Below are 144,179 nucleotides of genomic sequence, written 5' to 3' on the forward strand. Positions count from 1 at the left end.
AATTGTCGTGGAAAAATCAAAATGCACTCGCAAGTATGGAGCACCTCCGGGAGTATTCACGATATGACTGGAAATGAGCAGTGCATTGTCTCAACTACCGCAACGTGAGCATTCGGTATTGCTCGGCTTCACTCGTTTACCCGTTTTCAAGGTATGTTCGGCTTCGCTTGCTTTGCTTGGGTGTTAGAATTCCAAAAATGAGAAATGAGAGGCATTTTTTACTCAGATTTTTTGGTTGGTCCGAGACGTTCAAACTCCGAGGTTCCACTGTATATTGCTAATTTTGTGTCGTAGAAGATAAATAAAAAGAAAGACGGGCATACTTACCAATGACAGTTGACAGTATCTGAAGGGCATTTTTAGTTAATTAGTTTTTAAGTCATAGTTACATTTTATATAGTCAGGAGGTGGAGCATGCCAATCACACAGTCCTGGTGATTACTGTTGGTTCCTTTTTGGTTGGACAGTTGATGCCTGGTCAGCTGGAACAAATCTCAGTGTACTTTGTTCAGTTGACTAGGGGTAATAGGGAAGGTCACACACCTGTCCCTCAGAGATCATTTGCTTTGCAGAGTCATTGTGCACATGCACACATGCCCTCATAAACTAGTAGGCTGGTTCCCATCCTGCTCTTTGGGTCAGTTCACATTGTGATTGTAACCTCTGATATTCACTCTCCATCATGAACGTTTCAAAAACAACAATTCAAAATGTGTGCGATCTAGCTCATACTGTTTAATGGCAAATATTATATTTTTCAAATGTCTTTTGGGTCTTGATCATTTGAAAGCTTGTAAAGGACACAACGTGATAATGATGCATGTTGAAGTAGGTGGTGAAATGTATCTTCTGCCCAGATTTAGTCATAACTGTTTTAATTTCCTCATTTCCTCAGTAGAGCTTTGTTCTGCGGATGTATCCTTGTGAGTGTTATCGCAATTTCTGCCAGGTGCAGTCATGACTGAATAACCCCCTCTATTCCTCAAATGGGGTTTGGGTTTGAATGATGTCCTTGAGTTTTATCTCATGTCCGGTCAACTCTGGTTGAACTGCTTACTGGAAACTGTGTGGTACCGCCACTTCAAGAGAGTATAAGAATATTGTCCTCTGTAATCTTCGCACTTGTGAGAGGCTACAGCCATTGTCTGTAACTCACTTGTGCCCGGAATATTCTGTAGAAATAAAAGCTTTGAAGGAACTGTTCATCGATCTCCAGCCTGTATCCAGATAACCGACATTCTCACTACCCGAAAGAAAACGAACACGCGGAGGAAAAGATCTACTCCACAACAATGGACACAAAATTTCAGTGAGTGGAACGAGGACCTGGGATCAAAATTGCTTTCCCTCATTTCTTTGCAGAAACAAAAATCTGATGGTAGGTCCTCACCTTTAAAAAATAGGATGAAATGGCTGCTTTGTCTAGACAAAATGGTAACAATATGGTAAATGGTAATACAGATTTGGACGAGGAAGATGGGAAACAGGAAACTGAGTATTTGTGTTCATCAAACAGACAAGGCACAGCTGGATAGAACAGGACGGCAGCTGGGCGGCTAATGAAGAGAATAGAGCGATGCTGAAAATGAGATTAGACAAGTAAAAACTGAAGGAAAGCACTTAAAAATGCAACAATGTAACTACATGTAAATCACTAATTATCAGTGTAAACAGGACAGACATACTGCGCATAAAAAGGAAATATTTCTTTAAATATGCAAATCTCCCTTTGAGTCCTGTCTCTCATATATAATATATGCAAAGACTTTCTGTACAGATCAAATGAACAATCACTCCAAGATGATCTCTTCACATTTTCATGGATAATATTGATGAATACTCAAGTTTGCCTTCCTAAATTTCCATCTACCGTGATTGGTTTTATAAAATCTATTTTATATTACAAAACAGCCCAGCTTTAGCATTCCACACCTCACATCATCATTTACTTTGCTCTGTTGTTTCAAATGAACTTTATTTTTTATTTTTTTACTTCAAGATTTGGATTGTATGTTCTCTAATGTTTTTGATGTCTTGAATAACTTAATCAGATCTTGAACTGAACAGTTGGGAAGTACCTGAGAAACATCTAAAGTTAAACACCCTGACCCTGGGTTTGTAATGTATTCAATTGACTAGAGGTTGAAAATGATTTACAAATGACTGTATTCTGTTTTATGTATGTTTTATACAATGTCCTAATTTCATTGTAATTGGGGTTTGTACTTTGGAAGTAACTTGTCCAACATTGCACATCTGTACATCAATGTACTGTATTGTGGAAATTACAAAATCCTATTTTACTAAGCATCCAAAAATTAGCCATTTATTAGTTTTTTAAAGGTGGGGTCTTAAGTTTTGACCGTTTGTGTTCAAAACGGACTCCACCCATGACTCAACCCACACTCTTCTCGTCAACATTGCGCAACATTCAGCATACGCTGGAGGGGTAAACATTAAATTTCTGCCAGGAAACCTCCCTCTTATGGCAAAACACAACAAAATTACAAACTACAGACTACACAAAAGCCAAGAGGTGTTGTTTGAGAGGGATTTCATGCGTATAAATCCAGTGTTTATGAAGTGTTTAATTCTGAGTGAAAACTAAAGACCCCACCTTTAAATAGCTTTTTGCAATATGTATTTCAAGGGAGGAGCAGAGTAAATAAGGGCTATGTAGAGATATTGTTTTTGAATGTAGTTTGAAGCTTTGAAGCATGGCTTTATCCAAGTTTAATCAGAAGTCAAGTTTGAAAAAATCCACCGTTTTTATCCAACTCTGTTATTTGATCGTCTACAGCCCTCTACTGTCCATTGAAATTTACATCACAGTCCCCACAGGTTCAGCTTGTGAATGTCACGGCACAATTGTTTTCTGGGGTTGAGGGGCATATCTATCAACCGATCCCGTCGGATCCATTTGGAAGGGGAGGGGGGGGGGGTCCAACCTGGCGGACCCTTCACAGCATGAGTCCCCGATGATTGTTTCAACTCCCGCCTCGGGCCAAACTTCAACCACATCCCGGGTGACGCTGGGAACATTGAATCTTACTGGACCATGTTCCGCGCCTCCAATGTTGAGGTGGTCAACCGGACCTGTGGCAGGTTGCCTGATATGGCAGCAATTCCCCAACCCGTTGGTAGACACCACCAGTGAGGGATGCCGTCAAAATAATAGAGGAAGCCTATCAGGCGATTTTGGCTTGTGGTACTCCAGAGGCAGTAGATCACCCAACCAGTCTGCAATTTTTTTGTGGACTTGAAGAAAGCGTTGACCATGTCCCACAGGAGATCTTGTGTGGGGTGCTCAAGGAGTACGGGGTGTCCGAATACATGATGTTCGGTCCTGGTACAACTGGTGTCAGAGTGTGGTCTATATTGCTGGCAGAGGGTTGGATTCATTTCCAGTGAAGGTTGGACTCTGCCAAGGCTGCCCTTAGTCACCAATTTTGGTAATTTTTATGGACAGAATTTCTAGAATGGCTAAATGTTGTCCATATGGTTTGGACGCAGAGTGGAAAATACAAATGTTCTTACACATTTCATAAATAATAACTTTTAATATATCATATAGGCCTACAATATTTTTGACTTATCTTTTATTAATACTATAAGAGTAATTATTTTCTTGTATTACTTATTATACAGGTAGTTATCTTATAGGTGAATAGTTTGTCAAAAATAACACACGTGTAGTGGCGACCGCCCAGGGCACAATATATCCGAGGGCGCGGTGGCGAGCAGGCGCCCCAAAAATCGAAACAAGACTCGCTAGTTTACTCGCTAGACAACCGCACATTTCCACGTCCAGTTAGTGGAGGTTTTATTTTGGTGCACTTACACACATATATGGTCTCCTCATATTTTGCTTGTATCAGTCTTGCAGTAGAGGCAAGTTAAATGAAATAACACAAACAAATATTTCGCCCAGGACGCAAATCAAGCCGGAACCGCCTCTGCGCACATGTGACTGACTAATAGTATAGATTTTTTTTTTTTATATCAAATTGACCAAATTATGATATGTGAGGTATCGGACCAAGCCGGGGACATACAGGGACAGTGCTGGATCTGGCAGGGCCACCACAATTTGGTTTCTCGGGCCACCACTCGAAAAGGCTTAACGTAGAACCCTGCATTATTTTCAGTTAGGTGACAATACGACTTGAAAAAATTACCAAATTTCTTATCAAAGGGTTGGGCTACCTGGAAAATTGTTGGGCTCAGTTTTCCATGCTAGGAGCTCTGCTCGCTCCTTAGCCTGGTTAGCCGACCACAGTATATGTGAATGGGTGAATGTGAGGCTTCCTTGTGTAAGATGCTGCCACTGCAAAGCAACCCTGGATACACGCAATAGAATAAGTAAGTGTGTGTGCCTATGTGTGTGTGAGTGTGTAAATGACAGATTGTGTTTGTCAGTTCCTAGCTGCCTTCACAATCAGTTGGATGCACATACCCAATGTGTTTACACAGCATGCCCAAAGTGACACAAATGGGAAGCTGCTACATGTATGGGGTTTGGGGCGGAAACATTTCACGATTTGACGATCAGCACTCCGTACAGTGCCGCTGCTTGTTGACCATGACCGCGTGCATCAGCTCAGCAAGGTCGCTTAACCCATCCATGCCCTCTGAACTCAAATTTCAATTTTTTTCTTTGCCTGGGGCGAGATGTTACAATAAAACAGCTTTTGACGATCAGGATGTACTGCTCGCAAGCTTGATAACAATGTGTGTAGCCCTTTTCGGATCGATCATGGCTCACTTGCCACCAAAGTATGTGGAAAGACAGAGACAATCACCATCCATGACTGAACATTGTGGCTTATCTTCCATTTATTTTAAACGCTAAAAAAATATGTGGCTAAATTCAAAAGGACTTAGTCATTCAACTGGCACAGCAGAGCGGACGCTTTGGATATCCAGTAGTCGCTTGGTCGGTTCGTTGGAAGCATTACAGTCACAACAAAATTAGTTGAGTGTCCTGGAGGGAGAGAAAAATAAAGAATTGAAAATAAACTTGACATGTACCTTAGGTATTACATGTGAGGGTCTTGGATGATGTAAGCACCTGTGGTGGAAAGAGTTCCTGCTCTAGCTGAGGTCTTGTAAAGCGGCGCCTGGTAGAGCTCAGACTCGGGCTCGTAGTTCTGTTGTGGCTCAAAGTGCACCACCGGAAGAACGGCATTCATCACTCGAGGTAATGAGTCCTCGATCACCATGTTGTCATCATCCCAGCGACTCGCATCCATGAACATGCCGTGCACCAGCACACCATTCTCAGGCATTGGCAACTGCATCCACAAAAAAGAAACATTCATAGTAATTATTATGTATTTTGTACTCATCCAACAATCCTTTCACAATATTAAGGTGACAAATGGGATCTGCACCTCTGAACAACCGTTAACATTTTTAAGTCACTTTTTCATCTTTTACTTTCAATGCTCAAATAATTTCATATCGGAAAATTATTTGTGTTACATAAGTACAACAAATGTTATATAATTGAAGGCTTTTAATCAATAACATCGTCTTAATCATTTGTGATGTGATATTCTACAAGAAGAAGTGTTATAAAGTGGTAGCCCTTCCAATTAAGCAGCTCTCAGTTTCAAAAAGTTGGTGACCTCTGTTCCACAAAGCGCTTAACACACAATTTAGCAATAATGAATGTGATCAAAATGTATTTTGTGGAACTGGTGACTTGTAATTTACAATGAACAAAATGGCTAAGAGTCCACGAGTTGCTTCATGTTCCAAATACCAATTGCGCTGAATTTGAAAAGGAAAATGTACTGTTTCTGTCACCAATGTCCAACATTAAATACCAATGCCATCTAGTGGCAGAAAATTGCCTCAACAAAAATCTATGAGTAAATGTTTGACACTCCTCTTAACTGTTTAGTATACAGATATATTTTTTTATACTTAAAATAACTTTATAAAATTGCTATGTCAATGAATTAAAATCGGTTTACATTTGTATTTGCTAACCATATTTGTCCACTTTGCTTTAATTAACAAAAGTATGAAAAACTTGTGAAAATAGTTAGATACTTGTACTTTTTAATCAAGTATTGAATTCAGGGACTTTATACAAGACTGATTTTTCATTCATTACAAAAGGAATATTGTCTAAAAAGGCATGAACAACATGCGTGGACTGTAGTACCTCCGCGTCCATCGGGAGTTGAGCGTTGCTGTTCAGATTGCGCAGAGCCTCGGCCACAGCCATCTGGTCCCGGTACACAGGCACCATGTTGAAGCGGAAGTTCAGCTCATCGATGGGCAAATTGTACCGTCGGGCGTGATTCTGCAGGACCGCTACATGTCAACAGTTAGGAGAAAATATCGACGTTAACTTCAAAAGTGTTTTTCTTTTTCTATTACTCTTCTGCTGGCCTTCGAATACGCCAAGCTGTGAACAAGGATTTTTTTTTTTCAAACTCAACACATATATTAACAATTATCACACCATGCAATGACCATAACTTTAGAATATATTCTGTCAGTTGAGAGATTTGTTGTACCATCATGGTCTATTAAAAGATGAAAAGAAAACATTTTTAGTGCATCAATGGCATACCAGTTAGAAAGCCCTGAGGAAAGAAGAATCCAGATATCCAAAAAGATTTGGGGTGGCCACGTGTGATCCAAGTCTAAAAGGAGATAAAAATATATAAATGTAATTCAACTTCAAGTAACTCGTGCAGTGTGCTCAAGTCATGTGGGCATCAGCCATCTCATTTCATTGCATATGAAAGAAAACGAAGAGTGGTGCAACTGGCACAGTGTATGTGTACAATGTACTGTAGATCTCACTTTACAACATTGTGACATTATCTTCTTTCTTGGGGCTTCTTTTTGAGTGAGTGTGTGTGTGTGTGTGTGGGGGGGGGGGTGTTATATCACATCATGGGGACCATTTTCGGGGTTTTTACTATCATTGTGGGGACCATGTGTTCTTGTGGGGACATTTTGGTGGTCCCCATGCGTCCAAACCTCTTTTAGAGTGTCAAAACTTGGTTTTAGAGTTTAGGTTTGAATTGGGTTATGGTTGAGGTTAGGGTAAGGAATGGGAGTAGGCAGTCATTTTTGATGGTCGGGGTTAGGGTAAGGGTCTAGGAAATGCATTATTTCAATGAGATGTCCCCACTAGACATGTAAACCCAACTGTGTGTGTGTGTGTGTGTGCCCGCATGTGTGTGTGCATAAAGCGAGGGCACACATTTTCAAATGTGTCTCATTAAAGAAATGTTTGTGTTGGGGGTGATGTACAAGGCAAAAGTAGTAAAATAACCAGGTTGTGTATGTGTTTTTAGTTTGTGACTTCCAACCCTCCCTTAGGAACTGCTCAAACGTGTGATAATTGTGCATAGCTACTTTGGTCATTGCCACAGAAACCAGTGTGCATGTTAAGAATCTATGTGTTTGATGCTTATAATGAAAAGATGAGTTTATAAGTGTTAGAGTTCATCCTCTGAGGATCAAGAAAATAAAGTAGAACAAAACCTCAACAAAGTAGATCCTGAGGTATAAGTCTTTGACCCAGGAAGCCAAGCCTTTTAGAGATGGGTAGGAGGCGTTCGACCATTGGCCGGGAACATTGTTGTTAACGAAGCTTGTGTAGATCCGGTCCATCTCTTCTGACATCACCACCAGACCTCCAATGGCCTTTTGTAGAGTGATGAGAGACACCTGGAAACACAAAAATGGTTTCATCACTACAAATACTATTTACGATTGGTTTGCTTGCCTATACAAATGTAACCCTAATGTTATGTTTGAGGGTCAAAATGACCCACTTTCAAGTTAAAGCACAACAAACACTAGTTTTTCGCTATGAAATTTGATACCAACATACAGTAAGAAATGGTTCATTTAGGCATATTTGCAATGAAAACAGATAGTGAGCTGTTTACTAATGTTTATCGAAATGCTTTTGAAATATTAAACATAGCCAGGTCAAACTGACCCATTTCGAAGTTACATAACTACAATGGTACTATTTTGTGATGCAACTTTTTGAAACTGGTTCATTTTAAATATTTGCAACAAAAGAGGTTAATTAATGTGTTTTTATCATTAACGGAACGATGAATGACCTCCCCCCCTTACTTGGAAAGCCTGTACTGGGGGAATTCCAGTCGCAACGCAGCAGACACATCCTTGTAAAAATTTTGCATAAATAAATTTAATAATAATGCATATATTTGTGTAGAGTGGGGTCAAGTTGTATTATACAATTTAAAAAAGGTGCGGAATTTCACAAGTTACTTTATGTTAAAAATTCGATAGATCTTAATATGAAAAGGATAATGCACTTAGCTGTCACCAACGTCTTGCAAATGCAATTATGCCATCTAGTGGCACAAAAATGACCTCAACACAAATCAATATCACACTAGTTTTTTACAGTACAGTAAATATTTCTAATTTTAACTCAATTTTATGAATTATTATGAAATTACTGTATCATAACTAAAAGATGCAGCCATATTTCTATTAGTTTAACATTTTCCCCACTTTTATGTTAACAAGAGTATGAAAACTTAGGGAAAAAATATTTTATTGTACATTTAGAACATATTTATGATTAATCGTGAGTTAACTATTGAAGTCGTGATACCCTGGGTCAAACTGACCCAGGAACTTTATTGTTGTTCCTTTTGCTCATTAGAGGTGTGCCAAAAAATCGATTCACATAAGAATCAAGATTGTACGTGCAATCAAGATTCTCATGTACTAACGATTCAGACTCGATATAAAATGTCCCAAAATCGATTTTTATTCTAAATTTATTCTATACCATAAAAGCTATCAAGTGTATAGCAATAGTTGTGGTCCACACACTGTTTTTGTGGAAAAAAAAGTCACTTTACTTACAATTCAAAACTTAATAAAAAAATAATAATAATAATAATAAAATAAACTTTTATGTGTCCATTTGTCATTCTGTCTTACAAAACAGACTGGAGTAGATCATGACGATTCTTTGCACAGCTATAGATTGATGCAGAAATCATTGTCAATCAAATCAGTTTGAATCAAAAATCGTTTTGAAACGAAAATCGATTCTGATTTGAATCGTAGACCCAAAAATCAAAATCGAATCAAATTGTGACACAGTCAAAGGATCCCACCCTTATTGCTCATGTATGGTTCAGTTGGATTTCATTAGTACATATTGTTTCAATTTAACTTTCTTTGATTACCTTGACCAAAATAACTAAGAATTTACAAAGACAATACAAAAGAAATACATGGACATTATCCTTCAAGCATCCCTCAATTGTTTGTGTTTGAACTGCATATGTACCACAAAACAGCAAGACAAGTGTAATAAAAAGTTGACCAGAATGAAACAGTTAACTGAGGTTAAAAACATTCTTATGATTACCCTTAATAAGCGAACCAGTTTGGTGAATCTGTCGGCCTCCTGGCCCAACACAGTTGTGAGGGAGTTGAGTCGACCATTATCGTCTCTCTCGAATATAGACTCCATCGCCTCGTCCATATCAAGGCGCTCTACACACAAATGAAGACGAGCACAAAAACACAATGTCAGACATGCATTGTACAAGTGGGAAAAGTTCTGTTTTAAATAAATCCTTTCATAACCATTCTAGAAAAACAAATAGTGTCTGTGTGTCTGTGTACCAGGCAGATTAGAAAGTATAGCTTCGGCAAGCTCGCACACTATCTCGTCATTGCTTTTGGCTCCTAGTTGTGCTGAGGAGCGAGGATTTACATCCAGAATGGTGTTGATCAGTTTCGTGGTTTCTTGCCGCTGTGGAGACAAACACGTGTAAAGTACAGAGAGAATGTAATTTGCCAAACTTTTTTTTTTTTTTTTTTAAATCTAAACATGCATTGAGACTGAACATTCTGTTGTGTTTCCCATGTCCCATTATGAATGTTTTTTTCAAATGACATATTGTATACAATCATGTATATGTTAATGGTTTGCTAAGTGCCCATTAAAGAATGACTCCATCTGACAATTCCTACTTGTGTCTTTTACAACTGCAAGCTCCATACCTGGAAGGCCAGGTTGGCATTTTCATGCATGCCAAAAACCTCAGGGTCATCAATGATTGGAAGGTTCTCAATGTACTCTATAAATAAATCCAATGTGTCTAACGCAGGGGCATAGTAGACACCTAATGAACAGGAGAAAACAGTAAATCAACAGTTGTGTTTCAAATAATTGCAGTCCAACAGAATAAGCCAAATGGAATTTTAAGAGGTACCAGACTCTGAGAAGGTATAGCGAGGTGCCAGGGTTTTCGGGGAAAGGAAGCCTTTTAGGACTGTTCTGAGGCAGCGTTGGTCCCACACATCTGTCACTCTGCCTCCATATGTGATCTCACCTGGGGATACACACTCACATTTGACCCGTTTGCTCTTTCCACAAGAGAAGGATCAGTAACATGCTGGATTAATCAACACAATTAAAAACCACTATTATCTTTCCATTGGTGCACTCAGTATATTATCATATATTATTTTACAAATTAATCAGTCCATGCTCTATACCGATTATCCTCTTAAAGGTCATATTAAAAGCTGCACATCGGGTCAAAAAAGAGAGGTTGTACAAATTCCTTTTATGCAGTTCCAGCACCCTCTGGTGGTTAGTATATTAGTGCAGTTTAATTTTAATTGGGCATGTTTTGGCTACCTATGTTTTAGAACCACTCTAATGGCCAGATGAAAGAGTTCATCCACAAATTGACAATGTGTGAGTGCATTAAACTTATTAGTGATTGTAGGTTGTTTATGCACATTGATTCGGGTTCACCTACTGGTGATATATGTAAGCGCATCCCAGGGAATAACGTCATTGTTGCAGTAGAGTTCGAGGTTGAGCAGAGCACATTCCCTGTCACTGTCACTGAACTCGTAGGGAATGTTCCAGCCAAGAGGACCAAACTTTTTGCGCTCCTGAAGTGCGCATGAACAAGATAAACATTTAAAGGTTTACTAATACAGCAGAAAGCAAATTGACAAAATATTGCACCATTGCATAGGTATAAACCTGAATGACTGCATGAAAAAAGCAGAGTCCAAAGACCATCTTCTTCCACTCCAGCCCCAGAGCGTGCGCTTCAAAGAAATCGGTAGAGATTTCTGTGAAGGCGCGACGAATGTTGGCACGCAGACCTTTTGGAGGTTCATTTGTCACCTTGAAGAAACAAATACAAGCTAACAGAGTCAATAATTACACATTTGTTTCCTAAGAGTTCATTGTATTGCAAACAGAAAAATCGCTAATGCATTTAATGTTCAAGCTGAAGTTTACCTTGACAGAGTTTTGTAGCACCGTAACAGGAAACACTTTGGTCGGCATGGAACTGAGGAACAAGCGGAAGTTCTCATGGATTGAGATGTCTGCAGAGGAAAAGAATGTGTCACTCAATATACACTACAATAAAACAAATAATTGTGGCAACAGTTCCATGTGTAATAGTGTGTATGTAAAATGACACATTTATTAATATTTCTTTACCAGGCTCTGCAAAGGTCTTAATGAGCTCCTCCATGGCGAGCATCCAAGAGACTGCTAAATGACAGTTTTGCAAGAAAACCCAACCTCCGTCCTCTAATGCTGATTTAATCATTTTCTCTGCTATGGGCCCCTGTCCTTGACCCAATGAAATGGACTCAACCCTAATAGTTAAAGAGAAAAGATTATTTCAATATATAGTTGCATAAAATATGATATCATTTTAAAACCATCTTTATTGCATCACATTTCTTAAAGAACCTATAAAGTCATTTACGTAATTTATTTTGATACGTGGACGAAAATATCTTACATTGCTTATGTACGACAGCGTATTAGGGCCATGTATAAATATATATTTTTAGAGGACGGGTGCAATATTCCGAGAAAAAAACTCACAAAAATGCCACTTTATAATCTTGCAAATTTACAAGTATTTTTCTCACAAATTTGCCACTTTATAAAGTCCCAAATTTGCGGCTTTATATAGTGACAGATTTGCAAGAAAAAAACTAAATACGTGTAGCGTAGCTATAGTCTAATCATGTGAGGATTTGTTGGTGGTTAATGGGACACTGTTTATAAAATGAAAAGGTAGGATGGAGACGGATTCATTCTTAAATTAAAACTTTACTCGTCATTCACCGCAGCCAGAGCGACAATACTTCCTGATCCCCTATCAGCTGACTAACACTATCCAATCAGATGCTAGCATACCATAGGTACCGGTAAATGCAAGTGAATGACAGAGAGCAGCAGATTCGACACATAAAGTGGCAAATTTGCGAGAAAAAAAACTCGTAAATTTGGGAGTTTATAAAGTGGCAAATTTGTGAGTTTTTTTTCTCTGAATATTGCCCCCGCCCTCAAAAAAATATATATATTTATATGTGGAACTAATACAATGTCGTACTTTTGAATAGTGGTTCAACAGAATTATTTAGAAAGAAAAGAAACAGGCCTGGACAAAAGCGATGGGTACCCCTAGAAAAGATTGAAAACAATATGATCAAAAAGACAAGGTGTGGCCTCTAATTAGCATCACAGGTGTCTTCAAATTTGTAATCAGTCAGTCGGCCTATTAAAAGGGTGACGAGAAGTCACTGAACTGTTTGGTGATATGATGTGTTCAATACTAAGCATAGACCAGAGGAAGCGAAGGAGAGAGTTGTCTCAGTAGCTTAGAAAGAAAATAATAGACAACACATTAAAGGTAAAGGCTGTAAGACCATCTCCAAGCAGCTACTGTAGACGTTCCTGTGACTAAATGTACAGTTGCACAGATCATTCAGAAATGTAAGAGCTATGGGACTGTAGCCAACCTCACTGGACATTGCCACAGGAGGAGAATTGATGACAAGCTGAAGAGATGAGAAAGACGAAAGGCAACAAAAGAGCCCAGAACAACCTCAAGAGTGATCAAAGTTGAACTCCAAGGTCAAGGTACAGCACATCAGTGCCAGATCGCACCAGCAGTTATTGTTTGAGCCAAGGTGGACTTTATGGAAGACAACCAAGGAAAAGTTTCCCTGTTGAAAATAAATTGTATAAAAAATTTAAGAAAAGTGAGAATGGAATTTGCCAAAAAGCATATTGAAAAGCCACAACGCTTCTGGGAGAATGTCCTATGGACAAACGAGACCAAACTAGAATTTTTGTTTGGGCAAGGCACATCAGCTCGATGTTCACAGATACAAAAATTAAGCAGTAGGAAGATGCCTCTCACCCAGCAGATATGCAGGCGGGGGCGTGGTTGAAGACCGTGCTTTGGTTCAATAATGCGCTTGTTCAGATCTACTTGTTGTTGGCAGTCTGAGAGTAAAGACGTATTTACGGTCAGCAGTGTGGGCTGTTTTATTCTGCCACCCCATTTCTGTCCAAGCATAGTTCATTCATAGTATTTAAAATAATTCTGTTCAACAACGATATCTGTATCGGACTTTCACAGGTTAATTTTCATTCAATTTTTATTTATTATTAGAGTGAAACCCCCCGCATACTCGCGGTTTGGCATATTTTTTCTCTCAGGTTTCTCAACCAATTTTTCGTGTATTTCAATCAGTTATACGCACATTTTGTCTATTCGCGGGCCGGCCAAGGCTCTATTTTTCATTACTTTGAAGCCTAATTGTATATACTTGATTATTTTTTTGTTTATTTAAATTGGTAGGCTTGTTTACTCTTTTCTACACAAAATAAATGTATAAGACTTCATTTTCACTTTACAGGGGCTTTAGAGTTTATGTTTGTGCTAGGGTGTAATGTAGCAGACAAATGTTTCGACTTTGAATATGACATTCTTCCTGATGAGTCATCTACATATCTTTTCCATGGTTTTACCTATCAAGACAACCCCTCTCTTTTGCAAAACGCTGGAAGGCACCCATTGGGTCAGATCCGGTGCTGAGAATGAAGACCAGAGGCGTGAATGGGGACATGTCATTGTAGAGATTAGTCAAATCAATGGGAGGGTTTTCCACAAACTGCTTCCCTAAACTGACAATCACAAACTCTGTTGCTGCAAAAACAACCTGGACAAGAAAGAAAGACACAATTTACAAAAATATTACTTTGGTACTATGGCTTCACATTATCACAAAAAGACGATACAAAGGGTGGGTGGAACTCAACATAATGCAAGTCTATTTACTGGTTGACAAATAAAACTTAATTGTATTAATTAACAATTAAAAGAGAAAAACAGAAAACGGCCTTCTCGCAAACAAGGCTAGTCTTGTTCTTGTAATCAACAGTTTTTATTGTTGCCCAGGATGTCACATTTTGAGCATCATTAAGATCACACTTTCCCAAGCCTCCTATTATAGTTGCGTAAAATGTAGGTACCTTGAAAAAGCTAATTATGTCTCATTGTCTCATGTTTCTCAAAGGCCACACTTCTGAATGTAATTACTTTAGAAAATTCGTTGAGATTTTACACAATGATACAGCACCCTACAAAACGTCTCTCAGTGACACAAGACATAAAATATACTTTTATACAGAGGTGGGCAATTTACAAAATGTTGCTGGTTACATCATTCGTGAGCACCTTGGGCAACCCTTTCGTCATCGTCAGTCCGTCATTTTATCAAGCCGAACTAAACTGTAATCAACAGTCCGTCATTTTATTTTAACCATGCTTCCGTCATCACTTCATCGCCACTATTTTAGGAACAACAGACAAAGGTGGTCATTCTGTCAGTACTGAGGTACTGTCCACCAGTCCGTCATTCATCAATGACGGACTGACAGAAAGTCTGTCAGAATTGATGGAATGCCCGCCTCTGCTTTTATGATACTATCATATATTGATGATTGAAACCTACCTTCTCCTCCATGAAGGACTTGATAAGGACCAGCTTTTGAAAATAAGTCAACCTTTCATTCCAGTAGCCTATGATTCCACTCTTTTGCTTCCCCTCTTCTGACAAATCAAGAGGTGGCAACACTGACACATAGCCCTCCCAACTTTCTGGATTAAAAGATGACTCAAAACTTCCTAAATAAAGATAATTGGGATTAGTTAATACTCTATAAATACACAAGCTTCCAAAGATAAACGAATCACTGAACCAGGCTAGCCAGGTCAGAAGATGGGGTGTAAGTTTACCGAGCTGAATATGGATGTGTGTTGCAATGATTTCTTTGGAGAGGCCCTTGAAGCAGAGAAGTGACTCCTCCAGTTCACAACATGTCTCCCAGTAATAATCACTTAGCCATGGGACATCTGGCCGCTCCTCAAATTCCTATAGGAGATATGAAAGCAGTGATGATTACAAGAGAGGGTGGTTGGGCTGCTGGCTGACTAATAACGTCAACATAAATTCCACAAATATCGCAGGAGAAGTGGAGATGATGTACATAGAAGACAATGACACACGAGAGTGAGAAACAGAAAAGGAAGGACACTGTTACAATTACAATCAGCCAGCTAGACCTGTTATCATTGTATAAAATGAGCACACAAATGATATACTCCCAAGCCAGTTTGTATTGTGGTCTTCAAACCCGTCCATCAAATCAGACTGTTGTTGCAAGTAAATAAGTCTGGGGTTAATTGGAGTCCAAATGACCTTCCATTCTTATAATATTCTACAAGGGTTTTCACATTTATTGTTGCAAATCAATCAGTATGCTGCATGCAAGTTCTAAGATTTCTGAAAAATAAACATGCTACTGGGATAGAACAATATATTTGTAAAATAAGTGTACATCCATTAAAGGAACCCCAGACACTCAAGAAGAGATGATAATGTTTTCAAACATAAGAAATATTTTCTCAAGTGAAGTTTTAATCAGATTCATGAAAGATTCTCCAAACAGCAGACTTGTTGGCACTTGTGGCAGCAAATCAATTCATTTTTAAATTCAAGTTCCCTCTCGCTCTCCTCATTAGCATAACAAATTTATTTGTTGTGTTATCCACCATGGAAGCCTGAGCAGGACTGACAAGAGGCATTAAATCTACAAAAGGTTAAGTCAGCATGTGGAACATCATTTCAATAAAAAAAAAAAGTATGGAGGGAATAAGGGACTGTAATGATTTTAGACTTCGGGAAGTCTACCTCACGAGGAGGAACACGTCAGCTCAGAGAAGTGGTTCTCTGACACAAATCCAGCCACTGTCACAAAAACCCAGGTCAGTAACATTTATTCAACCTCAGAAAACAGAAGAGACAAAACCGATTTCAGAAGCTGCCAGTTATTTTCTACAGTTGCACATAAGTCTGTATACTGTGTGGTTCCCTAGTTGCAGGCATTCATCCAGATTTTCATCAAAACAGCTAGCTAGGGAGGTCATTGGTGCAGAGATCCACAATATCCAGAACATCTCCTCATCCTGTCCCTGCAGTGTTCTAATCTAGCAAACTAATCTATCTAAACAAATATCTAAAACAGTGGTCCCTAACCTTTTCAGAGGTAGTGAATCTCAACAGTTTCCTACACGCATTCACCAAACCAGGGGTGCTCTTGAGGACCGAACTTGAGCACCCCTGCACCAAACCATTCTTTATTGAAAAATAAAATGACCCAATGAAAATAGCAGAAGCCCCAGAATTGAGCCCTGTGGAACACCATATGTTCCGTTGTGTGAATTCATATTGCACATAGCAAATGGTACTTCATCTATACAGCGCTTTTACGCCTTACAAGACCATCAAAGCGCTTTGCATTCGACTACTCATTTACCTACTGATATCACAGCATCAGGTGCAACTGAGGGTTCAGTATCTTGCTCAAGGTACTTCCACGTGGTCACAACGGCATGGGATCGAACCCACAACCTCCGGGTTGCGAGACGACCACTCTTCCACTGATCTACACCACCATACACATATTAGTCCGACCACTTTCTAATTTTGCTTGAGAATACCTGCTAACCAAATTGGCTGAAATTTAAAAATCTTTTCTCATTAACCACCCATGACAGAGTGAGAAATGATTTGTTATCACTGCAATCCAAGCAGGCGGTTGCACAGAATGCCTTGTGAATTTCTTTCCTTACTTGCAAACCCTGGCATTTTTTTTCCTTGTCACCAACTGCCACTCTGCAATGTTCAGCATATGTATTTTACCCTAAGACGCTAAAATCAAAGGAGATTTTTCAACAAGCTATTTTTAGCATAATGTCATTCATTCCCCATCCCACCTTTTCCATAACTGCAGAAGACCGAATGAAATTCTGCCACTCCGCTTCAGAGATGTCACCACGGTGCTTCAGGATCTCAACGCACAACATGAAGCTGTAGATGAGTTTATGCTGCTCGAAAAGGCCCCGGGAAACATTTATGTAGGAGTTGAGTAGGATCTGGTCGAGCAGGATCTGGAGACGCTCTTCCAATATATCGCTCTTTTCAGACATCTCAATGGTAGAGTTGAAGAGCTGCGGTTGTTTGTATAAAGAAACATTCATAAAATTTGAAAATCATCGTTATGTGTTCATCACAAAATACCAGTCTAAATGTTTCCAGGGGATCAATAAACAGCAAATGCAGTCTTTCTCACCTGTTTAAAGTACTTGAGTGAGAATTGGTACATTGGATCAATTTCAGAGAGACTGGCGACGACAAAGAACAGGACAGAGCCTCGGGTGGCTACAGATCGGTAACCCTCTCTTGCATTATTGATCATTAGCTCGGTGGCCTCTGCCTCCTCCAGTCGTTGTTTGATAGCTGCTGATGTCACCTGTGGAAGGTAGAAAAGCACAAAATAATAATGGAGTGGAATAATAAAACAGTCACACACATAAGTGACCCTCAAAATTGAAAGTGTAGCTGATTTCTTTTTTATCAGTGACATAAAAACATTTGTGCTTGACATCAAGAGATGAATCTACCAAGTGGCCAACTCAATTTCAGATGTTATTTGTAGTTCTTTAGTTTATTCAATGTAAACATATAAGATTTATAACATGGTTTATAATGAAAGACCACATTAAACCATTCAGTGCCATTGACGGCTAAACGTCAAAAAATCATTTTAACAATTTCTATTAGTTTAACTTTTTTTTCCACTTTTGTTAACAAGAGTATGAAAACCTAGACATTAAAAAAAAACTTTTTATTTTATTTTTAAAGAAAAGATTATTAAAAATTAAGGGCGGCAGGCGATTAAATTATTAAAAATTAGCGGCGTCAGGCAATTAAAATTTGTAATTGTAATTAATCGCATGACTTCAATAGTTAACTCACGATTAATCACAAATTGTATATCTGTTCTAAATGTACAATAATTTTCTTCTAGGTTTTCATACTGTTGTTAACAAAAGTAAAAAAAAAAAAAAAAAAAGTTAAACTAATAGAAATAGTTCAAATGAATTTTTGACGTCTGTAGCCGTCAATGGCAGTGAATGAGTTAATAGGTAAGCAAAAGTAGCTTTAGAAGCCCATTTTGGAAGTTGTAGGGTAAGATTAAAATGTTTAATTTGACACCAAGGTACTTATTTACCAAAGTCAGATTTACCTTTGATTCCTGTAAAGTGGTAACAAGCTCCTCATTGTCAAGTATGTTTCCCTCAGAGGTGAAGAGAAGCTTCAGAATACGATCTTCAATGTTCTTCAACTGGATGCGGTCATTATTGATGCGCACAACCAGATCGTTTCTCTGCTCTTCCAGGTGTGGACTTTCCAGGCACACCACATCCCTGAGAAGAGAATGGTTGGAGGAGATCAAATCGTTTGGAAGAATGGGATGGCATCGCTTGTTACTGCTCATCAAAAAAAGAAAAGAAAAAAAGTGTAGAGTAATACCCAAGCAGCTGGTCCTCTAAGCCAGACTTTGTCACAGTGAAGTTGATGATTGTTACTTTGATACACACCTGAGAGGTAAAAACACACACATGAAAACATGAATTCAACAACAAAAGCATTGTCAAACACATTGTTGCTCACATAGGCCTTTTTTTTTTATTCACCAATGACCAGGAAAAATACATAAATCTCAACAGTGACCCTTTCCTTGAAAACTGGTGGGAATCAGTCCTGTGCGGCTTCCATGACAGGCAGCATGTATCAATACACTACAACTGTCATTACAACAAATGAAAAAGTGTGAAATTGTGAGACTAGGTGCTGTCATTACCTCTGGTAGATAGTGTGGATTGGCCATTTTAGTTGTCATATAGAACCGGAAATTTTTGTCATAGTCAATATCTGAGTCTCCAAGTCGGATCAAAGTCCGTCCACCTGCCACAAATGTCTGCTTCAGCAACACAGGCTCCAGAGCAGGATCCAAGTACTCCTTTAACTACACACACAGAAGAAAGCACAGATGTAGACATGTCAATCAAATTTGACTGTTCGTGTAGCTCATAATTCCACTTTGGATTAGCATTTTTGTTTTGTTTTTTAATGGGAATTTAGTGTAAAACATATTTTCTAGATGGCAGATGGTAGATGTGATCCTGAATTATTTGGACAATGGTGTTTTTGTGATTTTGAGAGCGGAGAGAACACAGCCTTGACACCGCAATTGTTTTTTCTACTTTTCTGTCAACCGACACAGCTTCAGTCAACTAGTGAGTCTGTTCGACACCATTTTTGACATACATTTATTTTTCCATCATTTTGATACAAGTGGCCCTTGGTTATCGTCTAGGTTTTTAGACATAGATCATTTACGTTCTACCTCTACCTGATCTCTAAAATGACAAAAACTGAACATAAGATTTTTAGTCGCATTATGATTATTTTATTTCAATTTTAAAACTCATCGCTTTCATTGTTCAAGATACTTCTGGACCGAACGTCATGCTTTGTATTTAGTCTGCATGAATTGTAGTAAATTTGTTAACCAATTTTGTCTTGTTATAATTTATTTTAGAGTCAACAAAATACAGCAACTTTTAAAGCAACAGGCATTTTTTAATGATCAATTATGACATGAATGTGTAAAGTTCAGCAGTGTTTTTCTACCTCCTCCAGCAGAACAGGCATGCCCATACGGATGCCATTTTCTAGCTTGTGAAGAAAGTTTGGATCAGTGAGCTTGATCACTTTTAAACCATTCTTGGCCTCCTTTGAGCGTATCCATCGGTTAGCCTAAAAAAGAAAGAATGGGTAATTTATGTCTGAGTGTGGAATGATATGAAACCAGAAATTAAACCTCAAATAATATTTCAGTCAAAAAGATGATCACATACTTTTGCTGTTTAAGTCAGTGGAAAATTAAAAATACATTGTAGTATTATCTTGTGTAAACATTTCATTTATTCTGACAGCAAGTCTACTGGATATTATTTCCAGTTATTTAATTGAAAAGAACCACAGAAACAGGAGCAGCTCTAAAGTAAACACAAGTAGTTGAGAGGAAGATAAGTGATTTTTCAAGTTCTTTTTTTTGTTTTGTCTTTTAATAAAGTGACAATATTCCGTCAATAATCGTGTATATTGTACTGTGTATTAAGGACAGTTAATTAGCTCATTCACCTGATCTTGGGGGTCAATCATGAGAGGCCAGCGGCGACCCTCATTCACCAGTATTCCATTCTCTGTGGACACCGTGTCCCGGGGCAGACCTTCATTATTCCATTTTTGAATGACGTATGGGTCACCCAGAATGTTGATAAGGCTGAAGCTGGCACTTATGGGAATTTTCAGTTGTTGGCACTGTATTATCCACTCGTCAACCAGCTGAAGAAGGAGGGAAGATGTGAAAACTCGAATGAATTAATTGGGCATGACAACAGTCTTTTATTTTTAATTTATAACGTACCACCATTAGGGTGAAGTTGTCCACACAGCAAGGAAACTGACACATTAGCTTTTTGTTTTCTCAGTTTGTTTCATTATGTATTAGAAATATTAAAGTGGACATATTTTACATAAAAACACAAAATTCAGAGGAATAGGAGCAGAGGGAAGAATACATTGTGTGTTTTCTTCCCCTTTTTTTTATTGGGGCAAAAACATTTACGTTTCACAATCAAATTTCCCTTTAGCGTCTCTATTTAAATAAATCACCAATTCTTCTAAATGATTTGTAACCTACTCTGCAGATCACTGTCTTAATTAACTATTTCACAATTATTCAATACCCTTGATTTGATAAGCTTTTAAAATACTGTATTTTAATTGAGTTGGACAGAGGCTCCCCTCTACTTCTGGTGGAAGGATAGTTCCGGACTTTTGTCTCCCTATGCACCAAACAGCAGCTCAGAGTACCCACCGTTTTGGAGTTCCTGGAGGGGGTGCTAGAGAGCGCTACTCACGTGGGCAATGACAGTAAAACCTGGAGGGTCGTGATCGGGAAGAATGATGGTTACTTGGCTGCGGCGTAGTCTAGTTTGGACTGGGCTAGCATCGCACAGTGGCTGCAAGTACGTCAGCGAATCTCTCTTGACACAGGCTTAAGCAAGCCCACCGTCATCATTAGGGACAGATTGATTATCAGATGCGCAGATTATCGGCGCGGATATTCAGCATTTTCACGATTATCGACATCCGCCATTTTGAAGAATCATACGGTCGATAATAGATTCTGTTTTAAAAGGAACCCCGACTGTCATGACAAGTTTGCTCTATATTATTTATTTGGTTGTTACTAACATAAATATAAGATTTATTTGTCAAAAATCATTTCCAGTCTAATATATTTTGTAGAAACTTTATTTGGACGTACACCAGCATTGTTATTTACGTCGCAACACATTAAGTGTGTAGTGACGTAGAATGGCGAGTGGCTCTCTGACGAGCAATTTGAAACAACTATAAAGAAAGCAAGGTAAGCGTTGTAGCGTTCCTAAAGACACTACATGGATCAGGAGTCACCCCTCCCCCACGCCGTGCTCTCGTCATTCACCAGATGCCTTCAAGAGTTTTGATCGTCCCTTTAGGAACGCTACAGGGCTTACCTTGCTGTCTTTATAGTTGTTTCACTTTTCTCGGCAGAGAGCCTGCCCCCATTCTACGTCTTTACGCACTGAATGTGTTGCGACGTAAATGACAACGGCGACGTTCATCCAAATAAAGTTTCTACAAAAAGTATTGAACTGGAAATGATTTTTGTAAAATGAATCTCATAGTTATGTTAGTAACAGCTAAATAAATATAGAGCAAACTTGTCATGACAGTCGGAGTTCCTTTTAAAAAAATGTTAACTTCAGGGAACTAATTATTTACATTTTCAGTGATGCTGCTTACCCTGGGAACTCTCTGCACAGTCTATTTTTGTTTGAAATTAAAACTAAATTAGTAAAAATGTTATATTTCAGATAGTTTGAAATTTTGGGAAACTATCAACTATAGAAAACAATTTACTAAAATTGTTATTTATCTTGATACTGACCCTGCGAGATCCCTAAACTTTTTGTTATATTTTTAAAACAAAGATGTCTATTGACTAAGATTATTATTTTTTTTTTATTCCAATATTTTACAAACCCTAAACGTTGTTCAATAAACATATGCTTAAAAAAATAAAAGGGGGAGGGTTTTTTTTCCCCTCATTTTGATGCTAATAGTTTCCCTTTTAGTGAAAATGAATATCGGCTCCAAATATTGGTTATCGACGTCCTTGGATACTAACAATCGGTACTGGCATCGGCCCTGAAAAAAACTACCTTTAGTCATCATATTCTTCATCCATTGTGTTACATGTGAGGCTAACAGCTACATACATACATGGAGTACATATGTGCAATGTGCAGAGTAGAGTATGTATTGCGTAAAACTGCAGCTGTGGTGTTGTTTTCATAGCTGCTTATATTGTAAGTTAGAATGAATGAATTAGGAGACTCTTCCTACCAATTTTCTATAGTGAGAGGTAAATGCTCCATAGTAGGCCACACAAGCAGCGGCGATAAAGACGTTGCCTACAACATCGATAATCTGTTGATCAAATGTGGCAACACTTTGCTCCCAGCGCACTTGCTCATCTCCTAAAGCCGATGTGAGCTTCCCTGCTCTGGTCAACCGAGCCTGTGTCACTGCCATTGTGTTAACTGCGCAAAGAGAAAATAGTCAGAGATAAGGTGAGGAATTTGCTTTTAGCAAATAATTGCTTAATGGTGTACATTCAGGAACAAATCCATAGTTAATACTTCAGCACAGGTACAAAGGACATGGCAATCACCCAATTCCTGCTTTTCATTAAGGCTGCTGTCATATGATTCCTGTAGAACCCTGATCTTGTCTTCCACACTCTGGAGCATTTGTTGCTTTTCTCTCAGTGTTGCCATTGTGAGTTCCAGCTCCGCCTATATTGGATGTGCAGGTATAACTGAGCATGCCAAAACAGTGAACCGTTTCAAGTGAGTGCATACAGCGTTGTGCTGTAGACTAAATTGCTGACCTGCGCCTTTGCAAATGCTTCTCTCTTTGGACCAACTTCCTTGAGGATTCTGGAGTATATGTCCATAGCCCTAACCCACATACACATGGATTTGCATGCTTTGGAAACCTTCTCCACCTTTAAACCAAACAAGGGTCCAGCAAAAAGATAAATGATGAAATCCGTCAACTTGAAAATTAAAATTACACATTTTACCATGAACTAACTTCAAATGCAAATGTTATCAAAGCTACCAAGTAGCTATCAATCAAAACTACCACAAAAACATTTTTTGACTAAAAATAGAAACAAACCTTCTCGGGTATGAAGTCCGGGTTGTTGATGTATTTCTGCAGCTTTGCCAGGACTTGAGGCTTAATATTGTCCTTGTCGTAGTCAGTCAAATATCGGGTGAAATTGGAATCACCAAGTAACTTTTTGGCATTTGGCCAGTCCGGCCTGTGCAAGGAAAAATAAGAGATTCAAAATGCAATGCTGGTCAAATTAACGTTACAATTTTACAGATAAAGTGGTCAATGGTTAGTGCTACTATATAACATATAATAATATGTATATTTTATATAATATAAAAAACAAACATTAGGTTACAGGAAATATTACCGCTAATTTAGGGCACATTATAAAATGTGCATTGATTTATATACATGTACGGTAAATGTATTGACAGGTTTACTATACTGACATTTATTATTCTGATACACAATATGAGACATGACACAAAAGAATCCAAACACTACTTCATCACTTAGAGTAGGTGTATTCTTAATTGTTCATTTGTATGCTTCCAATATTTTGGAGACCTTTTCTGTTTCAGCCTAATTGTGCTCCAATGCATAAAATAAGATTCATAAGGGCACAATTGAATTTCGAAGTTTGATATGGAATAATTTACAAAGAACCACGACCTCAAGATCACAACTTTGGGATGAACTAGAACAGAGAAAAGTGTACAATGCAAATGTCTTAGCATTTTTCATTTCTTTTAACACTCTCTGTAAAAGTTTTTGGTTCTCTTGCCATTATATATATTTTTTTACAGGAATTTAGCTCTAGTTCTTCTGAGAGAGAGAAGCACACATACTTGTAGTTGAGCAGGATGCAGACAGCTTCCATGACAGTCATGACCATGTCAGGTGGTTTGGTGAACACTTTGAGCTCCGAAATGTCAGCCTTGTCCAGAGAATTCAGAGCCTGGTTAGCACCCTCCAAGGCAGGCAGAGCCTCGTTCAGGTCTCTTTGGGTATCATCAGCTATCGCCTGAGTATCTTCAGCTTTGACCTTTGCTATTGCCTCTTCTTCTTTCACAGTACGACGTGTCTGTGAAATTCAAAAGCTGCACATGTCAAATATACTAAGACTTGGGATTTATCAAGAAAATTTGGGTATAAAAGAGTGAAATACCTCATCAGCACTCTCTTGGTCAACAGACAGTTTTTCCATTAAAGCGTCAACATCAATGCTTTTCTGTTTGAGAAGTGGCTCCAGAGCAGAAAGGTCCACTTTCATTGTGGCCACAAGCTCATTGGTCTCCAGGAGCTTTGTCAGACCACTCTTAACACGGTCCCTTGCCTATAGAAATGCACATGATAGCGTGATGTTTAACTGAGATGATATTACAATGACTGAAAAATTGTCGCTATTTTCTACACACATTTTCCATTTATTTTTTGGCTTCGCCTTACAAGCACTAGCTGCTGCCTCTTGTTGTCAAGCATGGACAGGTACAGGTTGATTAGTTCTAAGTAGGAAGTGGGCGTGGTGTAATAGCGACGTCTCAGTTCTAAGTAGAATCTATCAGCCATGACGGTGACGCTGACATGCGTCTCCACACACAAATCTGAGAAGCTCTGCTTGAGTTCATCCGTACCAAAGTCCACACCCTGGAAGAAGGCCTGAGAGACAGAAAGGAGGGCCTCACGAGGCCACTGAATAAAAGGAGAATAGAAGAACAACAGGTAAGGGAATGGAGCAATTCAGCTGCTGTTTATAGACCCCGCCCTCCCTCCAAAAGTATCCTAACAGCAATTAATTCAGTAAGAAAAAAAAAGTTAAAATAAAAAAGTTAAAATATATTAAAAGTTACATACAAGACACACCATCAGTATTTCAGGTTTTATTTCCATGGACTGACTTATGGGTATGACAAACAACTTAGAAGATTCGGGTTTTGCATGTGCAGGCTACAATTGCAAATTGAGGTGAAACCAACTTGAAAAAATTGAGAGTGTCTACGGGTGAAAAACCTGCAAATAAGAAGGACGATAACTTTTTCAGTCTTTGCAAATATTGGCCTTCCCGAGCACAATCATTTGGAATGTCCGGAAGAAGAAACAAAACACTCGTGTACCACATAAATGACGTCAAATGGGTAAAGATACATGAAAGGACAGATGAGATTAATTTTAAGATTTAACTAAACGGAAAGGCAAAATTTGGGGGGAAAGAAATGTCTGCTTTTGACCCCAAAACCCGACAGGATAATCTGTGAAACCAAATGCAGGCAATGTCATGGCTTCTTCTCAGGCAGGCTCATAAATCTTGTTGACTACAGTGATCAAAATGAATTCTGAACTTCTTCAGAAACATTTTGTCGCCAATTTAAAGAAAAATACAGCCAAATTGATGGGGAGATCCGTCATCATGCAGCTACTCTGGGCTAGATTCATCTCTAGATTTAAACACTATAGAGCATGCATTTTAGCTTCTAAATTGGCGATCCAAGGGAGTAACCCCCAAAATGAAAAGTGGAAAGGGCAGTAGAAAAAGCACCATAAAGAAGAATGCAAGACTTTGTTGATGTCAATTGGTCACAGTCTTGATGCAGTTAAACATGTAATCTTAGTCACTTAGGTATATCTATTTGATCCAATCTGCTGCTCATCCAACAATTAAACTAAATGTTTAATTAAAAGAAGAAAAAAAGCTGAAATGAGTTTTGAAATCCATTTTTATCTACAGCAGAAATAATGGGAATTGGCCTTGGAAGGGAAAGTTGGCATTACATAGGTTGATACCAGTAGCCTGCAGCATTGATAATGTTACAGGGGTGGATAACGCCTATACAAAAATGCACCTTAAACTCATTTAAAACACAATATAACCCATACCCAACTGTATTGACAAATGAATTGCCATGGTCAGAAAATGGCAGCGTCATTTCAGCATACTGTACCTCCACAAACCAGTCAATGGTGCAGCAGTTGACCAGCGAGGGGAACATGCGACAGCGGGACCTGAAGGCATCACCGACTGGACTCATACACAGCACAATATGCAGCTTCTCCCGGACACGAGAGATAAAATATTGGAACACCTGAAGGTCACAAACACACAACAAGTTTGACACAGCCACATAGTCACAGTGCCAAATATGACATCAAATCACTTGTTCAATAATCTTTTGAACCTGATGTCATTCAATTGTAGTGTGTTCTAAAGCTGTAGCCTACACGTCATTTGTGTTAGCGGGTCCTGTTCTAAATGTGATTGAACCCAACTTGAAATAATCAATGAACAATGATTATTGCACATTATAGTTTGTCACCTCATAAACAGCTCATGTTTTTATATCCATTTAAAAAAAAGTTTGTAATGCTATTTATATGGCCACATAGACCTTTCATATTACAATATTCAATTTGTTTCATTAAAACAATTCATTGTATTTTGTGAGAATTGTCTTATATGAGTAAGGCACCCATTTTACATTAGACAAATCCCACAGCACACCACTAAATTAAAAAAAAGCATCAAATTATTATCTCGTCTCAATGTACTCACAAGTTAACTTAGTGTGACGTGGGCTTCTTTAATTGAACACAGTGCTGATGGTATACACAGAGGAAGCCATGATCTATTCTGTTTCTACGGCATATTTCACTCTTTTGCCAGCCTGTATGAAATTGTCAGGACTGGAAACTGGCGTTTTCAAAAAAATATATAATCATGAAGAGAGGAGACTCCAATATAGTCAAGTGCCTTCAACAAGTAAGGGAGCAGGGCGGTCTCAGACTGATAGAATATTTTAAATGAATGGCTGCTGTCGCACAGTTGCTAACAGCCTGCAGATGAGAGACAAGGGAACAAAACAAACAAAGCAAAGCATACTTACGTGTAAGTCATAAGCAAGATTGGCATTTAGAGAATGATATATAAAACTGAAAGGAACTCAAAGCGCCACACTACATACGCACATTGCCGCCGGTATAAAACAGGAAAACCCAAATATGGAAATCGACACCATTACAGTACAGACAGGACATAAAAGAGACACATTTAAAAGGTGGCTCACTGCAGGAAAATTAGCTTGAGTCCCTGACCAATCAGATGGTTAGGGATTTTCCAGGATTGCTGTATAAAAAATCTGGACAGAACTCTCAGGGTTTTTCCTCTGCTTGGAATCAATTATTTTTTGACCGGATCAGCCTTTTGCCTCCAGTCTCAATTTTTGCCTGTTTGGTTTTTGCACCAGATTGGTGAGCTTGGCCAGGGATCCCCCTCGTCCACGGACCCTGCTGGGGGACTCTTCAGCCTGTTTATGCGGTTTTAGCCACTTTAATATTAATGGCAACATACTTGGCTACGCTTATTATACCTCCTGCCATCTAATGGAAGTGTATTAATTTGTTCTGCCTGTCATTATACATTGATGGCATAGATAGATGGCCACATACATGTGTGTAATTAATAAATATGTTTTTGAAAAATCAAAGGAATTTGGATAATTTCCTGCGGCACTTCTAAAGCCTTACCCTGCCCTTGGTTTCTTTGGTGTTTGCCATGGGGCAGCGAACAAGGAAGACAGTGCCATGATGCTAGCGGCAAGTCCTTCACCTATTGGATGCATCTTATGACGTCATGACACTGCTCTCAAGGTGAACATTAATTCAACTTGAAGGCACGTTGCAGTACGATTATCAGCCGGTTGTAAGTTTTGCAACTTCATTAAAGACAACAGGACTCCTCCCGTTGTTCTGCAACACGCCAAAGTGGGGGTTGGTTGACCAAGAGACGGTCTGCCTCTTAGTCCACAGACAGCCAACCCCCACCCAGCTCTGGAATTTAAGAGTGAATGAGAAAAAAAAAACTTTCCAAAAATAGGGTTAGGGTTAGTCTTAAATGAATTAGGAAATGTTAGGTATTTGCCATTCTGAAATATTGACCCAATGAAGTATTGTGAAGGTGTTTCATTTTTGTGACATATTCCCCACTTAACCTTTCATTTGTGCATGTGTTTAACAGTTGTAAGCTCTAGGTTACATGCCGTTCATGTGTTCGACTGTCCGTGTTTGCATTGATTGAATCTTGACCTTAGAATCAAATATGGGATCAAAAATTCAAGCTGTTGATTCTTTGCAAAATTCCCTCCAACCTGGTAAATTTCTACCGGCCCCTCAGTTGAAACCTGAGACATGAAGACAGAACCCATATGGGGCCTTATGTACAAAGACTTGCGTGGCTTTCATACTAAAGCACAGCGTACGTCCATATCCAGGAAACGTCGCACACACACAAAAAATCAAAATGAAGGAATCTGTGCGTACGTACGAATCCAAGCACATTCCGTTCTAAATCAATGCGGAAATGTTAGAGGACCAGACTCCTCTCTTTCCATGCCCACACATAAATATGCAAAATAAGTATAAACAGGGCTTGAGGGTGGGAATGATTACATTGCATGATAAGATAATTACATTATAAAGAATAGGCACAAATGAAAACAAACAATGTGCGCTTGAGACGCTTGTAAACAAGGTAGAGGCACAAAAAACTGTTATTTTTGGCAGGCTGTCCTCGGAAGTCTGTAAGAACCTCATTGACGAAAGTGCCTTCGTAATGTGTCAGCCGTCGCGGAGGCTTTAAGTTACATTTAATAAAATAATACAAGACAACCCTCCACCGCCGCCAATACTGGATGAATGGCGTGTTTAAGGAGCATCAATCTGTTTGTGATTGTGGAGGTTTAAATTTGGAAGATGCGCATCCCCCACGTACACCACAGTGACAATATTTCGTGGCATGCCCGCCGCCGTTAGCTAGAGAGTATGTTGAATGCGCTTGTTTAAAGGGCATCAGTTAGTCATTGATTAATTTGTGATCGGAAAACCTGCGCAGTCACAAACTATCCATCCCCTCGTCCTGTGTCGTCCGCCGTACCTACAACACCCCCGCACCCCCATGACAACGTTTACGTCTTCGACGCATGGATGCCGCCATCCTCCGCTCCCCTCCCGTGGGTATAAAATGATAACTGAATAATATATGACATACAGTAAATATAATTTCACAGCTACCACCTGGCGAACAGTCCACCTCTCGCAACTGCCCAGCATCATCTCTACGACTTGCCAACGGCTCCAAAGCAAGAAAATCTTGCCGTGAAGCACTGCACATTCCCACGCTCATTTCACATCTGAACGTAAGAGTGAAAAGGTGCGTACGCCGCGATTTTGTGCGTACGCACCCTTTGTAGATGAGGCCCCTGGTGAGGATGCTAGCAATTGCTACTTATAAAAAGACAGGCCTCATTGCTGCCAGTTCCTCGTTTGCCTTTGCCTCTTTGGGTCCTGCTCCTGGCTTCTCTTCCCTCTTTTGTCTTCCCTCTTTTTCTCGCCCGGCTGCGTGCCGCAGAAGCCAAACCCAACTGACTCCCCGCCATTGTTGTCCCCTTTTAATGGTGGAAAAGCAGAGACCATCACTTAACAAATTTGTCTTCCTTTTTATGTTTTTCTTAACTGCGTGGTCACTACACGCGACCCTCACGGCGGCCATCACTCTGCAACAGGCCCAAGGAAACACGCTGTTATTGTTTCTGCCAGGCTCAAAGGATGACAGGGTGGCACAGACAAAAAGGCGCTCTGAAGCCGAAACAAAAAGGGCCCTCTCCAGTCAGCAGATGGACTCCTAAAGGATTGCCCCCACGATCCAAGCCGTGAGGGCTTCTTCCATCTTGATGAAATCTCTCCTGAACTGAACCTTCTACTCATCTTTTCTTCAACGAACTGGCTTGCCAAATCGTCAACCCAGGAACACCTCTCTGCGTCTAGGGGCCAAACTTAGACCTTCTGTAAGTGCAACTTTGCAAACATTGCAAACCAGATTGTACAAATTGGTGCATCCAATTAGGCTAAGTAATTAGGTTAACTTCTGGTCCCATGTTTTGCCTAATGTTTAAGACATTTTCTCTCTTCTTGATTGTTTTTTTAAATCTTTGATTATTTTATCGTTTTTCTAGTTCCCAAGTAGGGCGGCACGGTGGGTGACTGGTTAGCACGTCCGCCTCCCAGTGCTGAGGACGTGAGATCGAGTCCGGGCTTCGGCCTTCCTGGGTGGAGTTTGCATGTTCTCCCCGTGCTTGCGTGGGTTTTCTCCGGGTGCTCCGGTTTCCTCCCACATTCCAAAGACATGCATGGCAGGTTGATTGGAAACTCCAAATTGTCCATAGGTGTGATTGTGAGTGTGGATGGTTGTTTGTCTCTGTGTGCCCTGCGATTGGCTGGCAACCAGTTCAGGGTGTACCCTGCCTACTGCCCGAAGCCAGCTGGGATAGGCTCCCGCCACCGTTGCTAGGAAAAGCAGTTAAGAAGATGGATGGATGGATAGTTTTTAAGTAGATTTTCATAAATAGATTAGGAAAAAAAACATGCACAAAATCGAAATCTGATTGTATGGGCCTACTGTGTGTGTGTTTTATCAATTTATATTAACCTCTAAGCTGAACAAAGAACTCACAAAATTGTTAAAGGGTACAACCTTCATTTTATTGACTGATTTAAAGAGGTTATCTGTTATTTTGATACAATTATCAAAAATCGACTATCGGCTAAATTTATTTAAATATTAAATTTGAGTTTCCTTCAATTAATGAATCAATTGATTATTAGTTTAATAATTAACCATTTAATAATGAATTGAACCGATTTACCCTTCATTGCGGTAAACGCCCACCTTGCATATCGCAGTGCAATGTGACATATGTTCCATCCTTAGACCCTCGCAGCACAATGAATAATGAACAATGAATGGGTTCGTCAACGACATGCTACACCTTGCTAAGTTCATTGTGAAAAGGCCTTAATTAGGGATCTTTCACGACACACTAGTGTACTGTGGCACACTGGTTGGGAATCACTGGACTCGGTGGCGGAGCTTCGTAGTGCCACCAAACATCTAAGGGAAAATGTTGAAATTTAGATATCTGTGATTTTCCTGCCATTTTCACGTGGTTGCAGTAGCTCCCAGCTAATGAGAAATTAACCATTTGCATTAAAATGCAGTGCACCATTGGTGTACAAATTGCTGAATGATTGAGATATTTGTTTTGGGACGAATGTGCATATGATTACCTCATCTCTGTTCTCCTCACTGATTCCAGCTTCTTTGGCTTTTGGGCGGGTTGCAGCTAGCACTTGTTCCAGCTCATCTTTTTCAAAGAGGTTGGGTACTTCACCAGAGTTCAACATGTTGTTGACATCTTCCAAAAACCCTTCCACAACAATCTAAAAAAAAATGCGGGTTAAGAGACAAACTGCTTGACATGCATAATTTCTTCCTTTATCAATGGAGTCATACCTGAGTATCTGTAAAAAGGAACACTGTATCTTTCCTTTCCACCCCAGCCATCCTGTAGAGCCTCCTCAAGTCTTCATGGAAGCTGTCGTAGTTATAGCCTCGACTCAGCTCAATCTCAAAGCACTGGTAGTCACAAATGTGGGACGCTAGTCGAGTGAGCGACTGCTTGCCCGTTCCCCCCACTCCTACCAGCAGGCCGTTGCCTCGCTCCAGGCGAACCATGCGAGCGATTCTAGAAAGTGCGATTGGCAAAATCAATTCTATAACAACACTGCAGCAGCCTTTGTGGTTTAGAATGATGTTTAGAGGTGCCTGGATTTCAAGTAAGTTGGCAATCACTTTCTAGTTAGGTGCACCATAGGTGAGAAAACTATTGCACTGAAAGGCAGATTTCTTTGTCTGAATAGCAAGATAATTTCCTCGATATTTTGCACAAAAACTTAGAAATAAAGCATTTTATATGTATGATACAAAGAGAGAAACTAACAGTGGTTTTGCTTTTTAAAAAACCCAAAAGAATTGTTATATCGTCCCAAATATAATATTTTAGCGTGTTGTGATATGAAACTAAACATGACACTGCACTGTAGTATTACAAATCCTGTTGTTGAGTAGAATCATTTTTGAGTTGCATAGTAGGCTATTTATATAATGAGACAGTCCTCCAACAGAATACGACCACAAAGGTCGTTTTCAAATGTGCCAAATTACGACTAAGTGTTGCGTATTGTAGTTTAGCGGCCCCCTATCGGCCATGTAAATAGCGGAAAAATAGTAAAGTGAATCATAAGTGTTACCAGGATTTGAACTTGGGTCATCTTCTCTGAAAACAAGAGTTTATCTGACTGAGCTAACCAGGCAGTGAGTGTTTCAGTGTTGACTACATATTTTGTAACGTCAAACATACTACAACCTCAGCCTCTTCCTTTCCTCAACCATTAGTGTCTCATGTAAAGATGTAACGTGTACAACTTCACTGAAAGCTTAAACTAACCCCACACATTAGTCCCGCTGACGACAACTTGACATACATGTTAACAGTAAAAAAACAGCAAAGTAGTAACAGCTCCGTTAACCCAGTAAGATAGACGCTCGTCTTCTGACCAAACGACCCGAGTTCGAGTCTCATTAACTCCACTTATGGTTCACTTGACTATTTTTTTACTATTCAACATGGCCAATAGAGGTCGCTAAACTACAATACGAAACACTTGGTCGTATTTGGGTGCATGGTAAAACGACCAATATGGTCGTTTATTGTTGGAGGACTTGCATATAATACATAAATACTATGTAATGCTATAAAGATTTAACGGCCGTACGTGCATCTTCTGTCCAATTTCGTGCTGGAGGGTCACAACATGATGTATTTTCTACTTTTATTGGTTGCTGTACGCATTTATAGAAGTCATTTGTGAAATGACGTTCGAGTGGAGGACCTACGGGTTATTTTGGGGCAGGTTTCCCAGGACACGCTAGCTACAATTTGGATAAAAACATGTTGCACATTGTCTACTAATCATTTAGTTTCATACACTTTGATTACAATTATGTTAACCTTTGGGCTAATAAGAAATGAAAATGAAGACCATAATGAGGGTATTTTTGGAGAAATCTCAAAATCTAAATTTTTAACCACCCAATCTATTGAAGGTTCTTGCAACATGCAGACCCTTTAGCCATATTATTTTTTTTGCAGTCCTATGAATACCATATCTACAAATATTGCATCCTCAAATACAAACAAGATCAATATTAGGGAACTGTTTGTTCATGAATACCTGGAAACATGCTCAATGGCATCCTGGAAGAAGACCAGCTTGCTCTCCTTGGAGTAAGTTACGTTGTAGTCACATAAATAGTCCAGCAGAACATTTTGGATCTTATCCAGGTCTGTAAGATCTTCATACTGACGTTCTTCCTTTTCTGCACCCACCTAAAGGCATACCATGTTTAGCTGTTTTTTTTGTTTTGTTTTGTTTTTTATTTGAATACTGGGGACTTTTGGTACTGTATATGTTCATCACATCTAAAATGTTAACAAATATGTTAAGCAAAACGTAATGTCCCTCAAAAATGGAGCAAGGCAAGAGGAGGTGACTCGGGCATAGCTGATCTCCTAGTCTGTAATCCTTTGTTTTTTTTTTCCTTTTCATTTTTCAAATCAATTACCAAGTTTGTTCTATCTTAAACTTTTTTTAATTTTTTTAAATACACATTATGTAAATGTTTTGTCATGGAAATTAATTTCAAAATTATAATTATATAATTTTTTGAAAACCAGAGTGTACCTGCATGTTTGGCGTCAGTGTGAAGAATCATACCTTAATGAAGTCCCCAAATATGATTGGCTCAGTCACAAAGTATGAGGGATCCAAGTTAATCCCAAAAAATTTGCCTGAAAAAAAAAAAGACATGAATCAGAGGTGGAGTATTTTGTATCAAGTATGAAAATAACGATGATCCAAATTTTGATATGTGCATGTTTCAAATGAGCATTTGGGTAGATTGGGTATATTTTGACCATTCTTACTGGCTGTCTCACAGACGATCATGTTAAAATACTCTTTATCTTGGCCATTGATGAGTCGATCGTGGAAAACACGTTGACATTCGTGGCAGAAAAGACGAAAGATCTGAGTCTTATCTCTCACTTGACTTGGTTCACATTGCAGCATACCTTGAAATAAAGACAGTGAGAGAAGACTTCATATTATACAACCATGTAAGATTGCTTGGCTTCACCAAAGACTTTTAATATGAAGCTGAAACTCTTATTGCTCTTGTATTTTATATCATCAATGTGTTTTTGTTTTGTTTTTTTAACTCTTTGACTGCCAAAAACGTTAAATAACGTTTCGTAAAATGCTATGGAGGAGTGCCAAAGACGTTAAAAGACGTTTTTTTTCAAAACAGGTGAAACTAACCATTTTCTATTGTTGATTACTCAAAAACGGAATAAGGTAGAAACAAACTTTTTTTTTTCTGATGGAAGATGAGAGTCCAATCTTGTTTTGGCAGTATGTGTGTTTCCATAGTCCAAACACATAATTTTCTATGGACCTTGAAAGATCAGTCAAAATGCTTAAAATCGGCTGGCACCCACGGCATCCCTTTTCTGAAAACGTCTGGCAGTCAAAGAGTTAACCTGAAATGTCTCAGTCATTAGCCAGTGGAAGTCATTTACTCAAACATCTTAAATACTGTAATTTGCATAAATCGACTTGGATTAAATAATTCTCATAAATTGATCTGCTGTCCGCCTTGTTTATTATTTATCTTTATAAGTAAGCATCACTGCACTAGAGGAAGGGGAGCCAATATGCCACAGTTATGGGACTGTAATTGTTTGCTGCACCACAATGAATCTTAAGCGATGAATCAGAAATCCATTCTAATCCAACATTTAATTCTTAGGCATTCTTTTTTTTTTTTTTTTACCTCAAACATAAAACAAAAAATGTTGTTTTGAAAATATATAAGTACATATATAAATTTAAAAAACGAATCAGAATAAAGAAAAAACCTACAACGGCGTATTGAGGCCATGTATAAATATATATTTTTTAGAGGGCGGGGGCAATATTCCAAGAAAAAACTTGCAAATTAGCCACTTTCTAAACTCGCAATTTTACAAAAAAAATTCTCGCAAAGTTTAAAAAGTGGCAAATTTTTGGAAAAATTGCGACTATATAGTGGCAGATTGGCGAGAAAAAAAAAAAGAAATTTACGAGAAATACACTTAGTGTAGCTGTAGTCTAATCATGTGAGGATTTGATGGTGGTTGATGGGACACTGTTTATAAAATGAAAAGGCAGGATGGAGACGGATTTATTCTTAAATGAAAACGTTAATCGTCATTCACCGCAGCCAGAGCGACAACACTTCCTGATCCCCTATCAGATGATTAACACTATCCAATCAGATGCTAGCATACCATAGGTAAATGCAAGTGAATGACGGAGAGCAGCAGATTCAACACATCAACTTAGATACTTGTACAAAAAAAAAATACCAAAATGTATGAATATGTAAATAATAATTATGGAAACATAAATGTACAAGTAAATTTACATTTTAACAAATTAACTTAAGTGCTTGATAGTTCGGGTGTGGACCTTCGCAAGGCGAGGCGTCTCTGTCGTTGGCCAGTGGCCGTACACAACGGTTCAAAGAGCGAATGCTTAACATGATATGGTTAATTTATGCTAAAGCCATTACTATCTCCTTATTTGGAAACCCAACCGAAAGGTATTGTCACAAACAGTCAAGTAGTACGCTATGTGTATTTCTCGTAAGTTTTGGAGGTTTTTTTCTCACAAATCTGCCACTATATAAAGTTGCAAATTTGCGAGAAAAAAAATTCTTAAATTTGCGAGTTTATAAAGCGGCAAATTTGCAAGTTTTTTTCTCTAAATAATTGCCCCTGCCCTCTAAAAAAATATATATTTATACGTGGCTCTAATACGCCGTTGTACAAACCTGCCTTAACTCATAACAGTTACCACAAAAAAACGGGAGCTACTGTGAATCCCCATTAAAGGGGAAGTCAACGCAAGAAGTTTCTTTACAATAATATGATGAATGTGCCTCAACTCGTCTAAACATAGAATTCTGATTAATATTGCGTTTGTGAAATATGAGTTAAAAATCCATTTCCTTTTATAAATCTCAGGGGGAGGCCATTTTGCCTTTTACAGTCAAATGAAAATGACATCACAGTTGCTCATGGCACAGGTAAAAAACAATCACGTTTCAGATGATTGGTTGGTACCTGAGCAACTGTGGTGTCATTTTAAGTCAACAGCAAGTGACAAAATGGCTGCCCCCTGAGATGGATAAAACCAGGTGGATTTTGCTGCTTAACTCATATTCCACAAACGCAGTAATCACAATACCATGCATGTTTAGTAGTGCTGTCAAGGTTAAAGTGTTAACTAATTAATTAATCACTAAAATGATCATATTAAACATGTATTAACGCAGATTAAGCACACTATTAATTTTGACCGCAGATGATGCTTTAGCATCTGACAGCGGATGGTTACATTAAAGGTAGCACAGGTTGTGTTTGAGCAATAAACATACATTAAAGTAAAGCATTCAATAAATGTTTGCGTATGACATTCAGAATATTTGTTCATGTCAAACTATCGGTTTCATTTGTTTTTCCATTTTAAATTATGCAAGTAATTAACAGATTAGAAAAAGATGACGAGCGTGTGCAGTGGATAAAAAAATGCTGAAGACTTCCTCATAACATTAAATGTTGAAAGAATTGAAACATAACAGCGGCGCTTTAAATTTGGCAGGCAAAAATTTTTGGTTTTAAAGGCTTTTTAATCAAGCGATTGATCAAAATTCTATGATGTGATCAATCTGATTAAAAAAAAAAAACATTGTTTGACAGCTCTAATGTTTAGACTAGCGGGGATGCATAGAACATATTGTAAAGGGGAGGTTGACTTCCTCTTTAAACAGTTATTTAAATGTCAAATATCATGAACATAGCACTTAAGAATAATATATTACATCTCTAAAATCACATTTTTAAATTTTGGGTAGATAAAAAAAAAATAATCATTGAACACAATCTATTTCATTCATTCATTAATTTTCTAAAACCAGACTTTAAACAAAATACAGTATAGAATATTTGGTACACAACAAATTTGTAGCATGTTAAATTTTAATAAATAAATAAATAAATGTTGAGGGTGCATTGTGCCGTTTAAAAAGGTAATATTAAAGCTTTTTCTACATCATGCATGCTCCACCAATGTCCAGATAAGTACGAAGAGCCCTGACTTCATAGCTGACACACAGCTGTTGTGATTTTGGTGCGGCTGTTCCACATTCTTGATCTTGGATATCGATTATTTATTAAATGTTTTCACGTACCACCTGAAACGTGTTGACGTACCATTAGGGGTACACGTACCTCTTGTTGGGAAACACTGGCCTAAAGCTATGGTAACATAAGCATGGTAAATAGGCTATAGTTGGCAGAATGGTTTCCAGAAACTAATTTGTTATTTCTTTCCTTGCCCACTAGGATTAAATACTCAGAATGAGAAACAATATTGAGACATTGTGACAATGTATGGCATTGGACAAAGGGGTATTAGGGCTGGGAATTTACCAATGTTTTTGAGAATCACTACTGCCAAGTCAAAGCACACAACAATAGTTATGTGTTTACAGGGAACATTTATACACGCAACTGTAAGATAGGGTGTATTTTTTATACTCAATTCTCACCTTGGACACACTTGGAGAGGTCCCTGAGATTGAAGACATAATGAGACTTGGCTGGAGTGGGAAGCAGATCCACACTTAATCTGTTATAAATCTCCACGGCTGAATCCACAATCTGTTTTGCGCAGTCCTTCACGGGTTGAGCAAACTCTTTGAGGAAACCAGACAAAATGGCCTGCAGGAAAGTTGAGGACAAAAAACATAAGCAGGTTGAAGCACAGTATGCACTATGAGTGTGTTTGTGTACAATGATTATCTGTTTGAGGCTTTGCTCTGAGGGTGTGGGAAGACAAAGCATGCTGAAGTGGCGAATGAACCGAGGAGTCACAGGGTTGCGTCCTCCTCCTGGTGGAGCGCATGCAGCTGCAATAGTCATGTCCTGGAGAAGAAAACGAGGAAATGCCAAGGTAAGGAAGAAGGCTCTGGATTTTTTTTATTTACTAGTACTGTAATTGATTATTAACTCATTCACTCCCAGCCATTTTCAGAAACAATCCCCTTCACTCACTGTTTTAATGGATTTTGACTGATTTTGCAAGGCCCATAAAATATTGTGTTCTATTGCTATAAAAACATAGAACCTAACAAAAGAAAAATTGAAGTCTCTTCTTTCATCAATAATTTTTTTGTATCTGTTTCCGTTTTTACGCCTATTTAGAATTGTGAGTAATTGAGTTTTCTTTCAACATGGCCCTGGTTGATATATTTTACTCTGTTGCCACCTGCTGGCCGTTTGTGTAATAAATACCATTTCTTGAACCGTTCTTTGCAGTTGAGAGGCTGCATCAAAGCTTTCTGTATGCTCTAGCATAAAAAAAAAACATAAAAACGTATAAATATGTCTTTGAGACACTTAAAACACTTAAAACAAAACATATTTATACGTTTTGGGGAGCAATTCCGTAGAGTATAAACATGGCGTCTTACAAGGGCAGAGTTTGAAGTTTGAAAGAGTGAAGCCTCTGTAATGATATATTTACCACTTTTTAAATGATAAAATGCATTTATTGTCATATATAGAATGTGATTTAAACTGTCTTTTAATGAGCTGATTATTTACAAGCCATATTATGGCTACCGCTACAATATTTTTTATAAAGTTATTTCACAATAGTGTACCTGTATCTCCTTCCAGAAGAAAAATTCCCTGTCATAAAATCCAGAGAAGTCTTGGAACTGACGTAGGAGTTCAATGGGGGGCTGAGAGCCGTAACTGTCCAATTTGGGCATATTCAGATCGTCTACAAACACCACTATTCTCTTATCCTTAGGCGCACCTACGCAGAATGAGAGGAAACCGGATTAGGATGCGAGGTTAATGAAACGAGTGAAAAGAAATGGAACATTAATGTGTTGATTGAGTGATGATACAGCAGTGAAAATGACCCCCAAAAACATATTTTGCAAATAAATGATTGTGTGAGCAGACAAAATGATATTATAAACAGTTTTTTTGGTGTGTTTTTTTTATTTTTTATTTTAATGAGAGTGTACAGTCCTATTTACCAAGCATGTTCTTCCTCTTTTTTTCCAGCTTAGACTCAATGATTTCTTGTGTGCGGGCAGAAGAAGTCTGAGCAGAGAAGTTGATATAGACAGGAATATAGCCACAATTTTCCTGGATACTGTTGAGAAGGCCCCGAGCAATCACTGACTGTAAAAGACACAAAGTGCACATATTTCTTTGATCGTTGCATCCTGCATCTACTATAAAGTTGAAAGAATTCTGAGAAATGGCAAAACTACAGTAGATGAGTACAATGCAAAGTTGCTGCGAATCAAGCCAAATGCCCACTGTTCTAAGTACATACAGTTGAGCCATTAATAAAAATATAATTTAAATAATCATCATAAACATCCAGCCTTTTGAACCTGGTCTACCACTGAAACAGTATGCAGTACTTTTTTTGTTGTCACTACTTGCCTTCCCCACTCCTGTGGAACCAGTGAAGAGTACAGAATGGCGTACTGAGAGCAGTTTCTCCATCAGATAGCCATAGCGGACGGTGTCTGCGGTGGGAACCAACATTTCAAAGAAGGCTTGCTCGTTGTCGTATGAAAATAATGGTATTATTTTCTCCCACTGGACAAATGAATTTTTGGAAAAGTTGATGAACACATCCCACAGTCCTCCATTGGTAGGAAGCTACAAAAGACAATGGAAACGCAATCAATAAAACGCATGCAAATACTTCAGAAATATTATGCATTAGATTAAATTGTTGCTGACTTGTACATGCACTTAAAGAATGCATTATAACACATCATGTTCTGTTTTTGCTCAATTATTACAGTATACGTTCTCACATCATCTACAGCCACAGAAATTGAGTAATATTTCAACCCATGCAGGCTTTTTGTCTGCACCGCATTCTTTTACCACAAGCAGAATTTTGTACATTAAAGGGGAATTTAGCCCACAAATCTTCTTCATAATAATATGTTCTATGCAGCTCCACTAGTCTAAACACGGTTTTCTGATTAATGTTGTGTATGTAGAATGCGAGTTAAGCAGCAAAATCCACCCATTTTTTTCCATCTCAGGGGGCGGCCATTTTGTCATGTACTGCCACTTGCTGTTGACTAAAAATTACATCACAGTTACTAGGGGCTCAGGTAACGATCAATCACAGCTCACCTGTTTATTGAAGCTGAGTCGTGATTGGTCGTTACCTGAGACCTGAGCAACTGTGATGACATTTTCAGTTGACAGTTAGTGGCAAAATGGCCACCCCCGGAGATGGATAACAATGGTTGGATTTTCCTGCTGAACTCATATTCCACAAACGCAATATTAATCAGAATGGGGTGTTTAGACTAGTGGAGCTGCATAGAACATACTATTGTAGATTTGAGGTCCCGCTTAAAGAGACAGTGTGTAGAATTTTGCCATCTTGTGGTGAATTAATAGAATGCAACAATTTAAGTTCAAAGCATTTTTGAAGCGCCTGCACTACGGTGCCTCAGAGAGACCACATTTTGCAAGCCTAGTGAGCAAGCGAGCAGCCCGGTAAGCAGGAGCTAGCTGGAGCAAGAGTGGTTAACAAGAACTCACTGCAGCAGCTAACAAGAGCGACTAGCAAGAACTAGCTGGAGCCCGGAGCGGCTAGTTGAAGAAACTAACAATAGCCAGCGAGAGCAAAGCAGAGTGAGACAAGTGGCGGGATCCCGAATCACGGGACGCAGCAGTGACCACCTGTAAGCCCCAGATGTGGAAAGTAAGCGGCGGTCGATTATTGGGTCGCGGACCCGGCGGCATGAGTGAGCATTAGGGGGCTGGACTCGCCTTGGGAGTCAGCTGTGCCCGCCCTGGGTTGGCAGCTGTTTTGAGAGGCCTCGCCAATCAGTTTTTCCCATCAGTCACGTAAACTTACGTTGCTTCTGCTATACTTCCTTTCAAGTTTGGCTTTGATTGACAGGTAAAGATAGCCAATGACAATCAGGATGGGGAGGCGATCAGATTTGACACACAAATCTACGTCTGGGTAAGCCAGTGCGCCCGAATGACCGCCCACGTCATTTATGTCGCAAGCTGCGTCTGCCTGTTGCTGCCTTTTTGTGTATTAAAAAAAAAAAAGTGATGCAAAGCGACGTATTGTAATGGAAGCCACCAAACGTCAAACCTCGATCCAGGCTTACAAAGTTGACATCCCTGGAATTGCTGTGAGTCCTCACGTTACAACGTTCACAAGTAAGTGGGAAACATTTATTTTAATCAGTCGAACCACACACACACGGACAAAATTGTCAAACAACACACACTGTAATGCGGTTAAACAGACCCACACACGCACGCAGGCACACAAACACAAGCACAACAACAAGTTATGCTGCAGGATAAAATTATGCATCACATTGCAGTACAATGTGAGTTGAAGTCTGTTTTTTATTGCCAAGCTTGTTAATGTTGATGACTGCCATCAAGTTCTAATAAACAATGCACTTTACACATGATCCTTTTAGTTTTCACTGAACCTATATAATATCGTTCTTGTATCATTATCAGTCTTGCAGTAGAGGCAAGTGAAATGAAATAACACAAAATAAAATGTATTAATTTAATAAGTAGGTAAATATACAAGTAAATAAAAAATAATATTGATACATTAATAGCAAGAAATAGGGAAGTGAATACTTAAACTTACTTTAAGTAAATAAATATCAATAAAATAACAAAGAGCAGCATGCAGACGCCATAAAACACTGAAACGATGCAGTCTCATGTTGAGTCAAAGACCAAAGAATAGAGACGTCTGACAAAAACCACAAGATATGAAATTTTGTCCATATCGTACAGATTAAATCCAAACAGTGAAGGAGGGCAACTGCTCGCCACTCCCAGATAAAAGAGCCATATTCCTTCGGACATAGTCAACAAAAATGTTGTTTGGCTTTGTTGCTAATGAACTTTTGAGTTCAACTACATTATTGTTTTACATTTGCCTTTTAGATTTCATGATGAACTGCCGCTTTTAAGTGAAAGACAATATTTCTGAGCACTTTTGCCATTGTCACGACACCACTTTTCAGCCTGAAGAATATTAGATTTAGGTTGAAGAAGTGTGCCCCCTCAAAATAATGTAATGCCACCCCCTGTAATTTCTTTCTGCAGCACGGCGTGACCTACGTCATATATTTAACAATTACTAAACCTACAATTGTATAAAAAATATGTTATGCATATTATTGAAATAATAGTGGTGGTGGTGTGTGTGTGTGTGTGTGTGTGGGGGGGGGGGGGGGGGGGGTCCAAATGAATGATTAGTTCACCACTAGATTTTTTGTTCCATTAAACAAGAAACACACTTTCTTATTCCATCAACTGACCAAATAAAACTACAATCCTGTTTACAATGATCATGTCTACCTGTGAATGAGTTGTGCAGTACCTTCGCACTGTTGTTGTCTTTAAATTGCTCTCTGATAAAGTTGTCAAAATCATCCCAGTGATTACTGGGCAGGTTGCCTCCTACTGCCCATAAGTAGCAAAATATGAAGGTCTGACACAGCACATCATTGAGGCGCTTGGAATCCTGCCATGCGCCAACACACACATAATATGCTGTCAGAACGTAATGGAATGTTACAGTACAAACAGTGAAGCAATTTGACTGATCCATCATTTTCAGTTTACAGATATCGTCTGAGTATGATGTACCATATTAAAATCTGGTCCGTCTTTGCCGAGCAGCAGTGACTCCATCAGAACACAAAGAGTGCAGACTTTACTTATGTCCACCTGGCGAATCGCTTGGATGCAAAATTTCCATATAAACTGGAGCCCATCCTCCACATACTGCTGAAATAACTCAAGCAATATTGTCTTCACTGTGTCGGGAAGCTTGAAAGGACAGAAAGATATGAAAAAAACACATGTTTTCAGTGACGTTAGAGATTTGTGCAAATTTGTAATCTGCTTTTATATTGGCTGGACAGAAACAAACTGTCCCATTGGAAAAGCGGTTAAATAACACTTCATCTTTGATTTAATCTCAAATGACCAGAAACGGAGAGTCACTGAAAAGAGTGTCTCAATATGTCTTTGTAAAGGCTAAACATGGTAATTATGGCATCTATTAACTTCTATATCTTGGGTTTGACATCAAAAGATGAATATACGACAAGAGTATTTCAGGTATTTACATCTAAATGTGATAAACAATTTAGGAGACCATCAGACTACCATTTGTTTGAACCCAGCCAGTATTGAAAACATTCAACATGTAATGTTTTTTTTTTGCCCATGTATGCCTATTACATGGATAATTCAAACAATAAATAGTGCTGAATGGATACGCTCAGTTTCAGATTCTGCTTTTGCCTGTGCTGACATTTATAAATTAAAGATGTAACCAACATGAAAACCAGCAATCTGTCTATGGGTAAAAACAAAACAAAAAAACAAGAGAATTATGAGGCTGAGAGAAGATGGAGAAGCAATCAGTACAACATTTTGACATGTCATTTAGAAGGAAACCACTATTGTAATACATAGCATATGTCAATTGGCCTTTAGTTGATGGTAGAAACCTTTGAGTCTACTTGGGCTGTGGACGAATCGGTGGTGATTGAGATACTAATAAACCATTAAAAACAAATATGAAACAGAATTTTTGGATTTGAGTGAGAATGATTATAGCATACTGTTGCATGTATGAATGTCAAAGGAATGTTAGAATGGCAACGCCTGTGACGTACACACGTATGTTGGGGGTGCACGGTGAGGTGTGAAGTGCGCTTTTCAAGAGCGACAACTGGAAATTTTTGCACGCGTGTAGGAATGTTTAGCCGACTAATGAGCATTAAATTAAACTTTTAAGCAATCAGTCAATAAAGCCCATCTAGGCAATGTATCAACACCTTTGTCATTACTTTGCTGTTGGCCTCTGTCACCGTCCAAGCAGAAGGGAGTTTGCAAAATTGGACCAGAGAGACAAACCCTTGGCAGGTTAACTTAGCGCTAGCTGCTAGCTGGATTTAAAACTTTACCAAAAGTTGGCCAGTGTACGGTGATGGATCCTGCATGGTAAATTAAAAAAACTAAACTTTCCGTAGGTTGACTTGGCATGTTTTCAAAAAAGTGAATATGAGGCTTGCTACGGCACTTAGGACAACATGGTAGATAAGGCACTACACATTTATCATTATGATCAAATTGGATTTTTTTTTTTTTTTGTACTATGACATTTTTGGGCAAAATTACAATTAGTAACCCATTTGAGTCGAGTTGGAATTTGCTGCTTAATCTGTAAACAAACAGCGAACACAATTTTTTTTTGAGGATTTAAGGACTCAGCACAAGTCGAGTATGAGACGTGCTCAGAGGCAGGTTAGACCTTGTGTTGGTATTGTCGCAGATGCATACAGATGCATGTGCATTAGTACAGTAGCATTGATAGTAAACTAATTTGCCAATCTTCAAAAAAATATATATATATTTGCTAGAAAATGTTTTAGACAAAATCCTACTTTAGATCCTAGACCACTGAGCCATGTCTGGACATAGGGCATCCATTTGAGTTCATCTGGGTCAATAAAGACCATTCCACAGCGACTGACTGTGGCTGGAGATGCTACAGCCAAATCCTGGACCTGAAAAACAGAATAAGTGACATTTTGTCTCAAGTCATGCTGATGGAAGGACGAAAATATTCTAGCAGTATATAGCATGTATGGTTCGGAAATAGCTGTCACCTCAAACACCATGTGTATGGATGGTGAAAGTTTGATACGTTCGCTATTAGCCAGGCAAAGCATTTTGTTGTCATCCAGCACGGTATTCATGTTCTCAATCCAGAGAGCATCAACTGGTCCATCACAAATAACCCACTTGTGGTCATCGGTGGTGTCGTCGACTGCATCACGGACACTCAGCGCCATTAACCCATCACGCCATTCAAGGGTCAGTGAGTTAACCTAAAGCAGATTTTTTTAGAAGAGCAAATCGAAAGTTAGTGAATGTGCCAAAAAAGTCATAATATCCCCGCTGATTATTGTACCTCTCCATAGAGTTCTCCCATTGTGACAGATTTTGGGTTGAGAATATAAGTCTTCACAAGCTGAAAGAAGGGATTTTCCTCTCTGTACTCAGAGTCATAAAGGGTATCCAGTGCATCTGCCAAGATGGTATAAACGGTGGTCTTTCCACCACCAGTGGGCCCAACCAACATAACACCGTGACGCACAATCATAGTCTCATAGAGCTGAATAATCTAGTATTCAACACACATGGGTACAAGTTGTTACTCCAAGCCAGCCAAATACTATCCATCCAGCATTATTTAAAAAAAGAAAAGGTCTTAGGCCAGATTATGCAAAACATGTGTTACTGTTTAATCGCTATTCATTGCCATCTGATTTTTACCGTATTTATTTTCCTACAGTTTGAATAATTTTTTTTACTTTGCAATTCCCTTAGTCATTTGTACCTTATTTATCATGGTGGCCAGAGGCTGCAGGTTGCGCTTCACTATACAATCCACAATGGTTGAGTGCAGTATACCATAGTCATGCTCGGGGATGCTCACACCAGGGAACAGGTCAGACAGGATGCCACTAGATGATTTGTATACAGTTACTAAATATATACAATGCATATTAAAAGTCTTGCATTTTTGATTTATTTACAAATAATTACAAAAAAAATGGTTTCTTTGTTGTGATTATGGGGTGTTGGGTGTAGAATTTTGAAGACTAGAAATTACACTAATCCATTTTTAAAATAAGGCTGTAACATACTAAAATGTGGGAAAACTGAAACACAGGTATACTCTACATAGAAGCACCCTTTATGCATTACAGAATGTGAAATATTACTGGAACAAGAAAGAGAATGATCAAATTGACACCTCTTCATAAAACTAGCACTCTTACCCGAACAGGTCTGCATCATCTGTTAGGAATTTTGGGAGGTTGGAATCCCTCAGAGCTCGAATCAGAACCACATCCTCAATTAGGTCAGGGTTCTGTCTCTTCAAAGACCTGAAGACAGATCATCACATGATATGCACATGTAGTTTCTGTAGCTTGCATAGCACTGTACTAAACTGTAGTATACTGCACTACACTACATTCTTTGTAGGAGTTTTGACATGAATCCAGATTGAAGTACTACAAATGAATGAAGAAAACTACACTTCAACATTTTCCTTTGGAATCATGCATTCATTGGGATATATTTAACAGTAGAGAATGTTAGGTCTCTTGTCAATAAAATGGACAAGATGGATCTGCACCTGGCCAAAAACTACATTCAGGAATTCTGTGTGTTAATGATCACCTAGCTTTGAGGTATTCCTCCAATGTTGTTGTATTGTAAAGCATTCTGATTGTTATATGTTGCAAAGGTTCATTATGGGAGAAGATCAATCATTTAGTCCATCACAATTGGAACGAAAGAGTCAGCGCAGACTTATAATAAAGATGCATGCATTCTGCTAAAGTGAGGTAATACTTTAATATTGCGCATTGCATCTGAATTTAACAACAAGTTGGATATATAAAGGACTGCAGGCAATATAGTCATTAAAGTGGTGGATAATGAACATTTGGGATTGCCCAACTAAAAAGGGAACCGAATGTGGGGACAAGGAAAAGGCATGCTATGAATCATGTGACATTTGCTAGCGTTTTCTTAATAAAAGCCAATAACCAACAGTGTAGGAGTATCCATTGAGCTTCTGCCTTTTAATGCAGACCAAGAACAACTGTGGTTACTGCTTTAACGGTTAAAAATCTAACAACTGTTATGTCAGTAGGTTGTGTTGCAGTACTTCTTCTTAGGACTCTTAAGTAGTAAAATAGCTTTGTTCATGTAATGTAAGAAACGACGGCATATTAGGATTACATATAATAACATAATTTTATAAAGTTTTACGAGAAAAAAACTCGAGAAATACACATACAAATGTTTGTGCCAATACTTTTCGGTCGGGTTTTCAAATAAGGAGATAGTAATTGCTTTAGCAGATCGAGCATTTAAGTTAATTTGTTAAAATGTATATTTACTTGTACATTTATGTTTTCAGAATTCTTATTTACTTATTCATACATTTTCTTTTCTTTTTTTTTTGTACAAGTAGCTAAGATGATGTGATCGAATCTGCTGCTCTCAGCCATTCACTTGCATTTAAAGTATGATAGCTTCTGATTGGTTAGTGTTAGTCAGCTGATAAGGGATGAGGAAGTGTTGTCGTTCTAGCTGCCGTGTATGATGAGTAAAGTTTAAAATATCAGACTATAAACTATGCTACGTGTATTTCTCGTAAGTTTCTGATTTCTTTCTCTCGCAAATCTTCCACTTAATAAAGTCGGGGGGGGTTTCTCGCAATATTGCCCCACCCGCTAAAGAATATATATTTATATGTGGCCCTAATACGCCGTCGTAGAAAAATGCATATAATACGACCTAACACTATCTTCTGTGACTTTCAAGAAAAACGAGATGGTAAATCCTGCATGTGTGATTCTCTGACCCTGCCATGACAAGTACAGATTTGACGGCTCTCATTCCAAAGTCGTAGTGGTCCTGCTGAGACAGCTGCTCAGAGCACAGCTTGTACATTTGGGTCATCTTCCTTGCTAAAGTCTTACTGCACTCAAATCCCTCAGAGTATAAAATGACCTGCATGGAGAAAGAGTAGGGTTATGGTACAAACAAAGGTATAGAGGCCTTTATGCAATAAATGGTAGAAAATGTGATGATCCACATGGTATGTTTCTGTATTTTATTGTAAATTTGTGATTAAGACAGTAAAACTGTTACCTCAGCAATAAGTGCATAGTTGGGCACCATCATAGCTACGGGCCTGAAGAGAGATTTAAGATTATCAGGTAGCTCTGATCTTCCGGCATAGCCTGGGTTCATGGTAATAAATGCTGCACATGTCATCACCAGCTTGATCTCTCGGCCCTCAAATCGAAATTTTGTCATCTAAAAAGTAATACAGTAGGACTTCAGAACAATGAAATGCTACGTGATGCAAACATGTCTGTTGTTGTAGCATTTCAAAATGTTTGTACATACCTTAGCAGCTTTGGCATTCCGTATGGTTATGAGCTGCTGCGCGATGACTGACAACACCTCAATATCGATTCGATTGAACTCATCGAAACAGCACCAAGCACCAGACTGAGCAAGGCCACTGAAGAAACGTCCCATCATCTGATTGAGAGATAAGGTTTGTTATATTAAGAAACATCACAATTATTTTATAGGATTATCATAAATGATATTTTAATAAATGGGTATGAATCTCATGTTGGGCCTTTATCACCTGCTTGTATTTTCTACTGGTGCTCCATTTTCCTCCCACACTATCAAAACATGTATGTTAGCTCTAAATGTTCCAAAATGTTCACTCTAAATTGGTAATAGGTGTGAAATGGTTGTTCATATGTGCTCTGATTGGCCGCTGTCTTAAACAGTGTCAGCAATAATGAATGGATAGACTGGACACTGTTTTTAACAACTATGCATGTCCAATATAATTGTAGTCAAATAGACGTTTAAGATGTAGTTTTTACTTTCCCAGGTGAACCAAACCAGTAAAATACTTAATCAGCATCAGCTGTAAGCATAGTGCATAATTATTTGCATAATCAACTGTGTTGAGGAAAAAGTCCAATGCTTTGCGAAATGAATGAAAACACTGAATATTTCAAGAAATCTTAAGCGAGATCATCATACTGTTAATAGCATCTGATAAAAAGCCAGTTATTCAAACAGTTTTATGCTCTGATGAATGTTGTGCTATTTGGGTGGATGGTCACAATGTCCTAACAAGGCTGTAATGTCAGGTGTCATGCAAGACAATGTACCATCGAAGGCTGAACCATTTTTGAAAAATAATCTATCGGTAATTGAATGAAATGAAAATTGTATTCATTCATTCATTCATTCATTCATTATCTATCCATATCGATTATCTTCACTATTATACATCTTGGTAATATGAGAGACACCTAATCTATCTACTTCCATTAGATTTATTAACTTAAGCTTTGACTTGCAGTCTTCTAAGAGTCACTACGAGGACAACTTCCCAAATTCCACCAAACAAGTGTGGCGTAAATGTAATCATAAATTAAATTACAACAATAATGTAAACAAATGAGGCTTTATCACGTCACCTTTTCATGTCGTGAAACAGTAATATGTAAGCATGTGGAGTAAACGTTTTAAGGACTGATGGGTTGTTTTTTTGGATAACATTTGGCAGCAAAAAAGTTAAGGACTGTCTACTACATGTGCTGGTCGTGACATTTTTGTGCCTGCTTGTTGAAAGCTTAAATTTGGGGCAACAACCGTCTGAGTGGCGCCATCTTCAGGTTAAAAACTGGGACAAACACTTACACATTTAGCTGTTCTCTCATTGGACAAGCGTGTCACTTTGTGAATCTGACGTAGTTGTTTAGCCTTTCAGTGTTGTTTTCAAATATTAGTGGGGTTGGGCAAGAGTCAGGGGTCGAGTTGCACTTTAACAGGAATGAATATGTGAAGGTACTCCTGAAAATAGCAACTCTTGCATCTTCAGATAAGATACAGGCAGAATAAAATTCACTGACATCTAATTAAAAATAGATTTTTTAAATTTATTTACAATTTTAATAGATGAGAGAGAGTGTCTTCCATCTATAGATTTTTCTGTACTGCTTGGACTTATTTGCGGCATGGGTTAGCTAGAGCCTATCCCAGCTAACTGAGATGCGAAGTACACCCTGGACTTGTCTCCGCCCAATGTGAGTGAGTTGTTATGGTGATGTCGAAAAGGAGCCAACAAAATGTGTTTTTAAATAAATACATATTCGTTTTTGTTTTTTATGATGAAATGTAATGTGACACAAATATTTGGCAATGAAAATACTGTTGTCATAATGGTGATTTTGTTCAAAAAAATCCAGATGATCAAGTAATTGATGATCCCAAAATTATTAAATGCCAATCCTCCTTACAGTTTAGAAATACTAAAGCAGTATATGCCAGACAATTTGGAAAACACTGTATATAGATGACATCAATATTTTCTGAATGGGTATTTGTCATCTGTTGCTGGATATTTGTATAGACGTATAAATGAACAAATTGAAGCATAAACCAATATTGTCCTGGATAATTAGAAGTGTAATATTGAAAGTAAGATTAAAATACACAACAAAGTACATGATCTCATAGTTCACCATTATGAAATGGAGCAAGACATGAGACTTTATTGCTTTGGCAACAGTGCCATCTAACAGCATCAAGTAATGCATGCAATAAGCGTGAGCTTGCAAGAGTGAATAGAGCTAACAAGTTTAGTTGTCCACTTGCAAAGGTGCTCCAAAACCATGTGATTGATTGCAAGTCTCCTGTATACAGCCCTCTTTAGGTTACCATTGGAGCATCATTGGGCTGTCATGTATCCACTACTTTAGACATTGTTTAACCTTCCTGTGACTAGTACCTTTCACACATATCCCAGTTAGCATTTATTGTTTACAACTGCAATTTAGTTGGGCCTAATCTAAATCACTTGAATTGTTGTCAGGTGTACTGACCACTATTTATCCTTTGTTTGAATGTGGTAATTCTCCTAATTGACCTCCATTGCCCCCCCCCCCAAAAACATTTTCCTAAATGGTTTTCTTTTGTTAACAGAAGTAAATGTTTGATTTATTATTAACTATACAGTACTTATTTTCACATTAAATATAAAAGTCATTTTTCTTCTCCTAAGACTTTAGAAAGACAGCAAAATGCAATTACTGTGATCACATCGCACCTTGTAGTCGAGTCCATCAGAACAGTTGAAGACCACACACTGAATTGCCAAGGCTTTGGCCAAGTCCTTTGTAGTCTCAGTTTTCCCTGTTCCTGCAGGTCCAGCTGGAGCACCTCCCAAGTCCAACTGGAGGGCTCCCATTAGACACAAGTAGCAACGATCCTGCATGTTAGTCAATTAAAAGATATAAGTAAATTAACTCATTTGCTGCCAAAAACATATAAATACGTTCTTTAAAAATATATATATTACCATGCACCCAAAGATGTATTAGGTTTTGTTGTATATGTTTTTTTTTATGCTATAGCATACAGAAGGCTTTGATGCAGCCTCTGAACTGAAGAGAATGCATGAAACAATAGTAGTTATTACAAAAACGGCCAGCAGGTGGCAGCAGAGTATAAGAAATCAAACAGGGCAAACTGGGAAACAAGCTGTTTGAAACAGATTTGTGAATAATGATGAAACTTAGCTATATTCAAATGCTAATTACTCCCAACGGAAACAGATAGAAATATACTTTTTTTTCCTGATGAAAGAAGAGACTTTAATCTTTCTTTTGGTAGGTTTCATGTTTGTATAGCAATATAACACAATATTCTGTGAGCCTTGCAAAATCAGTCAAAATTCAGTAAAACAGCTGGGAGTGAAGGGGGCTGCTTCAGTGAAAATGGTTGGGAGTGAATGAGTTAAATAGTAAATGAAATTTAGCTAAGAAATTTTAACTCGAAGGCCATATTGTGTTTTATCATTTTATAGCCCATAGCCTTGTGTGCCCATTCCTGTGTGCATTATTTATCCCATGTTACCGTTAGTGGAGTGATGACCAGCCTAGGACAGGCTCCGAGGTATTCATAGCCATAAATGTAAGTGGATAGGGCCATGCAGGCTATACAGTTGTCAATGTCAAGATCCCAGTAGTAGCGTAATTGTCTCTGCCATTCAAAATTTGTCCCCTGGTCCACCTAAGAAAGATCGCCTTCAAGTTAATGTTCAACCTCATACATTAAATGCTACAAAAAGTCAATGGCCATAAATGAAATGTGAACTAAGCCAAATATAAAAAGTAAGATGCTTGGTCGTGTGTGTGCCACACAGTACTCTACCTTCTGTGCGACTAAATCAGTCACAATATCACGAGCATGCACATCAATGGTGATGAGGGCAGTGATGATATTGCGGTGTAAAGTAGGTAGCTTGCCTCTGACCAAAGCTGCGAGAGAATTTAACCTCTGAAAAATAAAAGAGCACTCAATACTGGACAATTTTGTTGTCAGTTTTTGATGTAACAGGAAAAAGTAACTACTGTCATTTACATCAAAGTTGGTGAATTCAAATTTCTGCAAGGCAGCAAAGTGGTCGTGATTTCCCTCCAAACAAGCTTCCATATCTCTGCACCACATCATCTGGGAAATGATCAGCACCACCTGATGAAAAAACAAAAAAAGTTGCGAAGAAATAACAGGCAGTAAAAGATAGAGAGGGGGGTACGATTGAGAAAGAGGTGTGCATTGTCATTGCCAAGGACACACACTGATACGATCAAGATCATTTCAGGCATGCAGTAAATACGGTTATGAGAAGGTGGGCTCTGCAAATCATGGTGCCCCCAAGGAAATACTGTGAAGGATATACCACAGAGGACTACGGAAATAGAAGTGAACAACAACAGAAACAACTTTTCATAATTCAGATAAAAGACTAAAATGTTACATTTGGTGGATTACCAATAGGACAGTATTTCGTGAGTAATGACTTGCACAACTGAAGCAAACAATGTTTGTTTGAATGTATGCTTGATCAGTGTCTGACTTTTCTAAGAAGCCCAGTAAGCCTTCTCAAGTTTGGGTAAAAAAAAGTGTAGTAGTGGAAAACACTATAAATACACGAAGAGTATAAGTGTGTGAGAATGTGTGCGTGTGTATACCTGAGAAGGATACCCAGACACCACCCATTCCTCCCTGGACGTGATTTGGTAGTCAGCTATGGAGGCTTTGCTGAGCTGTTTCAGTGAGTTGAACATGGCCTCCTCCACCTTGCAAAGCCAATCTTCCACATTGCCTCTTGCTTTCAGACCTTTTGTTAAACCCACCTACACTTGCGCACAAAAGTTAAAACAGTGATATAAGGCAAAAAAAGACTGACAGGCTTCAACGTAACCACAGCTGACCTTCTCTCCTTCAGGGGAAACCATATTCAAGATGTCTTTAGTGTAGACCTTCTCCTGTTCTCCAGGCTCCAGTTGAGGTGGACCAGTAGTTGACTGCTCAGACACCAAGGCAAACTCAAGGTGTGTAATTGCGTCAAAGCATTTTCTCAGGTGAGGTTGCACTGCCTGGGGGTTTCGTGTCTGTGCCAAAATCTTAAGCAACTCATCATTGGATAAGAAGTAGAATCTGTAAAATAGAGAAGAAACATTGCAAAGTATGGTACATGAAATATTTCTAGCATAAATCATTAGGGCTGGGTATCGATTCTAATTTCCTCATTCGATTTGATTTCGATTCACAAGAGCTCAGTTCGATTCGATTCACTTCAACTGAATCCGATATTGATTAATTATGGAACACCAATTCTTCTTAAATATCAAGGACATGATTAAAAACTCCACAAACATTATATTCCCAATTCTAAATTTTGCGGAGTCAGTAACTGGTTAAATGATTTAGTTTAAAGCAAACATTGATATCAGCAAGGATGAGAAGAAAATTATTTCATAATTTATATTTAATAATTATAAATAAAATATACATTTAAAAGATTCTGAATTGTCTTAAAGAGCAATAAGTCAGATATTTTATAAAAAGAAAATACTTTTAAATTGATTTAAACAGTAAATTTCAAGAAAACAGTAAGATACAAAAAAATGGCCTTTAAAATTCTATTTTCTTATAAGTTTATGGGGGAAAGGTATTAAAATAACCGATTCATGATTTTATGGATCGATATCAGGCTCAAAAAGGAAAATCGATTTGATAACGATTATTTGAATTTTTAAACCCAGCCCTAAAAATCATACTTTATTAAGCACAAATACATAGTAATATGAATTATATATTTATTTTTTTTCTAATTTATATCAAACCAAACTAATGCATACCTAGGAAATATAACTCTCTTGGACTCCAGGTAATCTTCAAGACACTTCTGTATCTTGTCCAATAGAACATTATTTTCTTGAAATGTTTCCAAAAGATCTGTGTAGGATAGCGTAAACTTTGAACGTGGACTGTACTTAAATGTGGATTTCATATTCTTATTCCCATGTGTTGACTAATGGCTACTTACCAGGCTGTGTGGCAGCTTTGAGTGCATTGGGCATCTTTTTTACCTTAGCCATGATGGCCTTCCATGACTTGTCCACTTTGAGAAACATTTTAGACTCAGCAGGAAGCTGCCTCTTAATGTCAGGGGCCAAGAAAATACTTTCTAAATACAGCCAGTTGCGTTGGCAATTAAGCCACTCATCCTGTACAGAAAGAGGAGGTAGAAATAAAGTTGTGCAATTATTTTTACAAAAGTCTTTAAAAATATGTAGCCCCCACCCCTTTTTTTCTGTTGTATATTCCCTTTCATGTAATCCTTGTATCTCTAAAAATCAGAGCATGTTCGTTCAAGATTTTCAACATTTCATTGTGGTCAAAAATTTGTAAAAAAACACAATGATAGAATAACTTGAACTTGCTCCTAAACTTCTAGCTTTACTCCCTTTCCACTTGGTCTCCTAAACACACAGTATGTCCAACTTCCTTCTCTGCATCATGTCAACCTGTCACTGTTGACTGTGGTTTTGGACCCAAGTGTGTGTGTGGCGAGAAGGCCGAGGTAAAGTCCAAAACAAAAGGGTTTTATTAATTAAACAAAAACAAGGTGGTGCACAACGTGCCGACAAAACACAACAAAGTCCGAAATCAAAGCAAATTCAAGTGGCATAACACGGAACTAGCAAGACATGGGCGAAACGACAAAACTTGGAAACGACAATGGACCGACCCAGACTGGACAAACACAACAGACTAAATACAACAACACTAATGAGACACACCTGGGGAACACAATAGGTTGAGGGCACCGATTGGTCAGACACACTGGGAAGGGAAGAAACACAGGTGGACGTGATGAGACAAGGGGAGAAATCAGGAACACATGACAACCACAAACCACAGACAAAAATAACAAACATACCCATAATAAACAAAATCCAACCCCTACAAAACTGAAACATAACACAACCAGCTCTCTACTTTTTCCTATGTAATAATACTATCCGCACGGGAAGCCACATATTTTCTAAACTTCATAAAGGCAGATTTAAAAAAAAAAAAAAATACTGCATTTGCTTCAGTTCTTTTCAAAGCCTTTACCAGAGTTTGGTTGAAACGGGTCAGCCTAATCAGGAGTTTGTCCACCCTGGCTTTGATAGGAGCAACATAGCGAGAAGATGCTGCTGTGCCCACATTGATAATGCTGTCATCCAAGAGTACCTCAACAAGGGGAGAAAGAGATTTTTTTTTTTAAACTTACAACGTATTTGACATAATTTATAGGAGAATGTGCACTTCCTGTTTACTTGTATATCATCTGTGCCACCCAAGATGAAGACCTCTTTGGAGTCACCGTGCTGCATAAGAGTGAAAGTAGTGGTCCACCACACATCCTCAACCTGCAGTGATTGAAATGGGCCTCTTTCAATGACTCAAAATTATAACCCCTAAACCGTTCACTAATAATTACAATCATCTCTTTTAAAGATAGATTAATGGAAAACTAAGAACGGCGATGAAAATCTAAGAAGAAGAAGAAGAAAAACTCTTCACCAACCTTATTAATAATGGTCTCCACTGATGCTTCCCCTGAAGCCTGTGCTGATACCTAAAATTCAAAATGTTTTGTTTCTTCAGTGTATATCAGTTACATCAAACGATGAAATATGCTAAATAAAGCCTAGTGTGGATGTTTCAGAAATAAATATATCATACAGACATAAAACGTTGAGGCTGAACAACAAAGAGAAGTTAGGGGAGACCTCCTGTATGTCGATGCCGTAGGAGAATACGTTGAGTTCCTCCATAACCGCCACAGTGAGCTCCACACTCAATGCGCTACCCACAACAGATTCCAGGGTCCTCCAGTGTTCTGGTTTCATACATGGGTTACGCAAATCTGTGACTACAGGCACCTGGACAGAAAACATGACACAATCGTCAGCTTACCCTTCATCAATAGGAAGTAATGTACTTCATTCGTCCACATTGTAATGGAAGGCGATTTACTGCACACCCACCCTCTGTTTCATAACTTCAACCTTATCCTTAAGACATGGCACGACATTATTACGTGGCAAGCCTTTCTCCATTTGGTTGATGTACTTGGTGTATTTGTTTACTTGGGAGTTTAACTGTTCCATGTCCAGTTTCTCAAGCGTGCACTGAAGAAGCAACACACAGACAAATAAGTGAAGATGAGTTGAAATACGGTAGGTAGCATTTGAAGTATCTTGATCACGCAGTACACATTTTGAGAACGAGTGCCTCACCTGTTGCCATCCTTCTTGTAATAAGTCCCATTCCGCCATGGAATCCCAAAGAAGCTTCTTCAGCCTAAACTCTGCTTTGAGTTCATCTAGGTCATCAAATTTGGTCACCTCCAACTAAATTTAAGAGTATTCACAGAAAGACGTTAGGCAGGCAGTTGGAGAGGAAGCAGTAAACAATATTTGAAAAAAAAAGGCAAAGATGAAGGAATTTTTTAATCCCAAGAGAAAAAACTTCAGGAAAGGCATTAAAGCCAAATATTTATTTTGTAAGTAATAAAAACATCATCATTAGATAAGGGAGGGGGGAATGTAATATATATATATATATATATATATATATGTTTTCCCTAATGAGTGCATTACCTTGAATTGTTTCTGGTAAGAAGTATACGCTGAGGCCTGGCCTTGCAGCTCATCGATGGAAATCTGAAGCTCCCCAAGCAGAAGACGTACTTGGGAAAAGTCAGCAGTGACTTCAAGGATTTGTGGATCCTACGCATATATCCGTGATATAAATGTATCAGGGAATCTCATCCAAACTTGGCAACCAACTTAGATACTCAACATTACATTTTTTTTTAAGAATAACTAATTTCTCAACATACCTGTGACGTTTCCTTGATTTTCTTGACTTTTTGGTTCAGATCCTTTATGTCTACCTGCAGAGACTTGGAAAACTTCTCCATCACTTTGTACCTGTCAAACATTGCATCATTGATCATGTTGTGTAATGAGTTCATGTAAGGCTCCATGGAGGCAAAGGCCACATCATCTGCTGTGATGGGAAGTGAGGATATGTTGATCAGATTGTACATCTGACACACCGTCTCCTGTTCTTGCTCCAACACTTTCATCTGGGGGGAGAAAAAAAATATACCATCTTCACAATTTCAAATTAACTCATTCCCTGCCATTGACGAATTTAGACGTCAACAAACTATTTATGTTAGTTTAACATTTTTTCCACTTTTAACAAGAGTATGAAAACCTAGGGAAAAAAGATGTTATTGTACATTTAGAACACATATACCATTTGTGATTAATCGTGAGTTAACTATTGGAGTAATTTATTTAATTAAAATTAAAAATTTTAATCACCTTACGACCTATTTTATAATAATCTTTTCTTTTTTTAAATAATCTTTTTTCAAAAACCTAATTTTTAATAATCTTTTCTTTTCTTTTTTAAAATAATATTTTTTCAAAAAAAGAAAAGACTATTAAAATTAGGGCGTCAGGCGATTACATTTTTTAATTGTAATTATTCGCATGACTTCAATAGTTAACTCATGATTAATCACAAAATTTATATCTGGTCTAAATGTACAATATTTTTTTTCATACTCTTGTTAACAAAAGTGGGAAAAAAAGTTTAACTAATAGAAATAGTTCAAATGAATTTTTGACGTCTATAGCCGTCAATGGCAGTGAATGAGTTAAGATTAATTAGCATGTACAAATGAAAAAATCTTACCCTTTCTGGTATCTCATCAAGGAAAGTGAGGTAGCTGGCTAACTCGGTTGTATTAGTGGGACTGAGTTCTAGTTTAAATTGTGCTTCACCAGCTTCGGCCATGACACCTTTCAGCTTCCGTTTGGCCTGCTGCGTCAGTATCTCATTAATGACCTATAAAAGATAGCAGAAAGTTACTACTATATTACTGCTCCTTTCACCAACAATGAAAGAGTATGATCGTCTTTGTGTTTGGGTGCACAGTATGATTGTGCACTATTGAGACCTTCAGACAGCGCAGGGGAGAAGAGATGAGCTTCTCTTTCATCTCTGTTTTGTCCACAAGGAGGAGGCCAAGATGTCTCTGTGGTTGGAGAGCCACGGCTTCTTCATGCTCATGGTGGTACAAGTCAAGCGATGTTCTAAAAAACTCCAATCCTGTTCAACAAAGTATAGTTAACAGTAAAAGCAAGGTATGAGCCAAGGATTACAACCTGTCACGTGTGCCAGGCGCCAGCATCAATCGCTTCACATGAATAATGATAATCATGTACTATAAACAGTAAGCCTGTACCGTGATCTTTTTGTCGTAGAGCATTCAAATCGAGACCCTCGTTCTCTTTGTAAAACAGCTGAAAACGCTCAAACATGCGTGCACACACTTGTGCAGCTTCAAATGTGAACTGCAGCGATTCCTAAGGGGAAAAAACACACACACACACACACACAAAGTCATTGGGAGTGTTACTTCATAATGCTTCACTGCAAAAACTGAAATCTTAAGTAAGATATAATTTAAATGTAATTTAACCTAAATTTTTTTAAGTTATTTTTTTTACTTAAAATTTAATTGCCAGACAAGATTATTATTCTTATTTTAAGATACTTATTACTTAACCCATTCACTGCCAGTGACGGCTATAAACATAAAAAAATCATTTTTAACTATTTCTATTAGTTAAACTTTTTTTCCCACTTTTGTTAACAAGAGTATGAAAACCTAGAATTTTTGTATTGTACATTTAGAACCGATAGGAAATTTGTGAATAATCGCGAGTTAACTAGTAAAGTCATGCGATTAATTACAATTAAAAACTTTAATCGCCTGACGCCCCGAATTTTTAATCTTTTCTTCTTCTTTTTTTTACTTATTCACTACCATTGACGGCTATAAACGTAAAAAAATAATTTTATCTTTTTCTATTAGTTTAACTTTTTTTGTAACACTTTTGTTAACAAGAGTATAAAAACCTATAATTTTTTTATTGTACATTTAGAACCGATACAAAATGTGTGATTTATTGTGAGTTAACTAGTGAAGTCATGCGATTAATTACAAATTAAAAAAATTATCGCCTCTTGTCCCTAATTTTTAATAATCTTTTTTTTTAATGAATTTATAGCAGTGAATGAGTTAATTATCTTATTTGATCAAGCAGTCTTGGCATTGAACGTTAACCGCCAGTTTTAAGTACTGTGAGGCTTAAAACGAACATTTTCCACATTTTAAGATGACTAAGAACCAACATCAAAGGCCCTGAACTTGGGGTTTGCATAATCTAGTAATAAGATAAATGGGAAAAAAAATATGTAAGTATAAAACCAATCAGACAAAAGTGCAATATAGCCCTTTAAGTGGTTTGTTTCGTTATATTTTTTAAGCAAATTTTTCCTATTTCCAATACCAGCTCAGTGGTCTAGTGGTACTACCCTCAGACTGGGAGGTTGTGGGTTCAATCCCTGGCTGGGTCATACCAAAGAAAGACAGTAAAAATGCAACCTGTTACTTGCCTGCTTGACACTCAGGCTATATTGGCCAAATGTTAACAAATACTTATGTATTTTAAGATTTTTTTATTTGTTTATTACAGCTTGAAAAAGTAAATATTGCTGTTTTTAGTCTAAAAATACTATTTTTAAGACTGCTTTGGTTGATATGAACATAGTATTATTTTCTTATTTCTAAAAATCTTACAGGTAAATTTAAGTAAAATGTGCTTGTTCTGTTGCCAGATAATTTTGCCTTTTTGAAGCAATAATTTTCTTATTTTACTATATTTTTTTCTTAAATTTTCTACTGTCCTTTTTGCAGTGTCATTGGGAGTGTCACTTCCTAATACTTCCTAATGTGAAGTGTAACTGACCTTAATATTTTGACAGATGCTTTTTATGTCTCCATCATTTTCAATGACCGATTCCAAACTGGGAGCATCTCTATATTGATTCTAAAAGTTAATAGAAACATATGAAATTACAGAGTGGTATCTAAAACATACGTACAAAATATAGAAAGAGTGAACTAAACACAGCTGAGGGTTATTTGTTTACCCGAAAAGACTCGTGACTTAACAGCAAAATAAAATCCTCATCTGCTGTGAGTGTCCCAACGGACAATACAGTCTTCTGAAACTTCCCAATGATCTCTGCAACAGTCTCCTGTTGGAAAGAAAATAATAATAATTATTATTTTATTTTTTTTTCCTCGAGTTTAAGTGTCAATTGTTATAAAATAAACAATTTTTTCTTAACCTGGAAGTTCTGCTCAGATGGTCTGTAGGACAGAGCATCTGTGTCTAGCACAAGTTCACTCATCAACATTGGTTTACTTTGGGAAGATTCCGACTCCCCACCCTATTGAGACACACACGTAACAAATCTTTGACATAGATATACATAATTAAAAAAAGAGTGGATGTAGTGGTTAAGAGGCAACACCCTACCTTTTTATCCACCTTTTCCTCAGGAGGGTTGCTTTCAGCCTCCAGCTGCTGACCCCAGGTTTGAATGATATCAAGGCTGGGGGTTTGACTAACCTGCTCTTTGAATACAGCCAGCATCTTGTCCACTGCACTCACAAACAACGTGTGCAATGTGTTGACCACCAAATAGTCAACGAGTCGGATGAAGCTGTGAGATGCAAGAGGGATGGACTGAGTTGAAGCGAAACAAACGTAACAGAAAACTAAACAAGAAAAGTTACCAGTTGAGGCGCCGGCAGAAGAAGCCCCTGTTAATCCCCAATAGAACTTGGATTTCACTCAGCTTGTCGCTATCTGTAACAAACAGAAAATTGGCAAAAACAAAAAACTTCTCGATATATTTGGGCACTAAAATCTCAATACAATGAAAATGCACACACGATCTGACAGGAAGCTGCTACAGGAACACAGTGTCACTTCCTTGACCAGGTATTGGAACTTCTGCAGGTCACTCAGTGCCTAATTAAAGCAAACAATTCAGAGAGAAAAAAATCATGCAAACAACAAAAACACTAACACTCACATAAACATTCCACACTCGTGTTTTCAGGAATAAATAATTGTACCTCTTCAACTTGTGTGAACTGAGCTTCATGAAATTCGTAGAGCGTATGCGTGCACTTCTTATCAATATGACACAAGTTTGTTGTTCTGATGTGATAACACATTTCCCAGACGTCTGACAGTGCCGGGCTTAAATCCTGTGAAGACACACAAATAAGTTTCATTTTATTATATAAAACCAGTCTAGAGTGACCACTTTCAGCACATCTTTACACATTGTGACATACAGTGACAAGAAATAGTATGTCAACCTTTTGGAATTGGATGAATTTCTGAATAGATTTGTCATAAAATGTGATCTGATCTTCAGGTAAATCAAAGAAACTGACAAATTGTGTCTAAATCAGTGATTTTAAACCTTGTTGGAGGTACTGAACCCCACCAGTTTCGTATACGCACATTCACCAAACACTTCTTTATTGATTTGTTTTCCTTTTTCAAATTTAAGACATAGGTTGAGGGTTTACTGGTGAACAAAATGAACATGGTGAGCAGCCATTTCATCAAATCTGTCTGTCTTCACCTTGAATCCCGAAAGCATTCTGTTATTGTAGTCCCCATCTCCATGCCGTTTAAGAAAGTGTTCCTTTAGAGAACTAGAATTGCTTAACCTGGCATCGCAAATCATGCAACTGACTACAATAATTCAACTCAACATTAGATTTATGCAACATTTTAAAACAATGACTGCTGTTCTGTTAAAATGGGGCAGCAGATACAATGAAAACAGCAGAGACCCCAGAATTGAACCCTGTGGAACACCATACGTTCCTTTACTAATGTCAATTCATATTGCTCATATTCGTCAGACCACTTTCTTTTTTTGCTCGACATATTTAATATACAAGTCGATTACTGAACACACCAAAGTCCCTGCAGCACAGATAGGCCAAGCAATGTAGCCTGATCACCTGCAGCCAATGATGGCCAAGCAGGGCGTATCATCATTAATCATTTGAGTTGGTGTGTGTGTCTTGACCTCCGCAAACCCCTGAGACTGACTGACTGAACACCTTGAGTTCGATTACACCCAAGTTAAGAACCACTGGTCTAGATAATGTTTTAATCGTTCATATCTTTACTAACCCCCCCCCCCCCCCCCCACCAAAAAAAAGTATAAGTCAATAGCCTTGACTTTGACGAAGATCAGAACACAATTTATGACAAATGTATTCGATCAACCATGAAATTCCAAAAGGATCAAATCCTTTTCCTTGCCACTATTTTTTACAGACAAGCTTACAAAGAAAATTTCTCTACTTACCGGATTGATCATGAACAACTTATCTTTGAGAGCCTCTTGAGCCACGTGCATCTTCTTGCCACAGACTTTTTTATGCCAGATATAGAAAGGTTTGAATAATTTGAAGCGAGCAAAGAAGGGGATGAGAACCAGCTTGCGGTGGAGTTGATATTCCTCCTCAAACCGCTCGAGGCTTACAAAGTCAAAGTTTTCCCGACAAGTTGACAGTACGCCATCTTTGCTAACCATCGTGTAGTCGTCCTTGCTGTGTTCAAAAATTCGGACTTCAGAGGGTGTTTCTAGGTTTGCATCTTTCTTAAGGGAAAATGGTCTTTTGGCAGGACAACAAGTTGATGCTTTATTTAGAGAGAGTTGATTCTGAAAGAGTGAAAAGAACACATGAGCAAAAACAAAAAAATACAGGGAGCATAAAATACTTACAAAATATTAACAGTTTATTACATCTGTATTAGCTCATTCAATCCCAGTCATTTTCACTGAAGCAACCCCCTTCGCTCCAAGCTGTTTTACTGGATTTTGACTGGTTTTGAAAGGCCCACAGAATATTGTGTTCTATTGCTATAAAAACAAACAAACATGGAATCTACCAAAAGTAAGATTATAGTCTCTTTTTTCATAGTTTCATCATTATTCACAAGCCTGTTAAAAACACTGGGTGAAATAACTTGATGCAACATGGCCCTGGTTGATCTCTTATACTCTGCTGCCACCTGCTGGCCGTTTTTTGTAATAAATACCATTGCTTTAAGCGACCTCTTCAGGTCAGACGCTGCATCAAAGCCTTCTGTATGTTCTATCATAATTTTTTGTTAAAAAATGTATAAATAAGTTTTTGGAACCATGGCAATATTTAAAATTTAAAAAAACATTTTATACGTTTTTGGGAGCAAATGAGGTAAGTTGACTAAATGATTTGTCATAGGAACTAATTTCAATTTCAACACATGCATGGAGCTGTAAAAAAGAAGAAGAGGAAGAATCATGGATTAGCTTATTATTTGGATGACCATTTTCACGTAAGCACTCAATGTTGTTTTACTTATAGATCTCTTTAGTAGTATCCATGTTTATTTACACTGCATGTAAAACCAGGCATTTCTGAAGGGCTCTGATTTGGCCTTTATAACTATCAGAGATGCAACAGACAGGGCGCATGTGTTTAAGGGTGTACGTTAATTACTCAACCCTCCTTTCTGCCACTCTGTTGTGTTAAAATCAAACCTACAAGCATTTTCTCAGACAATTCATCATGTGAAAGTTCAAATGCTTCAGTGACAGGAAAATCACTATAGTCATTGTAAAAGCCTACGGTAGATAAATACGAAAGCTAAAACTCTGATGCAGCAATTTTGAGCGATTTCTGCCACACGGGGGGGGGGGGGGGGGGGTGTCCTATGTGATTGTTTATCATCTTCTACCTTACACTCATGTGTGTCACTGACCTTGGAGCGAGATTGCAATGGAGGCAATTTTACAGGCGATGGCATGCTGCGCCTCTGCGGTGGCTCTGTTTCTTGGGATGAAGAAGGTGCCTGAGAATGCCAGCCTGGGAAATACCTCCTTTCCTGGGATTTTAGGTGCTCATCCATTGGCAGTTTCCGTTTAACACGTCTCTTCAGCAAAGCCTAGATTATGGGACAAAAAAAGGACATCAGCAAAAAATAATGGTGGAAAGCAACAGGAAGGCTAAGGCAGGTCCACCATAAAAATTACATCAATAAATTAATTATCTGTACCGCTTATCCTCTCTGGGGTCATGGGTGTGCTGGAGCCTATCCCAGCTGACTTTGGGTCAGTTGTCAGCCAATCACAAGGCACAAAAATCAGACAACCAACAATTCGTACTCATATTTATACCTATGACAATTTAGAGTCTTCAATTAATCTTTGTGCATGGAGAGTACATGAAAACTCCACACAGGGAGGCCAGAGCCCAGATTTGAACCTACAACCTCTAAGGCAGAAGTGCTTACTACTGGGCCACCATGCCGCCATAAAAATTACAACCACTGAAAATAATTAAATAGACTACATGCTCATTGGAAATATTTATCTAGTTTCAGTCAACTCATAATATCGGTTTCCTCATACCTGTGTGCCTTTTTCGTGGAGTGGAGGTAACATGGTGGGACTTTGCTGCTGTGGGAGCTCGAGCTCTGAAATAGTGGAAATGAGTGTCAGTAATCAGAAAATACTGAAATCCTCCTTGTGGGTCATGCTTGTTGCTGCTCACAATCAAGACAAGAAACACATATTTTAAAACAAAACAAAACAAAACAATTGACTATACTGGCCACCTCAGAACACATGCCTTGTATGCAATATGAGAAGGCTGCTGAATTAAAAATAATAAAATACAAATAATAATAAGTTCCTCTTATAAGCTATTATTATGTGCATTAAGCAATACATGTATGATTATTGTGGAGATTTTATATCAGGGTTATGCAAACCACAGACCAAATTATAACCAAACTGGCAATACCTTTCTGTAGGGGTCGAAATGGAACATTATTGCATTTGTAAAAGCCTAATTATACATATAGTTCTTAAATTTGATCTTCAGTAAATGCACATGTGTATGCATCCAAATAATAAAGAAGTATATATGTTGTTACCCATGCAATCCTCCTCCTCGCTGTGTCCAGACGAGGAACTTTTAGATGTCGATGCCATTTTAGTTCAAAAGTCCTCACACAATGTGCAATGGATTGGAGGATAGTATTCATATAATTTACATAACTCTAAATTTATAATGATTGCACCCCGTAGCAAATTTTGTGCATTATCAATAACGGCCATTCCTGGACACTAATGTGTGCGATTGATTGTGCGCACGTCAGAAATGCAAATACCAATGACATCAGTCATGGAATGTTACGCGATAACGAGCCAATGAAGTAATCAAGAGTGTTACGTGGATGTTGGCGAGTGGAAACCTCTGACGACTGGTGCCGAATTCAGCTTTCACTGCGTTGTAGTTAAAGCAAAGCAACGGGTGTAAATTTAGACTTCTAATTGTATTATTTATCACTCACGACGTGTGCGAAAATGCTGATATAATGTTGAAACCATGGCCCTTACTTCCTGTATGCAGTATAATTGTTTTATGATTTGTTGTCATGGTAACATGCTTATTAAATTCTCAAGTCTACCGCTTCCACGGGATAAAAATATACATCACGAAGCATAAAACAAACATTTTTACGGGGAGGCAAAGCTATTGCATGGCTTGGAATCACACTTGCTTTTTCAATTATCAAGAACTTAAAACGATGAGTGTTCAACAATTATTTATTTTCAATATAAATAAATATACGTTTAAGTCCTAATTGATCGTGAACACTGCTTTATCGGGCCATTACGTAAGAAATCAGCGTTACTTCAGCCTACCTTTTCCAAAATACGTACAAAACGTCAAGTATCGCGTCAGCGTTGTGCCAGCAGCTCACGTTTACAGTCTCCTAGCAACATAAGGTTTTCCCAATATGCCTTGCAGACAACCAAGGCCGCAGTAAATATATGAACAAGGCCCCCTTTTCCAGTCTCCACCCACTTGCAGAAACGATAAAAGTATACTCACTCTGTACTCATGTAAGACTTGTGTTAAATCTGGTAATGATTCATAAATTAAACAGACACACAGATTTAGTAAAAAATATAAGTTTATTGTCAATTGTATACAATTCCAGTGCAAAACAATACAGCATAACAAAGATATGCTAAATTAGTCACCTGAGAATAAGTGGGGCGACATTTAATTTTGATCACCAAGGTCAGTGTTTCCCAACAAGAGTATGGGAGCACATTGCAGGGGGCACTTATTATTATTATTTTTTTTAAAATAATTGTTTAATAATTTATTTTCAAGATCAATAACCTGTAGCACAGCCGCAGCTAAATAATCATAACACCTGCATGTAAGCTAGTAAAATTGCTGCAGGTCTGAATATTATTCCTGGGTTTAGTTCCTCATATTTAAAGTTTAAATGCCTGTTCATTCATTATATTACTTATTTTCAAGGCAACATATTTATTTTCGTTTCATTTTGAGGACAAAAAAAGCGAAGACGTCTAAGAATTAAATGTTCAAATTAAGGAAGCTAATTAAAAAGATTATCATTTAATAATCAGCTGTGATCTTCTACTTTTGGAGAAACATCAACACATATGAGTCAGGGGAGAACTCATGGACATGGTATGACAAAAAGGTTTGGGGTTTCACAAGCAAAAAAGGTTGGCAACCACTGAACAAAGTCAAGTAATCTGCCTGGATCGCAGTAACAAATTAGACTAATTGCCCCCATTCTAAAAGGGACACTGATAATGAGAGGGTTCAGTGAGGTCATCGATGTGTTCATTGTGTCCATTGTTTAATGGGGACGTTTCCGGAAAAACTAACACAAAACTTCCAATTTAATAAATGAAAATACCGCAGATCAAAAAAATCTATACAAATAAAACAAGTGCACCTCTTTTTTCCATTTAAATATTAGTTTATAAAACATTAGATTTGCATTAAAAACAACTAACTAACTTGCTATTAAACATATATACAAATGTATAGAACAAGTTACATAATGTAAATGCCATCTAGACACTTTGGGCAGTCGTGGGTAAGAGGTTAGGATCATCACATACTGTGAGTAACCCAGTTCAACACCATCCCTTAGTAGACACATGGCTGCAGTGTCCTTGCGCAAGACACCCATATCCTGAACTGCTCTGCGGGCACTTAAACTGCCCCTTACTCCAGTGGGTGCCACACTGCCACTAATAGTGTGTGTTCACCGTGATGGATCAAATTTTGTGTACATGACAAGATTATTATTTATTTTTATTTTGTGAACTGCTTCATTTTGCAAGCTTGAAGCTCACTTTATTTTATTTATATATATATATATAATGATAATACTGTCATTCATTCTTGAACAAAAGTTGTCGATTTAAGAAAAAATCTGATTTCATGGGTGCAAAAGTATGTCAACCTCTCACTTAATCGGACATTGCACCTCCTTTTGCAATGAGAACTTCCTCCAAACACTTTCTTTAGTGACTTATCAGTCTTTCACATCTACTTTGGGGGATTTTTGCCACTCTTCCTTGCAAAATGCAGCCAATTGAGAGAGGTTGGATGGGCGTCTAGTATAAACTGCCTGCTTCAGGCCCACAGTATCTTGAAAGAATTAAGTCAGGATTTTAACTGGGCACATCCACAACATGAATATTGTTGTTCTTTAGCCATTCCTTGGTTGCATTGCTGGAATGCTTTGGATTATTGTCATGTTGCATGATCCATCTTCTACCAGGCTGTAACTTCACAAAGAACGGCTTCAGGTTATGATCTAGGATTTCACAATATTCCTCTGAATTCATGATTCCCTGGATTATATGGAGTTGTCCAGGTCCTGAGGATGAAAAGCCAGGCCATAACTTAACATTCTCACCACCCTGCTTCACTCTAGGGAGAAGGTTCTTTTGCTGATTTGCAGTGTTGACTTTTCACCAAACACAACAGTTTTAGTTGTGACCAAAAATTTCAATTTTGGACTCATCTGTCCACAGAAGGGTCTTCCAAAAAGCTTTAGTGTAGTCCAGGAACTCGGTGGCAAAGTTGAGATGGGCAGCTTTGATCTTTTTTTTGTGAGCAGAGGCTTCTACCTAGCAAGCCTTCCATGAAAGCCTTGTCGATTGACTTTTCTTCTGATTGTTGAAGCATGCACACGTGTCCCAGGTGCAGCAAAAGAGGTCTGCAAATCCCTCGATGTGATGCACAGGTTGGCTTTCACCTGAATTATCATTTGTCTTGCTGATATTTTAGAAGGACATCCACTTTGGATTGTAGTAATTTTCAGTGTTCTCTAGTTGCAGATGATCTGCTTCACAGTGGAATTATGGTAAAAAAATAAAATAAAATAGATGACTTTATAGCTTTCCCCAGACAGATGTGCTGTCGCTACCCACTTCCTGAAGTTCGCTCAGATTTCTCTTCCTCTCAGCATGACTGACATGTATGGGTTCACCTGGGTAAGACTGACTAAAGTGACTTGGTTTTGTCTCCGTTTCAGTCAGTGATGCACAATTTCTTTGCGAAACCTCTCTCATTTCATTGGTCCATTTCAGTGGTTAGTTTAGCTACCAATTCAGTCCTACCTGATCTTACTTCATGTTTTAAGGAATGCAGCTCAGGGTTCACTTACTTTTGCACCTACACAAATTGATAAAAAAAGAAAGAAAAAAAGAACAATGCATTGAATTAAATTGCTAAACCTACACCTGTTATTTCATTTAAAATGTAATGGTTCAGGTTGAACAAAATCAGGTAGAAACAATTGGAAAGTCCAAATTGCTTAAGAGGTTCACAAACTTTTGAGCAGTACTGTATATAAAAAATACAAAAAACATGGATTGTAAATTGATCAGTTGTGCACTCTATCATCCATTAATTAGGGTGTATGTGTCGATGTCAATGCATTACATACTGTACACATGTGTGTGTAAGTTTAGGATATGGAAAGGAACCACATTGCTACTTGGTGTCTCGAGCTGAAAAGGTTTAGGTAACCGAGGAATTGACCATACCTTAAGCGACTTGCTAAACTCAACATCAGATCAACTGTATTTACACACGATAGTCATCACAGTTCCAACGGATGTGTAAAAAGTGTCATTATTCATGCTTTGGCTCACAAAAGTACGTTTTTCTTTGCTTGGATGCCATAACTGTAATCTGTGGGTGGGGAAAAAAGATACAATTATATTATTCACACAAAAATATTATCTGACATGCTGCTGGAAACAAAAACAAGGATACACATGTAGGCCCCAACTCCTTCATACCTGCGCAACCACAGTATTGAAGAAGTGGTCGTGAGGGTAAGATCGGAGTATCACACTACAGTACGTCACCGTGACTACCATGTGCATAACATCAGTTGTACCTGTTGTGAAGCAGTAGTTGCGCGTTGCTCAACATCAGCCAGTCGTCTTTGAAGGCGACTGGCCTTCTCTTGATACTCTGCTAGCTGTCTCTCATACTGCACAAACACAATATCACACACTTGTATGACACGACATCAAGAAGTGGAAGAGGTTTTGGATGTTACAACTCATGTAAGCAGAAAAGGTTTGCCAGCTTTTGTATCTCTCAGTACTGTCTGCTATTAATCCAAAGACATACAAGTAGGCATGCACATTATAAAATAAATACCTTTGAGCTTATTAACCTTAAAATAAGCAGATTTGCTGTCGGATATCATTTGATTATACATGTGTGCCTATCAGGTCAAAGAGCATATATGACTAGTCGAGTCTTGAAGATTCAATTCAGCAATTTAAGATGCCCCTTGAAGCTGGTGAAGTCATGGGTTAAACTGTGTTTATATAGGAGAGCCTGCACATGATACTTTTGACTCCAAATGAACACGATTTGTGTTTCACACACCTCTTCATTCATTTTGAGGTTATTTCCGAGCTGGAGCTCTAACTCATGTGACCGCTGCTTGTGCTGATTGAGCTCCGCCCTGAAAGACAAAAGAAACTGTCAAGACACTTCACAGAATTGAAACGATAACCAATGGATTCCAGCGATAGATCTTACTGAAGTTCTTTCATGATTAAGAATAACTTCAAGAAGAGCCCTTCTTTAGTTTTAACTACCGTAACGCTGGCATCAGGCCGAAACCTCCTATAGCAATGGTTCTCAACCATGGTCCTCAAGTACCCTTATCCAGCCTGTTTTCCATGTCTCCAACATCCAACACAGGTGCCTCAAATGATCAGTTAATTGGCCAGCTATGCATGCATGACACCTGATAATGATCCTCAGATGTGTTGGCTGAGGGAGACATGGAAAACAGGTTGGATAGAAAGATAGAAATCTAGACTATTGGTCAGTCCACAAGTGTATGTGCGCTGTTTTTTCAATATTATTATTATTTTTTTTTTTTACAAATGATTGACAAGTGTTGACAATGGCTTCTTCTCTTTGATGATGTAATGTTAACATTTTAACAAACGTGCCCTTTTTGGGAGTGTCCTGAAAAGCGATTATTTTGGAGGTACAAGGATTCGGTCCGATGGCATCAATATGCATATTAGTAGTCAGGCATCAATTCTAAGCTGAGCTCAATCTTCATTTCTTACTTCATATTTTTAATTTTAATTTCAAAGGCTTGGGCCATGTTCTTCCCCTCGTCTTTCCAGCGCTGAATACTTTTGGTCTGTGCAGTGAGAAGTCGCATCAGATCAGCACTTGAGTTGCGACTACTCTCCTCCAGGTCACTCATCTGTGCACTGAGAGACTTCTCTTTTAGGCTGCACTCTTGCTCCATTTGTGACACCTGGAAAAAGACAGGTTAGGTACAAATACATACATCATTATTAACCGCAATTCAAAGGCATACTGGGGCGACCTTTCTTTTCTTTTCCCTTACCTGTTGTTTAGCCTTCTTTTGGACAAGCAAAGAGGCCTTGCGCAGTTCCTCCATCTCCCTGCGTATCTGAAAGTTCTCCTGTTGCATTTGGAGTCGCTCGTCACTGATTTTGACACAGTCTTCTCTTGCTGCAGCCAAGTAACCTTTCAGCCGCTGCACTTCTTCCTGACTGCGGGACAATTCTTCATTGTAGCTATATAGATCATACAAATATGGAAAGATGGCAGAGAATAATTGGACAAAGTAATGTACAACTAGATAATCAGAAGGAATCTGGTTGAATAACTGTCCTGTGGATTACAGCAAGTTATTAACCACAGAAAGTAACTAGCACAAGTGACTTACCCCATTTCCATTTTTTTTAGTTTGCTTTGCGTACTTTGTAAAGTGATGCTTATTTCATCTTTCATTCTCTCTGCATTGAGGCACCTCTGATGAAGGACATCAAATTGTCCAAGCTCTGGTTCTGTCCGACCCTCCTTAACCACCTAAATCCCCCCAAACAACAACAACAAAAACCTCACCCTCATTGTTGATCATGATGGCGGCTCATGAAGGCCTCAAGCATAATTAAACTCTGTAAGAAATGTGGATCAGCATAATCTTCAGTGCAAAAGATACCTTTTCCAGTTCTTCCTCTAAAGCGTTCCGCTCTCGCTTAGACCTCTCATACTGAGATTCTTTTTCTGCATACTCCTGCAAACAGGTGGGGAGGGTAAACAAGTTAAGTGAAACAATCAGGTTGTAGGAGTACCAGACTGGAAAAGCAGAGTAGTAAAGAGTGACTGTGAGTTAAGGTCATTTGGAAACATATTTCTGTTTGTGAGCTGGACTCTTACCAGTTGCAATAAAGACAGCTCCTCAGCCAGACGACGGAGTTCAACATTGCACTGCTTGCGTATACTATCCACCTGTTTAACATAAATGTGGCATTCAGCTCCAATACAGCATGTATTGTATGATTGGAACTCATGAGCAAACAGTAAATTGTATTGTACAAAATAGATCACATTCTGTGACTTAATTCTATTCCAAATGTTTCAAATAGTCCCTTCTCGCTGACGTCACTGCTTAGCTATCGGTCCGCCTCCTGGAGGACAAGCCCCCCCCATAAGGGATATATGGAGAAAACTTGATTTTCAGCAAGCATTTTCGTTAAAAGGTGGGAAGTATGTCAAGTGTCACAAAAAGCATCCACACTACATTGCTGCGACTCATTGAAACCAGCGGTTTGGAGCCGCTAGCAACAAAAAATGGAGTTGGTTGGAGGGCAAAATGGAAGTGGAAGCTTAAGGTATGTTGTTTTTGTTGAAACAGTACGTCGATCACTACTTTTATGGTGTAAATAATAGGTGTCAACCTCCGGTCCTCGAGGGCCTCAGTCCTGCAGGTTTCGGAGGTTTCCCTCTTCCAACACAAGCTGATTCCAATCAGCAGGATCATTATCGGGCTTATGCAGAGCTTGCTGATGAGCTGATCATATATCAACTGTGTTGGAGAACGGAAACATCCAAAAATTGCATGACTGCAGCCCTCCTGGACGGTTTGACACCTATGGTGTAAATTGTCATTCATGAAATCGTTTGTATCTGGATATACTCGTCTTGCTATATATCGAAGTCTTCACGCTATCTTAACTTGCTAGATGCTAACAAACAGACCGCATGTTTACAACACATTCCCCAGCAGAGATCAAGCCTGAGTTAAAGTGTTGTGATAACTATGTTTAAATCTTTAACTTTTTGTTAAAAATTACTTGAATACCTAAAAATTGTGTACTAAATATAATATGGCACATTCATCACGTCTGCCTGGAATTTACAGTCAGAGGCTTGTGCTCCAGCATGGACAGCGCACAAACGTGACGTCAGACTAGGGGGCTCTATCTGAGTGAGCTTTACTTTTTACAGTCAAAGTGAAGCTGTCCTATCAAATTCAGGGCAGTGGTGCTACAGTGGTTCGAATTTTGCATAAAGTAGTAACAAAATATGTCAAATATCATATTACCTTTCTGCTACTACTATTTCTAGTATTTATGTTCCCAATCTTACCATTTTTAGAGTTAGTTCCACAATTGTTTATTTCATGTATGAGTGTATGTGTATATTTACTATAACCATAGCACAGACATAATGTGCATTTAGGAGATTTCAGGAGAAAAACAGTCTAAACAACTGATTGGTGGATAATCTTTGAAACCTGCCTCGATTTTTAGCATTAGCCCCTCTATTTGATTTTTAATGACCCTGGGGATAAAAATCCAATTGCATCCGGGTTTCAGTCCTCAACGTTGTTTTTCTCATAAACCCGATTGATGGTTCGAGTGACTTAGTCACATAAAACTTTTGCAGGATTAAACAGTTTGATGCAGCAAAGGCTTTTATTATTTTTTTTAGCGGGTTAGGCTTTGTTTTAATCCATAACGCAGATATAGAGAATCAATCACCATTTATCTGACGAGACAGAGGAGAGAAAAAGAGGTTGGCTAAATGAGGGGTTTAAATGTGAGTACATTACATAAATGTCTGCAGAAATAATCCCACTGTAGTTTTGCTTTAGTAACCATTTAGAGATACCCCCTACCTCTTTTCTGGTGCGCACAGCAGCATCGTCAATCAGCTGTGGAATGACCTTCTTAGTTTTTTCAAGCTCCTCCATCATCTGTTTCTCTCTTAATACAGCCTAAGGAAAATAAGCACATTGCATTGATTTGAAGACCGAAATGTTCCTCAAATATATTTTCACCAAATACATGCATGAATACTTGGTGGTATGGTCCACAAACATAGCTACGGTTTGTACTTTGCAGTTACAATCACAAAATGACAGTATAATTATTATACACACAGAATGCCATAAAAACAGTAATTGTATATTAAATAGTTAGCGCACAGAAAATATGGAAATGGCGAGAAGGGGACCAACTCCTGTGTTCATGAAAATTCTCTGAGATGATAGAGATGAATGAATCCAGTGGATAGCCAGGGTTGTGAAACAGACTAAAAAAAACAATGCCACCATCATTCTTGGTGGCGATGGAAGAGTACGAGTTACCTCATTCTTCTGCAGGATTGCCTCCTCGGCCATTTGCACACTCTCTCGAACTTTGTCCAGAGCATCATATTTCTCTTTTTCTAAGGTAGTGCATCGGGCCTTCAGGTTCCCTGACATTTGCTCCCACATAGTTTGCTCTCCTCGAACATCTTCTGCCTCCTGGGATGTCGTTTTGAGCCTCAACAAATGTAAAAAAAAATAAGACATTGATTGTGAACTGCACAAATGGCCTCTACAATGAATACAGTGTACTGTAGTAGAAATTCTCAAATAATAAAGCGAGTCTCGGGAATGAGTTATGTCAAGTGAAGCTACAGTTCTTCTGTGCTCACCTGGTCTCTTTCTGACTGATTGTTGACTGAAGCTGTTGAATTTGTTTTTCTGCTGTTTCCTCTTGCCTGCGAGCCTCAACGAGCTCTTCCTCCTGAATATATGCAGTATTTGCATGATATTTACAGCAGGCTCGCCATCTACCCGTCTTGGTCTCAAAGCAACAGCCTAAGCTCTAAGCAGAGAGTTTTCTTTCTTCCGGTCAAAAATGAGTTATTTTTATTTTTCTGTTAACTGCTAAACATTAAAGGGTTCAGACTGATTGAGACACACACTAGAATATCTTGTAGAAACTATTGTAACTATATGAGCAGATAGATAATGTCCTTTCCTTCAGCTGTGACAACTCAGGGACATACTGTATATTAGAGTACGTAATGTCAAAACATATGCCAAAAAGTCTAAATTATCGAATATGGGCAAAATGTCTAAACACTACACATGCTGCAATGAAAACAAACAAACAAACAAAAAATCAGTTGCTTCAGAAATTCTACTCAAGAGTAAGTTATCATTTTCTGAAATATTAATTTTCTCACCTGTCTCTTTAACTGGTGCTGAACTAACTGGAGCTGTTTGTTCATTTCTTCCACTTTGGTTGTGGCTGTCCCCAAATCACCTTTGGTCGTTCTACAACATACGATCCAGAGAACATTTCAGTCAATAGTTACTATTAATCATTATCCCCACTTAGGAAACTACAACATAGACATTAGTGTTGCTGGATCCTGCAACCAGCAACCTTTGACAAAATGTAATTGTAGAGGATTGCCTTTGGTGACAGCTTTTGTAAATCCAAAAGTTATTTAGTTACCTGAGCTGGCTGCGTAACCCCTCCATCTCTGTACTCTGCTCTGTCACCGTTTTTAGTAGCTGCTGATTGGTCTGTGTGTGACAAGAGACACAAGTTTGCCATTTGTGTAGCATTATTCTTTGGCACCCTATGACTCAAAACAAACTGAGACTTGCTACTTTACAACTGTTCTCACGTGAGATCCCGAGCTTTGTCCTCATTAAAAATACATCCGACAAGTATAGTATTACTCTTGTATCTTCATTCGACTCTAGTCAATTCGCCATATGTTATTAATGTTTGTTTGTGTACAGGTGCACAGATGCGAGAACTATTAAACATCAAGTTAAAGTTATTATGTATTATCATTTTGCACACATTACATACCAATTGTAGTTCTTGATTGGCCACTTGGAGTTGGTGTGTGTGCTGATGGGTAACCACAATTTGATCCTGTGCCAAGAGAAACAGTCTGTTATTGCCATATGATTTTAATCAGACAATTTTATATCATAAACGCTCAATTAGTACTACAATATTTACTCCAAGTAGGAAAGTACCAGACACATTGCCAGTGAAAGTCACTGTATGCGGAGTACCTTGAGCTGCTGTTCGTTAGCATCGGCACTCTGCCTATCAGTGAGGCTGTTGTGGTAGAACTCCTGGAGGCGATCAAGCTCAAGTGCTGCTGTCTGCCACAACTCCATGGCCTGCATCCGCTCCTATTCAAATACACATAACACATTCAGAGCCATCAGTGCATGTGATGGGAAAGGGTCATGCGCAAACCAAACAACACTATAAATAATAGAATGACAGTGATTTTCATTAAAAATGTACTTCATCCATCCATTCATCCATCTTCTTCTGACTATCTGGGGTCGGGTCACGGGGGCTGCAGCTTATGGAAGGTAGCCCAGCAGAATGAGGAGTGCTCTCCTGTACTAACACGCATACCATAGAGCTGCATATACTCAACATCAACTGCAACCTCAAACGCTTACTTCAAATCCAAACATATCAGAAACTCATTTGTCCGACGACAGTGTCTTTGTTCAAAAACAAGATCCAAGAAAATATAGTTGACACCTGTTCTTGTTAATATAAGCACAAGTGTCCTTCTCTTCTTTTGTTTTATACTTATGTTGTGCTTTGTTCATTGTTTTATTCATATGTTTGTATATTGTGTTGTATGGGTTCTTGTTGGGGCTTCTTGTCCAGGTCATGTTTGTAAATGAGAATTAGTTCTCAAACATTGTTAACTGGTTAAATAAAGGTTACAAAAAAAAAACAAGCAAAACATATCTGCTGCTCGTCAAAACAGGAAGTGATCACATATGAAAGTATTAAGACCTGTTCCGACAGCTTGATTTGTTCTTGGAGGTTTTTAACCACTGTTTCTTCCTCCACTGTGCTAATCTCCTCCCCAGAGGTCTTTGAGGTTGACTGAAGCTGCTTCTCAACCGATTCCCTCAGTTCTGCATGCAGCCTGCCAGGAAGGTGGAAATAATATTGAAAAATGTACTAGCCACACACAATCAATAATCGGTGTCAAACAACATTCATCACTAAAATACAGCCTTTATATGACTGCAGTTTTGCAGGAATGTTAGAATATGAAGTACACACACATAGACCACTGTTTAACTGCCAGGATTTTGGAAGGCAAAAAAAAACTACAATTTTTTTTTAGGTGTATACAGTATGACTATGCACGCTGATGAATAGTAGTCCCATGTAACTGGCATACCATGGTTTTATATTAAGTTCAAGATTGGCAGTGACCCAAATTATGATATCTGTAATAAAATTTACTGTGGAAATGAAAATAGTGGCTGGCAAAACAGGTCATTTCTTACATATTATTTTAAACGATTACATACTGAAAACATTTTCAGATAAAAGCAAAGCATGACAAGTTAACATGTGTATAGATTATTAGAAAGCCCACATTGTTTACATATGAACTTTTTAACGTTTAATGGCTTGATGGAGTTTTCTTCCGAGTTTGAAATATCCTGCGGTGTAAGTGGTCTTTGAATGCACCCGTGTCTCATGCAGACTCAGATATTTATTTATTTGAATGGGAAGGATTTAACTTGACCCCGTCTTCTATGTGGCAGCTGACGCTCTTTGTCAGAAATTAGAGCCCATTAACGGTGGTAGCCAGTATTAGCTGTTATAAAAACCTTGACTTTTTAAAACCACGGTAAACTGGTCAAACCGGCAATCGGCCCATGTCTAATTGCTTAAAACCAATATAAGGCACCAAAAGATCCCAGATACCTTTCATTTTCCTGGACAACAGTCTCCAACTTTTCTTTGACATCTGTCATGGACGCCTGTGGATATGAATAGACATGCATGAAGCCAAAGTATGCTAATGGGAACAAGAAAATGTTTTTAGATGAGCAGTGACATTTTTTAAAATAAAAAATAAAATAAAATAATTAATACTAAAACTCACCTGATATTTCTGCAGTTGTTGAGACATTTCATCAATGTGCTGATCATACTCTGCTATCAGCGGAGCCATTATACTGTAATACAGGCAAATAATCTTAAATACTTATTTTTTGATGAGCACTTTCATACCATCATATGATACAACTCAACACACAAAGTTCCATGGAGCTTTGTTTTTAAATTGAATATAAAATTTACAATAAGACAATATGAATGTTGTGTTAGACCTCTTATTGGAGAGCCAGGGAGCATCAAACTCAGTCTTCTTTTCCTCTTCAGCCTGAAAAGGAAATATTTGCTGTCACATGCCATTCAAAATGAATTCAAGCACTTCAGCACATCATGACATATCTCCTCAACACACCAGTTTTCGCCTAACTTGAGCCACCAACATTATTAACTATATAGAGAATCTATAAAAGGAACTATTAATGATATGAACTCTATACCTGAGATGGGTTGGTGCGTACATGCTCCTCACGCTGATACTGGCTGAGAGAATAATTTAGCCTGCGAACTGAGAACACAAACTTTATGCACAGATTCATTTCTCATCCAGTGAATTTTGCCAATGAGTATGTCGTCTTGGTGCATGGTATCGTGTAGGTCAACGGTATGGAGCCGAATTTAGCTAGTATAAACACAGCATTTTACTTATTTGCAGTTTCCCTTACCTTGATCACGAAGAAATTCGACCTCTGCTTCCATGTTGCTAGTGCAGCCTAGACGGAGGCAAATTCAAAATATCATGCTAGCGCGTCTAACGGACGCAGGAACAACATCAGCGTTGCTTATGTTTCTATCATACGAGAAGCATTGCTGCCATTACAACAAAGTATCAACTGTGAAAAAAGGGCTGTACCAAACGTACCGAGAGAGAAGACTGACCTTAGTTACTGCTTATTTTCCAGTAGATGCACACAGGAAGCAAGCTAATGCCCGCTAGTACTGGGCCAGCTCAGCTGTTTCAAACAAGCTATACATTCACTGGTTAAAAAGGTGTCAAATAATTCACTTGTATAGTTTACGCCTGACAATTGTTATTAATAATAAACCTGAGCGCATTACTTGAATAATCGCGTTGCGCCGTCCGTTTTGAAGACAACAAACAGCAGCCAATGGCAGGTAAGCTGTACACCGTTAAATTGTTCCGATGTTTACAACTTGCCAAATATAAGGTTCCGCTTCCTGGAAGGAAGTACAGGTACAGCTGACTGCAGTTTACTTTGAACCGCATCCTTGCGCCCACATAAATAAATCGCAGCAAGTATTAGTCTGAATGTTAATTTTCTACCGGTCAAATGAGTGGTGAAGTCATTTCGTAAACTTGACAACTGTTACTACGGCAGGTCTGAAACCATACGTCTTACGTCACACTTAAGCAAGTTCCTTGTCCAAGCTTGATAAGATGTGAATGAAAATTGCGTTGGGCATTGACCTAATAAGATAACGCATTGCGTAAATGAATGAACCCAATAGATAACGCGTTTCGTAAAGGAATTAACAGCGTGGACGTGAACAAGTGATTTCGAGAGCAATGATCGAGGCTTATTCATAGAAGGACAACATGGGGTTCGCTCGTGGACTGCAGCTTGTGACAGTCCTCTGCATGACTCTGAGTTGTTACTCTATGTAAGTCTACTTATTTCTTGAACTGGGGCCAGACTGAACCTAATCGTCATGCCATTCTACTTACAGCCCGAATATGCAAGCAGAATTTGAGATCCTGCACACTTGGGACAGCAATCCTGTGAATCATGAACCCATCAAGATCATCTTCTCTCCTGGCGTTGAAGGGTTAAAAATGAAGATTTCTGCCCCCTTCTTCAATGACCCAGAGGCCCCAGCAGGAAAACCCGGCCAGCCCTTCCCTGGGCTGTGGGATTATGAAGGTGGGTTTTAAGAGCTGAAAGTAGGGTGTTTGTATTTAGGAATATTTTTTAATTAAATTATGTTAATGCGGTATGAGGTTTTGATCAGTATGCATGAATTGAAATTGTGTTTATTAGTCTCATGCTGAAAAATGATTTATCCTTTATTTTCTCAGTTGTTGAGTCCTTCTTTCTCGATAGTACCACAAACAATTACCTAGAAGTGGAGGTTTGTCCGTGAGTAAAAATTAAGTTGCTTTAATATTTGACACACCAATAGACAAATGCAAGCATGATACTGAGACTTCCGCTTTATCTTGTATCACTTTCTGTGATTCCATTTTAGACATGGTCAGCACTTGGTATTACTGCTGTCAGGGGTCGGCCAAGCGTTCCAGGTAGGCGGGTGTAATGGAAGGAATCAAAGGGTTCATAAAGGGTTATTACTTATTAATCTTCTACACCATGTTTTAAAATATTTCCCTTGTACCTGCTTCCAGCAACAACTGCCGATGGTTTTTAATGCTATAGTCATCGGAGATCGATGGATGGGTGAAGCTCTCCTTCCCTGGATTTACTTTCCTCCCAATGTGAACAAGATGAACTCTTATGCTATTCATGGCTCTGGAGAGAAGCGCACATACGAAGCACTCTACCCCATCCCCAGTGGTGAGATAGTCGAAGGACAAAAGCCAAACTTGTAAGTATACCATTAGGCGGTAAAATAGAAAGAGATACAGTAATGTATTATTTTTTCATGTACCTTACTAGGACATAAACCAATTAGATATGCCCTGAAATTACAAGATCGTTTCAAACCAGCGTAATTACTGTAAAATACAAAATACTTCAGTGAATTGGTCTATAACGGGGGAAAAAAGTGTAAATCGCAGATATATTTTCTGGTTTTGTACATACAATAAAAATCAGATAAACAAAAACAAACACAGTTAAAACAATACATTATTAACATAAAAACAGTAATAACAATGGCGAGTCTCATGGTGAGTAAAAAGCCAAAGAATAAAAAAGTGTTTTAAAAAAAGATTTCTACAAAGAGAGTGAGTGGTCTTGCCTAACATTTAATGGAAGTTAATTCCAAAGAGAAGGACCTGCAACGGGAAAAGCTCAATCGATCCCCTCGCTTAGTCCAGGTGCGTAGGGGTGAAGGATCTTAGGGATGCAAGGTGGGGCGAGGCCATTTAAAGATTTAAAAACAAACAAAATCTTAAAATGATGTAAAATGTACAGGGAGCCAGTGAAGGGAGTGAAACAAAGCCTATTTTGTTATGTATTCTTTTAAAATTATATTAAATTATATATAAAATGATATTAAAACAATCAACCTGTTTAATCAGCCTTAGCTTGTTGTTGACAAACTTCTTGTTACAGTAAAATATTTTGCAACTATATCTTAAGTCACTGTCAATCATTACATCATATTAAACATGCTTATTAAGACAACATAACATCAGCAAATATGGTCATGTTTTACCCAAAAAGTTGTGACCAACACCTGCGCTGGTGCGACCAACCAGTGCAATCAGTGCAAAAGTTGGTGTAGAGCCCTGCAACACCGTCGTAAACATTTACATCATCATTTTTTTTTTTTATACTGTATAGTGCTTTTCTAGACACTCAAAGATGCTTTACAATGGAATGTATACATTATTCATGCACTCACAGATTCACACTGTGGTGGCGGTAAGCTACTTAAGTAGCCACAGCTGCCCTGGGGCAGGCTGACGGAAGCGTGGCTGCCAGTGTGCGCCTACGGCCCCCCCGACCATCACCAAACATTCGCACCTGTGAGTAGCACTGGAGGCAATGTGTGAACGACACATGACTTGGGGAGAGCGTGGATCGAACAGCCGACCTTCTGATTACTGAACGACCGTCTCTACACCTTTAGCCACAGCCGCCACGACACACCGAAATTGGTTACTCTGTGTGTATGTGTGCATTGTTCATTACATTTAATGTTCTCTCTTTCTTTCTTAGCCACGCCCTGGGGTATTTTGGAAATTTCCGCCTGCAAAGCATTATGGGGCAAGGCTGGGAGCAACCAGAGTCTGAACTGTGGATTGGGAAACCCTGAGCATCACAGAAACTCGCCATGTCCTCTCCCTTATTTTTTTCCTGTACTTACATTCAACCATGCATACCCTCACATGTCACTAATATGGAAACGTGTCTTTCAGTAAGTGGTGCCAGAGGTTTTGTCTTAAGTCCTATGATGTAATTTAACAAAATTCTTTGCCTTTCTGGATTTTTCTATACAGTAACGCACATTAAAATATTGCACATCTGTTAAAAAAAAAAAAGTCAGGTTGATTTCCATTTGTGCAGTTCTAGCACCCTCTGGTGGCTAGTTTTTTAGTGCAGTTTAATTTTCACAAGGCATGTTTTGGCCCCACTCTGTTTAAAAGGATACTTGACTCATTGAGCCATTTTCAGCAGCAAAAAGTTAATATTTTGTCCAGAATGAATTTGATGACTTCATTATTTTTCTTGTACAATGCCTGTGTCCAAATTCACAAGGCTGTGTCCTCCGAATGCCGTGTTTGTCGGCTGCATGAAGCCACTCCCGGTGCGACTCGACAGCACGCATGGACTTACATATAAATGGACTGCCGGTCAATGTGCTGCTGACAAGCAACATTGGTAATCCATTCATATGTAAGTCCGTGCGTGCTGTCGAGTCGCGCCGGGAGTGACGTCATACAGCTGACAAATTCGGCCTTCGGAGAACCCAGCTTTGTGAATTTGGACACAAGTAATGAGTGCTTTAGCAAGTAAGTGCCTCAATATTAAGTGTTATTAGAGATTGTAAGTTGTTTGCTGGTATATGCTAGTGATGGGAAAATGAAGCTTCATGAAGCTTCATTTTCCCATCACTAGTATATGCATTGCTGTTATGTACATAAGCAAATTATTGTGTTTTGTTTTTATATGAGCTAAAAAAAATTACAATATTGTGACCTTTTCTTATACTGCCAACCTCTTTATAATATCATGATTAATTAATGTATCGTGACCTTCACATCGTGATAATATAGTATCGTGATGTTTGGATTTCATTACATCCCTAATTGTGGGTTGCCTGTCCATTAAGGGATGAATAAAAACATGAATTTTACATGGTACACATTTTGTGTTTGCATTTTGTAGTGTTTATTGTGAAAGTTCTAAATACAAATAAGTGGCTGTTAAGGCTTCAGAAGAATCGACTGGTTTTCTCCCGCTGAGATGCCAAAACAGAGCTGTCGGGAAAAGAACAGAAACGACATCAATTCGATTTTCACATACATGCAGTAACAAGAAAAAAAGTTTGTGGCCCTTTTGGAATTAACCACATTTTTTGTGTAACTTAGTCTTCAAATGTGATCTGATCTTCATATAAGTTGCAAAAATCAACAGTCTGCTTAAACTAATTACGTTTTATTTAGCACATCATATAAACATTCAAAAAAGTATTTGAACCCCTGAGCAAATATAACTCCAATCAATGAGACATGAGTTTTCTTTTCCAAGATGCACTGCCCGATGTGAGCCAAAAGGTTGCGCTTACTTTTTCTTGTAACGCTTGAGTACTTCAAATCCTGTACATGCCAGAATTACACTCCTGTTTGGCCAGAAACATGAACATTATGATTGTGTTCCCCACTGTTCTTTGAAAAGGTATTTTACAACACAGCTTTCTGTTCACCGCCACAAAACATTAGATTCTCAGTGATGAAGTTAAACATCTTTCTGAGTGTGAGTAAATATTATATAAAGGTTGAAGGTGTGGCTAAGATGTCATGTAAGCTATTGCACCACTCATATTTGATTTGCATGGAAATTACACAACAGCCATCATATCACTACACTGGGCTAATCAGTTTTCGTACCTGTTGTGAAGGTGTTGTGGTGCGTTGCATAACTTCATTGAGTCGTCTCTGGAGGTGACCGGCTTTCCCTCCTAATTCTGCCAGCTGTCTCTCATACTGCAAAAACAGAATATACACTTTATCCACATGGAGACTATATTACCATACTGTCACATTTCAGGTTTCTGTGCATGTAAGAAATATCAAATATATTATGATCCATCCTACACATGCATTCCTGCCAGTTATTGAAGAATAAGTTTAATCAATTATCTATTACAGATACCGCTTATCGTATTTAGACTTGATAGAGCCTATCTCAGATGGTGAGAGACAACAGGGTACATACTGCACTGGACAGTCATTTGCAGGTCACAAAGTCAGACAAATAATTCACACTAACATTGACTTTTAACATCTGTAGGAAATTTTGTCTAACATTCATATTTTTTGGAATATGGGAGGAAGCTGAAATGCCAGGATCCTCCACTGCACTCATTCACAAACCTCCACAATAGTATTGTTGTTTTTTGCAAGCTGGATCTCATACTCATGTGAACGTTGTTGGTGTAAATCCAGCTCTTCCCTGTGGGGGAAAAAACAAATAATTATAAAAAAATAAAAAATAAAATAAAAAAAATAAAATAAAATGTAATTCCTGCCCTTTTAAACAAGCAACATGTTTAGTCTCAAATCACATTTCTCTTGCCATTTTCAATCCGCTGTTTTCAGTTCTTACGTTAAATTTTTAATTCTGGATTCAAAAGCCTGGGCCATGTTTGGGGCTTCTACTTTCCAGCGCTGGATACTTTTCTGCTGTGCTGTCAAAAGGTGCATCAGATCAGCATTTGAGTTGTGACTGCGCTCCTCCATGTCACCTATCTGCGATTTGAGTCTCTTCTCCTTTCTGCTGTACTCTTGTGCCATCTGTGTAATCTAGGAAAGTATCTTGATTAGTCCTCTTTAAAGGGGCATGATTCAAGTTTGACAGTTTAAATAACCCAAATTTTCACCCACACATTTTTAAAATGGTATAATGGACAGGAGGCATATTGTATGAAGGACTAAAACTGCCCCAAAAATAAATAAAATAATAAATCACTAAATAAATAAATAATAAATACAAAATATAAATGAAATAAAAACTATATATTAGATAGATCTCTCTCTATCTATGTATCTATCTATATATATATATAAATAGAGATATATAGATATCTATCTATCTATCCATATAGATAGATAGATAGAACAGGTGAGAAAGTGAACGCCATTTCATTTTTGTGGCAACGGTAGTCCTCCAAAGTCAACAACTTCACTCAAAGTGAGCGGTGCTTCTGCAATGGCAAACACTGTTATCTACAGTCGAGATTGCGCAATTGCAGGCTTTTAAGGTGGTATGAAAAGATAATTTGACGGGATCCCGACCGTGGTGCCAACTTCAGCGTTGTACCACAGTCAGGAAAAGGATAAGGATCTGTCTAGTGTGACAAAAAGGGCAAAACTGAAATCGGACAAGCGTCGCGGAAGGACGCGGATTAATATTGGAGCAGCATTCAACAGGTGGAGACCTAAGATGACGAAACAGGACCCACCTAAAAAGGGCAGACCTCGTCTCGAAAATGTGATAGGATAACAATGCACAGTAAAACTAACTACCGCACACTGGCTAACTAACGTCTCTGCACTCTGAGCGCATGCACATCGCTGGCTTCCATTCCATTTTTCGCCAGAGAGGTCGACACATCTACAAAAACTCAGAAACTTAAATCATGCTTCTTTAATTCAATTTGGAACAGCTTGTGTCGGCCTTAACCACACCAGGACAAAACAACACGCTAACAGTATGTAGCTTGGAAAAAGTCTCCTGTTGCCTTCAAAGTCAGACCAAATCACACACAAGCAACACTATACCAAATTTATCTCTCACCAATATTATTAAAGGGGAAGTCAACCCCAAAATGTTTTTTTTACAAGAATATGTTGTATGCGCCACCACTAAACATGTCATTCTGATTAATATTTTATTTGTGGAATATGAATTAAACACGAAAACCCACCCCCTTTTATCCATCTCATGGGGGGGCCATTTCAGCACTCACTGTTGACTGAAAATGACATCACAGTTGTTCAGGGTAATGACCAATCATGGCTCATCTTGCAAACTCAGGAAACAGGTGAACCATGATTGGTCATTACCCTGAACAACTGTGATGTCATTTTCAGTCAACAGTAAGTGCTGAAATGGCCGCCACATCCTGTGATGGATAGCAACGGGTGGATTTTGCTGCTCAATTCATATTCCACAAATGCAATATTAATCAGAATACCATGTTTTGGCTAGTTTTACATTATGATATATATTATAGTGAAGAAGAGTAGGTCAAATGAATATAACAAGAGTACAGGTTCTCTGCTTCCATTGTCTGAATTGTACTATCTTCTCCGTGACATATTTCTCCAAGTTTTTTTTTTAAAAATCCAATCCTTAGATTTACCTGTTGCCTGGCCTTCTTTTGGACCTGCAAGGAAGCCTTGCGCAGCTCATCCATTTCTCTGCGGAACTGAACGTTCTCCTGTTGCAACTGAAGTCGCTCATCACTGATTCTGACACTGTCCTCTCTTGCTGCAGACAAACAGCCCTTTAGCTGCTGCACTTCCTCCTGGCATCGGGACAACTCCTCGCCGTAGCTGAAGATAGAAATATGGCTAAATGGAAGATTATAATGGGACACCATTTTATATACATTCTGCAACTGCTATCTTTGAAGCACTCAGGGTGATCGTAGGCACAATACACTGTAGCAATAATAACATGATGTAATCATTGACTGGCTCTAAAAGCAGTGAATGTACAATGGAACTACTCCACCTACTCCATTTCCAACTTTTTTAGATTGCTTTGGGTGCTTTGCAAAGTGATGCTTATTTCGTTCTTCATCTGCTCTGCCTTTAGACACCTCTGGTGAAGGGCATCAATTTTCCTAAGCTCATGCTCTACCTTGTTCTTTGTCACCTAAAATATAAGAATGGGGAGGAAAACGAAAACAGCTTATTATAGAACTATTGTTCATTATGAAATACAAGCAAGACTTTGAATCTTGATTAAACTGTTTCCTGTGCATTAGGTAAACATCTACCTTTGCCAGTTCCTCTTCTAAAGCTTTTCTCTCTCGCTTAGATCTCTCAATCTGAGACTGTTTGTCCACACACTCCTACAAAGTCAAGCCAGGTATTGGAAAACAATATTTAGAATGAATAAATGAAATTATGCAAGGTGAATTTGAGAAGAATTTGTACTAAGCAAGGTAAAAACTTACCAGTTGCAATAGAGACAATTCTTCAACCATACTTTGCATTTCAGTGTTGCACTGATGACGCATATTATTCAGCTGATAAAGAAGCAGAAGTAATCAGTGCAGCCATTTTAGTTAAACAGTAAATGGTAAATGTACTGCTTTTTATTTCCAATTTAAGCCTCACATTCACCCATGTTGTGATCTGTGACGTTTGTCTTAACAGACTATATTGTCACCAGTACGACACCATAAAAATGAATAAAACATGAAAGGACAAATAAATGGCACTAATCCTGTTATTTGCGACAGGTGTTACAATTCTAACTTGACGAGTACATTTTTTCTAACCCGCATGTTATGCTGAACGACTTGCTAGCAGCTCTTGCCTCCTAATCACATACGACATTCTCTACCTCTTTATTGGAGCAAAGGGTAGCATCATGGATCAACTGTTGGAAGGCCTTTTTCGTCTTCTCAAGGTCCTCTGTCAACTGCTTTGCTCTTAACTGAGCCTGAGGGGGGTAAATGGAAGGTCAGCTGGTTAGAGAGTTTATGCTTCAGTGACTGAACATCAGACTGACTCAATTCCCCAAGATCTTCCTCCGCCACATCTGTGATATTGAAATCAGTGTTTTGTTTTTTAATATCAATAACTGGTAGGCTACCAACCACTTACAGAATGTAGACAACACTCTAAATTGTCATTAACTCATTCACTGCCTTTGACGGCTATAAACGTAAAAAATTAATTTAACTATTTCTATTAGTTAAACATTTTTCCCCTTTTGTTAACAATAGTATGAAAACCTAGATTATTTTATTGTACATTTAGAACAGATATGAAATTTGTGATTAATTGCGAGTTAACTAGTGAAGTCATGTAATTAATTACGATTAAAAACTTTAATCACCTGATGCCCCGAATTTTGTAATCATCATTTCTTCTTCTTTTTTTAAAAAATTGATTCACTGACATTGACGGCTATAAACGTCAAAAATTCATTTGAACTATTTCTATTAGTTTAACATTTCCCCCCCTTTTGTTAACAAGACTATGAAAACCTATAATTTTTTTATTGTACATTTAGAACAGATGTAAAATTTATGATTAATCGTTAGTTAACTAGTGAAGTCATGCGATTAATTACAATTAATAATTTTAATCACCTCTTGCCCCTAACTTTAAAAAAAAATGAATTTATGGCAGTAAATGAGTTAAATAACATTTTAAATTCAACAGACAGCAAACGTCACTTATGATTGGTGACAAAACATATGGTGAAGTGACATTGTTTGCTATGTATTACAGTATTTACTAAATTTAATCGAGTTAAGGCTTATTTCACATAAGACAAATCTCACTGTTTAGTTCAACACAAAGCTATAATTATGTCGTATGAATGGCAACAGGTGGATAAACAACTTACTTTAATATTTTTTACTTTTATATTTAGTATTTAATTGTTGGTCCTTTTGCTGTATGCACTAGCATACACGAACAAAGAAAACTAATTTGTAGTAAATAATCGTAAATGTCATCTCTAATGCTGCAAAAATGGGCACATCTCATTTTGTATGCCTGTAGAAATAATTTCCTCTAAAATACACAATAATAATTGAATTTCAGGCTGGTTGTCTGATAGTTTTGAGCAGATTTTGGCCCGCCCCCATTTAGGTCGAATCCTACAATGTCAAGCTGATGTCAGTGACAGAACTTTCTTACCAATGTAATCAATGCTAAGCGTAATAAATGACAGTTCCCTTAATTGGAAGCGAAGTTCCTAAGTTGAAAAGTACAAACAGAGTAAATATATGTACCTCATCCTTCTGCAATGTTGCTTCCTCGGCCATCTGAACACACTCTCGCACTTTGTCCAGACCCTCATACTTCTCCTGTTCTAAAGTCGCACAACGGGTCTTTAGGTTCCCTGCTGTATTCTCCCACATACTTTGCTCTTTGAGTGCAGTCGCTGCCTCCTGAGATGCAGCTTTTATTCTGAGCAAATGTAAACATCAAGAGCTGTTGAGAAAATATCCAAAAAACCTCCCCATATATAATCTAAGTAAGAATCATAAATGTTTGTGTATAAAACCCATTTTTTCACAATCACCTGGTCTCCTGCTGGCTGATGGTTATTTGAAGCTGTTGGATTTGTTTCTGTGCTGCTTCCTCTCGATTCTGGGCATCTGCTTCATCTACCTCCTACAACATGCATGGCATTTACAGAAAAGCCAGATTTGCCAAACTATGTAAAGATTTTTCTTCACAGTGATTTCAATGTTACAATATTAGTGCATGTTAGTGTCAGAAGTCATTATGATGAGTGCAATTTCAGTCCTTTATGACATCTTCCCCAATCAGTCAAGGTTTGAAAAGGTATTTTGGACCGTTGTATACTTCTAACTTGGTGTGTGAGAGCAGCAGTTATAAAAATGTTGATAGTTTTAGATTTTTCATAGTTAGTTTTTATTTCGTTTTGACTTTTCTTTTAAAATTCACTTAATTTAATTAGTTTTTAGAGCAAGTGTATTTTTAGTAGTTTTATTTTTTAAAGGCTTCATTTTAGTTTAGTTTTTATTAGGTATTTTATTAGTTTTTTTATATAAATATGTAGAGTATTTGTCGAGTGCAACAAAAAAAAATGTCACTGAATATTATGTAATAAGAGTAAACTGTCTGCAATTCTCAAACAACTGTTTCACCTCCCTTTTTTTTGTATGGATGTACAGCACTACCGAAATACATTTAAAATGAACCCTGAAAGTTCATGTATATTAGTTGACACATATGAAAACAAATAACATTTTGGCTATTATTATCGGTTTGTTTTATAAACATAAGATGTGGTTTCTATTAGGTTTTGCATTTTTAAACACAGTTTGGTTTTTATTTTATTTCACTAACAAAAATATTCTTTCAATTTTAGTTATGTTAGTTTTCATTGACTATAATACCCTGTCTACTACTTTTGTTGACAAAGTCAAAAATAATTAGTCTAAACCTAAAATTAAATAAACATTGAGTTGGAGTGACTTTCTCGTTGGCAATATGGATAAAAACCTAATCACGAAAAGGTTGTTTTAGCTTCTATTCGGATCATGTGAAATTCTCCATGTCCATCCTACTTGTTCACCTGTCTCTTTAGCTGGTGCTGAATAGACTGCAACTGTCGGGTCAACTCATCCACTTTGGCTATGGCTGTTCTCAGATCAGCTTTGGTTGTTCTACAACACAAGACATACACAGCATACTAGCAGGCCTTATGTGGTGATTACTTTTAAGTCATCCAACTGTCTGTTTTTGATGGCTCTCTCTAACACAGGGTTATACCATTTTAACAGTCTTACGGGGGTGGCTATGAATTGTGCCTGGTAATTAGTGGCTGTACAAATGCATGGCATTACCAGGAAAAAGAATGGCAAAAATTCAGTCATTGTTGTATATGACATAGTTAATGTTGCCATTCTCTATATTTATTGTTGTTGTTGTGTTTGCGGGTGATCTCCCAACTTAATTTATAGAGCACTTTAAAACAACAATCGCTGCATACAAAATACTGCACAGTAACAATTACTTATACAATAAGACTTAAAACAATAAACTAATAACATAAAAACAATACCAAGTCTCATACTGAGTCAAAAGCCACAGAATAAAAATGTGTTTTAAAAATGAGTGTGGGCTTGCCTAACGCTTAGTGAGAGGTCGGCGGGAGGGGTGCTTGGTTTTCAAAATACATGTTGCAACAGCTACCGCAAATCAAAAGTTTTGTTACCTGAGCTGGGTTTGGAGGTCCTCCACCTCCGCACCGTGTCCCGTCATTGTGTTTAGAAAATTACAGTTAGGCTGTGAGTGACAAAAGACACAAAATTGCCATTAGCGTGGCATGATTTCAAACGTAACATTTTAATTTATCCATTTTCTGTTTTGGTTAGTTTGTTTTGTTTTTAATTGTTAGTTTTTCCTTTCGGACAAAAAATAGAGACAATTTACAACATTCACTTTTCACATACAATTCTACCCGAAAAGAAAAATGGACAGAATGAAGCCGAAGCTTATTAATTCCCATTCCCAGAATGCAATAGGACGCAGATAATCAAAGTGGTAATTCGTCACATATCTAGTTATGTGGGTTATCAAGTTGTTGATTGATGCAAAAATTCATCTTCATTGATCAGAACGTTGATTTGTTCTCTTGTTGATCAGTTTGGTCCAGTAGCATTGGATAGCTAAGGACAAATGGCAGCCCGCATTCAGCCTCACCCTTCAGTCGGTTTCTTCCTCGTCTCGATTACTGCTCATCGCTGTGTTCCGACGAGCAATCATCTCCAGGTTGTTCAGCTTTTTGATTGTGATTTGGCAGATTACATCGCGTGATATGTGTACAACTACTTAACAGTTCATGACCATTTACTTGAACTCAAAATTGACTATATGCATCAATTCAGCTCTGTGAAGTAAAATCCTGTTGCAACTCGACGCTTTGCTTTGCTCTATTCAGTCACACATCACTTCCAAATGAATGTCGTTCCTTATTTGTCCCTTGATGTTTGTCTGGCAGCTGTTGGCAAACTACAATCGTGTTAAAACGGTCGCCTACAAAGTAATGCAAAACATTTTTAATTTTAGCACAACAGATAGAGATGGTGGTAGAGGGGTTGACGTTCCATCACAAGATAGAGCGCATTTGAACTTTTCTCTTCATCATACTAACCTTTAGATACCTGACAAATAAAACAGTCAAAAGTCATATTAGCTCTTTGACTGCCAGACGTTTTCAGAAGAGGGATACCGTAGGTGCCAGCCGATTTAAGCATTTTTGACTGATCTTTCAAGGTCCACAGAAAATTATGTGACTATGGAAACACACATACTACCAAATGAAAGATTGGACTCTCATCTTTCATCAGAAAAAAAAGTTTCTACCTTATTCCGTTTTTCAGTAATCAACAATAGAAAATGGTTAGTTTCACCTCTGTTTTGAAAAAAACAAACAAAAAAACGTCTTTTAACGTCTTTGGCACTCCTCCATAGGATTTTATTAAACGTTATTTAACGTTTTTGGCAGTCAAAGAGTTAGAAAGGGGATCTTTTGAGTACTCTGCCGAGGCCAATGGTCAAACAATTATTGGATCAAAACTTTCCACGTTATGATGGAAATACCGTACTTGTATGAGCTGTTGTCCTGAAGCATTGGCATTGAGTCCATTAGTGAACATTTTCTGGTAGAACTCCTGTAGATGGTCAAGCTCCTGTGCCGCTGTCTGCCATAACTCCGTGATCTGCATCCGCTCCTATTTAAAATAGACTGATACTGATTCAAAGCATTTTATACATGCAGATGTCAAAGATCAAAACACATTTTATAATCTAAAAGACAGACAATAGTTTTGCAAAAGCAGAACATTTTAGTGTATATATTGTATGCACTATTATTTAGTATGCCATTAACTCAAGTGCAAAACATGGAAACATGCAGACCTGCTTAAAAAGTTGGACTTGAGTTTCATAGTTATTAATGATTCCATTGTTACACTCCACTCCTAAGGTCAACGGTAGCAACTGACGCTGATTTGTTACTGCCTCCGTCAGCTCTCTGTGCAGCCTGCAAAGGTAATGAAAAGTTTGTGTGTGTGTGTGTGTGTATATATATATATATATATATATATATATATATATATATATATATATAGATCAACATATTTTAATTGAAGATTGCCATACCAGTCTTTCTCCTTGACATCACTTTCCAACTTCACTGTGACATCTGCCATGGTCACCATGGTCACCTGTATACATAAAAATAACCAACATAAAATGAGTTTTAATAGAATACATTGATTATTAAGCAAGTAGAACTTTAACATACATTGAAGCTTGTATCTTAAATTCACCAAACAATAGCAAATAAGTGTTAAAAAAAAAAAAAAAGGTAAGCAATGTTGTCACACTACGGTGAGGAAATTCAGGTTAAATAACATGACTCTTCCACAAAAAAATCAAAACATAATACAGTACAGATTAAAGACAAGCAACTGACTTTATATTTGCATTTTACTGTTCTTCCTTTGTTACATCAATTCGGCCATTAAATAAGCGCCTGTGAAGTCACGTGATTATATCCAACTGACCCTTCTCACTGACGTCACTGCTTAGCTACCGCTCAGCCTCCGGAGGACAACCCCCTCATAAGGAATAAATGGAGGGAGATTTTCGGCAAGCATTTTCATTAAAAGGTGGGAAATATGTCGTGCCACAAAAAACGTCCCTAGTAGGACACTACATTATTTTTGAGTTATTTTTTTGTTCAAAATTACTTGAATACATATGCAAAAAAAAATAATAAAATGTATGAATGATTGTTTCACTAATGATAATATGGCACATTTGTCACATCTGCTTGGAATGTACAATCAGAGGTTAATGTTTTGACCCACTGTACATGAAATACAGAAAACTACCTGATATAAAATGATCTGAGCATATCCTCGTACTTTCGATCTCATATCTCTCTTTGAGCGATTAGAGCATCCGTAGGTCGCATTTTATATTTCCGTCCATCACCTGAAAGCTTAAAAACACACACCAAATGTAGCAGTACCACATCAACTCGGTGGCAGAACTGAGATTCAAAGTGTTTTAGTTTATTGGTGTTATAATCTGTATCTTCTTGATGTATGCTTGCACCAGCTCTGTTTGAAATTCTTGGTTTGTACAGGGGTGCTAATTCCCCTCTTCCCTTCTGTAAGGAAAAAAACATGACAACAGACTCCGCCTCTGGTTTCCTCTAGGTAATTATCTTCATGTTCACGGTGACAGAACTACACAAAACAACGAGAAGTGTGGCTGCTCCCTTGCTCTGGCAACACACCCACACTCACCGCTTTGGAGCCACAAATTGCACAAAAAAAACCCACAGTTGTCTCTGATTGTGCCTATGCCTAAAAAATGTCCATCTGGACCAGGGGCGGACTCGGAAGAAAAAGTGGCCCGGGAGTCATTGACAGACAGGCCCACTTCATGCGTGCCATTATACTGTATATACTACATGTTATATAAAATATACTACATGTATTATATAAATGTGATGCATTTTCACAAAATCAATTGGAATACTCATATATTCTAATTCCACACTTAATTCCCTTGCAGATGATGTATAATACTTGGCGGTACCTAAAAAATCGACACTTAGAGCAATTTCAATGTTGGCAGTTTGAAATACCTTGTTTTGAGAAAAACGCATTTAAGGGTTTTTGGCACATATGTCTTTAAAAAGTCCATAGCAGCCAGTACCTTAGGAAAAAGATATTGATACCAAACTTTCCAGTAGTCTTTCAACACTTCCTGAAAGTCAATTCCAATAGCAGATAAGAACATCATCCAAGATTTTAAGTGGTTCTATGTAGTTTTAATTTCGTCAACGAAAACTAAACAAAAATATTTTTCGTCAACACACATTTTTCACCGGACTAGACTAAAACCCTCATTAATTAACAATAACTGGGACTAAATCAGTATGCATTTTCGTCGACTAATGAAGACGAGATGAAAATGTACTTCACTTGATAAAAACTGGACTAAAATATATGGACATTTTAAAGACAAGACGAAAATTATATTTTGTCCTGCTAATCTGTCACTGTGACACTGTCATGTGACACACCCCCTTTCAAATCTGCAGCTAGCGAGTGTAACATGCACAATCAAATGAGACAGACAGGAAGTGGATTCACGGTTAAAGGTAAAAAACAAACAAAAGTAAATTATAGTTATAACTAGTGCTGTCAAAGTTAAAGCGTTAACTGATTAATTAATCACAAAAAAGTATCGCATTAATCACGAATTAATGCAGATTAATCGCACTATTATTTTTTTTTACCATCGATTCTCCTTTTGAAAAAATGTTAATAAAAAGCCTTTTTTTAATTTAGCGATTAATCGTGATTCATCAGCTCTAGTTATAACGCAACATTAATCCAACGACTATAACCTTTCAGCAATAATGCTAATCCGACCGCTAACTAATGCTGCCTATTACTAGCTTGTAGCATGGAGCATAGAAGCCACTTGTTGATATACTGATAAAAACTAACAAGCGTGATTAAAAATATATTTTAAAACTAATTTAATTAAATTTGATTTAATTTTTGAATTGTATTTTTTGTAGCGTTTTTTATTTACACTTTTAGTCATTTGTCATTTATTTATTTGGAATTTTGGCAGTTTTGATCCTTTATATGCACTAACCAAGGCTGATTGGTCGGTCAATTTTGGGGGGAGGTGTTGTTTTTACATCGGCTGGGCTCATCAAACTTACACGTCATCAAACTCATTTTAATTAATTACCGAGAACTCTAAGACGCTGTGGAAACACAAATAAGAAATTCCCTGCTGAAATTTTACAACCAGAACTCAAATATACTGGACTTGTTGGTGGAGTAGTTTGTGCAGTAAGACATGAATAAGATATTTTCTCCTCTCATATAAACTCTATTTTCAGGATTTTTGAGAAGTGCCATAAAAAATTTTTTACTTGCACACTACTTTCTTCAATGGCACCTCAACAAAGAATTGTTTTACCTTCGAAGCGACAGAGGGCTCAAAACACTTCCACATTCTGTGAGGTGTTCCATCTGTAATAAACTGTCTCAATGATCCCCTTGGCTTTGTTTCACCAATCATTTTTCAGAGAAAATCCATACTCAGGGAGCTCATTGTTGAGAGTGGAAATGGGACACTCCCTTAACCCAAAAGACTCATGAATTCTCCCTGGAGATTGACATCTCGCTTTGTATAATAAATGAACTTAAATGATTCCTAGCTGTTACTGCAGCTGCTGTTCACTGGACTCCTGTCTACCACAATTTTAACCCAACCAAAACTTTTAAGTCCTCCCGAGTCCCGTGAAAAGTCAGAATGAATTACAGTGGACCTACCCTCGTACCACCTCACCGCCTACATAGTTGCAGTTCTGCTCCCACAGATTTGCATATTCACAGATTTCTTATATATATATATATATATATATATATATATATATATATATATATATATATATATATATATATATATATATATATATATACACACATACATATATATATATATATGTATATATTTATATGTATATGTATATATATATATATATGCATATATATATATATATATATATATATATATATATACATACATACACATACATATATATATATATATATATATATATATATATATATATATACATATATACACACACACACATACAGTGGTACCTCGGAGTTTGAACATAATTCGTTCTTGCGAAGTGTTCAAAGTCCGAATTGTTCAACTTCCGAAAACATTTTTTTTCCATAGGAAATAATGTAAATGCCATTAATCCGTTCCCAAGCTCCGAAAACTGAAAATTGTTATTTTAATTTCTATTAGTTTTTTACATTTACACCCTGTAAAGTATTTAAACAATAAAAATATCTTACCTTACCTTACCTGTTGTGGTATGATGGCATCAGTGGATGATAAATGCTATGTTAATGCTTGCTTTAGTTCAGTGCTAAGTTTGTGTATTTTACATTGGGCATATTGTTAGACTACTAAGTGGTCCTTGCGTGCGTTGTTTAACTCACATTAAAGTAGGATAAACCAATATATAGTATAGATATATAAAATAATCTCACTATAGCTGGTGAAAATATAGGAACACAATTAGCAACAAAATATCACAGCATAAACCGGAGGGGGAAATTAACTTTAGAAGCCAATAAAGGAAGAAAGAAAAAGGCACAGACCTTGTAACATGAAAAAAAAGGTCAAGCTCACAAAAATGAGCTGGTTCAAAATTTGGCAGGATATGAGTCAATTTGAAAGAGACAGGTAGAGGTAGACTGTTTATACACAGGGAATGGGTCATAGGTGGAGACAATCACCATAACGAGGAAACATGAGGGCGGGAAGTAAGGTCTTTGAAACAAGATGAAACGATTACTACAGAATAAAAGCACGCTTCACAACATGAAAGACTGGACTAAACACTTAGACCGTAACATAAAAAATGAGACGTGACAAACACTCAATAAAGGCTGATCGGAAATAGCTCAGATTTATAATGATATCATTACATGTTTTGATTTATACGGTCAGACGAGCATTAGTTCAACAATGTGCTTATTATTGTTCTTGTAGTTTATGATTGACGAGATCTGTGTCATACTGAAAGGTGGTTGTAATATTTTGTTTTGTTATTGACTACCATGCCATGTGAAATTGTTTTCTTACACAATGCTGCTGTTCAAAGTGTTAACTAGTTAGATGAGGTGCATGTGTGTCCACGAAGAACCTACAATTTTACTTACAGCAATTGCCTTGTTTTTAGTACAGCAGAAACATCTGCATTTCCATCTCGTAGTAATAGGGGGCATACGCATTGACTGTGCACACACACAGTATTCCCCACTGCCTGAATCAACTCTTATTCAAATACATCAAACAGATATAAACATTGAAATGCATCTACTGTGCACATAATTACATAATGAGACCAGGCAGCGGAAAACCCGGCACAATGAAGAGCCTTAATTGCCTCAAAAATTTCCATCTATTCAGAAGACGCTATTATAGTTATGCAAAGCTGGGTTGATCTGTGTGGTAGAGGCCTGGGACAGTTAATAGCTCTATTGCATAAGCCGTTCAAAATCACTCACTCTGCCTCTCTCGTTAACACACACACACGCACAGATTATAGACCAATAGTTGAAAATGCTCATTGGCACAGAGCAAAGAGCAAGCCAGTTATGTTAATTAGTGATGGCAAAGATATGAAACCAAAATTGCCATAAGCTTGTCTCCAATCATAGACACACCATCACATGATATGTGCACATATTACATTGTCTGTATCTTATAACATTGATTGCATCTTTTAATAATGCAGGAACAAATCACTTTGACATTCTGCTCTTTTGTAATTTGAGGGACGTTCCAGAATTTTGACTAGACGTCTCAAAATTCAGATATTTAATGGAAATAGCGATCTATTGAGTAATAATTTGCTTCTATTTTTAAGAACATTTCTTACAGTGTCTCAAAAATGGATGGTATTATATTTCCTTGTTGTCCAGCAGAGAGCAGCAAATACTTGCTGATGCAAAATGCATTTTGGCTAACTATGAGACAGGGCTTTTCCTTGCTTGACTTGGAAAATCAATGTCTGTGTTAAAAGGAAAATAAGATAATTGTCCAGGACAATTGGCAGATGTGTTAAATATATATATATAGCAATATAAAAAGTGTATATCTGCTGTGATTTTACTTTTTGTAATGTTGTATAGCTCATTTTAATTGCACATGATGACTCTGTTTTGTTTTATTGTTGAAGCAAACTAAATTTCACTTCCATCCTTGCAAACCTAACAAATCTGTCATTTGCTTAAAACTATCCTGAAAATCCACCCCCACCTGTCCTTGCTGTAGGCTGTGTGCTTCAGTCTCCTCTGGCATCACTGACTGACTAGCAAATGGCTTTTCTTGAACAAGAGGAATTACTGATTGATTTTTTTATGTTGGATTGTTTTTCTGTGTAACAGCCCAAAAGCCCATATTGAGTCTGATCAGTTTTGACCCCTGGGCGTTATTTGACCATTTTTTGGCTTTTTGTTGGTTCTGACCAAGCCATTTCAAAATAAAATAACGCCCAGGCGTTTAATTGGCACATTCAGCTTTGAAATACATGCAGTAGTCAGGCAAATAATTCCTACTCCTCATCATACCTTGGTGTACCTCCCAACCCCACATACAAAAATTATGAAACACACAAACCTGAGTAAAAGGTAAAAGATGTGTGTCACCACAATGATTCAAAGCTACTTCTAATTACTTTGAGGAGATGAGTGGGGAGGGCGAGAACAGGTAGCTGCATCTCGTCTAATTCCAAATCCCTGGTAGACAGGCAGGAACAAGAATTTTCTCATCCCCCGCAGAAAAGAGACCCGCCTCCTCTAAAACATTCACAATCAGCTTAGGGGCGATTGTGCTTGTCAGAAACTTTCTGGTGTTTGCCCAGACCTAGCTCTTCTGTTCAGGGGCTTGGGGGTCTCATTTCTTCAAGTTTGAAGAGTGTTTGAAGCGGTGAATGAGGATAAAGTTGTGAGAAATAGCACAAGGGGGATAAAGGAGTGGTCTCGGAACATGAATCAAGCAGACGGTTGAAAATGCAGAATATGGAATGACTTTGACTAATTTTTAAGGTTCTGTGATATAGACCCAAATGAATGATTTACGCTGGAACTTGTAAGATACGGGCACATTGTGTAGCCTTTGCAGAAAATGCCAGATTGTACACAGTGATTGCAGTTATCAACACCAGGCAGTACACAAACCCAACTTGGCTTGATTCCAATGTGATTTGTTCCACAAACAAAAGTAAACTTTGATCAGTGTGCCTGTGAGACTTTATCTTCCAAAGTGCCATACTAAACATATTATCGCCAAAACAGCCCAGACTAAAAACTCTCAAAAGTGATAATTCACCTGCAGTTGCAGTTGTATATGTTATCAGCAAAAGAGATAACAGTGAGGAAAACATCAGCCCCCACTTTCCATTAATGCGCTGAAAGCTTATATTAGCTCTGCTTTATTTTGTCAAACTGGAGCATTGTTCCTTAGAAAAGTGTGGTGGTGAAGGACTGAGCTAGCACTGGACCTAGGGGGCTAATGCTAATGCTAATGCTAATGCCCACCACATGGTCTGTGTGTACATGTGTTTTAAATTCTTGTATGTTTTTCCATACTGTATAACACACAGGGTTGGAGGATCATGGTCCTGAAAAGTAAAAACCCTGCCACAGATTGGCTTTAGCCATAGGTGCTTCTACTCAACTAGCTCGTTTCCACCTGTTGAGTAGAAGCACCTGAGGCTAAAGCCAAACTATTCCAAGGTTTTTACTTTCTGGACCTGGATTCCCCAAGCCTGGTAACACAGAGCTCTGATTCAACTACGAATGCATCTAAATGAACGAGACTTTTTATCCTTACAGTGTATCAAAAATCAGAAATATCATTAGTTTTTGTTAGTTTGATTTCTCGTTTCTCTTGGCTCTTTGTCCAGAACTATTAGCATCTAGTTTTTCATTCAAACAGTCAACAGGGCATGATTAACACAAGCCAGCTTTGATATTGAACTATAGGGCAGTTATGCTTGAGCTCATAAAGGCCTAGATACACCAATCCGACGTCGGGAGTCGGACAGCGTTGGGCCGGCATGCGCTGTCTGATCAGTGTATAAATTACTTGTGTGAAGTCAGATTGAGTTGGAATACGTCGGGGGTAGGCGGGCGGGGCAGGTGGGGGCGTAAGGGTCCAGCAAATTCGACATGTTGAATCGGCGTCCGGGGCATTTAAACACTGTGATTGGCTGTTAGCTAGCAAATCAGTGCATGGGGCAAGAGGGAAGGACAAACGCGGATAAACAGTACTCAACTCAACTTTATGGTTTTTCAGGACAGCACAAGTGAATACTAAAGTCCTTATTGTATTTTGGAGGTCGGTAAATGACACAGCACAGAACAGTGACAGTTTGGCCGACTGCAAAGAAGGTGGCTTCAAAGCTGTTGATCGATGTGGTAAATCGACATTGTTTACATTTAAATTTGTTTTTAAAAATACAGGAGTCGCCGTTCCTCCACCTCGGCCCGACGTCCTCGGTGCGTCCAAGTAAGCACAGTCAGGCGGTAGTAATTCAATCATAGCGGTGGACTCACCGGCGACAGTCCAGGTCTCCGTCAGGCAGAGGAAATCCAAGTTGTTGGAAAAGGAAAAACTCTCCCAAAATAATTGTTTTTTGTCAATGATCGCGATCCTTGTGGGAGCAGCAGGGGTGTATGGCTCTTCTGTCCGGCGGTCTCGAGGTAGCTCCTTCAGAAGCTGGAGGGACGTGGAGGGCAGCACGGCCAAAGCTTTTCGGCTGAGCCGACGATTGGTAGCAGCCAGGAGTCGACAGGGTCCAGGATACGCCACAACGGAGTAAATCCATGCGTTCCGGAACGAGCAGGGGATGGAGGGGACGATGACTTTGTCTCTTGGGTTCAAGAGAGACCGGCATTGTATGATATTACCTTTAAAAGGTTTGCAGACAAAAGTATGAAAGCCAAACTATGGCATGACAAGGGGACGCGACTGGATATAGCAGGTAGGATTTACTTTTATACGATACTGTGCAAAAACCCAGAGGGTTTCATTCACGTGTGAGGACATCGTGAGAGAAAAAGTAACCACCGGTATGCAATGTTTACGTTTTTATATCCCACCCCCATAAAGAGGTTTCCTGGTTGCCTTTAGGAATAATGACTACCGCCGCCGATGGTATCGAGGGGAATTGTTTCCCGTGCATGCGCTGAAGGTACATAATATTCGGGTTGTGACATGTGTATCATTTTTTTTCGTGACGTGCCGACGTCTGGGCCGACGCCCCGGGGTAGGCGTCGGTCGCATTTGGCCAACGTCGGATTGGTATATCTAGGCCTTAACTCTTTGACTGCCAAAAACGTTAAATAACGTTTAGTAAAAACCTACGGAGGAGCGGCAAAGACGTTAAAAGACGTTCACCAAGTTTTTTTTGTTTTTTTTTGGAACGGGTGGAGGAAAGCATTGGCCAGCTGTGCTGAAAGTATCAAGCAGATCTAGTTAGTATAATGCCTATTTTTGGCCCCTAGATGGCAGCGATGACTCTCTTTGGACAAGATTGGGTAGGCGTCAGTAGAAGACGTGAGGCGGAGCTAGAGAGTTGAGGGGACAATGGCTGAGGAAGCCATAATGGCGACCGGTTGCAAGCAGCTCACATTTGAGCATTTTTTTCAAAGACGAAAAGCATCGACCAATGCTAAAGAGCACATTGATGACGACGATGATGATGATGGTGACTCCGAGGTTGACGCCGAAGTTGGAAGCGTTGACGCGGCGGCTATGATCTCGTCATAAAGCCTCACCGACTAGCGATGCTAACGCCGGAAAATGCGGCACACATTTGTAAATAGTTTGCCAAATTGTTTTGTCAAATTGTTACACTGTTGAATGTAAATAAACGTATTTTGCTATCAAAAAACACTGTTCATTGTTGGTGGTAGTGTTTTACAGAAGTAAAGCACTGTTTAGGTGTTTGTGGCATCATTCATGGAAAAAAAAGGTCTCAAATTCACTCGAGTGCATGAAATAATATCGTTTCACAAAAAGCTTGATTTCTCCGTTTTGTTTCAAAACAGAGCATTTGGGTGAAACTAACCATTTTCTATTGTTGATTACTGAAAAACGGAATAAGGTAGAAACAAACTTTTTTTTCTGATGAAAGATGAGAGTCCAATATTTCATTTGGTAGTATGTGTGTTTCCATAGTCCAAACACAAAATTTTCTGTGGACCTTGAAAGGTCAGTCAAAATGCTTAAATCGGCTGGCACTGACAGCATCCCTTTTCTGAAAACGTCTGGCAGTCAAAGAGTTAAAAGTCAACAACTGACGAAAAATTTGTCAAGTGTCACTCTTATTTGAGATGGTTGAGTACGGATACCAGTTATCGGTATCGGGCTGATACCCGGGCCGTATTTCAAGGTGGCCGTTTTATGACAGGATACTAGAAATTAAAATGAATTAATTGCCATAAATTTCATGCATTTATGAGGAAAAATGCTCTAGTACGAGTGGTATTGGTGCTTTTTATCGGTATGAATGAATACTCAAGAGTTGAGTACTAGTACTGCTATCAGTCTGAAAAAAAGTGCCATCGAACATCCCTGTCTTAAATTTTATTCATTGGGATTCTTTTTGTGTGTGCAGTACAATGATGGGATGAATTTCTGGCAGGACAATGATCTTGCGAAAGGTATGTTAAAGTTGTGACAAGATTTTGCAATGTGAGACTTACAACCTTGCATAAGCAAAAGTGGTGACAAGTATACACAAATCATGATGCGAAGACAAAACAGCTGTTAATGCTTACAATGCCCCAGACATGACCGGTGTTTTTGTGTTTTGTTAATGTGGCCACAATTTTGATAATGATATGCACCAAAATCCTCATTTGTTGTCAGGAAATGCTAATTTGTGACCTTGAACTAAGTATAACAAAAGAAAAATAACACATTTATGGCCACAGAATAGCTGTGGCGCCATACTGGTGTAAAGGACCCTGCTATTATTTTTGTTATTACATGTTTGTATTGCAGAATTGCTTTGTTAGTTTGTTTTGTTGCGCTATTATAATAGAATTGATACTTTTATTTTGAAAGATACAGGAAAGGGTCTCATGAACCGGTGGGAAATGCCGTAACTAGCCGACGTACTGTTATCAGTGGCATCAGTAATTCAGTGAACGATTTTAGCACTTGCTTGAGAAGGGAACGAGGTGTGTATTAAAGTCATGTTTATTGTTTACTAATGTCGTTATGTTTCATGTTGTTGTGTGATTTACTGCATAGTAAAACATGACCATTTTGGTCCACTAGGGTGTGCTAACACACCTTGCTAAAATTTGAAACGGGTTAGGGTTAGGGTTAGGGTTAGCTCAAGTTTCTGTATTGTTTGCTGTGAAGTTGTATTTATGTATGATTACTTTTGTTTTGAGGTATTCACAAGGGCAAATGGCAAGGTTTAAAATGTTAAATATACACTGTCAATTGTATTCAAAGAGGATATTGTTAAGGCTATGAAACTTAATTATTTAAGGCAATTAATTTATGATACATGGCTTGAATGTGGTAAGAGGATACACAGGGCATGCCGTTTAAGTTATTGATGGCATTTTTGTGTGTGTTGTAGCTCTTACGGTGTGTTCACATAAAGGAAAGGGTAAATAAAAGTTGTGAACCATCAGTTGGAGAGACCACCTTTATTTCAACCCAGGATGCTACAACTGGACAGTTGGGTAAGAAAATGTGGGCTCCATCGGACACGGATATAGAAGTAAGATTAAATTTCCTTTTCACCTTTTGAATTCTCCTCGTTGGGGATAAGTTGAAAAGATGTTCTGAAAAAAATGGCATTGCAGGCTATTGATCAAGTCAAGTTGTTTTTGTAGCATTCAATCACACAAGACATTCAATTGACTTCTTAAGGCCAGAGATGACAAAGATTAGCGACATCCCCTGATCTAAACCCCGAAACTCGGCAAGGAAAACACCAAAACCCCATTTGGGGAAAAAATAACCCTTGAGAAGGGACCACGGATGGAGGGATTCTCTTTCCAGTATGGCACAGGCTGCAATAAATGCTGAGTGAGCAACATTTAACACATTATGTGGTGCTATACAATGTAAGTCCATGAGAACAGAAATAGAAAATGACACTTACCTTAAGAACACCAGACATTGCAGTTAGGTGCACACCATTTGCTTAATTTGCTTAGTTGTTAACCAGAAAGATAATACACACACAACTTATTATTTTGTCATGTCTGGAACTCCTTGTTGGTGGATTTATTTATCTCTAGAACATTTCACATTTTTTCCCCCAGTGGTACACACAATTGAGAAAATCTTGAATGTCCACCTCACGTTCTCCATGCACGGCATAGCATTGCTTCTTTGCCCTCAATTTCTTTGTGATCATTTAGATTTAGTTTGTACCGTGTAAAGTGAGAAACCAATCAATTAGTCACTTTCTGCATGACAGTAAATTAAATGTCTCAACAATGTATTCATAACACTTACGATCTCAATTTACCAAACTATTCTCTAAAGGGAAAATGCATATTGCAAAACGTCTACTGATAGAATAATAATGATGAAAATAATAATAATGATAATAATACATTTTAATTGTAAGTGCCTTCAAGACCCCCAAGGTCACTGTAGATCAGATAAATAAATAAATAAAAATACAGGGTAGTGACTTTCAGGTGAGTAGGCAATACTAATATGTTTTGAATTCTGATTGGATCTTGCACGTTCCAGAGGCTGTAGTAAGTGCAGCACCCTGGGAAGGTGAAACATTATATTGCTCGTTTTGAGTTATCTCAGCTGCTTTCTGACAGCTGGTGACAGCCACCACTGGCCAGTCGGCTGACTCCATGCTGATGTGCATAGAGTCTCACTAACAGTCCAGGTGGTACTGACATATCCTATTAATCGGTGAAGAAAGAAGAATTTTGCATCAAGGGAGTTTATTTTTTATTTTTAAAGATGACTCACCCACATGCATGGCTTGGGACAATGGTTGCTAGGCAATGGCTGATCAAAACTCACTTGCTTTTCTAATATTGCACTCTGTCATGATCACCGTATTCTGATTAAATGACTTGCGTTGGATTTATAAAATAGTGATTGCAAAAGCACATGCTCCATCAAAGTAGCATGTAGACGAGCTGCATACATGTCACTAGCGATGATCAGTATTGACAATTCCAAACATCCGGGCAGTTCTGATAATTCCGCAATACAAGTACAAGGGAATGCAAATGAATGCTTCCTTTACACGGTGTCATGTCCACTGCAATTATCTATGGGTCTGAAGGGGTTAAGATAAAAAAAAAATATGAACACGAACACTGCCAGTGTTTTTACATAAATGACACAACTTAATACTGCATACAGTCTCATACAGTAAGTCAGAAAAGGTCCAACAATCCAGAATGAGATGAGCAGAGTCCACAAATCAGTCCTTTGAAGTTGCAAGATAAACAAGACATCATATTATTCAGCCATTTATAATAAATTGGAGGCGTAATGGACTTCCATTGTCTCAAACTGAAACTCTCAAACATGAGTTGATTGGGAGCATGACAGAGTATAAATTGAACAACCAATTATCACAGTTAAAACATCAGGCGTTATCAGGCATTAAAATTTGACATCAAGTCGTAAAGTTTTCTGCAGTAAAAATAAATAAATTGGTTTCACTATTACAATCCTTTTGGAAGAGAATGTATGTGGAACAGAAGTGAACATAGTTTGGCTTTCAACTGGTTCATACAGTACAAGTATGGGAGGAGGATCGGGGGAGGAAACATTATACGTTTGTTGTTTTGTTTTTTATCAGACAGAAGTAAAACGGGATATATAGAGCAATGCAAATGTGAAGCACGTCATTTAGAGCCACACTAGGCTTATTTCGCTGGAATATTACAGAGATGAAGAACACAAGACATTGATGTGATGCTAACAGTAGAACATTTCGTGTGCTTTTTTGCATTTAACCCATAAACATATAATTTTCATGTAGGCCAAACATCAAAATCCACCCATCCATCCATTTTCTAAACCGCTTATTTTCACGATGGCCGGGTGCTGTAAACATGCAAACATAATGATCTACCTCAAACACATATATTCAGTGATTACACTTGAGTGTATGAATGGATCCGCATATGCATAACTTTGACAGAAAATGCGTTACTGTAATTTGGCTTTTTTACTTTATATTTTTATATAACGTCCGCACACGAAAATACGAATCAAAACACAGATGACAGTGATGATTAATTGATGTGCCACGAAGCTTGTGAGATTAATTTTATACTTGCACAAACAGAAAGAGCATTCCTTGCTGTCAATACAAAATATAAATCATGAGTTTACTAATTGATTCCTTTGTATTCCCACCTGTCAACTGAGTCTATTCCAGTATTGTTTATCTTCATTTAAGATTGATGAAAAAGGCTGTAATTGGATGTTTAATCTCATTCTTTGTAGCAGATAGAGCCACATTCACGTTATTTTGTAAAGAGAAAATATTTTTTTTTCTTTGTCAGGTATAAAATGGGATTTTTTAAATTCAGTTCGAACGGTAAATAAACTGCTGTACACATGCTAATAAATTATATGCAGCCTCTTACAACCGATCACACCTGAATATGTTTACTTAGAATTAATTGGGGAATAAATCATGCCGTTTGCCTAAACAATAATTATTTAAATCCTCTTGGTGTCCATTAACTTGTTTTTCCTCGGGCTTGTAACCATGCAAACCTTGCAATATGCATGACCAGCAGATTATTGCAAAATATCATTTTGTCAGAATTGTTCTCACCTGAATAACTGTACAATTTAAAAATCAATTTGATATACATAATGAACCAAAACATTAAACCACTGTTCTCAACAGTACACAAGATGATTCTTATTTATTTGATATTTTGCCCTTGGCCTGTTTAACTACACCCTTTCCACTGAATAAAAATAATTTACACCCTTCTTCTTCCTTTTCCTTCCATTTTCTGAGCTGAGCGCTGCCCACCTCTCTTTCTACATGTCTGTGCTCTTGAAATGGATGGATGCAAACAGAGCATTAGCGTAGATGAATGGATTGACTGGCCAAACACAATCTGGCTCACATCAGTCGACAATTTAATATGAACTCACCCAGTGTACTTACTCATCCCGGGCATGGTACTAAATCTCACTTTGACTTGATAACACAGGCTATGATGGATACAGATTTGCCTAAAAAAAGACAAAAGTGTGTGGTTGTGTATGTGTGTTGGTAGGAGGAGTGAACGTATATAAGCATGATGGATATGACAGACAATCGACAGACGGGTGAGCTGTGAGAGGCAGAACTGGTAATGATAGTATTTATCTGGGTTAGGTGTCATGGCTCCTTATGCTGCAATATAAGCAGATAAAAGGCTATAATGTATTTCACTACCTTCCATCACTTGTGACACCTTACTTTCGCTCTTGAAAGAGGAGGGATGAAAACACATTCAAATGCAGAAGACTGCCGAAATCTTCCAGGCGAAGAAGTCTCGGTGCTCAGAAGTTGTGTTGAGAGGCTGTTCAATCCTACTATTAACATGCATCTCCACATTCATCTTGCATTACAGATCTTATCAGACTTCACTGCATTGCTTTGCTGTGAGCCAATAAACATAGTGGGAGGCAGCAGATGCAATGCTTTTGAGTTAAAATGAGAATAAATCAAAGTAGCACAGAGAGTTTCACATCTCATATATCACCACAAAAGTTGTGAGTGCGTGCATTAAAATGTTACATTTGCAAACCAACTGCGGCCAGTGTTTCTGATCTGTTGCCACTTGTTTACGATAATTACTGTCGCTTGTAGGGCACTTACAACTACACATAATACAGTGATAAGAGCAGAAGTGTAACTTGTAAACATTTGAATATATTGTGCTCTGAATGGCAATGTAGTTTTCCATGAAAACAAAACTTTTACATGTTTAATTGGTGTGAGTGGGAACACGTTTTAGGAACACATCTGATAAGACCCGATACTTTCATATTTCATATTTCGTAACTCGTTGGCTCCAATGAATTAATCCTAACTCATTGAATTGTTTACTGATCTTGAGCTTGTTTGTTACAAACATCAGACATGCAGTTAGGGTACATTACATGTGGGTTAATTTTAGAGCTGTCAAAGGATTATATTTTAAAATCAGATTAATTACATTTTTGAGTTTTGATTCATCACGATTAATCACGTAATTAAAAAGGCTTTTTATTTTAAAAAAAATTGCCCGCCAAATTTGAAGAGCGCCTGTTATGGGTCAATTTTAATGTTATGAGGATGCCTTCAACATTTTTTGATCCACTGCACACTCATCCTCCTCTTTTTCTATTAAGTTAATCTCACTTGCATAATTGAAAATGAAATAAAAAAGACCCCCAGTAGTTTGACATGAACAAATATTCTGCGTGCAGAGTCAATTTCCAAAAGCTTCTTGGACTCCATGGTAACATAGATTTGAATTCTTCTGGTATAATTTGGATAGGATAATTGGTGTGATTTAACCAGGATAAATACAAAATTAAAATAACTGTTTTCCCTCACCATTAACTCAGTTGGTGTCTTTTTTTTTTTTTTTTTTGATAGATTTTCATTGAGGCCAAGTGTTGCCAAGATACATACACCCTTGTTTTTGTACAATGGTGTCCTTAATGTGATCCAACTAATTGCAAATGCTATTTATTTATTTATTTTTAAAGACCTTTTTAAATAAAAACATATTTGTGACACTATTTGCAATGCATTATGGCCCCTGGAAGTTATTTCTTGCCTTTTCTAATATCACTATAAAAACTGCCTTGATCTGTGACCTTTAAGTAAATTGTGTACTTACCATGCATTTATTCATTAAAATTAATTTAAATAGCTTCCAAAGGCAAATCCAACTTTGAGGTATGAGCATGATATTGTGTGTGTGTGTGTGTGTGTGTGTGTGTGTGTTTGTGTGTGCGTACAGTATTTTAATTCAAAGAATTCACTTGTACCAGGCCTCTAAAGAAACATCCTGTCCAGTAGGTGACAGAAAATTGACAGGCAAGGGGAGCAATTTGGCCTAATTGGATATAAGCATTACTTGCAACGCAAGCAACAGAACACTGATACCGGACAGTTAATCAGTGATAACATGTGAATACTGTGTTGTTGCCACTGTCCCATTTTGACAATTTGGCTGCCTCAGGCGCATCTTTATGCTGAGGAATATGGTGGTTATCTCTCAAGCCTAATGATTGTGAGTCTGACTTCCAACCTCCCGCTGCCATGACGAAGCTTCCTTGAGAATCAGAGAACTGAACCCGCAGTTGCTCCTAATGCTGAGTCATTCCTCAATGTGACAACTGTTACATTCTTGCCATAGCAATATATTCCATTAATCAATAAGCAATTGGGAAAATAAGGAGATAGTGGGCCTATACAAGTGCAGCCGGTATACAATTTATTTATAAGACAATGTGATATTTTACTACATTTACAAACATATTGTTGTTGTATACTGATTAACAGCTCAGACCTGTACTTGTTTTGCTTCAGTGTTCAAATGACCCAAGCACAAACTATTTTATGTGACAGAGAGTAGATATGAATTTGATTCCTTTAGGCTTAGGACATGACGTGTAAGATGATTATTATGTATCAAACATTTAAGAAACCCCTGTAAACGTCTTAAAGCGAATATGTCCTTATTTTGAATAATGCTGACAGTCTGGTGAAAAATGTTTGCATAAACATGTTTTCTATCAATCATAAGCTAGCTGGAGAGTGGAGAGTTGAGTAAGGTACATACGTAAGTACTGACGTCATTCGACATAGAAATAGTCCAGGCGGGGATGAAAAAAAACATGGCAGGCTTTAATTGGTGCAACAACAAACATAGTTAATAAAAAATGCTTGCCTAATTGGAAACCAACAAACTCAACAGCGTCACAGAATACCAATGAAACACAGACTGTGGAATCCATTTTTTCAGAAAACAACACTGCCCACTTCAGAATCTTTAAACACATCTTGATAAGAACAGTTCTTCCACTCTTGTGTGTCTTTGAGAAATGTGTGTGTGTGGCAAAAGTGTTAAAACGGTGAAAAGATCCTATCTCCAAAGGATATTCATCTAGCTATTATCTAGTTCAGTATGACCACAAGGGCCGCAAATGTTTTCTCCTTACTGCAACTACTTTTGAATAGAAGTTAAGGCAAAACAGTGAAGAGGTCAATTGTGCAGGGTCTTGTCAATTGTGCAGGGTCTTGTTGGGGGGCGGGTTTGCATCCACATTTCAGAATTTAATGGATAGATAGATAATCCAGGAATTGATGTCACTTAAAACAAGAACGCAATTTATACATATTGTAGGGCTATAGGCTATAATAGTGCATGCATGGTACACATAACTTCCCGTATTAACATCTTGTGAGAATGTTACATGAATGATTTTTTATTCTGAGCTAACTCTTGGTGCACAGACTTTCTGACCGTCAAAGGTTTCTGAGGATATTTAGTGTAAGAAGGTCGCTTGTGCAGACTGTTACCATTTATTTATATTTACAATCCGGCTGGATTGAAAGGACTACACTAGAGTTTTCACATAAAAATAGTAATAGTAATAGTAAACAATAGTAATAGCCTCTATGGGCCTTGGTATCTTGTATTAATATAACTATGTGATCAGAATTTGATTGTATTTGAGCAAATGAAACCGGATTCAGAGGGTAATATAGTTGAAGCAGGAAGAAGAAAATTCATAAAAATGACAGAGAGCAGATATGGAAGAGGCAGAAATAAATGCTAGATGGGCTTCACTTGTACATCACTTTTCTCTCTTCAAAGCACTCAAAGGTTTTTTACACTGTCACCTCATTCACCCAGTCACGAAATGATGAATGGAATACTATCATAGGAGCAGTGTGGTGAAGGAGCAGATGTTTTACTGCCTCACAAATCTGAGATTCTGGGTTTGAATCTCAGTCTTCCTGTGCAGTGTTTGCATGCTGTCCCTTGCTTGCATGGGGTTTTCCCATGTACTATGACTCCTTCCATATTTACAAAAAACTCTAAATTGTCCATATGAGCGTTAACGATTGTTTTCCTGGCTGTTCACCTCTCGCCCGAAGGCTGCTGAAATAGGCTGCACACAACCCTAATGTGCATAAGCATAAGAAATTGTTGATGTACATTGTCATAAGAGAGAAAAGTGATTATAGCTAGCTCGATAGCTAGACAGACAGACAGTTAGTTAGTGAGTATATGAGTTTGTGATAGTGTTGTGTTGATGTTGGTCATAACTGCAATGTCAACGAATTACGATAAAGAAATCCTAAACATCTAAAAGGGAAGTCAAGCTAGCCATCACGTTACGACGTCGGCCAACTTCAAAGTAAAAGTTTACTAAGGCTATTTGCATTGCCGTCAATGTATTATTTGGTAAACAATATTTTGAAGTTAGATGGATAGATGGATAGATAGCTAGGTAGCTATCAGTCACGGTCTGAACAACCAGAAACCTGTATATTGTCAGTTGATCTACTTCACCAATGCCAAAAAGATTTAGACAAGGCCATGAAGTCTTTTCTGCCACAGCTGTTTTGCCAGTTTGTCTTTAATGCTTGCTGACATTGTCCTGAACAACCAGAAACCTGTATGTTGTCAGTTGAGCTATTTCACCAATGCCAAAAAGGTAGAGGCAAGGCCATTACTTTTTTTCTGTCTCAGCTTCCTGCTTTTTCATATACTGTGCTATGTAAGCCGTGTCCAGAATACAGTGTTTGTCATCCCTGGTGGTCTAGTGGCTAGGATTTGGCACTTTCACTGCCGTGGCCTTGGTTCAATTCCCGGCCAGGGAACTTGGAAATATTGAAGTTTTGCCAGTTTGTCTTTATTGCTTGCTGACATTGTCTTGAACATCCAGAAACCTGTATGTTGTCAGTTAATCTACTTCACCAATGCCCGAAAGATTTAGACAAGGCCATGAAGTCTTTGCTCCCTTATTTTCCTGCTTGTTCATATACTGTGCTATGTTAGCCGTGTCCAAAAGCGAGTGTTTGTCATCCCTGCTAGTCTAGTGGCTAGGATTCGGCACTCTCACTGCTGCGGCCCTGGTTTGATTCCTGGTCAGTGAATTCTGAATTATTGAGGGTTGTTTTGACAGTTTGTCTTTAATGCTCGCTGACATTGTCCTTAACAACCAGAAACCTGTATGTTGTCAGTTGATCTATTTTACCGATGCCAACAAGATCGAGACAAGGCCATGAAGTTTTTTCAGCCTCAACTGCTTGTTCATATACTGTGCTTTGTTAGCCGTGTCCAGAATAAAGTGCTTGTCGTCCCTGGTGGTCTAGTGGCTAGGATTCGGCACTCTCACTGCCGCGGCCCGGGTTCGATTCCTGGTCAGGGAATTCTGAAAATTATTGAAGGGTGTTTTGCCAGTTTGTCTTTAATCCTCGCTGACAATGTCCTTAACAACCAGAAACCTGAATGTTGGTAGTTGATCTATTTTACCTATGCCAAAAAGATCGAGACAAGGCCATGAAGTTTTTTCTGCCTCAGCTACCTGCTTTTTCATATGCTGCGCTATGTTAGCCGTGTCCAGAAGACAGTGTTTGTCATCCCTGGTGGTCTAGTGGCTACGATTCGGCACTCTCACTGCAGCGGCCTGGGTTCGATTCCCGGTCAGAGAATTTGGAATTATTGATGGGTGTTTTGCAAGTTTGTCTTTAATGGTCGCTGACAATGTCGTTATCAAACAGAAACCTGTATGTTGTCAGTTGATCTATTTTACCGATGCCAACAAGATCGAGACAAGGCCATGAAGTTTTTTCAGCCTCAACTGCTTGTTCATATACTGTGCTTTGTTAGCCGTGTCCAGAAGACAGTGTTTGTCATCCCTGGTGGTCTAGTGGCTAGGATTCGGCACTCTCACTGCAGCGGCCTGGGTTCAATTCCCGGTCAGAGAATTCGGAATTATTGATGGGTCTTTTGCAAGTTTGTCTTTAATGCTCGCTGACAATGTCGTTATCAAACAGAAACCTGTATGTTGTCAGTTGATCTATTTTACCGATGCCAACAAGATCGAGACAAGGCCATGAAGTTTTTTCTGCTTCAGCTACCTGCTTTTTCATATGCTGTGCTATGTTAGCCGTGTCCAGAAGACAGTGTTTGTCATCCCTGCTGGTCTAGTGGCTAGGATTTGGCACTCTCACTGCCGCGGCCCGGGTTCGATTCCCGGTCAGAGAATTTGGAGTTATTGATGAGTGTTTTGCAAGTTTGTCTTTAATGCTCGCTGACAATGTCGTTATCAACCAGAAACCTGTATGTTGTCAGTTGATCTATTTTACCGATGCCAACAAGATCGAGACAAGGCCATGAAGTTTTTTCAGCCTCAACTAACTGCTTGTTCATATACTGTGCTTTGTTAGCCGTGCCCAGAATACAGTGGATTTGAGTCACGGATCGTTTTTTCGGATCAGAAAAAAAAAGAAAAGTATTTTGTCTCATTAATTTTTTTTCCCATTAAATAATAAAAATAAATCAATTCAAAATATTTAATATAGCCATTTAGGATTTCGGAACATAACTTTAAGTGCAATATGAGGCACAATCACTTATAATAAATACTTTAAATGGTCCATGTGTAAAATAACAAGGTATTAATGGGTTAAAGTTATGTTCCTAAAATCTAAACGGCTATGTTTGACATTTTGAGTTGAATGTTTTTCTTTTTTTTAATGGGCAAAGTGTTTTATGAAAAAAATGAAGACAAAGTTCTATTTTCTACAATACAATGAACGTTGTTGTGTTCCAATGTGCACACCATCATCTGAATAAAATAGTGTTTTAAACTACCACATTTCTCATGTTGGATGCACTCATGAATATGTGTATTGCTCTGTCCCAAACTTGCTTTCCTGGACACCACAGTGCATGAAAACATCAAATCAAAAAGAAAAATAGTCTAATCAAAGAAACATATCCATGATCTAAAAATTAACTCTGCATTTGGATTACAACTATTTATGGGATCCAAGGATAGCATTCAATTCTACACAAGGTAAGATATGAGGAAAAGTTACCCGTAACATCATACACCTCTACATTTACACTGTGAGCTTTTTCATGCTTATTCATGGATCTTTGACATTATTAATGTCAAATATGAATTAAATAAACAAAAAAATTAAAATCACTGAGTGCAATGTTAGATTTTTGTTTTTTTGGTGCTTTGTAAAACAATAAGTGTTCATACTAACATTAATACATGACCATATATTTATTCTATCACTAACCGGGAGTGTTTATTAGCATATCATTGGCGTCAGGCCCAAACCTTGTAAGCCACGATTTGGCAAATGTCATATTTTTTCAAAAATCTATACTTTGGTCAATCCATACACGTGGGTGTCATTTTTACGAATTATTGAACAATCTAAAATGTTGAAAATGGCTTGTTCTCTTTGATGATGCAATGTTAATGGTTGAAAAAAAACAACAACTTTGTTTTTGGGGTCTCCTGAAAAGTGACGGTTTTGGAGGTATGAGGTTTTGGCCCTAAGCCAATCTATCGTAACCGCAAAGTTCGGAAGAATACTGACATAGTGTATACCTTCATATCTGTGGATGTAAGAAGAGGCATCTTAAAGCCTTTCTCGAATTAGCTGCCTGGTGCTTTGGAAAGACAATGTATGTCTGTGACGAGTAGTCTGGGAAAGTCCTATAAACATAGCCTGTAGAATACCACAATTTTTCAAAACCAGCCAGAGCCATTTTAATGCCATGTGGGAAATTACGTGCATAGAGCCCATTGTTTATCTTTTTCTGCAACATTATATCACATTCACTTTTACAGACTCAAATACATACCCCCAATTCGTGTGGTGTGTTGGAAGATACCGTTATGAATGCCCTTTTTCTTCAAGACCCCAGAATCCATCACAAGTTGCAAAATGACTGCTTGAAGAACGTTTTCGCAAGCTAAACTGTGCCAATTCCGCTCTCTTTCCCTCTGCCACTCTCAATTCAGTTTGTCTTTGGACATCTTCTCTTCTCACTTGAGAACCTTCTTCTGTAGCACGTTTCACTGTTCCACTGTTTCTCTCTTTCTGTCACCTCCCCTACCCTTTAATGTTATTACAGGTAGTAAGAGTCCAGCAAGGGGAAGGGGGAGTGAGTCAGAGAGAGCAGAGATAAGGGAGAGGGGAAGGGAAGAGGAATATGGGTAGAAAGTTAAGAGGTAATGTAATCTTGGAGTGGGATGTGTGGTAATACATCACCTGCCACAGTTAATAAAATGCCATGACACATTGGCTTCAGACAGGGAAGAAAGGTTAACTGGTGTTTCAAATAAATGTATTTCAACAAGCACAGGTGGAGGAGATCAAGCCTTGGCATATATACAGTGTACACTTTCTATGTGCACACATAACATCAAGAACATTTGCACATTTGTGGGTTAAGTAGACCCACAAGCTCATAAAAGACAATCAAGGACACTTCAAGCAGACTCTCAAATATGCTTGGTAAGCAAGATACATCATCATCAGCTTTTAACAAATCTGCACATAAAGCATGCATACGCTATCAATCACTTCATCCTCACGCGATCATATGTGGTCAAAATCGCAATGAATTTCTTATGAAGCATTCTCAACACTACATTTGACTGCTGTTTTTTTTTGTATTTTCATTTTCCCCTCCTTTACTCCCTCTGTTTATTTCTTCTCTTTAAACGGCATTCACTTTCCACCACTCTTTCCTGTGTAAGGTCCATATCTCTCTCCTACTAGTTCTCTTGCCCCAAGGATATCTGCCCTCCTACATGGTTTCATCGCATCCCTCTCTCCAGCTCCATTTATTTATATCAATGAGCAAAAAGTCATCGTTTCATCTTCCTCCAGATAAACAGTCTCTGCCTGTGGAAGAGGACAGAAGAAAGGGGAAGCAGAGCGGAGGAACATTCTCAATCCATAAATTTAACCGTACCAAGCAGTGGGAATATTATATAAACACTCTTGTAAAGGAGATAATCATTGTGTTTTGGTTGACTGGTAAAAGGATGTTCATACTCCAAACAGTCCAACTGAATATTAACTTTATTCTGGAGAAGTTTCTCCAACATTTACGAAACCAGATGTTGCACACCAAACTGGCATCAAACAATGTAAAAAAAAGAAGTAAAATTAATTGTTTGTAGTGTAATGTGATAATCAACCAAACACAATGCCATATGTTAATAGGGCATGTATGTAATCATTACATGTATGCAATATTTGGTGCATTTAATTTAAAGTGTATACTATGTATAAATATTCATTCCTTTTGAGCTAGACAGCTTTTTATTACGGATTGCATTAGTCAAGATGTTAGCACTTGACCAAGTTGAGCCTCTGATGAAACTCAATTTGTCATCTTTAATCATCTCTGCTAGAATAAATTATTACTACAGCAGTAAATCATGGGATTGTGGCTATATATGGGTAACCTGTCAACATCAGCCTCACGGTTAACTCCAAGGAGAACTGTTGAGGTACTCATTTGTCGCACATCACTGCAGCGACTTTCTTCCTGAGCTTGGAACCTTCGGGGGATCATTGTAGTCTTGACCACGGCAAGTAACATACGCGGAAGTTGGCACACGCACGCACTCACATCATTAAGCCTGACGTGATTTATGAAAATATAATTTAGTATGTGAATTTATGGCTTCCAATAATTGAAAACAAATAAACTTGACTTGATTTGATCAGGAGCGCTGATGTCCGATGTGTTGCTCCAATCTGATTTCCTGCTGTGACTGACTCCTTTTTTAGGTGGCTGTGAAAAACCTCACACTGTGATATTTGATGGCTCTTCTTAGGTGGAGGTTGGGGGGGGGGGGGGGGGCAGGATTTACTTTAGGAGCAAAACACACATTCATCCGAGCACTCAAGTGATCATAAAATAGCGAGCACTTCGCACAAGGCTACTGCATTATACTAAGATGGAAGGTGGAATGGGCTGGAACACCGTTAGTATTTCCATTCAGCAGGAAGCTTTGTGGATATAGCAACTGCTTGGAGGCAACAGTGTGTGTCACAGAATTGGGGAGAACAAGACCAAAGCAAGTTAAAAGATGGTGATGTTATTAGCTTACTGCTGGGACTGTGATTAAATCCCCCTGTCTGATATAAGGGTACTTTTACACCAAAACAACATGGGGGGTGGGTGTTGAATGGGTTTGTTTTTGCTTTGCATTTGTTTCACAAGTTTTACTCACAGTCTGCTACACTTAGGGGCGCCAATGGAATTTTGGAACTGGAGTGGACGGGGTACCAAGCTTATGAATATAATAGATGCTATTTTTTTCAGACTGGTACCAGTCGGAGTACTTAACTCTTAGTAGACTCTAGTCACCGATACAGATACCAAATACCGATACCACTGGCAATTTTCACCCCCCCCCCCAAAAAAAAAATCTTAAGAAAGGCCTTTAATTCACAAAATAAAAATTTTCCTTAATTAAAATTGCATGAAATTAATGGCAATTTTCTATTCTAATTTCTCATTTCTAGTTCCTGATCGTAAAACGTGGGCGGCCAATACTGGCATTGGCCACCATCATTAGTACAATACCTTATAAATACCTTAAAATAAGTCTGGTATCCGTTCCTATATATATATACAACATACACACGCATACACACACACACACACACACACACGCACACACACACACACACACACACACACTATAAAAAGTGTATAACTGTGTCACAGAAACATCTCTCTCTAATAGCGGCATGACAGCTCCTATCATTGTGCCACTCAAACCATGTATGTAATCTCTTTTTTTTTTAACCGTCTTCTGGAGTTCACATCATCTGTCTGTCTGTCTCACGCTCATTCATTTTGGGTTTTCATTTGCTTTGCAGCTGATTCATGTTAACTCTTGAGGATCCATCAAAGGTTTTGCCACAACGCCTCCCTAAATTCGCCCCAAATCCCAAGACAGTGTAAATTCTGTTGAGTCGTTAGCAACTGTGCATGTGCAAGCTAAAGGAGGCTGATCTAGTGTAATGGTTGTTGATAGTTATAAAGTTAAATATATATATATATATATATATATATATATATATATATATCCAAGTGTGTCCTTAACAGCATGCACAGGGCAATGTTTTTATTCAATAATCTGATGATTTATGCTGAAAGCAAAAATGATCAAATGTGTCTGTATTGTTTTTAAATAAAAAAAGCTAACAAGCGTTAATGGGCTTCACATATGTCTTATAAGTCATATGTATTGGAGTTTAATTTTGCAAGCCATTATTTTCTCTTTTATTACATCTTTGTTTTTAATGGAAGAAATACCATCTTCACATTTTGATGGTGTCGAAAGACTCTTTTACTTGAAAATGGCTGATTATTAATAGAGGAACACTTTAAGTAACAATTCCTCTTGTGGTATAAATGCCACATTGTTTGTAAATCCAAATTAAAGGGCAAAATGATCATTTGAAAATCCAACCGCAATCATCTGGGCACAGCTAAAAACTTTCTTTTAAAAGACACAGTAAAATTGCCACTCTAACTTGTCAGATATCAGACATTATGACAGTCTCATAATGACCAGATAGGAAAAGAAAAAACAAAAGGTCAAGTCAAAAACTTGCATCATGTTTGATGTGCTCACTGAATAAATTACACAAAAACATTCAAAGCGTTTCAAAATATGTATTCCATAGTGGGCATTGGGCAAATTAAACACATGGCTTAGCTTTAGAGGAGTTAAAGTAGCATACATGTTTTTTTTAATATGTGACGGCAACAGTGAACATGTGGGCCGCATCCCGTTGCTTGTTACATGTTCCCGTCGATGGGTGCAAGTGAGTAGTGTGTCTGTCTCAGTTCTTTGAAGCATTTCAGAGAGCTGAGACGCCCTGGGCGCGAGCGCGTTGCTGAGGGGCGCAGGGGTGGGAGTACGAGTGTTGGGACGCGGCCTGTGTGTCGCAACAGTGGCTGGAAAAGGTGTTAATGTAACCTATGGAAGTCTGTGGCATCTACCCCATACTAGGCTAATTTTGTACACTCCAACTACCGGGACAACGAGCGATACCTGGACAAGACACACTTGGATGAGGGAGATAATTGGATGACACAAGCAACAACAAACACTTATCATTACAATTGTTGCTCATTGTTTACGTTTTAAAGTAGGAGTTATTTAACATTCTTTATAGCAAAGAAACGGTTCAGTTTGTCAGAGGCAGCACCACTGTCATCTGTTTGGTATGAGGGAAGCTAGCTGCGAAATCATGTGCATGTGTTAACATTAAAGTCAAGATGTTACTGACTGAATGCCGGTTAACATTATGGGACTTATTTGGGAAGACAGGCGCATGTGTGCTCAGCATAAAAAATGGCCATCTTAATTTTCATACATTTGTCATACAAGTGTGGTTTACCGTGTTTGGAAATTTAGCAGACCGCATTGCCCCTTGCTTGGCATTTGACAGGCTAAGGAGGTTATCTATTTGAGTGAGGACAGAGTCCTGTCCAAGTAGGTCAAGGAGACTTACATCCCACACCTGTCCAGCACCCCCGTACTCACAACCTCCATCACACATCTGACTGACTCTTCTACCTAGACTATTCACGAACAAGACGTGAGACAGCTTTTCAAGCAACAAAAGCTAAAGAAGGCAATGAGGCCTGATGCCGTATCTCCCTTCTGCTTGATAGTCTGTGCTGATCAGATGGTCCGCATTCAGCTTTTAAACACATCTTTGGAGCTGTATGAAGTGCCATCCTGCTTCAAACTCTATGCAATTATCCCAGCCCAAAGAAACCTACAATTGCCAGACTGAATGACTACATGCCTGTTGTTGTGACATCTGTGGTCATGAAGGGCTTGCACTACTAGACCACCTAAAGATCGTCACAGGACTTCTGCTGCACCTACTGTGTCAATAGGTCAGTGGATGACATGGTCAATGTGCGGCTGCACTCCATCATGGAACACTACGCAAGAATACTCCTCTTGAACTTAAACTCTGCACTATCTTCCCCAAACTACTCTCCCCCAAATGCCTCCAGATCAGCCTCTCATCTCTCTTGTATAACAATGCATTAGATGTATATAGCGGTTTGTTTGTTTTTTTGGACACTCAAAGACGCTGACGGAAGCGTATCTGCCAGTGTGTGCCTACGGCCCCTCCGACCACCACCAAACATTCGCACCTTCCATACACCAGCGTGAGGAGCACTGGAGACAATGTGTGTGAAGTGCCTTGCCCAAGGACACAACGACACATGACTTGGGGAGAGCGGGGATCGAACAGCCGACCTTCTGGTTACTGAACGACCGTCTCTACACCCTGAGCCACAGCCGCCACATATCTTACTGAAGGGGCAGGGCACAGTGAGATTAGGGGGAAACCACCTCATCTACACAGCATCAGTGCTGGGGGCCCCCCAAGGATGTATCCTCTCTCTACTGCTCCTCTCCATGAAATCAACTGCATATGAGCACACACAGCTATCAAACTCCTGAAGTATGCAGATGTCAACACAGTCAGCCTCACCAACAGAGGCAATGAGTCTGCTTATCGATAGGAAGTGGAGTGGCTGGTGTGGGCAACACAACCTGGAGCTGAACATACTGAAGACCGTAAAAATGTGGTGGAGTTAAGGAAACATTTTTTCACGACAGCTACCCTGTACACTGTCCAACTAGAATGTGTCTTACATTTACACCTTCAAAATTCCTTTGAATTGCAGTCTCTCAAGACCTGAAGTGGGAAGCCAACATTTACTCCATGCTCAACAAGATCTAGCCTGCTACAAGACCTGCTGAGGCAAGTCTATACAGCAGTCACTGATTTAGTCCTATGTTTATCCATTAGTGTGGTTGTGTGCTGCTACAAATACCGTAAGTACAAAATTAGTCAAAAGGATAATCAGTAACTTGAAAGAACTACAAGGGCAAGTGAAATTCTCTTGCACACACCACATCGAGTCCCCTACCTTTTCCAGCACCTTTCCACTGGGAAATGCTATCAAACTATGCACACAAAACCAGCAGAAACTTTCCCCCTCTTTCCTTCAAGTTCTTAAACAGTTGACTTAGAATTCCTCATCAGAGGTTGGCCCGTCAATAAATTTTGAGTGTCTGTCATTCGGCAATCGACAACAGTCAGGACACCCATCCCTAATCACCAAACCATCAATATTTCCAGCCGAAACCAAACTGTAATCGTGAATCTGTCAACGTTATTTTAACTGTGCTTCCGTCATTGCTAAATTACAGCCGCTATTTTAGGACCAACAGTAAATTTCATGGGCACAGTTTGTCTGTCTACGTTATTTTAACCACGCTTCCATCAGGCTAAATTATATTTTGTCACCACTATTTTCCACTTGACATTGTTTGTGTTACTATTCTTTTCCTCACTAATGTTGCCACATATAGTATGTGCACATGTTCGTAACTGCCAGGGATACTGCCGCAAGGCCAACAGACTCAATATGCCCCTTTTTTAGGACTCCTTAGCTGTTCAATAACCTGCCTGAAGTAAAATTGTGCACCAAAGGACCCCTTAGCTTCTTAACAACACGCCTGATGTAAACAAACGAACTGATAACTAAAGCATTAGTTTAGCTTACATAAACATAGCAATAATGAGGAATTTACAACAGGAGGAAAACCGTATCATCACTTTCTATAGTCAGCGCTTCTGTCATACGTCAGTCTGTTGGTACTGCCCAGTTATGGATGATTCCATAGACAGACTAAAACCCACTTCCACCAATGCTTTGTCCTTCAATTTTTCAAAGTGTCCCGTCATTCGTCAACAAAACGGGCGTCCCTCATTGTTGTATTGACGCTCAATATTGACAGAATGCCCACTTCTGGCCATTGTGGCCTGTCATAACAGAAAGGTATTCTTTTTATTTATGGGGATATTTTCTTTTCATTTTCATGTACAGTACTTTCTCTTATAATATATAGACAGTTGAGCCGCCGATCAAATGGGCCAACAGACTGAGCTTGGTCCAGATGGACAGTTTTTTTTGTCCAGATGACTTTGCTCATCAGGTAGTCTGAGGTTGTCACGGAAATGAACCCCTAACTAATGTTTGATCAACCTTTCTCTCTTTGATCTACACCACTGTCATCTCTGATGCTCTTTTCCCTGAAGCGCACACATTTGAAGCCTCCCAGCACAACAGAACACACACACATGCGCATACGCACTTTCTACATCGTGCGGAAAAGGTTGTCTCACCTTTCAGCACATTTTCTCATCTTATTAATATGCCTCATTGCTAAAAGGCAAGAAGGGAAAATGTCTCATTTAAATTTGGAGCGGCGATGAAAAAGATGTGAAGTTCCATTAAAGGTATGTCTCTCTCATCATGATACACTAAAGTACACACTCACACCCATATGTACACACTTTTGCAGTGTTCCGTGCTGGGTTACATGAGCCAGTGATTAAAAGGGATAGTGGGAAATTGCAATCCAAGCACGTTCATTCCAAACCTGACATTTCAACTTCTTGGTCTTCTCTAATCTTGTGTCTGCAACATAGTATTAACTAGCTGGTGGAATATCTTGTGAGTCTATTCTTCTCAGTCTCCTGAAAAGCCAGTTTTTAAACCAAAGCTTTTAATCTTTCATATCAAATTAAGATTGGTTTGTGTTTTTCCGACCTCATCTTTGTTTACTTCATCAGATTGTAATGTCCACAATATGTGCTCCTCTTCCCCCTGTGTATTTTTACTTGCACAGAATTATTAGTTCACTTGTGTTTATCTGGTCAAATTGTTCATTTTCAACTTAGAGTAAGAATTTTTAACCCCTTTGAGGGGATTAAAACAATGTGTTCTGAAAAGTCTATTAAACTTTGGTCTGCGTCACTCATCGTGATTTTGCTTCTTGATTGAGTTCATAGAAACCACAATTCAGATATCTGAAAGCTCTAACTGGTTGATTAACAGTCCGTAGACCTTCGCTATTTCTTATCTTCTTGCTAAAATTGTCAGAAGAACTTTGAGGTGATATTTTGTATAAGATGTTCTATCTCATGCAGTTGTAACAAATTACTTTCACAGTTTTGTTCATTTGGAGTTTTGGCAGCCACAAGTTTTGATAGCGTAAGAGTTCCACTGCTCTGAGTCCTACACCCAAGAACAGAAAAGCAATTCCTGATCCCATTGAAGTAGCAAATTGAAAGCACAAACCCTTGCCAAGGATGCCGAGATTAATTTATCAAAGTTCAAACAAAAATATTGAAATAGCGCCATAAATGCCACAATGCTAAACAATAATAATTAACTTTTGGATCTGGTTTATTCTCTGAATAATAACTAAAATAGTAGTAGTAGAACATTCCATAGGCAACACCCAATCCCTTAACATGGGTACCGTACTTGAAATAGTTGCTACATGCTGTAATTTAGCACAAGACCTGTACTGCGGGATAATTAAAAACATTAAAAGAGGTATGTTGTCATTTTGCAGTGTTTCTCACACTTTTTATTTCAGGGCAACTACACAATAACAAACAATACAAAAATATAAACTACTACTTCAAGAATACATACAGACCCTTTAGGCAGTAGAATAATTCAGTTTGACCTAAAACTCCAAGGAAAATATTGTCAAAAGACAAGCCTTGATTCTGAATGAAAACAGAAAACAGGGCAAGAAGGGATGAGGTTGCTGATCTTATGCGCCCGCACTGTGCGTATATCATACATACAGTATGCTTAGCATGGCTCGATGACTGATTTGTGACCAGTCCAGGGCGTAGTCTGCGTTTTGGCATATGCTGTAGCTTCCCATGACTGTAAACAAAATATGTTGTATGGCTGTATGGATGACTATAGCATTTCCCATGGCTTTTCTCCCCTGTATAAAACATTTCATAGGTGTATATTGCAAGTGATCATACAAATGGAATGAACCTTGTAAGAAAATAGAAACATTTATTGGTGCACTAGTCATACCAGAACAACCAGAGACTGACCGGAAAACACTGAATTTGCCAGTCTGCCTCTATTCACAATTATCTTGAAATTCTTGTGAATAGGTTAAAATAGATCCTGTAAAGTGAATCTCCGGAGTATCATTTTGAGTTATTGATGGGGAAACAGAGCATATATTGTAAAGTTTGATAAATACCTGGTGTTCCCATTTTTGCGTCTAGTCTTATATTTGCCAAAATAATTCAGCTTGTTAATTTTAATACTCGTTGCTATGTTTGAGGCGCATGTGACGTCACACCATTGACAGGTCGTCATTCGCACCTATTAGTTTCTATCGAGTGAGACACCAGATCGCTTGCCTATAGTAAGTCTGTCATCCAAATGATTTACTTTTTTATTAGTTTTTTTTTTTTAAACAGAAAGGATATAACGTGACCCTGCTTTTGGCTTTCATACGGCTAACACATACAACAGCACCTCCTCCAGTCTCATCTCATTTGTAGGCATATGGGCGTCGCCAGTCACGGGTTGATGGGCCTTCTGTGAGTTTTGACTCTGGAGAGTTACAAGAATGACTCGGAATTGTCCAAAAATGCCACGTTTAAAGTGGGAAATCAGTCAAGCCGAGATGGCATTCAATGTAGTGACGTCACGGCTTTGCTCCTCGCCGGTGAATTGTCTGTAAGCAGTCGCTATCACGGTGTCCATTTTAAGCATGCTTATTACAACCAGTGTAACAAAAAAAGGTGTTTGGATGCAGTTTTCCTTGATAAACCATATATATTTCTCCTTCTAAGCACCACAGGTACACTTTAAAGTCACAACAAAGAACTAATTTTATTCTAAAAAACTAGTATATAGTTTTTTTCCCTTTTCTATAATACATTTGTGTTTTTTGTTGTTGTCAATAATACATGAGAATCAGGTATAGTAACAAAAAACAGATATGCACCAGTGCATGCACACACGCATAGAGACATGCGCGTGAACACACACACCACTGGAGTGGTTATAGGCATTTGACACACAAGTTGGAATATAAGCTGTCATCACTTTTCTTGTGGCTGTTCCAGTTACTTTGATGCTCAGGCCACCACATCCTGTCATTCTTTGTAATTTTATACATCTCCACCTGCTTGAATCTGCTGTTTTGCTCACCTCAGATGTGAGGCAGGCTGCAACATTCTTGTAGTGTTCTGGTTGTCAAGCTCCACATGGTGTAAATATTGCACACATCTTCATCAGCAGGTTATGCTCGCTCTTGTTTTCTGCTGACAACAAAGTGAGGACCCAATTCAAATGTCAGTAAAAGAAAAAAAAAACCTCCAATATACATATTTTTTTACATTATTATTACATATGCTACATACATTTTTGTAAATAGGTGTTGTTAATATATATATATATATAACCTTAAATGGTTGATGCCGAAATTACCTTATGTAGTAGGTGAGGGTTTTGGGACATTTTTATATTTTACGGTACGTGTTTTGTGCTAAAAGAACAAGTTTTTTTTTATCCCTCAAAATTATCTCAGGGCGATTGTGATTGAAGTGAGTTGAGTGTGGGGCCGGTGGAAGGAGGGATGAAGGCTGATGGTGAAGAGGAATGCAAGATGGATGACTTCCTGAACATTAACTGTTCAATTTCACCATACTACAAACTATTGCCTAAAGAAAGGCCTCGTTTGCTTTACGATAATGCTAACGTTGCAGGTGGCTAAATTTGTTCAAAAGGCAGGAACTGCCAGTGGACCATATGCAGAGCTTTTGTCAGCATGTTTTTATTTTCTGTGCGAAGGCAACAAAATCTTGTTAAAATAACAAACAAAATAAATAATGCAGATGTCAAATTTGGGTGATCAGTGATTCAAGCTCGAAATCGAACTTTATCTTGGCAAGAATGGCTATTAACAACAATTTAGACTACTTATACTACTTATATCATAAAGCTGTAATACATGTACGTAACAAGCAAAGGTGGGACTAAGTCACATATGTGAAAGTGACGTCTCAAGCTGTAACCTTTAAGTCTCAAACAAGTTACTGTGCAAAAAAAATCAAGCAAGCCAAGTTGAGATCGCTCCAACTGGTCACACGGTGCACCCATAGCGTCAGGCAGTACAGATGGAAGTAGTTCAAGCATGAGCTGCTGATTTGTTTATAATTTAGCTAGCGTTTGGAAATTAATGAGAGAGGAGCACGCTCTGCCTCTCCGAAAACTCACACTCTCAGCTTGGTCAGAGTTCATTCCCAAATGCACCCCTAGCAATCTTAACATCAATTCCTACAGCTATCTTACATGTGTCTGACAGATGAGGATAAATATCGATTGATGCTGTGTCTCATATCTTTGAGCTGAAAGCTTTTTGTTGTAATTATAATCTTTCCCTGATTTCATCTGAAAAGTAATTCTCCAAATGTTTTAATCTTTCTAAAACAAAAGGCACACTATATTAAAAATATAGACACGCACATGCACACACGAGATAAGATGGTCGGTCGCCTCTTTCTGATTAATTAGAATGAGGGGGCTGGCAAGCTCCTTGGGTGAATATGTGGGAAGGTTTACATACTTTTCATGTTTTGGTTGGAAAAAAGTCTACCTTAACCTCAATATTCTCTGTGCAATAACATATGCAGAGCGACATGAGAAGGTGGTTTTAAAAGGGAATTTTTATTGAAGTCATGGCAGTTAAGGGTTGTGTACCTACCAGTACAAATAACATACACAGCCAATATATGGTGAAATGCACCAGGATCAGAACATCACCACGGTTAATTTCGATTTGTGTGTCAATCTCTACACCAAGACTAACAAAGACTCACACACACTATTAATTCAGCTAACAAGCATACTTATTGGACTTGTGACAATCACACTGTAAACAGGTTACAAGTTACAGGTTGCTAACAGGTAGAAACACTTAGAATATGGACATATTTATACGATGGTGGTACATCTTGACCATGCAATTTTAGCCATCATAATACTTTTTCTGAGAGAGAGAGAGCTGAGTATTGTTCATTCGGTAATCTTACCGATCTAACCCTAACCCTATGTCATCATCATTGCTCTCTCCTTTTTCCCCCTTTTTTTTTTGTGCGTAAGCATGTGCGTGTGTGTGTGTGAGTTTGTGCTCATTAATTCACCTGAAACCTATTAAAAATCCCATACCCTTCACCTAAACCTAATACTTCAGATTCCCGATAGAGTCGTGAAGTTGTCAAGAGACCCGAGGAGTGATCAAAAAAAGAGAGAGAAAAGTGAAATCCAGCACCAACCAGACACCACCTACTACACACAGGGTTACCAACCAGAATATTTCACCAACCCCAGAAGCATATAAATTCCATCAAATTAGAGAGACCTCAGGAGACCAAAGGAAAGACTAAAGAAAGGAAGGAATGATAGATGAAGTAGAGTGAGATCCACAGACATCAACCTCCACCGATTCAGCGACCAGAGGAAGAAGCAGATTGTGTTTAAATTTCGGTAGATGCTGGTGTGATGGATCTGGCATGCATGAAAAACCTCCACCAAAGTCGACCCCGGCCAGGGCAAGCACAACCCTCCAGGGCCCCCCAAGCCTCGGCAGTGACCGGGCACAACCACCGGGCCCCGCGGGTGTCGGACCGCAACAAGCGGCTCGCGGACAGACACCGGGTTCCGGCACCGTCCTACCGACCGGGTCAGAAGGTGTGGCTCTCCACTAGGGACCTACAGTTGGCGGGGAGTTCAAAGAAGCTGGGGCCTCGGTTCATCGGCCCGTTTGAGGTCAACCCGGTGGCTGTTCGGCTCAACCTGCCCCCTACTCTCAAGGTGCACCCAGTGTTCCACACGTCCCTGCTCAAGCCTGTCTCTGCCAGCCCGTTGTGCCCCCCGGCCACGCCCCCGCCGCCTCCCCGGGTCGTGGGTGGGCAGCCTGTCTACACGGTGAGGGTCATTCTGGACTCTCGAAAGCGGGGCAGAGGGATGCAGTATCTGGTCAACTGGGAGGGGTACAGACCCGAGGACCGCCAGTGGGTCCCCCGCTCCTGGATTTTGGACCAGTCCCTCGTCCGTGATTTCCATTTGGCGCACCCATCTGCGCCGGGTGGTCCGCCTGGGGGCGTCGTTTAGGGGGGGGGGGGGTGGGTACTGTCATACACACCTGCTGCCCATCATGCCATCAGATCAGAATAAAAGCCTGACGGACACAGCAAGGAGTGTCGGGTGATTACTCCGAGACGCCACTCTCCTGACCCGACTGGATTCGCTCGTACAAGAATTTCTCCTGCTGCCCATGACTTACCTTTTTGCCCGCCACCGTGCGTGATTTTGATTTTGTTTGTTATCCGCCTGTGAGCGTGATTTTGTGTTTACTTTTGTTTGCCTGTGTGCGTGATTTTGTGTTTATGTTTGTTGGTAAATTAAACCTAAGTTATCCGCATCCCTGCCGTGGCTCTCCTACCTCACTGCATCTGGGTCCTCCCTTCTCAAGCCGTGACAGAATCACCCGACCAAGTATGGACCCCGCAGATCCCAACAGCCTGCGCCAGGCCCTGGCCAGCCATGGACACTTGCTCGGCCAGCATGAGCAATATTTCCAGGAACTAAAGGAGACGATGTCGGCGCTCACCGCCCAGATTGGATCGCTCTCCTTGAAGGTGGAACAGAGATCGGAAGCCACGGCCGCGGAAGGATCACGACCAGCCGGAGCATCTTCTGTCTTACCCGCGTCCCGACCAGCAGGAACTGTTGTGTTCCGTGAACCCAACATTCCCCATCCTCCCCGCTACTCTGGCGAAATCGGTGGGTGCGATCAGTTCGTTCACCAATGCAGTTTGGTTCTCGACCAACAGCCGCACACTTTCCCGGACGACGGCGCCAAAGTCGCTTTTGTGATGAGCTTGCTTTCCGGCCAGGCGGCATTATGGGCGATGGCGGTCAGCAAGGCCAACCCGGAGCTCCGAGCCTCGTTTCCTGCCTTCCTAGCGGAATTCCGTAACGTCTTCGACCACCCAGTAAAAGGGAAGGAGGCGGGCAGTCGCCTACTGGACTTCCGACAAGCCGGCTCCTCCGTGGCGGAATACTCTATATCGTTCCGGGTTTTGGCCGCCGAGAGCCGGTACGGAGAAGTGGCGCTATGCGGGATTTTCCGGCGGGGACTCAGCCCGCGAATCAAGGACGAGCTGGCCGCACGGGACGAGACGTCCACTTTGGAGGAGCTTATCGGCTTGGCCATTCGATTGGACAATAGGTTGCGGGAGCGACGACGGGAACGGGACGAAGAGCGACGACCGGAGGCAACGGCCACGGTTGCGCAGCCGGTGTCGGCCGCTTCCGCGGGGCACGCTTTCGACGCCTCGCTTCCCGATGCTTCGTGGCGACACCCTCAGGCTATACATGGCGTCGAACCTATGCAGCTGGGAGGAGGGCGCCTCTCAGCGACGGGGCACTCGAGAGGGTGGCGAGACCTGGCGTGCCGGTATTGTGGGCGGTCCAGACACCAATCGGCCAAGTGCTGGAGGCGGCCTGAGAGGCGTCGTGACGTCACCACCATTTCTGCTACAACCATCCCATCCCGACATGACAGCCAGTGTGAGTACTCCCTGTCCATGGACGTTGTTATCTCAAGGAGGCTACAACTTTCGGGAGAAATGATGTGGGGTGGGGTGAATACAAAGATGACGGCGTTGGTGGATTCGGGGGCAGACGACTGTATAATCGACCCGAGGATGGTCAACACCTTGAAGTGTCCGGTGGTGAGACTCGAGAGTCCTAAGAAGATGTATGATCTTGACGGGCGCCTTTTGGGGGTGATTACGCACAGGACCGAGAGGTTATTAATGCGTCTATCGGGGAACCACATGGAGACCAGGCAGTTCTTTGTTATGCCGTCACGGTCAGCCCCAGTGGTCCTGGGCCTGACTTGGCTGGCTCGGCATAACCCGGACATTAACTGGGGCATGCCCAGGCTGGAAGGATGGAGCTTGTTTTGCCATTCGCATTGCCTACAGTCAGCGGTGAATGACCACAGAGGCCCAGCTCAAGCAACCAGGGAGTTTATTGACCTGGATGATGTGCCGGCTGACTACCACGACTTGAGGGAGGTCTTTAGTAAAGACCGGGCCATGTCTCTCCCCCCACATCGACCTTATGACAGTTGTCGTATTCCAGGGATTTATTAATGACGTCTTGCGGAACATGCTTAATCATTTCTGTTTTGTATATCTTGACGACATTTTGATTTTCTCCAGGACTCAGGCTGAACATCGGCAACACGTTCGGCTGGTCCTGGAGCGACTGCTGGAGAACCGCCTGTACGTAAAAGCCGAGAAATGTGCGTTTCACACGGATTCGGTCCAGTTCCTAGGCTATATTGTGGAGAGGGGTCGGTTGAGGGCCAACCCAGCCAAGATCCAGGCCGTGGTCGAGTGGCCGACACCCACTTCCAGGAAACACCTACAGAGGTTCCTGGGGTTCGCCAGTCGGTCATCCTTACCGGTGAACTGGTTTTCGAAGATGGCACACTTTGTCGCTCTGCCCAAGTTGCCCACCTCACTACAGACTGCGGATATCCTGATAAAGGACGTGTTCAGGCTCCACGGGATACCGGCGGATCTCGTCTCCGACAGGGGGCCTCAGTTCGTGTCCCGAGTGTGGAAGGCTTTCTGCAAATCCTTGGGGGCTGCGGCTAGCCTTTCTTCAGGCTACCACCCCCAATCTAATGGGCAGATGGAGCGGGCCAACCAGGATTTGGAGGCGGCACTCAGATGTGTGTGCCATCAGCACCCTTCCTCGTGGGCGTCCCACCTCCCGTGGGTTGAATATGCCCACAACACTCTCGCATGCTCCGCCACAGGTCTGTCCCCGTTCCACGCGGCCTATGGTTATCAGCCTCCCTTGTTTCCGTCCCAGGAGGGCGGGGTGGCCATTCCCTCGGTCCTTACTCACCTCCGTCGGGCTCGCAGGGTTTGGCAAGGCACCAGGAAGGCCCTGTGCCGCACCTCGGACCGCAACAAGTGGCTCGCGGACAGACACCGGGTTCCGGCACCGTCCTACCGACCGGGTCAGAAGGTGTGGCTCTCCACTAGGGACCTACAGTTGGCGGGGAGTTCAAAGAAGCTGGGGCCTCGGTTCATCGGCCCGTTTGAGGTCAACCCGGTGGCTGTTCGGCTCAACCTGCCCCCTACTCTCAAGGTGCACCCAGTGTTCCACACGTCCCTGCTCAAGCCTGTCTCTGCCATCCCGTTGTGCCCGCCGGCCACGCCCCCGCCGCCTCCCCGGATCGTGGGTGGGCAGCCTGTCTACACGGTGAGGGTCATTCTGGACTCTCGAAAGCGGGGCAGAGGGATGCAGAATCTGGTCAATTGGGAGGGGTACGGACCCGAGGACCGCCAGTGGGTCCCCCGCTCCTGGATTTTGGACCAGTCCCTCGTCCGTGATTTCCATTTGGCGCACCCATCTGCGCCGGGTGGTCCGCCTGGGGGCGTCGTTAGGAGGGGGGGGGGGGGGTACTGTCATGATTTGGGTCAGCTGCTCTGTTTCCTTTGCAGGCACTGGGGAAACAGCTGGTGGGCGGAGCCCACCTTACACACCTGCTGCCCATCATGCCATCAGACTAGAATAAAAGCCTGACGGACACAGCAAGGAGTGTCGGGTGATTACTCCGAGACGCCACTCTCCTGACCCGACTGAATTCGCTCCTACAAGAATTTCTCCTGCTGCCCATGACTTACCTTTTTGCCGCCACCGTGCGTGATTTGGATTTTGTTTGTTATCCGCCTGTGAGCGTGATTTTGTGTTTACTTTTGTCCGCCTGTGTGCGTGATTTTGTGTTTACGTTTGTTGGTAAATTAAACCTAAGTTATCCGCATCCCTGCCGTGGCTCTCCTACTTCACTGCATCTGGGTCCTCCCTTCTCAAGCCGAGACAGCAGGGGCCACCAACCGAAGAGCAAACCCAGGAGCATGGAGATCCCCCCACCCCAAAACGGCCTGCACCCCCAGCCCAACGCAACAGAACGGGGCACGGCAGGCCCACCAGGCACCCCATCGGCCCACAGCCCCCACTCCCCGCACGACCCCCACCCGAACCACACTCGCCACCCAGCACAGCCCAGCCCTCGCCGCCGCCCGGCCACCAAACCCTCAGACACCCCCCCACCCTCAGCCATCATAATACTGATGGGGTAAAGTTCAATAAGGTGTTTTTATTGTAGGAGCTCAAAGACACACAACTAGAGAAAAAAATGTGTGAAAGCTTCAATGAGACAAATCAAAGGTTCAATGAGACAAATCACATGAAGAAAAATGCTGATATAGTATTTTGTTTCAAACATTCAGTGCAATTTGAAGCCAGCAATGTCACAGTAGTGCAACTCTTATATCACAGTATTGTTCATTTCAGATAAAGTTCAATCATGCACTACGTATTTTTATAAAGCCTGCGGTTATTTATCAAATGCAGAAAGACCTGGGATAAGAAAAGATGATGGCTTTGTTCTGCAGCACAGACAATTTGAGATTTGTTTTTTGTCAAGGAGGTCGATTAGAGTAGAGTGATGGTTCATAAAATGGATCAACAGTATGCATGCGTGGAAAATACATCATTAGGAAATGGGAATACAATATCACACACATACATACATAAAGAATTTAGTCAGTGGTCTCAGTGGTTTGAAATACTATGGCATTATCCTGTTACCTTATATAATTACCAGCTATTGCACTCAACTCTCAAATGCAACAAATCCTCCCACAAAAGCAGGAAACATCAACCATCTTGGGTCAAATTACATTAACAAATCAATAAATCAACAGCAGGGGGGGAACAGGCATCTGCCAATGTGACACAATCTCAACTAAACATGCACATCACAACAAGTGAGAACAGTTTTGAAGACAAATAGCTGGGTTTACATTCAGACTTTTTAGTGATTGCGATTGAAATCATTCCGAATGAAGGTCTCTGGTCACATGATCTCTGGCGTAATCCATTCTGATCTGCCGTTTATATGCTCCCCCATTTAATCAGATCAGCCCCACGGCAGCCGCGGAACGCACAAACATCGATCACGTGATTTATCAAGATGGAGTTTATTCGTCATTTATGATATGATGATTGTGATAGTGTTAACACTTTTATTGAAGCAACATCTCGATAAAAACTAGTTTCAAGTACTTAAAAACAAGTTCTCCCCTCGCAGACAAGCTCTGGGGAGACTCCACCATTTTAGTGGGTGGAAACGATGACGTCATGATGCTTTTACGTCAAGACAGAGCATTCCGATTGAAGTGTTTATATGGAGCATTTTCATTCCGTTTGGCCGTTTGGATTCATTCTAATCGGAATACATTGCTCCATGTAAACCAGGCTAATAATGATACCATGCCCACACAACCTATAGGACTATCTTATATGTTAATAATACACAGGGAAGTTATTTACAACGTGGTTCATCTCCACACTAATTTATCTGAGAGACTGTTTACAGTGTTGCTGCTTTGGTTCGCAATTAATTTTAAATAGCTGAGCAAATAACTTAAGTTGTCTGTGTGTGAACAATGGTGTGTATTAACTGAGATAATAACAGTTACGAACTGATCCTGCTACCATTTGGGTAGAAGCATTTATTTATGGACTTAGAGCCATATTTGGGATCATATTCAATGTGCATATGTTGTAAAAAGCACTTAATTGCACACTTTTCTAGCATGCACTGATTCTCTCTTCAACTCATATGTCTCATTTAGTCACCTTCGTGCCAGGTCCACGCAATGGGCAGAGTAACACTATACTCTGGACATTACCTGACAAAATATAGCCTTGCAATTATTCTTCCATTGATTTAATCACTTTTCCTCTTTTGTGCTTCACAGGCTGTAGTAAGCCAAGTGCTCTGGGAAGTGAAAACAACATACTGCGCTTAAAATTTGGATGCAGTAACAATGCTGTATAAGTAGGACTGTGTACGAATTGGTGGTGACTCAAATTGTGTAGCAAATTGGCCCTTGAAAATGAACGTGGAATTAGAATTTTCCTATTTGAGTAAGAATACGTCAAAGTATATTGTCATCAGAGAGAATGTCCCGTCTCCCTTCTATGTGAGGAGTACACGTGCGCTGAAGATACGTACACGCTACATTTGTTCGGATGCCCAGAAACAGTTGTGTGTATGGTAGTGTTTGGTTGGTTAACGGCATCCTAGCAAAAAATGAAAGGGAGTCTGCAAATGTGGACGCTGGTCGGACCTGAGAGACAAACTAGCTTGGCACTAGCTAGGACAATGCTACAGGCTAGTACAACACAAAGAGATGGATTTAAAAGAGGACCAAAGAGACAACAACATCATGGGTTTTACCATTGGTCATGGTATGGAATGGGATCCTGGAGGTTAATAATATATTTTAAACCTTTTCATGGGTTGATATTCTACGTCAACAGGGCAATGTAGGCTACACTCCGAGATATTGGAATGAGATACGTGAATATGACTTTGTAAATGTATGATGAAGATAAAGCGCTATAAGTCCTTTTACCATTTAATATTTTTGATTAAGTTAGATTTTTCATTTGTTGGACAACAAAGTGGCGGCACGGTGCCTGACTGGTTAGCACGTCCGCCTCCCAGTGCAGATGATGTGAGATCGAGTCCGGGCTGGAGCCTTGGTGGAGTTTGCATGTTCTCCCGTGCCTGTGTGGGTTTTCTCTGGGTACTCTGGTTACATCCCATATTCCAAAGACATGCATGGCAGGTTAATTGAACACTCTAAATTGTCCCTAGGTGTGATTGTGAGTCTGAATGGTTGTTCGTCTTTGTGTGCCCTGGAATGGCTGGCAACCAGTTCAGGGTGTACCCCGCCTACTTCCCGAAGCCAGCTTGGTTAGGTTCCAGCGCCCCCGCGACCCTTGTGAGGAATAAGCAGTTCAGAAAATGGATGGATGGATGAACTTTAAAGCGTTTATCGGGAAAACTACAATAAGCAACCGATTTGACTTGATTCAGGACTTGCTTGTTAACGTGAACAAGAATAGCAAATGCTGATTCTGGGTGAGAGTCTTCTTCTTTTTGTTTCGGCTTTTCCCGTCACGGGCCGCCACAGCGAATCAGTTGCATCCATCTAACCCTGTGCTCTGCATCCTCTGCTCTCACACCAACTACCTTCATGTCCTCTTTAACTATATCCATAAACATCGTCTTTGGTCTTCCTTTAGACCTCCTACCTGGCATTTGGAAACTCAGCATCCTTCTGCCAATATACTCACTATCTCTCCTCTGGACATGTCAGAACCATCTCAGTCTGGCCTCTCTGACTTTATCTCCAAAGCCTCTAATGTGTGCTGTCCCTCTGATGTTCTCATTTCTTATTCTATCCATCCTAGTCACTCCCAAAGAGAACCTCAGCATCTTCATGCTATCTGACACTCTTTTTACCTCCACGACGTTCCTAACAATCTCCTCCTTCACGATAACTCCTACTCCATTTCTCTTCCTATCTACACTATGATAGAACAACTTGAACCCTGCTCCTAAACTTCTAACTTTGCTCCCTTTCCACCTGGTACACAGTATGTCCACCTTCCTCCTCTGCATCATGTCAACCAGCTCTCTACCTTTTCCTGTCATAGTTCCAACATTCAAAGTCCCTACTATTAGTCCTAGACTCTTGGTGTTCCTCCTCTCTTTCTTCCAAGGAACACCCCTTCCTCCTCTCCTTCTTTGACCAACAGTAGTCCAGTTTCCACCGGCACCCTGTAGGACAACAGCACCAATGGCGGTCGCTCTTAACTCGGGCCTCGACCGCTCCGGTATGGAAATCATATACAAACCCAGTTCCCACAAAGTTGGGACACTACACAAATTGTGAATAAAAACTGAATGCAATGATGTGGAAGTGCCAAATTTCAATAATTTGTTCAGAATAGAATACAGATGACAGGTCAAAGATTTAAACTAAGAAAATGTATCATTTTAAGGGGAAAATATGTTGATTGTAAATTTCATGGTGCTAACAAATCTCCCAAAAGTTGGGACAGGTTGTCATGTCTGGGGAGATCTGGCTTTGGTTGAGGGCCCTGAGTGGGTTCCCGCCCTTCCGCGGGTTGACCAATCCGGGCCCTCAGCCACTTGTGCCTGGCCCCAGGTGTGGCTAGTTACCCAATTAGTGTGGGTGCATTTAGTTCCCGGGTGGTGATCAGTCCGTGTGGGATCATTGCCGCTTGTCACGGTCACCCCCGGAGTTCTGTCTGTCATTTTGATTTTGTATCTTTTCAGTTCCTTGTTTATTTTGTACTAACCAGTAACCTGGTTAGTGTTTTTCTGTACAATAAAGTACGTCAGTCTAACCCGCACTCCTGCCGTGGTTCTCCTGCCTCCCTGCATTTTGGGTCCTCCACCTCACACGCCGACAGACATCACGCCGCTCCGTGACCACACCGTGACACAGGTAGCAATAAGATGCTAAATTAATTGCACTTATAAAAAAAAAAAACAGGTGGAAGGCCAGTTACCATTAATGAGGTCCATTGGCAACTTGAATGGAGTATAAAAAGAGCTTCTCGGAGTGGCAGTGTTTCTCAGAAGCGAAGATGGGTAGAGAATCACCAATTCCTCCAATGTTAAAGATAGTGGAGAAATATCAGAAAGGTGTTTACAAGTGAAAAATTGCAAAAAGGTTGAAGTAATCATCATCTACAGTGCATAACATAATCCAAAGATTCAGAGAATCTGGAACAATCTCTGTGTGTAAGGGTCAAGGCTGAAAAATCGTACTGGGTCAAGGCCAAAAAATCATACTGGATGCACATGATCTTCGGGCCCTTAAACGACACTGCACCGCAAACAGGAACGCTTACTGTAAGGGAAATCACAGAAAGGGCTCGGCAATACTTCCAGAAAACATTGTGGGTGAACACAATCCACCGTGCCAGCCGCCGTTGCCAGATGAAACTCGACAGTACAAAGAAGAAGCCATTTCTAAAGCAGACCAAGAAGCGCAGGCGTTTTTCTGGGCCAGCGGTTATTTAAATTGGAGTGTGGAAACCTGTTTTGTGGTCAGACCAATCACGATTGGAAGTTCTTTGTGGAAAACTGGGGCGCTATAGCATACTGACTAAAAAGGACAAGCACAACCCGAGTTGTTATCAGCACTCAGTTTATAAGCTTGCATCTGTGATGGTCTTGGGTTGCATGAGTGTGTGTGGCATGGGCAGCTTCCACATCTGGAAAGGCATCGTCAATGCAGAAAGGTATATTCAGATTGGAGAACAACATATGCTCCCATCCAGGCATCATCACTTTCAGAAAAGATCTTGCATTTCTCAACACGATAATGCCAGACCACATACAGCTCCAATTACAACAAGTAGAGAATCGGTCCATTTTTTTACCCATAGTTGGGTTATTTTTGACCCAACTGTTTTTAGAGTGTATGGCCTATGCATGCATCCATCCATTTTCTGCTTTGTTACTAATTGAGACATAACCTCTATTAAGTATAAGTTTCTATTAACTCTTTGACTGCCAGACGTTTTCAAAAACGGGTTGTCGCCAGTGCCAGCCGATTTAAGCATTTTGAGTGATCTTTCAAGGTCCACAGAAAATGTTGTGTTTGGATTATGGAAACACACCAAATGAAAGATTGGACTCATCTTTCATCAGAAAAAAAAGTTTGTTTCTACCTTATTCCGTTCTTCAGTAATCAACAATAGAAAATGGTTACTTTCACCGAAATTCTCTGTTTTCAAACAAAAAACGGAGAAAAAGAGCTTTTTGTGAAACGATGTTATTTCATGCACTCTAGTGAATTGTACACTTCTTTTTGTCCATGAATGATGCCACAAACACCTAAATAGTGCTTTACTTCTGTAAAACGCTTTCACTAACAATGAAAAAGTGTTTTTTGATTGCAAAATGCGTTTATTTCCATTCAACAGTGTAACAATTTGACAAAACAATTTCGCAAACTATTTACAAATGTGTGCAACTGTGGTACTACTTACAATTATGTGGATGTTTCAAATACAGTTTTTCTTTTTGTAACGCTCTCCTGCGTACAAGGAGACGCCAGGACTCGCACACAGTTTACTTTCACTTTCGCATTGGTCCGTTTTGCGTGCAAACGTTACACTTTCTTGACGGCCTTTTTTTCCGGGGAATAAAAAGCAAGTAGCAGACTGTACACACTTCCTCCGATGAATATGCATTGGACTCGGGGCACTCTCCGTCGTCCGATCGAACGTCCGCCTGTGCGTGCTCGGTTGCGCTCCGCGTTACGACACCGTCATAGCCGCCGCGTCAGCGGTTCCAATTTCGCCGTCAAGCTCGGATTCACCTTCATCATCATCGATGATGACCATCGTCGTCATCAATGTACTCTTTTAGCGTTGGTCAATGCCTTTCGTCTTGTAAGTGTAGAGCTGCTTGCAAACGCTCGCCATTGCCCGTTCCCTCCTCCATCTAGCTCCATCTAATGTCTTCTACTGCCGCGTCAATGCTTTCCAACCACGGAGTCACCATCATCTTCATCATCGATGATGATCATCGTCGTCAACAATGTGCTCTTTTAGCGATGCTTTTGGTCTTTGAAAAAAACGGCTCTGGCGTGAGCTCCTCGCGACCGGCCACCATTTTTCCTTTGTTTTCCATTCTGATCTCCTGCTCGACGCTCTAGCTCCGCCTCTACTGACGCCCACCCGATCTTGTCAAAAGAGAGTCATTGCTGCCCTCTAGGGGCCAAAAATAGTCATTAGGCTCACGAGACCTGCTTAAAACTTTCAGGACAGCTCCGCAAGCCTTCCCAGCACCCGTTTCAAAAAAAAAAAAAAAAAAAAAAAAAATGGGAGGACGTCTTTTAACTCTTTTACTGCCAAATACGTTAAATGACGTTCTGCAAAAACCTACGGAGGAGCGCCAAAGACGTTAAAAGACGTCCTCCCATTTTTTTTTTTTTTTTTTTTGAAACTGGTGCTGGGAAGGCTTGCGGAGCTCTCCTGAAAGTTTTAAGCAGGTTTTTTGAGCCTAATGACTATTTTTGGCCCCTAGAGGGCAGCGATGACTCTTTTGACAAGATCGGGTGGGCGTCAGTAGAGGCGGAGCTAGAGCGTTGAGCAGGAGATCAGAATGGAAAACAAAGGAAAAATGGCGGCCGGTCGCGAGGAGCTAACGCCAGAGCCGTTTTTTTCAAAGACCAAAAGCATCGCTAAAAAAGCACATTGTTGATGACGATGATGAAGATGATGGTGACTCCGTGGTTGGAAAGCATTGACGCGGCAGTAGAAGACGTTAGATGGAGCTAGATGGAGGAGGGAACGGGCAATGGCGAGCGTTTGCAAGCAGCTCTACACTTACAAGACGAAAGGCATCGACCAACGCTAAAATAGTACATTGATATCGATGATGATGAAGGTGAATCCGAGCTTGACGGCGAAATTGGAACCGCTGACGCGGCGGCTATGACGGTGTCGTAACGCGGAGCGCAACCGAGCACGCACAGGCAGACGTTCGATCGGACGACGGAGAGTGCCCCGAGTCCAATGCATATTCATCGGAGGAAGTGTGTACAGTCTGCTACTTGCTTTTTATTCCCCGGAAAAAAAGGCCGTCAAGAAAGTGTAACATTTGCACGCAAAACGGACCAATGTGAAAGTGAAAGTAAACTGTTGTGCGAGTCCTGGCGTCTCCTTGCACGCAGGAGAGCGTTACAAAAGGAAAAACTGTATTTGAAACATCCACATAATTGTAAGTAGTACCACAGTTGCACACATTTGTAAATAGTTTGTGAAATTGTTTTGTCAAATTGTTACACTGTTGAATGGAAATAAACGTATTTTGCAATCAAAAAACACTTTTTCATTGTTGGTGAAAGCGTTTTACAGAAGTAAAGCACTATTTAGGTGTTTGTGGCATCATTCATGGACAAAAAGAAGTGTACAATTCACTAGAGTGCATGAAATAACATCGTTTCACAAAAAGCTCTTTTTCTCCGTTTTTTGTTTCAAAAGAGAGAATTTCGGTGAAAGTAACCATTTTCTATTGTTGATTACTGAAGAACGGAATAAGGTAGAAACAAACTTTTTTTTTCTGATGAAAGCTGAGAGTCCAATCTTTCATTTGGTGGTATGGACTATTTTTGGCCCCTAGATGGCAGCAATGACTCTCTTTTGACAAGATTGGGTAGGCGTCAGTAGAAGACCAGAGGCGGAGCTAGAGGGGACAATGGCTGGGGAAGGGAAGAGAACATGGCGACCGGTTGCAAGCAGCTCACGCTCGAGCAGTTTTTTTCAAAGACGAAAAGCATCGACCAACGCTAAAGAGCACATTGATGACGATGATGATCATCATCGATGATGATGATGGTGACTCCGAGGCTGGAAGCATTGACGCGGCAGTAGAAGACGTGAGGCGGAGTTAGATGACTGAGGAAGCGAACAATGGCGACCGGTTGCAAGCAGCTCACACTTGGGAATTTTTTTCAAAGACGAAAGGCATCGACCAACGCTAAAGAGCACATTGATGACGACGATGATCATCATCGATGATGATGATGGTGACTCCGAGGTTGACGCCGAAGTTGGAAGCGTTGACGCGGCGGCTATGACGACGTCATAAAGGTCAACCGGCTAGCGATGCTAACACCGGAAAACGCGGAGCACAACTGAGCACTTCTGCACAGGCGGACGTTCAATCGGACGACGAAGAGTACCCCGAGTCCAATGCATATTCATTGGAGGAGTGGGTACAGTCTGCTACTTGCTATTCCCCGGAAAAAAAGGCCGTCAAGAAAGTGTAACGTCTGCACGCGAAAGGGACAATCGCAGTGAAACTACTCTGTTGTGCAAATACTGCTCCCTCTCCTTGCACGCAGGGGAGTGTTACAAAAAGAAAAACTGTATTTGAAACATCCACATAATTGTAAATAGTACCACAGTTGCACACATTTGTAAATAGTTTGCGAAATTGTTTTGTCAAATTGTTACATTGTTGAATGGAAATAAACGTATTTTGCAATCTAAAAACACTTTTTCATTGTTGGTGATTGTGTTTTACAGAAGTAAAGCACTATTTAGGTGTTTGTGGCATCATTCATGGACAAAAAGAAGTGTACAATTCACTAGAGTGCATGAAATAATATCGTTTCACAAAAAGCTCTTTTTCTCCGCTTTTTGTTTCAAAACAGAGCATTTCGGTGAAACTAACCATTTTCTATTGTTGTTTACTGAAGAACGGAATAAGGTAGAAACAATTTTTTTTTTCTGATGAAAGATGATAGTTCAATCTTTCATTTGGTAGTATGTGTGTTTCCATAGTCCAAACACAACATTTTCTGTGGACCTTGAAAGATCAGTCAAAATGCTTAAATCGGCTGGCACTGGCGACATCCCGTTTCTGAAAATGTCTGGCAGTCAAAGAGTTAATGTGAGTGTGAATGCTTGTTTTTCAATTTCTTGCTCTGCAATTGACTGACGACAAATCTCAGGCAACTGGCATAGTCCTGATGAGTATAATTGGTATAGAAAATGGTTTGCTTACTGGATGCCTACCTTGAGTAAAACCACAAAAGTCTCAATCACTCATGGCATAAAACAGACAAGTCTGCCATTTGGATTTGAAGCAGTAATTTGATGGTTGTGTTGGTCATTTTCAGGGGTCCTTCAAAGAATTGCAGTGAGATTGTGTGTGATTTAAAGGTATTATTTGATTACTATATTAAGTGTAATCTTTGCGTGTTCAAAATAATTGCATTGAGATCTTATGAAGAAGCTTTCTTTGCAAAGATTTATTTGAGAGCTCTTAAAGACACAGGAGAAATGCTTACATTCAAAGGTGATGTTAAGCCTCGAGTGTCTCGAATATGAAAACACCCACACTTTTTATCCATGAAGAAACTTCCTCTCCCACTCACAGGCTGGACAAAGGGTTAGTAATTATAATAAGCAAACATGTGATATACCGACATGTTTACTCCAGTTCTCCTATCAGCCCGGATAAAAGATGTAGGCAGGTAATGATCTTGGACCTTCAGTTTTTACGACATAATGAGTAATAGCATGAGAACCTGCCTCCCTTTAAGACACACATTTTTATCTCCATGAGAACTTCTACATTCTTTCTTATCTTCATGAGAACTAGAAGGGAGTAAAAGTTCCAATATATTTCACAACAACATTATCACAGTTGATCTTCTTTTCACTACACAGTTTATATGGCATCTATATACTTATAAGTAAATTCATAAACAGTAAAAATATAAATTGAAAATGTTAAATGTCTTCAGTCCCTCAATTGAACAAATATAAATTCAATACCAGACATTTAATCCCTTAAAAAACAGTCTAGAGAAAAATTCCAGCGGGATCATCATCGGATGTCGCACCCGCGGTCATAGCTTTAGAATTTACTGATTCTACCATCATATAAGACGACTTGTTTTGTACATCTTGTTTTTCTATGGCGGTGGCAATAAGCCGCTGGCACAACGATCTTAAACAAGGAATACACCAGAAACCACAAGTTGTTAAAAAAGCTGCAAAAACAGATACAGAAATTAAAATTGATGAAACCAAATTTTTATATCTTCCAAAAGCATCCATCCAGGTATCCCAAATTGACGTATCGATACCGGACTGCTCTTTCATTTTTCTATTAAGTGTTCGGAGTCCCTCAATTGCAATGGTTAAACTTCCATCCGGTGCAGTATTATTAGGAATAAAAGTACAACATTGTTCTCTGAACATTGAACAAACACCACCCCTTTCTGCAAGTAACATATCAAGGGCGATACGATTCTGAAAAGCCATTTAAGATGTGGCAGATAACTGGCCGTGTACAGCCTCAAAACCAGATTGAGTCCAATTTCCTAGTCTTTGAACATTGTAATGTACATAATTAATCCTATCTACATTTTTGTTAATGGTACACCACCAGCAAATCGAAGATTCAAAACCTGAAGCCACCTGGTCAGCAATCTTATACTCATCTGGGACCCCACGTGGTACCCCAATCGCATCTATGTATGTGGGAACATTTTGATCCTGCCAAGTGGATCTTTTGGCCCTCTGAAAAGAATGAGAAAAAATTGGTTGCCATGTATTAACAATTCGCAGAAGGTTATCAACCGATGTAGGGAAAATATCTACTGGCAGAAGGAGGGTGATGAGAGCACAATATCCCTTCATATTCAGAGGTAACTTATCAAATATCCGGCTGTCCCCACACCACCACCATATGTCCGCCCTGGATTGAGGCTGGAATTTACGACCCACATCTGTTGCTGAAATGCAGTGAGTGGTGTGATTTAGTTTTCCCAATTGTTTCCCAGTACCTGACATTTTAATACATGAAAAATCACCATCCGCCACTTTATTTGAAAAAATAGGTTTAGTATCTTGCCAATCAACCAGTGGATAAACTTTATCCCATTTAGAGCATTTATCATTGGGGACAGTTTTATTCATCAGTTCTATTACACATTTATCCTCTATTTTAGCAGGAATTACCCTCAATAAAGGTCTTGGGCCCACACATACGACACAATCTTCTCCCGAAGCATGTGCTGCCTCATTTGCTAACAGTAGCCAATTATTACTGCCACCAGACAGACCCGTTGTAGCCCGAAACCATTCAACTACACCATCAATTTGGAAACTAAAAGCTTCCACCCCAGACTCCATTGTGTATTTAGTCATTTTAGGTTGTTCTGTTTTACTCATAGTTTTATCAATGCAAATTAAAATTGGAAAATAGGGATCAGTTCCAGAGAACCATGCCCACAGCATTAGGCCATAACAAAAGGTGTTATTTATGGTTACATTAGGTGGCCGGATATTACCTTCAGGAAGAACAAAAGTTAATTCGAATTGACCTCCCATTCTACGCAATGTCACTCTCTTGCTAAAGAAAACTGCCTCCCCGCTGGA

The 144,179-nt window shown here is 39.3% G+C and overlaps 4 protein-coding genes and 2 non-coding genes across 9 annotated transcripts; 3 read left to right on the forward strand and 3 right to left on the reverse strand.

Annotated features, from left to right (window-relative positions):
• Nucleotides 1–4,828: 4,828 nt before the first annotated feature.
• Nucleotides 4,829–65,603, reverse strand: dnah6 (dynein, axonemal, heavy chain 6). The gene is made up of 81 exons (XM_077570166.1): nt 65,588–65,603; nt 65,061–65,125; nt 64,412–64,594; nt 62,970–63,326; nt 61,708–61,842; nt 61,522–61,600; nt 61,363–61,435; nt 61,103–61,289; nt 60,912–61,013; nt 60,711–60,818; nt 60,527–60,607; nt 58,957–59,077; nt 58,669–58,820; nt 58,404–58,556; nt 57,535–57,783; nt 57,293–57,421; nt 56,930–57,043; nt 56,678–56,821; nt 56,420–56,572; nt 56,215–56,265; nt 55,964–56,056; nt 55,758–55,877; nt 54,682–54,862; nt 54,494–54,590; nt 53,564–53,789; nt 53,321–53,485; nt 52,710–52,820; nt 52,500–52,625; nt 52,203–52,358; nt 51,394–51,555; nt 48,657–48,794; nt 48,396–48,563; nt 48,106–48,254; nt 46,505–46,612; nt 46,060–46,186; nt 45,631–45,843; nt 45,326–45,547; nt 45,101–45,223; nt 43,290–43,472; nt 43,021–43,164; nt 40,056–40,277; nt 39,638–39,785; nt 39,251–39,408; nt 38,379–38,510; nt 38,135–38,306; nt 34,407–34,553; nt 34,198–34,271; nt 33,655–33,809; nt 31,874–32,105; nt 31,648–31,800; nt 26,475–26,615; nt 24,985–25,227; nt 24,704–24,871; nt 24,384–24,619; nt 23,596–23,740; nt 23,303–23,419; nt 23,084–23,207; nt 22,756–22,952; nt 20,440–20,643; nt 19,927–20,052; nt 19,094–19,258; nt 18,763–18,830; nt 18,476–18,656; nt 17,519–17,698; nt 17,163–17,396; nt 15,123–15,258; nt 14,839–15,011; nt 13,853–14,043; nt 11,516–11,676; nt 11,309–11,397; nt 11,045–11,191; nt 10,812–10,950; nt 10,257–10,376; nt 10,045–10,166; nt 9,664–9,793; nt 9,404–9,531; nt 7,516–7,701; nt 6,590–6,662; nt 6,176–6,327; nt 5,072–5,294; nt 4,829–4,984 (listed from the first exon to the last, which is right to left on the reverse strand). The coding sequence occupies exons 1-81, from the start codon at nt 65,589–65,591 to the stop codon at nt 4,881–4,883; spliced, it is 12,048 nt and encodes a 4,015-aa protein (XP_077426292.1). The 5' UTR covers nt 65,592–65,603; the 3' UTR covers nt 4,829–4,880.
• A 1,013-nt stretch (nt 65,604–66,616) lies between these two features.
• Nucleotides 66,617–79,182, reverse strand: LOC144054837 (sodium channel and clathrin linker 1-like). Its single transcript, XM_077570167.1, has 22 exons — nt 78,936–79,182; nt 78,722–78,769; nt 78,497–78,564; nt 78,275–78,327; nt 78,049–78,121; nt 77,868–77,923; nt 76,935–77,070; nt 76,181–76,303; nt 75,969–76,034; nt 75,603–75,673; nt 75,328–75,418; nt 74,791–74,882; nt 74,459–74,636; nt 73,988–74,086; nt 72,244–72,315; nt 72,026–72,100; nt 71,750–71,892; nt 71,405–71,597; nt 71,115–71,311; nt 70,414–70,492; nt 69,911–70,006; nt 66,617–69,699 (listed from the first exon to the last, which is right to left on the reverse strand). The coding sequence occupies exons 2-22, from the start codon at nt 78,753–78,755 to the stop codon at nt 69,640–69,642; spliced, it is 2,055 nt and encodes a 684-aa protein (XP_077426293.1). The 5' UTR covers nt 78,756–78,769; nt 78,936–79,182; the 3' UTR covers nt 66,617–69,639.
• Nucleotides 79,183–79,219: 37 nt separating this feature from the next.
• Nucleotides 79,220–82,506, forward strand: c7h4orf33 (chromosome 7 C4orf33 homolog). 2 transcript variants are annotated; one of them, XM_077570169.1, is made up of 6 exons: nt 79,220–79,251; nt 79,746–79,939; nt 80,095–80,155; nt 80,265–80,316; nt 80,419–80,618; nt 81,920–82,506. In XM_077570169.1, exons 2-6 carry the CDS (start codon nt 79,753–79,755, stop codon nt 82,014–82,016), a joined length of 597 nt encoding a protein of 198 aa, XP_077426295.1. In that variant the 5' UTR covers nt 79,220–79,251; nt 79,746–79,752; the 3' UTR covers nt 82,017–82,506. The 2 variants fall into 2 exon arrangements, with proteins under 2 accessions (XP_077426295.1, XP_077426294.1); XM_077570168.1 differs by lacking the exon at nt 79,220–79,251 and adding an exon at nt 79,258–79,679.
• Nucleotides 82,507–83,056: 550 nt separating this feature from the next.
• Nucleotides 83,057–96,984, reverse strand: LOC144054606 (sodium channel and clathrin linker 1-like). Of its 3 annotated transcripts, XM_077569743.1 has the most exons (18): nt 92,960–93,099; nt 92,815–92,879; nt 92,572–92,695; nt 92,259–92,384; nt 90,866–90,936; nt 90,224–90,314; nt 89,201–89,292; nt 88,908–89,085; nt 87,503–87,601; nt 87,111–87,182; nt 86,931–87,005; nt 86,667–86,806; nt 86,289–86,481; nt 84,530–84,726; nt 84,298–84,376; nt 83,812–83,907; nt 83,490–83,543; nt 83,086–83,181 (listed from the first exon to the last, which is right to left on the reverse strand). In XM_077569743.1, exons 2-17 carry the CDS (start codon nt 92,871–92,873, stop codon nt 83,514–83,516), a joined length of 1,722 nt encoding a protein of 573 aa, XP_077425869.1. In that variant the 5' UTR covers nt 92,874–92,879; nt 92,960–93,099; the 3' UTR covers nt 83,086–83,181; nt 83,490–83,513. The 3 variants fall into 3 exon arrangements, with proteins under 3 accessions (XP_077425868.1, XP_077425867.1, XP_077425869.1); XM_077569742.1 differs by lacking the exons at nt 83,490–83,543; nt 92,960–93,099 and adding an exon at nt 96,879–96,984 and having other exon boundaries at nt 83,057–83,181; XM_077569741.1 differs by lacking the exon at nt 83,490–83,543 and having other exon boundaries at nt 83,057–83,181.
• Nucleotides 96,985–112,081: 15,097 nt separating this feature from the next.
• trnae-uuc (transfer RNA glutamic acid (anticodon UUC)) lies at nt 112,082–112,153 on the forward strand. The gene has a single exon. It is a non-coding gene; the product is annotated as a tRNA-Glu (tRNA).
• A 480-nt stretch (nt 112,154–112,633) lies between these two features.
• trnae-cuc (transfer RNA glutamic acid (anticodon CUC)) lies at nt 112,634–112,705 on the forward strand. Its single transcript has one exon. It is a non-coding gene; the product is annotated as a tRNA-Glu (tRNA).
• Nucleotides 112,706–144,179: the final 31,474 nt, after the last annotated feature.

Source organism: Vanacampus margaritifer, chromosome 7, assembly GCF_051991255.1.
Source record: "Vanacampus margaritifer isolate UIUO_Vmar chromosome 7, RoL_Vmar_1.0, whole genome shotgun sequence".
In the NCBI taxonomy this organism is placed as follows: domain Eukaryota; kingdom Metazoa; phylum Chordata; class Actinopteri; order Syngnathiformes; family Syngnathidae; genus Vanacampus; species Vanacampus margaritifer.

Excerpts from the sequence above, each read along its gene's own strand:
- c7h4orf33 (XM_077570168.1), top strand. The coding sequence starts at position 79,615 with ATGGGGTTCGCTCGTGGACTGCAGCTTGTGACAGTCCTCTGCATGACT. Across the intron at positions 79,680-79,745 it reads ACTCTGAGTTGTTACTCTAT|CCCGAATATGCAAGCAGAAT; the intron begins GTAAGTCTACTT and ends TTCTACTTACAG. Across the intron at positions 79,940-80,094 it reads TGGGCTGTGGGATTATGAAG|TTGTTGAGTCCTTCTTTCTC; the intron begins GTGGGTTTTAAG and ends TTATTTTCTCAG.
- LOC144054837 (XM_077570167.1), bottom strand. The coding sequence starts at position 78,755 with ATGGAAGCAGAGGTCGAATTTCTTCGTGATCAAG. Across the intron at positions 78,565-78,721 it reads CGAATTTCTTCGTGATCAAG|TTCGCAGGCTAAATTATTCT; the intron begins GTAAGGGAAACT and ends TTGTGTTCTCAG. Across the intron at positions 74,087-74,458 it reads CAATCCTGCAGAAGAATGAG|GCTGTATTAAGAGAGAAACA; the intron begins GTAACTCGTACT and ends TATTTTCCTTAG.
- LOC144054606 (XM_077569742.1), bottom strand. The coding sequence starts at position 92,873 with ATGGTGACCATGGCAGATGTCACAGTGAAGTTGGAAAGTGATGTCAAG. Across the intron at positions 92,696-92,814 it reads GATGTCAAGGAGAAAGACTG|GCTGCACAGAGAGCTGACGG; the intron begins GTATGGCAATCT and ends TTACCTTTGCAG. Across the intron at positions 89,086-89,200 it reads ATCAGCCAGCAGGAGACCAG|AATAAAAGCTGCATCTCAGG; the intron begins GTGATTGTGAAA and ends ACATTTGCTCAG.
- dnah6 (XM_077570166.1), bottom strand. Across the intron at positions 61,843-62,969 it reads AGTTGTTCATGATCAATCCG|GATTTAAGCCCGGCACTGTC; the intron begins GTAAGTAGAGAA and ends GTGTCTTCACAG. Across the intron at positions 46,187-46,504 it reads GATGATGCAGACCTGTTCGG|TGGCATCCTGTCTGACCTGT; the intron begins GTAAGAGTGCTA and ends CAAATCATCTAG.